This window comes from Alligator mississippiensis, chromosome 10 (assembly GCF_030867095.1).
Source record: "Alligator mississippiensis isolate rAllMis1 chromosome 10, rAllMis1, whole genome shotgun sequence".
In the NCBI taxonomy this organism is placed as follows: Eukaryota; Metazoa; Chordata; order Crocodylia; family Alligatoridae; genus Alligator; species Alligator mississippiensis.
The window spans coordinates 67,790,291-67,934,469 of NC_081833.1; the positions used below are offsets into that span (position 1 = coordinate 67,790,291).

The following is a 144,179-nucleotide window of genomic DNA, read 5'->3' on the forward strand; positions in this document are numbered from 1 at the left end:
TCAGTTCAATAGAGTGGCCCTGTGCAGGAAGTTACGTGTATTCAGAAAGAAAATTACTTGAGCAGAAACCTGACAACTGAAGGCCCTGGGTGCCTTTCCAGCATATATAGTATTTATAAAGGCAAAATGCGATGTGAACTGTTATATAAATGGCTCGCACAAAGCTCCCACACAAACATTTGACAGGCTAGGACTTCTTCCTTTGTCATGTTAACTAGGGCATTTCACCTCGGTCTGTGCAAAGGGAATATCAAGCCTTGCAACTCTGACTCTTAGCTGATTCCTGTTCATCATGCACACTCCAATTCCTGGTACGCTTCCTACTGGGCCGCAGGCTGGATTTGCTCCTCCGTCTCATCCAGGAGACTTGACTTGGCATTTCATCTTGTCACCTGCAAAATACAAAATGAAGCAGAACTGTCCTGAACAAAAAGATAAGCTAGTAATGAATCTTAAGAGATTGATGGGCTCGTGCAGGCTCCCGAGTATATAATGTGAACAGCTGCTCAGCTTTATATGTATTGTAGCCTGAAGAGAAGAAAGATGCCTTTAAATTTGTGATGCAGAGAATGAAATACTATGATTGTTCGCATTAAGCATGCATTGTCTCATTTTAAAGGGTACTAAAAATTATAGTGATGGCACTTACCATTGACTACAAAGCAACTTAAATATCAGTGTCTTAGCATAAGTGGGCATGTATTCACAGTTTGGAATTTGCATTCTAAAACTCAGTCCTGATTTTGTACATCTATACATCAAGTTAATAAAGAAGAAAGCTTGATAGATTAGTGCTGAGGACCCTCCTTTTGGAAGGGTATGAAGGGAAGTATCAGATAATGTAGCACTTAAAGCACAGGACTGGGAGTTGGGACTCAAAGGCTGCGTCCAGGCAAGTGCGGACGTGTGGTATGTGGCACCGCATACACATCTGCGGTGGCATGCACTGCACATGCAGGCATTCCCTGCATTGCTACCTTGCAGCCTGGGGGAGTGGGGGGGTTGACCTTGTGAAATCCCAGGGTCAAAAAAACTCTCAGTGAAAAAAAGCGGGGCAACACATGTGATGGCAGTGTGCGCTGTTCAAAACTAGAGCCTGGCCTACTGGAGCAACACTCCGGCTGCCAGCCAGGCTTCCTGCTGCAGCTGCAGCCTTGGGAGGCCCCCAGGACCCCAGGTAAGGCTGCTGGGGCCAGCACAGTTGCTGGCCCCAGCCTCTCCTACCTCACCTGGGGTAACTTGCCATGTGCCAGAGTGCACATGGCACAGGAGTTTCCCAGGGACAAGTAGCAGCAGAACAAGGCATGCTACTGCTACTAGTCCTCGGTGAAACAAGGACCTGGGGCTCATCTGGATGCACCGAAAGGTTCTGTTTCCAGCTCTATTAATAACTTTTTAGTAGGTGGGTCATAAAGATAGAAATTCCATCCTACTTCTATGGGTGCATATGTTACACTGACAGGGAAACGGGTACAGTTATCCTGTGCAATGCGAGGTGTTGTCCCTATGTGAAAAGGAGTCCAGAAAGGCTTTCTGCTGGGCAGGCACTATTCAAAGGGGAAAAAGCAAGACATGGGGTATCATTACACATCTTTATCAGCTTCTCTAAGTAGGGTGCATGTTAGGGCTGTGGATGATACAGTCACTAGGCTAAACTCTGGTCTGCACACATTGGTGCTGCCCTGAAGAAACCATTCTTCTTGGCCCTATTCCTCCCTGGAGAATTCCAGCACCCAGCTGAAATACTCAGGGAAACATTTGTTGCAGACCTTAATTTCCCTGTGACTCAGCTCATTCTGTTGTAGGATAGATGTTGATAACGCTGTGTTAATTAGCCATTGTTTGAAAACAGGAAGAGATCCTTGTCTGGGAAGTTTCTTATTACTGACATTCTCTCTCTCATTAACCTCCGTTATTCCTTTTCTGGAGCTTCCAGCTTGCAGCCTGGGCTGTGATTGATGTGACTTTCCTTCAGATTGCTTGCAAAATTCTTTGAAGATCCTTTCAGACTTTAACCGTCCTTTCTCATTTCTTCACTTGTTTTTTTGTCACTTAATTCAACCATTGCCTGACCGTTCAGGGGCCCTACTAACAACTGCTGTGTTCAATGGTTAATATATAGCTTTTCAAGACTCCTACAGAGGTCCACTGTGGTAGCTGAATTTCCTGTGATGCAGCCTGCACCTTGGGTGTCACTTAAAGCACAGTTCCATTTTTTCCTGATTGTTCCCATCTCAGAAGGCAGGCAACTAAACTTTCATCCTGCCATTTAAAGGTCTGAGCTGTCTTACAAAATTGTCTCATTTCGATATGAGGACCTACATTTTCAAAAGTAACTTGTGATCCTTCAGGTGGATTTGATGCCTGGTGCATGTGCCCCATGCAGGTGAATTTGCATACTTTTAGAGGTCGTTCTTTTGGGCAGTCGTGTCTAGCACTGCACCTTAGGTTCTCTTCGTCCTGCCCTAACCAGCCACTAGGACATAAAAGACAGAGAGGCCCTTCTTTCCCTTGGTTCTTTCCTACTGTCTGTAGCAGCAAGAAGGTCCTGCGATGTCTCCTGTCCTGTTCATCTTTTATCTTTTCTTGGTCTAGTCCAGGCATTGGCAGTCTATAGCCTGTGGAGCCATTGGAGCTGGCCCATGGAGTAGGGGGGCTTCAGCAGCATTCAGCAGCGGGAGACTTGACCCACACCATAAGCAGTTAGGAGTTTAAACCATGCTGCAGGATGGCTGGGTGGCAGGAAGAAGCAGTACTGGTGGCTGAGTCCTAGCACCCCAGCCTGCCTTGAACCCAAGCTGGGCTATTCCTACCCAGCACTGGAAAATGTTTCCAACTGCTGGTCTAGCCAGTCCTAGCATATCTAATATATGCTTATGAACAGTAAAAAACCAAAATTCCAAAAAAAAATTGTTTCTATCACATCAGGAACAGGATCCAGATGCTATGATAGAATCAAAGTCTCTGAAGCTCACAAAGTACCTTTGTTATAACATTACTGTCCTACTTAATGAGAGGCATTTAAGATGCCTTTTTCTGCTTTGAAGGAGGGCACATCCAGGTAGATGCTTGAACTGTCATTCCTTCTCCAAGAGGGCCCAGTAAATGACTGAGAAGCTCTTCAACTTTTTCTTCTGGAGCATGAGAGCCTCCTTGGAACCAGAGAGCTTGAATCCACGTAGTTTGTCATTCAAAAATGGTTTATCTATATTACAGTAATAATGCAGTTCAAATGAATTCTATGGCACTCCCACTTTTCCTGCAGCTAGAGAGTCCTCTGCCACTTAGACAGAAAAGAATCTGATCTCCTCTATGGGTACATGCGCATCGAAAGTGGAATTAATGTGAATAACCCATTTCAAAGAACTTAAGCTACCGGATGGTAAGTAACCAGTGACATTAAGGTAAGTTAGCCATTCTTTTTTAGGTATCTCACATTTTGTGAATGCTGAAGCTCAGATACTTTGACAGGTTCTGACTGTCAACAGTGCTGAACACAAGGATGAACAAAAGAATTGAGGGTGGCATCAGTCCCTCAAAAGAACTAAGTCCCAAACAATTGCTTGTCTCCTGGGCTAGGCAGCACACACTAGGATTGATTCCAGTCTCATCTCGGTGATTGTTTGACATTCAGTTGGTTAGTACAGCAGTCAACACACCTTAGTAACTAAATCCATCGTATCCCCAATACATCTAAGAACGAAATGCAGACATCTGTATACTCCGTTGTCTTCATTCTGTAGTATGCATTCCTGTCAGCTAACTGAGCTCCATTTCAGACTACAAAGTCCATTTTCAGTTACCTTCCTGTACTTGGAAATATAGCTTGGAAATAAAAAAATATATATTTTTATAAAATATACTTGGAAATAAAAATATATATATAGATAGACATAAAACTTTATAATTTATTCAAATGGTGGAAATATTTGAATTTATTTATTCAACATTTATTCAAATGGTGGAAGTATCAGGTTACAGCATGGATAGCCATAGTTTGAGCTCTTACATAATGCTTTGTCATTATGTATTAACCATAAACTAATAGGACCCTCGTCTTTATACAGGAGGTAATTAAGACTTAGAAAAACAAGGCTGGAAGGGACTTAGGTCATCTAATCTAATCCCCTGCTCAGGACAGGATTACCCCTGCTTAAACCATTCTAAACAATTGTGTCTCACCGGCTCTTAAAAACTTCCAAGGATGGAGATTGCACAGTCTAGATCAGTGGTGCTCAACCTTTTGGCCCCACAAACCACATGAATGTTTTGAGGTCAGTCCATGAGCTGGATTCAGCATGGTGTCAGCACATGGAGTCTGAGTGCAACCCAGCATGCTGACCCAGCTTTGCTCTGTGTGCTGGATCTCACCACCGATGACCCAGCACACCAACATGCTACAGCATGTGGGACCATGTCATCTGGCCTATGGGGCTCCCCCTGGGTCCAGAAATTTGGTGGCAGGGGAGTAGTGGCAGTGTTAATCACTGTGGCTCTCAACATTTCTAGACCTGCAGGCCAAATGATATGGCCCAGGGCCACATTTGGTCCATGGGGTAGAGGTTGAGCATCACTGCTTCAGGTAATATTTGCAGTGCTTAACCACTCTCAGACATTAAAAAGTTCTTCCAACCTAAATTTCCCTTGTTTCAAGTTAAGACAGTTAACTGCAGCCACAAAGGACAGTCTATTACTATCTCCTTCATAACCTCCCTTCAAATCCTCCCCGCCCCCCACCCCCAACCTCAGTATTTTCTTCTTCAGACTAATTAATCCCAGTTATTCTCACCTTTTCTCATAAACCATGTTTCCTAGACTTCTAATTATTTTTGTTGCTTTCCATGGGATTCGTTTGATTCATCTAAATTGTTCTTAAAATGCAGTGCCTAACACTGGATGCGGTACTCTAGGTGAGGTCTCACTAGCGCCACTGACTCATTTGGTTTTAGTGTATGCACCATTAATGTAACAGTCCCTGTGCTGAAATCACTTCATAGGGGACCAGCTTTGTTAGTGAAGCACATTTCTCAGTAGGTTAATAATTCTTAGAGCAAACCAATCCCTTAAATAAGGATTTTATTTAAGGGCTGCATATGAAGAAAAGTACAGTGGCACATATCAGAATCAATGGCACTTGGCTGAGCAGTGAAGTGGGATCCAACTACAGAGCTCAGGAAAAGAGGTCATTTAAAGATAGCAGGAAAGACTGTTTCCCTACAGACCTGGTTGTGATGCACCACTCCAGCATTACATAAGTGTTGTAAAGTTGCCCACAACTATGTACAGTCATAAAGGCACCAAATCCCTTAGTGCAGTACAATGTCCCCTTAAAAGGCTTTGCTCAGAATGGTACTGAAGGTAGGAAAGGCTATGTCATGAGTGGGAGGCACTATCACATGCGGCTATAGATATTCTGTGCTGTGCACAACACTCAAACAGCTGCTGTGAACTGGACTCATGATTTTTTTTTATTCCAAATTAGGCCAGAGGTTGCTTTGGCCCCTATGACAGCCCAGAATCATATGGCTACCACCTTATCTTATTCCCCAAAGCTGCACTTTTGGAGTGTTGCCATCAAGAAGTACACTACTGAACTTTGCCAAACAAGCCCAAATGACTGCACTTGGCTTTTGAGCAAGACCCATATTTATTTTAAATGAGAGAAGCCTGAGTCACAAAAAAGTCAAACAATGACTTGGTGCCATGAAGAATGTGGTAAGAACCCCGTGCGCAGCAGTCATAACTCTTCTGATAAGTGGGGTTGCTGGTCCAGAGATTTAATATAAGCTAATGCTGGTGATATTATGATGTCATAGAGTGTTTGTCTAATGACAGGCTATCCTTTACAACCTTACTCTCTTTATCTGTTGAATCCTCATTCTTCTTCAGGCTTAATTTGTCTGAATTTTAGCAGTAAAGCTTATTTTTCCACCAGAACTTCCTATAACAAGACACTCTGGCTCCATAATTTCCAAGATGGAATTGATCTGAAATGTCAAGTGGAATTATTGGTTTAGTTTCTTGAAGCTAAATTTACACAGAATGAAATGAATCCGCACAAAAAAAAAAAAAGTTTTTTGTTTCCAGACATCCGAGGTCTCAATATTCTTTCTTTGGTGAACATAACAAGCGCTGACATTTTTACTTCGGCTACAAAAACCAAGAAGAGCGATGTATGAAAGCAGCCTGGAATCTTTGGCATCCCAGGAGGTGGGATAACCTCCTATTGATACTTAGCACTCACACACCACTATATTCAAAGTACACTATAAACAGTAGCTAATTTTCATTATAAAACAGTAGCTAATTTTCATTATCCTTAGGGATGGGAGGGAGATGGTGCCTTTTTATAGATGGGTGGGGTAATCAAGGCTAAAAGAGGAGGAAGATCAAGGCAAGACAAAGCCACAATGTTCTAGGCGTTGGTCAACATTTCACAAGTAACCCTGGCGGTCTCTGTTCTGTCTCATTGCTCAGAGGTTAATCTATATTTATTAGATTAAATTTGATTTCCCACTATACTAACAGTAATGGCATTTTTGCTGGAAATACAAATATGTTCCTTTGACACATCAGCATGATAAGATATGTTTTCCTTTAAATGTACACTATAACTCCATTTAACTAACTGAAATGAAGTGTGATTTTTTTTTTAAAACTAAATGAGGATTTGGCAAGAAAGATAGCAAAGGGAAATTAGTGGTGTAGGTAGACAATACTATATGACTCCCATCAACTGTGGCATCAGATCCTGTTCTCCTACTAAATAAAAATCACCATATCTGTAACAGATCCACTGTAAGGGAAAGAGAAGGAAGGTGAAAGAAAAAAAAAATATAGGAAGAAATAATTTGCCTTGTTCAGTGAGAATAGAGTACAAAAGGATCTTTACAAAATAGTTCAGAGCGACTCCTTAAAGTTCATTATTTCTTGATTAACAGTTCCCTGATCTATCTAATTTTTACTGTACCCATCACCAAATTATTTCAGTGCAACTTATATGCAAGACAAACGAGAAAATAATGAGAAAATACACTAACTTGGCAATGAGCAGAATGAATCATCATTTTGGTGTCTCTTGGTATTACCAAATCCACAGTGCAAATCCTTGAGTTTATTTTCCTTTTTAATTTAAAATGCAACACACTTTCATTACTCCAAATGATACTGAGGTTCATTAAACTGCTTTTTTCCACTGAAGGGAAAAATACAGCTCTCTGCAATGACTATAAACACTGAATTATTTCATTGCACCTATGATTCATACAAGAATTCATACATAATTCCACTGATTTAAAAAAAAAAACTGCAGCTAAGATTAAACAAATATATAAAACAATTATCTCAGTGTGAAATTAGGTTTATAAAATATCAGTCGGCTTTGACTGCAAAAAAACTGACATCCTTTCATGTTAATCTTTCATGTTAAAGATTTTCCTGCTTTTCCTTTGTTGATATGTTTTACATATTGATAGGACATATTGAATAAGACCAGTTCCCCAGTGATAACAGATGTGGTTATGGACACCGGGTTATAATAATGGACAAAAATAGACATTCAGTGTGCACACATGCATGTACCATATCATAAATAAAATGCATTTTTTTACCAAATACAATGAGAATTTTATGGCATAGAAGAGATGGAAAGGGCTGGATCATGCATAAAGATTTTTATCTTTATGCAGAGCATTCTGAGGGGTTTTTCATTATTTGTCCCCACAGTGCACAGAGTCTTTTAACACTAGACTGTAGAAGGAAATAAAGCTTCAGTGGGCAATCTCATTAATTGCCTACATTTTGACAATTTAAGAAGCCTCCATAAACACCCAGTAGATGTAAATGTCTGCTAAAGTTCACCAAATTATGACACCAAATTATGGGGGAGTGCGGTCACGCTTGAGGACAGGCTGGGGATATAGGCTGACCTGGACAGGCTTGCAAGCTGGGCGGATCAAAACCTGATCATGTTTAACACAGAGGAATGTAAAGTGCTGCATCTGGGAATAAATAATCCTCAACACACTTACAGGCTCAGCAGTGCTACACTTGCCAGCACCACAACTGAGAGACCTGGGGTTTGTGATAGACTGCAACATGAACATGAGCCACCAATGTGATGCCGTAGCTGGCAGAGCAAATCAAACTGGCATGCATCTACCGAGACATCGAGCAAAGCTAAGGATGTCATCCTCCCGCTGTACTCGGCCCTGGTGAGAGCGCAGCTGGAGTACTGCGTCTGGTTCTGGGCACCGCGCTTCAGGAAGGATGTGGAGAAGCTCGAGAGAGTCCAAAGGAGGGCCACAAGCATGGTTAGAGGTCTAGAGAGCAGGTTATACGAGGAGAGGCTGAAACACTTGGGACTGTTCAGCTTGGAGAAGACTCAGAGGGGACTTGGTAGTAGCCTATAAGTATATAAGGGGTGTACATCAGGGCCTGGGGGAGCATCTGTTCACCAAGGCACCCCAACAGAAAGCAAGAACCAATGCACACAAACTGCTTGAAGATTGCTTCAGATTGGACGTAAGGAGAAACTTCTTTATGATTCGACTGCTGAGGGTCTGGAACAGGCTCCCCCCAGAGGTGGCACAATCACCGACCCTGGAGATCTTTAAATAATGACTTGATGCACACCTTGCTGGCTCATCTGACCCCAGCAGTCCTTCCTGCCCAAGTGCAGGATGATCTCGTGAGGTCCCTTCCAGCCTCTAACATCTATGAATCTATGGATATGATCTACTAATACAACTTTCAAATAATTCTTTCTTCAAATAAAAGCAAAAATGCTGGGCTTAATGCAAATGAGCTTTTACTAATTTTCCCCACAAAGGAAACGATTTGTTTGCTCAAAGTTCAAGCCTCTCTTCCCAGACGGTAGTTATTTTTTCCTAAAAAGCACTTTGTGGGCCGTGCATGTGATATCCTTGGATTTCTTTTCCCTTTTCTGCCGGCTTCTGTGGTATTGTTGATTCTCTCTTGCTACACAGTTGCATTCAGGTCCCAGCAAAACCACTCTGGGTAGCATTGCACATATCCTGTGTTTTGACTGGTAGACTTGAGTATCTTACTCCAAAAAAAAATTAGCTCCTTCTGACACTTAACTGAACCAAGGACTAATATTGCACCCACCATTTTAAAGAAGGTTTAGCTCAGCTCCTAAACGTTCAAATGAATAGTACCTGGTCTCTGGAATGGTTAAAATGATTTCAGAGGCACTTCTTTCAGAGTAAAGCCTTATGTGCTATAAATAACGTTGGCAGGATCTGGTCCTAAATAAGAGACGGTTGACTTCAACTGCCAACTTTTGCCTGTGGGTCTATTGCTACATATTTATTTCTCTTTTGAGGCACCCTCTCCAACATACTGTTGCAAGGAATGGCACTGGGAAACATGGTATTGGCTCAACATGCAAGTAAAGATTGTGACAATATAACCAGCCTACCTAGATTCCCTTCTATTCAGGTTTTTATCCCTGTTACCTGCCTATCTCCATCAAGTACCCTTCTAAATTTTCCCACAGCTGTATTTTTAGAGCCTGATCTCAAGCCCACCGAAGTCAGTGAAAAGACACTTTGTGAGTCCAGTGATGTCGAATGAAGCCCTCATTGATTTATGTAGTCACTTTACTACACAGATATAAAACCAGTGTAAACAGCTGTAGCAGTAAAGGTCAGTTAACTTAAAACCTATTCTAAATTGTCAGAATAAGTCTTAGCAATGCTTCTTAGCATAAGCCTCCTAATGTGTGTGATTTGAACTAATATTGTTAGAAAAGTGCTTGGGAATTAAATCAGCGTAACGGAGAATACAGAATAGGGAAAAACTCAAGAATATCTGTTGCACGTGACTAATGTAGAACAAACATTGATTGTACTATAAACCAGGCATTACAGTCCTGTGAAATGGCTGTACTATAAGGCATGCTTCAATCTCTTTCCATGAGCAAACAATATTATATGGCTAAATCCTTCAATCTGGATAGACTGCTCTTGATCCCAAACCAAAGGGAGGCACATCATGGACTTTATCATAGTATCACAGTATTGTAGCAAACCCCTCAGTTTTTGTTATTTTTATTTTTAAAATGCATTCCCTCCTCTTCCCCAATCGCTTCTGACTTTCTCTCTGCCCTCTCTATCCCCTGTAAGTGATTACAAGTAGTACTAGGTAAGCTAAGTTCTTGTATACTATTATTGTAATAAGCCCCTTTTTATGTATTGTAAATAGTTTTCTGTTATGTTTGTGATGATTTTATATTGTATTATATTGTATTCCTATCATTTGTGCATTGATTGTTATTGTTTCATATTAATATTGTATGGTTTAGGCCTGTGTCTGTAAAGTGATGTCAAGTATCCATTCCTATCTTGTTCCCATCTTGTCCCCATGCCCTGTTGTGTAAGTATGTTGCAATTCTGTAACCTCTCCCACTAAACTGGTTTTCCTTGAATGCCTGAAACAAAAGAGTGAATGGATGAGTGAAACACAATGATAGCAGGACCCCCTACTAAATCACCCCACCATCAAAACCAATACCTGGGCCAACGACCCAGCCATTGGAACCACCCTCAGCATTCAAGAAACAAAAGATGAGGCAACCCACCATTGTGCCAAGGTCGCACATGCTTAGTATGAACATCTGGAGCCCTCTGGAACAGGGCTGACCTTGCCTGGAAAGGCCTTCCCCATAGGAGATAAGAGGTAGTCTTCCCCATAAAAAGGGGTAGTGAAGACTGACTCCTTGGGACGCCCTCTCCATCTGGACCAGCACTACCCATCCGCCCCAAGGCCCTACCAGCCACCCCCCTCTGGACAACACCTTGCTGGAGAAGACCCCAACTGGCTATCGAGGGTCAACTCACAGCCCAGGATAGAAAGCTATCACCCCCACCCTCTCTTCAACCAAGGACTTGGACTCTGTTTCTTCCCTACCTGAACTCCAACCCTTCCACTGAGTCTCTTTCTCCTGCTACCATTGTGTGAGTGTGTGTGGGAACCAAGCTGTACAGTACAGTGTTCATTTAATAAAACTGTTATTTGGACCCCTGAGTTGGGTTTTGCTTTACTACGGTTCCGGTCCTGCTCCAATCTCTGCTCCTCACCCCTCTAACTCCTGTCTCATTTCTCCCTCTCCTGCTTCTGGCTCACCGCCACCTCCCAACACCTGTCCCATGGTCCTGTGGCTCCAGCCATCCTGAGCTCCTCTCTGCCTGCAAACCGCTGTTTCTTTGCTATTGCCCCATCTTCACTGCCTTTTCCCCTGATCTCTGCCACAGCTATTGCTTCATCTCCACTGCCTTTTCCCCTGATCTCTGCGACTGCTACACCTTATCCCCACTCCCTTTCCCCCGATCTCTGCCACTTGCTCTTTAGTTACCAAGCACCCCAAGCATAGGTACCACAGGCACCGACGCACACACATACACACAGGTTAAACACTGACTCAGATGACAGTGTATGTGTATGTATGTGTGTATTGTGTATAATTTCATGTCATTATCATTACCAGCCTAGGCACATGCATACCTATCACCAATTCAAGCTCATACATGTTCTAATTTTGGATGTGTATGTGCCTGAGTTGGTAGTGTGTGTGCGCACACCTGGTGGGGGTGTATGCACCTAGAGTGTGTGTGTGCGCATCTAACTAATGTGTGTGTGTGTATGTGCAATTTGTACACCACGCACTCCTGTCTAACAGCACAATATTGAGATCCTGAGCATTGGCCTGACCCCACAGGGCAACAGTATCATAGTGCTTAGGGTCGGAAGGGACCGAAACAGATCATCAGGTCCAACCCCCTGCCCCAGGCAGGAACAGGTGCCGGGGTCATATCACCCCAGCCAAATATCTGTCCAGCCTCCTCTTGAAGACCCCCAAGGTAGGAGAGAGCACCACCTCCCTTGGGAGCCCATTCCAGAGCCTGGCAGCCCTAACTGTAATGTAGTGTCTCCTGATGTCCAGCATGAACCTTCTCTCTAACAATTTGTGGCCGTTATTCCTAGTAACCCCCTGTGGTGCCCGGGGGAACAGAGCCTCCCCCAGTTCCCGCTGGCACCCCCTGGTAAGTTTATAGATGGCCACCAGATCCCCTCTCAGCCTTCTCTTGTGGAGGCTGAACAGGTTCAGGCCCTTTAGGCTCTCTTCATAGGGCCTGCCCTGCTGCCCCTTGACCATGCAAGTGGCCCTCCCCTGGACCCTCTCGATGCTGTCCATATCCCTCTTGAAGTGCAGCACCCAGAACTGGATGCTGTACTCCAACTGCAGCCTGACCAACGCCGCATAGAGGGAAGGATCACCTCCGTGGACCTGCTCATGATGTATCTGTAGATGCACGACAAGGTGCGGTTAGCCTTACTGACCACTTCCTCGCATTGGTGGCTCATGTTCATCCTGGAGTCAACAATGACTCCAAGATCCGTTTCTGCCACTGTGTTGACAAGAAGGGTGTTCCCCAGCCTATAGGTGTGTTGCTGGTTCCTTCTCCTTAGATGCAGCACCTTGCACTTGTCTGTGTTGATTTCCATCCTATTCTCATCCACGCACCTCTGTAACCTGTCTGGATCTAGTTGGATTCTGTCCCTCCCCTCCAGCGTGCCCACCTCGCCCCACAACTTGGTGTTGTCAGTGAATTTGGACAGTGTGCTTTCCACCCCCACATCCAGATCGCTGATAAAGATGTTGAACATTACAGGCCCCAGGACCAAGGCCTGGGGGACTCCGCTGCCCACATACCTCCAGGTTGAAAACAACCCGTCCACCACTACTCTCTGGGTGCGACCATCCAACCAATTTGCCACCCATCTGACTGTAGGCATCAATGCCTCAGTCACCAACTTTTTTAAAGAGAATGTGATGGGAAATGGTGTCAAAGGCCTTCTTAAAGTCCAGGAAAATGACATCCACCCCGACACCCTTGTCCAGGGACTTTGTGGCTTGATCATAAAAAGAAACCAGGTTAGTCAGACAGGACCTGCCCTCAATGACCACATGTTGGTTGCCCCTGAACATTACCTCCCCTGCTGGGCCCTTGCAGATGTGCTCCTTGATAATTTTCTCAAAGGTCTTCCCAAGAACCAAGGTGAGACTGACTGGTCTATAATTGCTGGGGTCCTCCTTTCTCCCCTTCTTGTAAATGGGGACCACGTTGGCCCTTTTCCAGTCCTCTGGTACCTGGCCAGTGCCCCACGAGCACTCATAAGGCCATGCCAGGGGCCCCTCTATGACCCCCGCCAATTTGCTCAGCACCCTCGGGTGAAGAGCATCTGAACCTACTGATTTAAACACATCCAGACCCTCCAAAATTTCCCTAACTAGGTCATCCCTGACCCTAGGCAGGAGCAGGTCTACAGGGGGGGCTGCAGGCACCCAAAAATTCATGGTAGCCTCCGCCCCACATAAATCACAATCAGCTGGGCTAATCACTGTCAAAGCAGATCACCAACCTGTGGCACCACCAGAAAATTCCTCCTAATAAATGCAGTCCCCAGAGGGTTCAGGTCTGCTAATTTCTGATGTGCTGGACCACTAGAGTAATGAATAAAATTTCAAACTGTATGAAGTTTCTTTGTTTACTGACAGTCACCTTGCTGACATCCAGTATCTACTCTGTTTCCCCCAGTCATTCTGTACTTTGCCATTCATTTGAGTTACAATTATGTCTAAAAATGTCAGCCGAGCAAACTGGTTGGAATCTAATGCATGGCATTCTTTATTTCAGCTCCTGGTTGCTTAGTCATGCATTAAAATGGCCAGACCTAAAGCAAAAGAAGGCTGTGTTTGCAACATCTAACCAGCCAAGTATAGCTAATGGGGAAAGCAGGATATTCACATTATCATCAGTAGAGTGGGAGGGAGATTGAAGCTCCTTGACCTTTTTAAATAGTTGCATACCTCCTCCTGCTGTTATGTAGGATAAGCAGATGCCATCACCTGTGACCATGTCATCTCAAAGACTCTTGTCAATGTTCCTCTTTCCTGGGGCTACATGGACAAAGACACATCTACCTAAATTGTCTTTTAACTGAATGGTAAAAAATATGGTTATATTTTAAATGGACCTAAGAACACAACCTGTATGTGGAATATGGAGGACTAAAATCTGCTCTCAGTTAGACCTAGGCCACCCTTGGGAGATGATACACTTCCAAGAGAGCTAATCAAGTCCTCATGGCCTGCTAATCTCATTGTCCCACCATGTGTACTCATGTGTTGGTGTTTTTACATCCGTTTCAAACCTCATGTGTCTAAAGAGCCGTTGCAATTACAGCTACATTATTTTTCTACTTTCAATACATCTTGCGAGCAGTTTCAAGCAGCATTTTTTATGTTTTGTCTCCAAGCAGTAAAAAAATACATAGAAAATTCAATTATCTTCTACAGAGTTATTGAGCCAGATTAGAAGAATAACATCCACCCATTTCATGTGAAACAGATGCATTTTAATCTTGCACGTAGTGATTTTTTTTTTTCCTAGCACAAGCATCACTATCGGTACGCTTACCACTTCAGGGATAGTCATATGGAAGATCTTTCTGTCTATGATCTGATGTTACCACTCATTACTATAATGGTTAAGCACTAACACCTTAGCCTATTACTTATTCTAATTTGATGATGAGCATCTTTTAAAGCTGTTTTGCTTTATTTAAATGCAGTGTGCTAAATACACAATCAGAGACAAATAAATATGTATTGAGATCCCCCGCCCCCAGCATGCATAAATCAGAGCCTTTGCACATTTTAGCACAATGGCACCATTATTCTGGCTCCTTCACAGACGTGAAACAAGGCATTATGAACAGATCTTAAGAAAATTGGTAGCTGTTTGTGTTAAAGCAGTAATGGTTTTTTTTAATCATCATGTCGTCCCCTCTCTTGCATGGTGCGTTGCTTTAGGCTGCGGAACAATCAAACACAGATATAATTTTAAGCATTTAGATAGTGCACTGACTCCCTTACTTAGAGTTACGTTGAGTATGTTTGGTAGAAAGCCAGATCTGTAAAAGAACTTAGGTACATAAGAGTGGGATTTCGGGTGCCTAAACTCACACTTAAAATCCTGAAAGCTCCTTCGTAGCTGTCTCTAGTTTTGCCCACTCCCCAAAGCCCAGAGGCACCTCCGTTTTTTAGCTTAGAGTTCCCCAGAACCCAGAAGTGCACTTCTGAGTATACCCAAAATTGCCTCCAGTTTGACAGTATTGAGCAGTTCAGTGTCTAGCTCATACCTAAACCCACTGGTGAGCCAGAAATTCAGTTTTCCTTGCTTCATTCCATTCCCCCGACAAGCCTAATCCAACAAACATTCACAGAGCGCAATATCAAGCGTAATCCACACCCACAACATCAAGTGTCACCTAAAACGTGATAGCAACTTCTTCTTTCCATTAGAACATGAGCTTGGAGGTCACGGTAGGACGAAAGTGTCAGTACCTCCTTTTATACAATAGCCTAGTTCAGAGCACTTGCCCACAATGTGGGGGACCCTTTAGGCTAGGGACAGAAATTATACATAAATCGGTATAAGTGATCCAAAATTGGTTCAAATCTGTAACACAACAGAAGTTCGGCACGCATAAACTGCTTTCAAGATGGCCAAAACCGGTTTAAGATAAACCTGGAAGGATGTAGTATCAGACTTCACTGATTTAGGTTAAATTGTTTGATTGAACTTCTATCCCATGTCCCCTCTGGATTCAAGTTAACTCACAGTCCCCCAGCATCCTAGGATGCCTTGCACCTTCCCCCACAAACTCCCACCTCACAGGGTGTGCGGATTAGCTTTGGTCCAAGCTGTCTGCTCCCAGCAGAGTAGGAAGGTGTGCTCCAGTGTCCCCCGCCCCCTGCTTGTGTCCTGGGCCACTGCAGGCATGTGGCTGCATTGCCAGAATCAAAAGTAAATGTCTGTTCAGTTGCTTATTGGTTCAATCTACACTATTAGCCTAACCTACAAAGATTGAATTGATTCAGCCTCAGACTTTTTGACTGTCTGTATTTAGCCTTAAACAACAGGCTTCAATATTCATGGTAGCACATGAGGTTCTCCATCCCAGACAAGTGTGCTAATCAGTAGGCTATAGTCACTCATATGGTTGCTCATGCCTCTGCTCACAGCATACATTTAAATTGGAACGGCTTCAACAGGAGACCTGAGGAAGTCTGTAGTGCTGGATAGATTAGTAGGGCAGTTTCTGAGATGGTGGGTGATTTGGCTCCAAGTCCCCTTAGGCAAAAGATGAGTTTGAACTCATCGGGTGTGCCCCCATGAGCACGCATGTGCAGTTTGCATACATTTATCACACTAATAATTTGCAGTGTAGCGGGTTTTTTTGACACCAGGTGATCCCAGTGTCAAAAATATCATGTCAGAAAAAGCAGGGTGATGCATATGGCTGCAGTGTGCACCACGCGAAAATGGAGCCTGGCCAGCCAGAGCCACGCTCCAGTTGCTGGCCAGGCTCTGTGCACCAGCATCACTACCACTGCAATCCCACGAGGCCTTCAGGACCCCAGGTAGAGCTGCTGGGCCCAACCCGGGTGCTGGCCCCAGTCTCCCCTTGTGCTCAGGGGCATGCCTGGGGACAACTACCAGGGGCACAAATATGTACTGCTGCTGGTTGTCCCCAGGGAAATGCATGTCCCTGCTTCTGGGGAACATCCTGCTCAAATCCTTGACTCTAACCATTAGGCTAAAAGGCAATAGAGGAGAACATCAAGCTTCACCCCACCTTCTTCTTGTGTTTCGCGCACGGCCTGATGTGGTCGGCACCCTCTGGGGATGCACGTGCAAGGGGACTGTCGGAGAGGGAAAGCAGGGCCGTGACTCTCAAGCAGAGCTAGCTCTAGTTCAGCGAGTCTCAACCCGGGTGCGTGGCCACCCCCGCCCCGCGCCTTGAGATCCTTTCCAAGGCACCACACCACCTCCGCCCTGCCACGCATCCCAAGATAAACCCCAGTGGGTCTAATAAAAGGTATTTTTGATCTGTTCGGATCCCTTCTGACGCTAGAAACTATGAAACTATCATTTTGAGTTCTAGTTTTTTTGTATGAAGAGAAACACCAAATGATCAGCCTTAAAAAAGAAAAGAAAAGAAAAGACCACCCCCCCAACTCGTGCTCCAGCTCTGTGCAGCACAGCAGCGGCTCTCTCCTATTCCCGGAGTCAAACATTTTGACCAATAAATCAATCAATCAATAAATAAATCACTAATAAAAGAGACTGAGGGCTGCAGGTGGGGGTATCTGCGCGCCTCAATGCCTTAGCCTGCCTGCCTGCCACCTGCTCGGGTAGCACCCCCCCTCCCCCGCACCGCTGGCGCACAGCTGGCGGGGGGCGGGGCCGCGGGGCTCCGGCGCCTCGTCACAGCTTGGCTCAGCCCCCGGGGACCGCGGCGCCGCTACTCGGCGCATTACGGCGGGGCGGCGCGGGCGGGCGCCCCACACTCCGCTCCGGCCGCGCGTGCAACAGGAGCCGCCGCCGCCCGCCCGCGCCATGGCCAAGGAGGGCGCCGCGCAGGCGGAGGAGACGGAGCAGATGATCGAGGCGGAGGGCGCCCCCGCGGCCGGCGACCCCGGGCCCCCCGGCGCGCGGCGCCCGCCCGACGCCAAGGAGATGCGCGCCGTGCTGCTGGGCGGCTTCGGCGGCCTCAACAAGCTGCGCGTGGCCAAGCGGGTGATGCCCGAGGCGCGGGACGGCGAGCTGCAGCTGCGCGTCAAAGCCTGGTGCGCTCCCACGGGGGACGCGGGCAGCCCGGGGGGGCTAGGGGCGTGGAGGGGGGAGCCCAAGTGGTTTAGGGACGCGGAGATGGGGCAAGGAGAGAGCCCGAGTGGGTTAGGGGCATGGAGAGGGCAGGACGGGGGAGCCCGAGTGGTTTAGGAGCTTGGAGAGGGCAGGATGGGGGGAGCCCAAGTGGTTTAGGGGTGTGGAGGGGGGATGAGGGGAGAGCCCGAGCAGTATAGGGGCATCGGATGGGCTCTGTGATGGGACAAGGGGAGAGACCAAATGGTTTAGGGGTTCTGTGATGGGACAAGGGGAGAGCCCAAATGGTTTAGGGGCTCAGAGATGGGATGAGAAGAGAGCCTGAGTGGTTTAGGGGCTCAGAGAGGGGAGGAGGAGGGGGCCTGAGTGGTTTAGGGGCACAGGAGAGGTGGGGGCTTGGAGAAGAGAAGGCCGAGCAGGTTTGGGGGCTGGTGGGAGGCGGGCGGGGAACAGGGAGAAGCTGAGGTTGGATTCAGCCCCAGGACGGGGGGAAGGGCTGGGAGGTGCCCCGAGAGGCGGTGCAGTCTCCATCCTTGGGGGTTTTGAGGGCTTGGTGGGGATGGTGTTGCCATGAGCAAGGGGCAGGACTGGATGCCTCCGAAGGTCCCTCCCAACCCTGTGATGCAAACTGCGGAGAGCCCTGTGGTTTCCTCCTCCTCCTCGGGGTGGGAAGTGCCCGGTTGTTGCACTGACTTCCCCCATCCCTGATGCTGTCCTCTCCCCACTCCCGACGGGGCCCTGCCGCAGGGCAACTGCCAGGCACCCTCCCACAGCCTGTTGTCCTTCCTGGGCCTCTCTCTGAATTTGCCCACCTTGCTTGGGCATGACAGGAGGGCGGAGGGAAGACATGGGCCTCGGTGCACTTGCTTCAGGCGTGGCAAGTGTGAGGGGGTGAGCAGCCCTGGCTTCGCTGCTCCTGACACGATGGTGCAGGGGCATCTTGGGTTGCTTGCCAGGTCGGGGAAACTGGGCCTGTTTTCCACCAAGTGGCTGGGGGTGGGGGAGGGATCTCTGTAATGTAATGGACCTGGGAGAGTTGAGCAGCCGCAGCTTTCCTTGAGAGCACTCAGAATCACTTCCCGCTGCTCATGCTATTTTCTTCACGCTTTTGGATGAGTGCTACCCACAGAGGAAGACCCTTTCACCATGCGCCACTAGTAGACGATGATTAACAACTCGTTGCAAACTTTCCCATCAAGTCTGTTCTTTTCAAACAGGTGCTTTTCCCCTCTAAGTAGCATCCCGGTCACTCGCAGAGGCCCAAGGCCGCCTGCCTCGGTGCATAGGGTTCCCTTTGGGTTCACAGAGGACAGGGGCAGAAGGGATTATTGGGCTTCTTTAGCCTGACTTTCTGCATGACAGACACTGAATAACTTTACCCAGGATCTGTGGGAATTGCAGCCCGGCCTGTGTGGATGGCCTGAGTTAGAGCTGCGTGCTCTGATGATTGCGGGTTTCTACTGCTCTGGCATTTGTAGCAAATAAATGTCAAAGCGAAGGCTGAGGTGTTTATTTTAGAAACGATCGGCAACGAGGCTGTTTTATTCAGTGTATCCAATAGGTGCTGCTTCCTCAGCTGTAGCACTTTGATAGGCTTGCAAAGCAGAGACATGATTGTGCATCTTGGCTAGTTAGACTCTGCTTTTCCATACTGGGTCTGTCAGAATCAGCTGGTTTGTTACTGACTAAAATGTTTTTTCCTCCAACACACCTGCACTCTTACCACCGAACAGAAAGGTCTGCCATCCAGTGAGCTGAGTGGTGGATGTAGCTGCAGAGCGAGGATTATTGCCTTTTCTCTTATTTTGAAAAGTGCCCTATGGACACTATGGGAAATAAATAAAGTAATCCCATGCTGGACAATATTGAATATAGTAAAACCTGCTTGGTGGCTTTTTTTCTCTCTGTAAGGCTTTGGTCCCTATTGGAGAGGGCTTTAATGTCTCTTCACAGGTATTTTTCAATCATTAAATATTTGGAGTGAGGATTTGCAATTTTACATGCGTGTGGATCTGTTCCCTTCAAAATTCCTCCAGTATTTTAAGGACTTCCCATGTCACCGTAGATTCTCTCTACATCAAGACAGACTGTTTGCTCTGTGTCACAAATAGCAATGGTTACACTTTAGCTGGAAAAACAATCATACTCAGCCCTGCTATAACTGTAGTTGACTTCAAGGGGTTTTGGTATACCACTAATAAATCACTTGAGTTGTACACTTGCTGTTTATTCCATCAATAGAGGCTCTCATGAAAATTTCTGCTTATTTCCTCCCAGAATGTAGATTTTTTTTAAACTATAGCAGGGCTCAAACTGCAGAATGCATAGGTTGGGGAAGCCTTTTTGACCTATTATAGCCAAATGCCTGTTCATGGATAGAAGTCCTTACTGGTTAGGTACAGACAGTCAAAAAGCCTGAGGCTGAATCGATTCAGTCTTTGCAGATTAGTCTAAACTGCATTAGATTGACCTGATAAGCAAGTGACCAGACTTTTGATTCCAGAAATGCAGCCACATGCCTGCAGTGGCCCAGGCCAGAACTCGGGGGGACGCTAGAGCTTGCCTCTCTGGTCAGATGGAGCATACAGCTTGGGCCAAGGCTGGCCCGCCCACCCTGCAAGTGGGAGAGGGGGTTGTGGAGGGGATGCAAAGCATCATGGGATGCTGGGAGATTGTGAGTTAATTTGAATTTGGAGGGGATCTGGGACAGAAATTCAATAAGCTGATTTAACCTAAATCAATTAAGTCTGATACTGCATTCATCCATCCAGGTTTATCTTGAACCAGTTTCAGCTGTTTTGAATGCAGTTTATGTGCGCTGAACTTCTGGGCTAGGGATAGACATTCAGAAAGCGTGAGCCTGAATTGATTCAGTTTTTGCAGGTTAGTCTATCCTGCAGAGATTGAACCAGTTTGCAAGTGGATAGACGTTCCCTTTTCATTCTGGAAATGCAGGCACATGCTTGTGGTGAGACAGGCCAGAATCCCAGGGGTGCTAGAGCTGCCCACCCTTCCCTTCCACAGGGCTGAGCTGAGGAGGGGGGTGAGGGGGGCGTGGCCAGGCCTGGAGAGGCCTGAGTAAGACTCAGGAGGGCTTTAAACCCCAACCTTGGCCTGCATGGTGAAGAGGGAGCGTGGCCAGACAGCTGTGGCTGGCAAGGAGGAAGAGGGGAGAGCTTAGTGCACCCCAGCGGCTCCATGGCAGCCGGCAGCAATCCTGGCGCACAGGGGTGCCAGGCCTCGGAGGGGAATTCTTTCCCCTCTCCCCCAGCACTGCAGGGTGTGGAAGGGGGCTCTGTTCAGTGCTGGGGTGGACCTCTTCCCCCTCTTCCCTGCCTTGCTGCTGTGGGTGGGGATGGGGGGGGGGCCCTGGAGGAGGACACTTTCCCCTGCTCATCTTCTGCTGCCACGGGGTGGGGAGAGGGGCTCTGTTCAAGGCTGCCTGGCCCCGGAGGGGAACTTTTTTCCCCCTCCACAGGGTGGGCAGGGAGCGGTGCTGCGTTCAGTGCTGGGGAGACTCTTCCCCCTCCTCAAGCTCCCCCCGCATTGCTGTGGAGTGGGGAGGGGGGCTCTGCGAAGCTGCCTGGCCCTAGAGGGGGACTTCCCTCCACTTCTCCTCTGCTGTTGTGGGGTGGGGGGCTCTATGCGGGGCTTCCCAGCCCCAGAGGGAGACTCTGCCCCCCACTCCTCTCCCTCCCCCACGGGGTGGGGGCTCTGTTCAGTGCTGGGGCGGGGGGGCTCTTCCCCCTTCTCCTCCTCCCCCCACTGCCAGGGACAGGGAGGGGGTGACTCTGTGAAATGCTTCCTGGTCTGCTCTGGCCCAGCTGGGACATGGAGAGCAGCTGTAAATGAACCACAGCTGCTGGGGGTGACCCTGTCCCCATGGCCTGGGCTGGCCAAGGCAGCTGCACAGTGGGTCTGAGCTGGGCTGCGGGAGAGGGCCACCCCCAGTAGGTGCAGCTCAGTGACAGGGATGCTGAACCCTGTCAGCAGCTCGGCTTGGCCTGGCCTGGCATGCGCTGGCTAGTTGGGCTGGCTCAGAGGCTCCAGCAGGCCCAGAGCCCAGCAGCCGCCTGCCATGGGGGCTGGCTGTGGACCCACGAGCCCCTGTGGTGCCTCTGAGCTAGTCGGGGTAGCCCGCTACCCAGCTTGCTGCTGGCCATGCATACCGGGTCGGGCTGGGCCGCTGACAGGGCTCAGCATCCTTGTCACCAAGCTGCACCTGCTGGGGGTGGGGCTGACCCCGCAGCCTGGCCTAGCCCCACTGTGTAGCTGTTTTGGTTGGGGCTGAGCGAGGCCATGGCTGCAGGGACAGGGCCACACCCAGCAGCTGGAGCTCAGTTATAGCTGTGCCCAGGTCCAGGCACCGCCACACACTGCTCCCCTCTCCCTGGCAGTTGTGGGAGGAGGAGAAGAGGAAGAGTACACTCCCAGCACTGAATGGGTAGGTGGGGAGGAGGCAGGGGGGGGAAGAGTCCTCCTCTGGGGCCAGGCAGCCCTGCATAGAGCCCCCCTCCCTGATGAAGGCTGGAGGAAGAGTCCCTCTCCGGGGCCAGGCAGCTTTGCAGAGCCCCCACTCCCCACCCCACAGTGGGATGGGGGGGAGGGCTCCCTCTCCCTTCCCTGTGGGGAGGACAAGGAGGAAGAGTTCCCCGCACCCCCCAGTACAGAACAGAGCCCCGGCCTGGCCTCGTTAAGGTGAAGGGGGCAGGGAGAAGGGTTAATTCTGTCTTCCGTCTCTTCTGCCCTACAACTGGAGTCTGCCAGCTCCAGAGGCCACCGCCACAGCCCCCTCCCCTCTGCTTCCCTGTAGACAGGCAGACCCCAGCTGCAGTGGGGGAGGAGGGGAAAGTAACCTCCTTCATGCCCACTTTGCCTTAACGGAGGCATGTTGGCTGATGTTTTGCCACAGCTGGTCCCTGCTTGAGCTAGAGAGCAGAGGGGCAAGCCTAGCCCGGAGAGTACTGAGATGCTGGAGGACTCTGGTTTAACTTGAACCAGGAAGGGGTCTGGGACACTGCATAAATCAATTTGAGCTCAATCAGTTAAGTCTGATACTACATTCAACCAGGGTTATCTCAAACCAGTTTTGGCCATTTTGAAACCAGTTTACGTGCACTGAAATGTCTCTTCTGTTACAGGTTTAAAATAATTTCTTATCCCTTGCACTGAATGTCTCTTCTGTTACAAGTTTAAACTAATTTCTGATCCCTTAAACTGATTTATGTGTAATGTCTGTCTCTAGGCAGTACTGAAAGTGTGATGGGATCAGATGGCAAAGCTTGAGTGGGGTTGGAGACAAAGGTATTTGGGAAGAGATCATATCCACTAGTGGTTTTGTTTGGAGCTGATAGAGAAGAGGAAGGGGGAGGAATGGTGCTGCTGGTGTAGGTTTGTGATCTAGGGTGGGAGACTGGCTAAGAAAAATGTATGTGCAACTTGTACGTTATCATGGGCATGTTGTACTGGACAAAGTAGATGGACATCTAGGATGAATCTCCCTAGCACTGCATGCCAACTCTGACTAATTAACTTAGCTAAGCCAATGTGAAATCAAAGATGGGTGTTGGAAAATAATACAAGTATAAATGGGATGTGGGGAAGAAGAATCAAATCATCCAGCTTTTGTTAAATATTAAACAGAAAATTGATATATGTCAATAAGAGGCACAAGTATGAGCCTGTTCTGTACTCGGCATAGGGATCAAAACAGTTAAATGAAGTATACAGGTACTGGAGTACTATAAACAAAGGAATTGCAGGACATGTTCCTATTAGCACTATGCCAGATGAATCATTTTTTGAAGGCCTGAAATATCAATGATTTGATTGAAAGCATTTCAGTTGTGATGAGTCATATGTTAGCCTCATTCAGTGACTAAGAGATGGAACGACAGTCAGTGTCCAAGCTGAGTCACAACGTTTGCATATTCCCTGCAATCATTTCTTGATTGGTAATGATGGAGCAGTTAAGCCCTGCTGTATTTACCTGTTTGTCAAGTCTGTGTTGAACAAAACACTTATTGTGGACACTGTTTTTTGAGATCAGACAAGTAGCTAAAACAGGCCTGTGGTGGATATATAAAGAAGTAGGTTTGAGCCGTTAGAAATCTGAAATCATAAAAAAAAGGGGCTGAAAAGGATGTCAAGGGGGTCATGAACTCCAGCTCTCTGCTCAGGACAGGAATGAACTGCGCAGGGGCAACCCCACTGAATTTAGAGTCCAATTATAGAATTAGAATAACTTCACAGTATTTTTATTTCCACCATTAGGGTTATTCTTGCTTGTGCTTCCATACATGCGCATAATGAGAAGTGATGTTGAAATGACCCTCTTCACTTTGCTGGTGTTTGGCAGAACAGCACTGTCTGCTAAATCAGAAGCAAATAACAGCAATCCCATGGGTAACAGAATAAAACATAGTGTTAAATATATCCCTATACACCTTGCTCATATTTCCTAGATTTCTCTAAATGAAAAGGAAGCATTAACTCTGTTCTTAAAAGGACAAGGTAGAAGATTACAGGTTTTAAGAAGCCAATTTAGATTTAATGTAGGCAAAGGAAAGATGAAGAAAGCGTTTTGAGAACGCAGGGCTAGATTCTCTCCTTGCTTGCACAGTTGTAACTCCACTAACTTCATTGGAGTAATTCCTGATGCATGCTACAGTGGAGAGAGTAAGATCCATAAGGCAGGCAGTGCCATCCGAAAATGGAAGGTGGAGGGCGAAGGGCAGTCCACAGGGCTGAGTGGCGTTGGCTGGTGGAAGGGTCAGGGACTAGATGAGTTTGTCTTGTGGAATGAGTAGCCCTGCCTTGGATGGGGACAGAGAAAGGAGGAACCGTCTTTCAAGTTCTGGTGGTGAAGATGATCTGATTTTAAAAAATAATAGTAATAATAATACACCCACTGACTTTTCCATGGTGAGGAGTGCAGGGAAGCTATGTTATCAGGAATAGGAGGATGGTGCTGGAGCCTCAGACTGACACAGGCTTGACTTCCTCCATCCTGATTACATTCTGAGCAAACCCTACCCACATTGCTGGGACTGTCAAGGAAGGGATGATTTCATGTGTGAATTCAAACTCTTAATTTACAGGCCTACTAAAATCCCTGCTCTTTCCCAGTATAGCTTTTTATAGAGCCACTACTACTCCTTTGGCTCTGGGGATAAGTTCTTTAGGTTATTGTGTACCTTCCTCTTCTGATGTCATTTTACATCTACTCTTGGGCTTAAAGTGAAAGGTATACTGGGAGATGCACCAAATTGTGCACTGATCCATTATGTCTATCACAATAACCACCTTCTTATTAATTCCTATATATTACTTAATCCCAAGACAAAACCTCTTCTGAGACATCTCAACAGGCTTTTCTGTGCAAGTCATTTTTAATATAAAAAATCCATCTTCACATCCTTTTCCCAATAGATTGTTCTACTTATTCATGGGGGAAATTAATAATGGGCACTTTTTTACTTGCGCTTCATAATTAGCTGGATTCCACCCTATAACTCGCTACCCGCAAGACATTTTTTGATGCTATCCAACACTAAAAACGTGTAGTTTCCCCACGTTCAAAGAAGTATGAATCCTTTAAAGCAACTTGACTTCTCCTTTTCCATCTGTGCAATGCAGTCTGTCTTTCTTGTGTTTCCTAATATAGCCTGAGGGAGCTTGCTTTGTATAAATACTGTATAACAATGTTGGTAGTGCACTGTTCATGGATAAAAATGATAATATTTGTGTGCCCTTTCTGCCATTGTCCAAAAGTTGGCAAACATACCCACGTCAGATGGAAAGGACGTCCACAGCTTTGAAATCTCGGGAGCTTGTCGCATCAGGGAAAATTAATTTGAGTTCTTTCATCTGTAGCAAGCTTTCTTTTTCCATGCAATGCAGCCAACCAACCCTTTCAAATTAAAGCAGGCATAAGATATCTTGTTGATAAGAGATTCCATGAGGTCAGGGATCACAGGGATAACTAATAGATTAGCAGTTAACTTCTGGGCCTTCAAGTTGATTCAGTTTCTAAGAACTGAAAACATCTTTATTCTCAGCTACCTGGTTGATGTCAATGAGGATTATATACATGGTGTCATGAAATCTGTATTTAAAATGACTTATTCCTTGTCTTTTTTTTGAAAATCCTGAAGGGTAGAATTCTGTTCAGATATATGTGCACATGTATTATATATGCCCTTTTGATGAATGACATGTAGGCAAAGTACTCGGGCATAAATATCAAAGGCATAAAAATTTTATGGGGAAAAGTCCAATATAAGATTAAAAAAAAAAAAAAGGGAGAGAAGCTATTTAGCAGGTGGCTATAATAACTAGAAAGCCAGGTTAGAATCAGATTTTATGTCTCAATTACTAATAAAATGAAGAAAACTAAATCAGAATGAATTAGTATCATATTAATATTTTAACTGATTCCCCTCCCCTCTGCCATGGCTTCTTTTCTACTAACAGTCATTATATTTGAGATAAACCCTTGAATGATGCTATTCTTACTAAGAAAAAAAAACCATGAAGAGAGAGGAATTGAATTGCTAGAATCACGTCATCAGAGTAAAAATTGAAAATGTGCCTTTCCAAAAAAACAAGTCTGCTAAGTAGTTCCATAAGAATGTATGAGTACAAAAGTGCACAAAAGAGAGAGCGTGAGTACATTTGTATTTGTATAATCATAGTTTATTAACAGATGGCCATAGCCATGGTCAAACCTATGTCTGTCCTGGTGTCACTAACCTTACTCCTGTTAACTGGTACAGCACAACTCTAACTCTACCCTTGGTACCTGCTAAAGAGATGTAGGAAAGACTAATTAACACTCCGTGAAATGCTTGAAATTTGGAAAGGAGCCATATGAGGATCACCAGTGAAGCTAACATTGTTCACACATGTTTTCTACAATGTGTGTAATTATTATAATAATCATTTTTAATGATGACCTTAGTGCACGCTGTTCCCACTTCTTGAGTAGGACCATTTTAAACAACGCTTACGATATCTTCTATGTTGTTTCTCTAGTGTTACCTTGATACATTTCGGATGTGTTTTGTTTTTTTTTAAGCTCTGAGGCATGGAGCCCTTTTCTACCAGTCAAAACTATAAAAATTGGAATGATTAGTGTCTTTTCCTTTGAAACTGAGATAACGAGACTTTGAAAACTCAGTGTGGTCTGTAAGCCAACCTGCAGCTGTGAACTGGCAGAATTAAGGCGCCATCTAAAATTTTACCCACAGTTGCCTGAGATGGTGAAACTAGATGGATTTTCCCAAAGATGTCCATCTCCCTGGGAATGTTGTTGTGTTTTGGTCATGCTTTGTATGTCTTCTGCCTTTTGTTTGCCATGGCTGTTCTGTCTGTTTGCATCTGTTTGTTGGCATACAAATTAAAGCCCTGATCTTTTAAACACTTATGCAGGTGAATAACTTGATCCCTGTGAGCAGTTGTTGGTTGCATATGTGTGTAGAGAAGCACTCATGTGAGTAATTTGTGGAATATATTTGTTCCAGTTAGCAATAATTAAGGAAGCGTAGTCTGAAACAGTTAACTAGCTAGAATACACTACAACCCCAGTCGTGAGCACAAGAGTTTCCAAAGTTGTGTGTTCTGGTTGTTGTGTCCAGAATCTGTACAACAGGACACTTGGCAAACAGGATAGGTGTTGGAATTCAAATACAATGTAGTTGTTGTTTTACTAAAATTAGATGAAGCATAAAGTCAAAGTAACAAGATCTTCACAAAACTAAGAATCCAAGAGGCCACAACTCACTCTTCTAAGCAGCCAGTCACATAAAACTTCAAAGACCTTCAAAAAATGGCCTTTAGCAGAGAGGCTGTCCACAAATGATCAGGAAGATGCTTGCCTTTAATGTAGTTGTATTGTCGTGAGTGAAGTGAAATCAGGTTGCATTTGGACCAAAATGTCTAAAGTGTTAGAGGTTTTTTAAATATAAAATGAGATCATTTACAAACCCCTAACACATTGGAGAAAATCATTAGAGTTAAGTGTTTCGCATTTTTAAAAGCCTGTCTCCAGTCATTGCTTTAAAATAAGCCACTGGTATGTCAGTTCACTCACAACTGTGTATAGTTAATGAAGACTTAAGTATCACACTAAGCTTGCTCCATGTACCTTGCATCATAGTCTGTGTCCTCCTTCACAGAAGCAGTCTGTATCGCTGCCTATTTCTTAACACTAAAAAAGATGTACATATTTTTCAAGAGTGGAAAATATTTTATATAGGTTAGGAGAGATCTCAGGAGAGGCTTTCACATTTCGGTCATTGATCCGAGTCTGACCTAGATGGTAATGCCCTCTGGCATGAATCGGTAGCAGTGACTTCCTCTGCCTCTAAGCATAGGGGCTCTGTGTAATCACAAGTCTTGTAGCCCTGTGGGAATATCTCTCCCTCTAGCATGGCCTGTGCAGAGTTGATGTCAAGCTCATCTTTTCCATTCAGAAACAGAGGACATTCCTCCTATGCGCCTGCTGCGCAGCTGCCCATCTTTAGCATTGAAAAACCGCAGTACTTGCATGATGTGAGGTCCCCCATATCCCCTGTCCTCCTGGATGAGTCTTCACCCTCCATGCTGACACTCATGTTTTGATATCTTGATTTTTCTTGTATTTACAGCGGTTTAAATTTTATTGATCTGATGGTGCGGCAGGGGAACATTGACAATCCTCCCAAGACGCCCCTTGTCCCTGGATTTGAATGCTCTGGGATTGTAGAAGCTCTGGGAGATGGTGTAAAAGGATTTGAGGTAATATTTCCTTTGTTTTGTGTTGTGACAAAGTTATAAATATTTAACTATGGCTGGAGAAAAGAAAGACGGGAAGTTTGGAGGAAATAATTGCAAATAGATTCTGCCACCTTCTTCGTCTTGAGTAGAATCTTACTCTTTAAGTCGCCCTTTGAAATTGGGAGGAGGAAACTATTCAATGTGACCTAGAATGTGAAGGCCGGGACTGTATAATTAACTGTCCGTAGACTATCCGTATCTTGAATGAACATCATTCTTGTCTAGCAACCTATGGTGAAACCAGACTTGTATCTTATTCAGATTGAGAATAAATTCTCCAGAGAGGCATTTATATGGAAAAAGCCCTCTTTTATGTATAAAAAATTAATCGGCATACCCTTTAATTTTGTTCAACAGTTTCTTGCGGTAACCTTTATAAAGTAATATTTGTCAGATCTTGGCTCCAAAGCACAAAGAATGAATTCTTCTCAACTAGACACGGCACTTAGAGGAAGTGTATTGTCATGGTGGACTGTTATGTCGTCTTGTATTCTACACCAAATTCTGCAGAAGTGAATTTCACTCCTGTAGTGCACAGTTGTCCCATTGAGACCCTCTGGCCATGCCTGTGCTGTCAAAAAAACAAAAAAAACAAACAAACAAACAAACAAAAAAAAACAAAAAAAACCTGAAACGCTTACCCCAACTCATTCCTTCACACTACGCTAAGGCAGCTGGAGTGCATCATTTTCATGGCATAGGAGGCAGAATGAACGTAGAATCATACAAAACTAGGGCTTGAAAGGGCCTCGGGAGGTCATCTAGTTCAACCCTCTGTTCAGACCAGGACCATCTCCAACTAGATCATTCTAACCAGGGCTTTGTCAAGCCAGGCTTTAAAAACCTCCACGGATGGAGATTTCACCACCTCTCTGGGTAACCTGTTCCAAGTGCTTCACCACCCCCCTAGTGAGAGTTGCAAGCCTCCCTTGCTGCAACTTGAGCCCATTGCTTCTTGTTCTGTCATCTGCCACCACTGAGGACAGTCTAACTCCATCCTTTTTGGAACAACCCTTCAGGTAGATAGATGGTTGTTATCAAATCCCCCCTCTGTCTTCTCTTCTGTGGACTGACTAAACCCAGTTCCCTCAGCCTCTCCTCAGAAGCCATGTGTCCCAGCCCTTTAACCATTTTTGTTGCCCTCTGTAGGGCAATGAATTAAGCAGCTTTGAGGTTCTGCAGTTCTCTGTCTGTCTGTCTGTCTGTCTGTCTGTCTGTCGTGTGAAAAGTTCTTCATGCTCCCTAGACACCTCCACTCTGTCAGTGATGGATGGCAGCCTTCACTTCCCACCTTAAACAGGAAAATCTGCACTTTTTTCCCTGCACCATTTCTGCTCTTCAGTGTTTGCAGGATTGGTTACTCCTAGCTGTTTGGTCTTGATCTAAATTAGATTATAAACTTATGAGGTCAAGCGTTACTTTGGTATTGTGTTTATAAAATGCTTAAAGTAATGAAGCCCTGATTGTGACTTAAGTCTTTAGGCAGTACAGTATATATAATGATAATTTACTTAGACCTCATGCAGGGGAGAGTGAATTCCATCCTTGCTGTGAAGTATTCAGTGACAAACAGTTGAAATAAGCGAGACAGATTCTGTAAGTAATTGACATCTTACTCTGTAACATCCCCGTATTGTGTGTGAAAAACATTGTGTCCCACTCTGTTTTTCATCTCTTATGGTAAACATCTCTCAACTGAAACCTTTAATTTAACTTCCCACAATAGGTGTGAATCCTTTAAAATGCATATAGGGGTTGTTCTGTCATTCTTATCTCTGCCACATGTTGAGTCAATTTATGTCATCAAATAATTCCACCTTCTGGATCTTTATTGTGTTTTCTTTTCTCTTGAATAGAGATTTGCATAAAGATAGCTATACTGACAGCATTATTGTTCTTCTGCAAGAGCTCTGAACAGTGTTCCCTTTCATTAAAGACTATGGTCCATTTGATTTCCAATGGGGTCTCCTTAGGAATGAGGCTAGTTTTGCTTAGAACTTCTTCCCCCTCCCCACCCACCCTGCAAGAAATCATAAATCTTCAGCTATTTTTTTTTTGTTGGTATAAATAATAAAATCACTGTTTGAAAAATCTGCTATTTTGAATGTGTAGCTTTAGTATTTGTAATTGCTAGGCACCATTTTAAAAGTTAAGGAGAAGTCATTCCTTAGAACTAGTTTAGAGATTTTGCTTTCCACTGACTGTTTGTCTTCATTTTTGGTCTGAAGTTTCCTAATCTGTTTGAAATTGCAGCAGTATACCTGTAGCATAGGGGCATTTATTCATATAGCAAAACAGCATATCTCTTGCACTGGGTTGCCTTTTAAAAGTGATCAGTTGAGAGCAAGCTACTAACAGGGCAGACTGTTCTCTGGCAGAATCATTCTCAAAGTGAAGTAAGCCTGGCTTCTTCTTTACGTGACCATAGTAGTGGCTGGAAGATCTAGGAAAGAGGCCTAAAGCTGAGCACAACATTTATGCCTATAAATTGGTACAACTGACTCCCTTCCCCATAGCGTGGGGAAAACTACCAGAGCCCAAATCTTGCAAACCACTCTCTGTATGTGGACACAATTTCTGTGCAACACCTCATGCAAGCTCCATGCCATTGCAAGATCAAAGAGAAAGCAGATTTTGGCCTATTGTCCTTTATTTGTAGCTGACCTGTCCTACAGCTCTGATGGACAACAATACATGGCAACCAATTAATTTGTGGATTTCTTCATTGTTTTGTCATATGACAAATTTAGGCTTCTGCTAGCAACCTGCATGGATCACAACTTAAAAAAATGTTCTCTGCCTTGAGTAAGATGATGCTCTAGTCAGAGTAATCTTGGCCAATTCCTGTTCCTATTAGTTCAGTTGATGTCTAACTCCCATAGAAGCAGAATCATTCCCTTGCATCTCACCAAGCTCTTGGCTAAAATGGTGGTTCCTAATGATCTGTATCCTGCCTAACACGGAAGTTAAACTTCATAAAATATAATATGTGTGTTGTATTATACATGTAATACATTTGTAATGTATAATTATCCCGACCACGCAGTTGGTCCAGTAAAACATAACACCCACAAAAGTCTTTACCTCTTGCATAAGTATAATAAAACCATCCTCAGTATCTTATAAGATGTCACTGCTTTGCCTCTGCAATTTGTGATCATTTTTTGTTTGTGTGTGACACTGCATACTATGGCTGATGCAAGATTTCAGTGCCTCTAATCTTAAGAATGGTGTCTTTTTAAAAAAAATAGTCAGTGCTTCTTCAATAGTAGAAGGGAAACATCAAAACTGTTACTCATGACACATCATTAATATGAAGGCCCTTTTCAAAAGGAGGAGGAATTTTCAGTGAAATGGAAATGACAGTTCTGTTTCAACAGCTTCTTCCTACAAGATATAAAGTCTTCACAGCTGTCATCATCAATTTAAAATTTAACAAACCTACTATATAAAAGGCCAAAGAGAGGAAAGTGCCTTGAGAAGCCAAAATATTGCTATTCTGTAAACAGATTTTCCCTAGGGTGCAAGTAGATATTGTGCCTTATCCCATACCAATGAATTATAGTTGAAATGGAATAAGGAGAAGATGCATCATTACAAAAATATGAGGTGGCAAAAGTAGACTGCAAGGTATATAAATGCTGCAGAAATGTTCCCTTATTCAGACTATAAGATGAAATCATAAAGTTTAATAAAGCTGTCTTAAAGCTTATATTGTGATACAGCTTAGAGGTGCTAGCCATGGATCAGGAAGCCATTTTCATTGGCATTGTGCAAAGTATAACACAGATTGTACCTGCTGCTGAAAGTTTATTGTCCAAGACATTTGGCAGTAAGTGGGTACAAGCTGATGGGGGCACCCGTTATCAAACTTTTATTGGAATTATAGCAAAGGAGAATTGAATGCAGGTGGGGCAAATTTTGCTTGCTTTTTTTCTTGAGCAATCCAATTGCACCAGTTTCTTCCCTCACTTGAGCAGGAGCTATCCTTCTGTTATAGCCATGTGGAAGAATTTGTCTTGCAGGTCCAGACAGTAATTTATTCTTGTCTGTCCATGGGATATCACTGTCTGAATTCTCAGTATCAGAAACAGCAATGAAGGCCGTTAGATAAATGTATGACTCGGATGTCTAAACTTCAGATAGAGCCTCAATGCTCTATCACTAATTTAATCATAAGCATCTCTATTTTGAGACTGATCTTGTTTCACTTAATATTTGAGCATGGGGCAAAGTCTTTTCCATTATTGTGTATATTTTCTGCAGTAATTAGTTGCAGGAGAAGAGATTGCATTGCTCCCTGAATTTTTTGGCAAAACATGCTAATGGATTTAGAAGGTGGCATAAGAACTCTGGGGTACAAAGTTTGTTTGAAGTCTTACATGCATACTGACGTATATATTAATTAAAAATTTTAAAGTCAATAAATAAAATTCTTCTGGCACACAGGTGTATAATTATATAGACCTGAGTAGGAGTCATTCAGGGAATGCATCAGTATAGGCACAGTACTTAAGATCTCTATTGGTTATTGATTTTTCTGTAAAAAGCAATACTATATACCATAGTATAAAATAACTGCTAGATAAATATTGATCGTGTTAAAGTCTAAACTGTTGGTTCTACTACTCTCAAATTGAGGGCTGGTTTTTTTTTTTTTTTGTTTTTTTGTTCTTGTTATTTTTGTTTCTTTTTCCATGAATTACAAGTCCAATTCCTTTATCAACAAATAGCATATTCATAACCTTTTAAGCTAGGTATCAGAATAAACTTCCTTTTCGATGTAGTTTCGTGGCTAGATCCTTTCGTTCTGTGTCGGTCCTCTCCCTCCATCCCTCCCTTCCTCCAGGATTTTATGTCGTTAGTAGTAATAAAGTTCTCTGCTATTTGTAGTGCCCCAGTGCTTTACAAGGAAAAATAACACAGGAGGATGGGTGTTAATGTTGGTATCGACTGAAAAGAAGCTGTTCGTTAATTTAAAAACTTTTTTTTTTTTTTACCAGAAAAACAAGCCCACAAAGAAGCAGTATTATTTTAAAAACAAAGTTAAAATTGAATTCCTTCAAAAATCTTTGTAGTCCAAGACTGATTATAGTGGTAGAAGCAGTTTTGTCTGCCATCTAGCCCATAGATTTTAGTAGGAGAGCTGCTGGTCTTTCAAGTTACAATTTGAAACCATAATGATTAATCATGTTACTTTTCTTTTTTTTTTTTTTTAAGTGTGTTGCCACCATTTTATAAGATGTAAGCTGACTAGCTTGATAACCTCAGTATCCTTTTTGTATTTACTGTAGATTGGGGACAGAGTCATGGCTTTTGTGAACTACAATGCATGGGCTGAAGTAGTATGCACTCCAGTAGAATTTGTCTACAAGATCCCTGATGACATGAGTTTTTCTGAAGCTGCTGCCTTTCCTATGAACTTTGTAACTGCCTATATGATGCTCTTTGAAGTTGCCAACCTAAGAGAAGGCATGTCTGTGCTAGTTCACTCTGCGGGAGGAGGAGTGGTAAGTTGATGCATTTAACACCTCTCATTATTAGGTACTGATATAATCTGCTGTATATTAATACTTGGGATGGATCTGGGTCTTGAAGTTTGGGCTGGGAGCCACCTTTCCCAAGTGTTGGGGGCATAGGGAAATTAAGGGCATGATTTTCTGTTTTTAACTTAGGAAAAACACGCACAAAAAACAGGCTAACATCTTATTGACTTGTATTAACAGGAGCATATCATGTTTCTTGCAGATTAGGGAAGGGATTTTTCCTCTTTGGCACTGGTGCAGCTTCACGTGGAGTACTGTCCAGTTTTGGGCCCTGCACTTCAAACATGATGTGGACAGATTGGAGAAGCTCCAGCCGAGAGCAAAAAAATTATTAGAGGCCTGAGAAATGTGACTTACAAGGAAAAGCTCAAAGAACTAGGGTTATTCAGCTTGGAGAAGAGAAGAATGAGGAGGGATTGGATAACAGCCTTCAGTTATCTGAAGGGCAATTTTTATAGCGGATGGAGATGGATTTCTCTCTTTGGCCATAAAGGACAAGAATAGAAGCAATGGCCTCAAGCGACAGCAAAGCAAATTTAGATTAGAGGCTAGGGGTGTGTCTACACATGTGCCCCACTGCACGGTTGGTACTAAAGCAAGTACTAAATGACTCTGCAGTCCTGGCAGTGCACGGGTCATTTCCAACCCTACTGTGCAGTAGTAATGAGCTATTGCACAGTAGCGGCTGCATCAGGGTTAGTACTGCCGACACTACATCACCATAGCAATGAGCTGTGATGCTGTAGTTTGTTGCTTTGGTGACATAGCATCTTGTGTAGATTTGACCTGTGAAAACCATCCTCAGAGTCAGAAAGTTAAGCATTGGGACAGGCTACCAAGAGAAGTTGTGGGATCTCTGTCCCTGGACATTTTCAAGAGCAGTTTGGACAGACCCTGGGCTGGGACTGTTTAGTCAGGGATGATCCTTTCCTTGAGCAAGGGGGCTGGGCTAGTTGACCTCATGTGATCCTTTCCAGCCTACTTTCCTGTGATCCTAAGTAACATCATATGTATATAAGGGCTGATCGGTTAGGAGCTCTCTGATACAGAAGCCAATCATGTTAAACTTAGGTGAACCAATTAAGTGAAAAGTCAGCTGGAGTTCAAAGAGACCGTGTTGACTGAGTGAGATTTTTTGCTTGGGTACCCGGATTTGGTGGTGTGCGTGGAGTATTCTTTCTCCTTCCTCCTGCAACACAGAAGAGGCCTCTCCCTTCATCCACAGCAAAGGGCAAATAATGCAAAATCTTGTTGGGATAAGCCTGAAGAAAATCTTGCATGCAATTATTTCTTAAAGCAGTGGCTAGTGCGTGGTGTAGTCTGGCATTGTCTAAGTGTAGTGCTTGAACAGAAGCATGCTGGGATGGTTGCAGTGAAACAACCAGCAAATAAGGAGTTAGAGGCCTGTATGACAAATCACTTAAGCTCCGGTTTTGGAAAGCACTTAAGCATGTGCATAATATTTAGTTATTGACAATGGAATTTGCGTGGATTTAAACGATATATTTTATTCTGGAACTGTGGGAGGCCTCAGCCTTCTAATATCTTATTCCTTAAGCTTGCTTTGTTTATTCTAAATTAATATCCTAGAGTCTATTACTAAATCTGGCTGGCAGTCCCAAATACCTTATCCTTAATTTTATGCCTTTACCTCTTCCCCCCCTGCCCCCCCCCGAGTCCTGTATAAGGGCTATAAATCAAATAAATAAATTCCTCAGCTCTCAGAGCAAAATATGTGTAGCCAAAGATAATCCTACTTGCAATAAATGGCCCTCTTGGAATACTCCTGTAAATGACTGGAATGTATAATCTTATTACACTAGTACACTACAGTTTAGGGCATTGTGGCCTATTTTACTGTTTTAATATTAAAATCTTTCATGTGGAATTTGGAACTGTTAAAATAACATGGGGCTATGTAGTCAGGGAGACATGCATGTTGTGCAGTATGCAGGGCTGGCTTTTACCTTTATGGTAGTAGGCCACATGTGGTGATGCAGAACCGGAGCAGCCTGTCTGGGCTGAGTAGAGAGATTTGTATGGAAATGGGTGTATAAATTGCTATGCACACTTCCATAAAATGGCAGAATGGGCTCCCTGCCGTAGAATTAACCCCGTTGGCTCCCTCACCCAAGGGGACCTCAGTCTTCTCTATCTCTCCTCTACCCCGTGGGACTAAAATGTGCCCCATCTGATCTCCTTCTTCCCCTTTGCATGTTAACTCTTCCCATCCTCCAATTTGGTCCTTGGGCTGGGCTGCATCTCTGTGTCTGATGCAACTGTGCATGTGACTGTTCTTCTGATAGCTGCTCAGTGCTTCTTCCCATTGGCCATATGCTGCAAGCCCTTGTGAGCCTATCATTAGAGGAGCTAATGGCAGGAAGTGTGTTTAGTGGAGTACGAGGAGGGGTAAAGAGTTGTGCACCAGTGTTATGCCTCATTGTGCAAAGCCAAGAACTGGGACAAAGTCAGAGGTTAAGGAGGTCTTTACCAATCTGTGCTGGGCCAGTGAGATTTGCAGGGGCGAGTATGTCTGTCTCAAAGGGATGGAAGGCATCCCACAACCACCTGGTCTACAGTGTTTTCTCATAGTCAGCTATTTCTGTCCGATACAGAACATGGAAGATAAAATCAGAAGAAAATAAATTCCCCAGTCCTATCATTGGGTCATGTCTCCTTTCCTGACCTCACAGGTAGATCCGCTTACTCTGGAGTCAGGTGGGTTTTGTCCTTTAACTAAACACCCAGACCAATAAAGAATGGGCCGATAGACCCCGAACTACATAGCTACATGCACCGCTCCATGTATTAATCGACTGAAAAATTTAGCAGAATACATTGGGGAAATTATACAAAATTTGTCATTAATAATACAAGGAAACCAGCACTAAAATCACTTTTGGAAAAGAGATTTTCTGTGCTGTTACATTAATGGATGCAAAGCCCATTAATATTTACAGTAAGGAAAAACACTCCTCAATTTTTTTGTTTTTCTCTAAATGTCATGAAAATTCCTGAATAGTTTTAATGAGACAATAGACACACTGTAATGGTAGAACTTTTACAATGTCCTCTGATCCCCCACAGTCAGTAGAAGTTCATTATTCTAGCCACTTCAGGCATTTTAGAGCAGATACGTTGCTTCATAAGCTTTTTTTTTTTTTTGAGGGCTTTTCTGCCTTTTTTCCCCCCCCCCCACCTCTCCCCTCCCCTTCCTTGTCCGTCTGATAAGAATCTTGCACGCTCTTCATAAACTAAAGTCAGTGAGAACTTACTGACTTCCATGTCTAAGATGTCTCTCTTGTTTAGTTCAAGGAAATCTTTGTGGTAGCAATTAAAAAAGGCAACATGGCAAATGTCTTTCTGGTTTGGAAATTTAAGGTCTGAATAAGGAGTCAAAGAGCAAAAATTGCCCCATTCCAGAAGTTCTGGACTTAAAGCAGAGAATAGAGGCAGATGCTGACCAAGAGGAAAAGACCCTGTGATAAAATCTGGGGTTGCGTCCATACAGGCGTGGATGTTTGTTTCCTGGGGCACAAGTAGCATCAGGACACCTTGTGCTGCTACTGATTGTCCTTTGGTGTGTGGCAGGTTACCCCAGGTGGGGTAGGGGAAGCTGGGGTCAGCACTGGGCTGGCCCCCGTAGCCTTACCTGGGGTCCTGGAGGGCTCCTGGGGCTGCAGCAGCAGGAGTCCTGCTGTTCAGACTCTGGCCGGCAGCTGGTGCATGGCTGTAGCTGACCAGGCTCCAGTTCTGAGTGGTATACACTGCCCTCGCATGTGCCGCTCTGCCTTTTTTTTGTTCAGGTTTCTTTTGACCCCTGGATTTCCCCTGCGCTGCTCCCTTGAAGTGCGGAGAACAGCTAAATATGCTGTATGTGGCATCGCAGGTGTGTCTGTGGCACCACATACTGCATGGCCGCACTCATCTGGACGCGGCCCATGTTCAAAGTCTTTAGCTACTGCTAAAGGACTGGGAGCCTTGTTGTGCATGGCACGGTTGTTCTCCCAGCCAACTAGAACGAATTCTTGAAGCAGGATGCTGCTTGCCTACATCTTCATACTGGGAAAAGGCACTCTGGAAGAGAGCTACTTGCTCCTTTTGTGTAATAAAAGCTGCTTGATTGCCTGTAATATTATTAAGGTAGGTTGAAGACCTTTGCCCTGGCAGGAACTCCTGGAGAAGGGAGAGAGCACTGGGTGGTGGAGTTTTGTTGCAAGCTTGAGGTTTTTCTGCAGAGACAGCTGTCAGCCTGGAAAGAGCTAGATGGGAGTAATTTTAAAACGCCCGCTAGGAAGAGATAGGTCAGGGTTATTGCCTGCTACAATTGGACTTAGACAAGGAGTGAGCACATAGCGGATCATGTAGTCATGATCAGCACCTTTCAAATCCCTGGAGGTACTCTTGGGAGATTTGTCATGAACTCTCTTTTGATTCCTAGTTCAATAACCATGTGCCTGACTAAGCACATAAGCATTTCTGTTGGATTGCATGGGATTACTTGTGTGCTTAATGCATGTGCTTAGGTGGTCTTCTGAGTTGAGCCCCAAGATAGGACTAAGTAACATTTTTTAATATTTAGCTTAAACTCTGTCGGTCCACACTTTGAACTTAATGCTGAAAGAATCAGGGAGTTCTCTGGAGGGGAGAAAAAAATCAATGGTAGGATAGGTTCACAACTTACAAGTCCCCCGTAGCCATACAAGAACTGCTACATTTGATTAACCTTTCAGTGGTCTCAAGGGGAAGCTTTTTATTTACCCTGGGGATGGTTGTGAGCCTTCCTGCTTGGGAATTCAAATTCTGTCTCTCTGGAAATATACATTTTTTTTTTTTTATTTTTTTTTTTTTCCCAGATGAATTTTACATGGCAACTATATGAAGGAAGCAAACCAACAGAACTAGTAAGCAAGTTGAAGAGTAAAATGAGCTCCACTGGGACTTTCAGCCTAAGTATAAGGCAATTTAATTACTCAAAGTGAAGATTCTTGAGTCAGTGTATTTAGGCTAATATGCAGTATGCATACTGACACTTAAACCAACTCCAGGTTTCAGTGTTTTATCCTGGATTAGTAGAAATTAAGAACTGTTTTTAGGTCTTTGTAGCATCCATCCATCCAGTCACTTAAATAGCTAACTGTGTAACGAGGGCTTGCTTTGACAGGTAAGCTGAGAGCCATTAATTGTCTCTCAAGTCTTGAGGATACTAGAATGGAGACAGGGCTGAAAATCAAGTCTTGCCAGAATTAGGCCCCAAGAGATCCAGCAAGAGAAGAAATCTAAGCTCTAACTATGGTATCTTGGCAGGCAGGTGGCTGGCATGTTTTCAGTTGAGGGTGGTAACTTTCAGAAGCACTTGGCATCGTCTAGACTTTGCTGATTTGACTATAATGAGGATAGTTTAACCCTGAGCATTTTTTTATTTTTTTTTTAAAACCCTACCTCCAATTAATGTCTGCATTTTTAATCCAAAATCCTGTGCCTTCAGAGATGAAAATCAGTGTAGCTGTTTCTTGTCAACCACATTATTTCATCCCTCCTGCAATGACATAGCACCCCTCTTTCTAAACTGGTATTTCTCCTGCATGGTAAATGAGAAACAACATGACAAAGTAGGTGCTTGTCGCTTACGGTGATGAAACTGGTATGAATAATTAGAATATATTCATCGAGGCAGGAAAGATCTTTCCATGCAAATTGGGTTGTTCAGGTTAACAAAACGCCTCCCTGTTAATACATCCTAACTGATGCAGAGTAAGGAAGAGCCGGGGAATCGTTTCCCGTTGTCGAGCCCACTGGGACCGTAAACGTACCAGCATGTTTGATCATTCTTCAAAACGAATTCAGCCTGCAATTGTTTATGAAAACATTTCCTCGGTGTATTGTGCACATCAGTGCGGTTAGACCTCAAAGCACAGCATTTTGTTCTTTACATGGAGCAGCAATAACCCTATAATGTGGCTGTTGTGAGCTCTGAGGCATTACTGTCAAAACGTCTTTTGGGAAGACGGAGGTTTATTTAGACCCAGAGTGAGCAGAAGCAATTCATATGGACCTGTTTCTAGGCTTATGGTTGGGCATGAGGGTTGGGGCTGTAACAGGGCTTGCAGCCCAAAATGTATAAGAGCTAGATAAAATATCGGAGACCCACCCACCCCTATTTTCCTGAGTCACCTGAATCTTCACGTTCTTATTTGATTCTTTTCTCTGTAGTAGCTTAGAAATCTCGTCTCTTCTTCCCCAGGCTCTGGGGAGGACTATGCAGCATTTGTGGATGCCATCGGATGGACAGGGATTCTTCTAATGTTGAGGGTGGTGACTCGATTCTGCCCTCATTGAAGACGGGCAGCTGTTTGACTATAATGTGGCAGGGGACATCTTTCCCCCTGTTCTTTCCTGCTCTGTGCACAAGACGAACCTGACACTGGTGCTGGCGGGCTCAGCAGCTATGCTAGCACCCTCTTCCTGCTGGCCTGGGCCCCTCTGCCCACGGGAAAGGTTTGGAGGGAAAGGCACATTGAAAGAGCGTGGCTAGAAAAGTGAGTCCCTGCTTCGTCTAAGGCTAGAAGAGCATTAGCATTTTCCCTCCTTGGGAGCATTTCCCTGTGAGGCGTGAAGCAAGGTAACGGATACTAATTTGGTATTTAGTGCGCATGATATACTAGTTTAACTGGCAGGGTAAGATGTTTCAGAGAAAGGAGGGAGAAGCAGGCTCTGCTTCATCTTCTCCATCCCTACTCCTTGAGCCGCCTCAGCGTTAACTGCCCGCATTTGCACAACTGCTGAGAACACAAAAGGTGCAAATTGCAGTATTTCAGCATTTGCCCTCCACGCACCAAGCAGAGTTAATAACTGTCTCTTGCACGAAAATGTCAGTCTTGCAGGAGCTAAAATTAGGCTTGCTGTCACACAGAGGCATCGATTGCAACCCTATGGTTGTGATGTGACCTTCATTTTCAGGCTTGACATCGGAGGAAGTGCAAGCAGCATGACTTGGTTAAAGATGCAAGTTTTCACATTTGAACTTAAAGAATAAAACCAGCATGGCAGCTGTTTCAGGTCATAAAGACAGTACTATTTACTGCTGCCCTTATTTTAATCTTGCCTTCCCTGCATTGTTCAGCTGTAATGTTTGCAGTGGGTCTAAGCCAGCTACATTGCCACAGGACTTGAAGGTGCTTCTTGAGTCAAAATTCAATCCCATTCTAAGCAACTGTCAGATAATAAAACGGATAGTTATCCATGTTAGTCTAAAGTCGGGCAGAAAGCAGGGCAGAGATGCACCTTATAGACTAGCTGAATTGGAAGTGCACAAGCTTTTTTGAGCCGGAGCTCACTTCAGTGTTGTTGACTTCACAGCAGCTGAGGTTCAGACATGTTGAGTCAAATAGTTCACAACTGGACAACTGTGCAAGGAAAAATATATTTCCAAAACCAGGGCAGCTTTTGATGACTGTTGTCACACTTTGATCAGCACGATATCCCCTTAGTTCAGGTGTAATGATGATCAGATTTGGGCCCCAGGTTTCTTTCTTTTGTTTTACTGCTCTGACATGTTCAGTTTTTTTTATCTGGTTTCAAATTTCCTCTGGTTTAATTGGAAAAAATGATATCTTGAGAAGATAGGGTATTGTGCAGGTTGACTTCTCTTTGCACTTTGGATACCTCAGCCTGGATGCTGAGAAATTGTTGTACAATCCTCACTGTCAATTCCCATATTCTGTTTGTTCCGTACACGCATCCTATAACATTTCAAATAAATGGTTCTGCTGCCTATCTGTCTTCAAATATGATAGCCCTAAAATGCGATGGCAAAGAATAATGGCTTCTCTTCAGATCAGTCCCAAACAGGATTCTTGCACAGGAATCTGAATGATGGGGAGAAAAGTAGCATCTCTGGGCTGCAAAATACATGAGAGAAAAATTAATTTTCATATTACTCGTTCTGGAATCTCACTTTTATTGTGTAATGCTGTTAGCCCAGCTTCACAAAGTGTTTTGGATCAAGTACATGGTTGGAACTAGTTAGTGTGCCTGTTTAATTTAGTCTAGCCAGCTTGTACTACTGAGCATTTGGCCCATTTTGTTCACAGGGAAAAAAATTACACACACACACTCCCAGAAGAAGTGGTGCGTTACTTTATCCCATTTCTGTAGCATCTATATAGATTGGTGCTTCAGCGGGGCTTTTTTGCACTTTTATCTAATAGCCGATTCAATCGGCTATTAGATAAACATTAACAAAAGCCCCGTTAAAGCGCCTGATCTGTACAGATGTTGGGCAAGCTGGCTCCAACTAACGCGTTGCCTCTTCTGGGTATGCTCTGGGCTCAGCACGGGAGTGCGCAGCATTTAAAGTGCTGGTTTGTGGGGAGTTGTGTGTGTGTGTTTTTAATGTCTGCAAGCAGCCAGGGATGCTTTCAAGATGAAAACTGGATTAAATACATTTCTGTTCCCATGTTCTCAACAGCTCCTTTGATTTGGTAATTTAGGTTGACAGTAAAAACTCTTTTCCATTCATGCTCTTCCCTCTCTTTCCCCCAACCTCCCTAACTTGAGTAAAATATACTGTGATTATTTTAATTTTGTGTCTTCAGTTTCTCTTTGGTTCCCTTGTGTGACTGGCACAGGCTTCCAGCCCTGATGCAGAAGCTTAAAACTTTAACTGGAACTTAATTCTTGCAAGCATTTCTAATTGTATTCAGTTTTGTAACCATCCCATGTTCAGATTGGATCCACCATGCTGATAATTATAAATGGTGAGTATCTCTTTAAATGGAATCCATGGGCACGTGCACACATGCATGCACATGTGGTTTGCAGCACCAGAAAGCTAATGCACTGCACGTGCATGTATTTGCTGCACACCGAAAAACAAATATGCCCAAAAAACCCAAGGCAGCACATGGGGCTGCAGCATGTGCCACTTGAAACCAGAGCCGGGCTCCGGCTGCCACCCAGGCTCCACATACCTGGATTGTCGCTGCTGCAGCCCCTGGTATTGGCCTCAGGTTCCCTTACCCCACCCAGGGCAGTTTGCTGTGTGCCAGAGCACACATGCAGGAATGCACCTGGGGACAACTAGCAGCAACACAAATATGTACTGCTGCTGTTTATCCCCGGGGAAATGCACACTCCCACTTGTGGGGATGCATCCCACCAGTGTTTGATGCCCAGTACAATATGAGAGATTCCTTGTTGCCATAGAGGCCCTTTAATTGGAGTTATTCTTTTCCTGAAGACTTTCTGTGGACTCTGCATGACAAGCAGTACAAAAATCAGATTTTGGAAAGAAGATTAACTCTTTTTCAGGGAAATGCTTCATTGAAATGATAGATGCCGTTATGGAATAATTGATCACTTTATCCAAAGACTGCTCAGTCCTGTTAAAGGTAAAATTAATTGTCAAATGAGAATTGGATTTCTGTGTTGTATTTTCTTGGGTTCAGTAAGCAAGAACCTGTTCTGTAGTTATGCTTTGAGTTGTTCGTATTTTAAAATAAATGTTTATGGCAGGCCATGAATGATTGATTTTGTAAGTGCTAAGCAGGTTTAGGAGCGCATGAATTACTCATGGTAAAACCCTGCCTACGTCAGCTCTCACAAAACAGCCATGTAGAAGGCTAAACAGCAGTGGAACTAATCCGGTTCTGGTAAGTAAGGAGGCAGGCAGGGTACTCGAAGCCCCTTCTCAGGTCTACATTAAGCACAAGGCTCTTTTCTAGCATGACTTCTCTACAGAAAGCAGATGTGGATTGAGGTTGGCATACCCTCAACTGGCATACCCTCAACTGGCTGATTCCAAGTCATGCTTCATATATGAAGGCTGCTGCAGCCACAGGTTTGCAGAGTGTAGATCTCCATCTTTTCCATGTCAGGAGAGAATGAGGTTTTGTTTTTTTCCAGCCTCTATAAAACTGCTGTATGCACATCACATTTACTTAGGTTCTTGGGGACCAGGATCAAATTTCCAAGTATTTTTTTGTTTTAACTAACCTCACATATAACCTCATAAGCTCGAACTGTTTGTCTCACTTGTGCTAGAATAAGTTAATGGAATTAGAAATAAGGTTTTAAGTGCTGTTTAGGAGCATGGCCAAGTTTAGGCATCAGAGTTCATAGGTGCTTCTGCTTGAAGCCATTTCATGGGGAAAGCCCGCAGACTGTGATCACGAGTCAGCAGTGTGTGTGTGTGTGTGTGTGTGTGTGTTAAGATCTTTCCTGAAATAAGTGAAAAAAAATGCTAAGTATAGATGTATGTTCAGAGTGGAGGAGAAGAGGGTATGTCGGTCCTTTGTGGATTGCCTTTTAATATTTCTGTAGTTCTAGTTCAGTCCCATATAATAAAATTGTCACCTGAATCCAGATTTGGATTTCAAACATGCACACGCAAATAGACAAGAGATGGTCCTGTTTGAGTTTTTTGGTCAGTCTTATATCTACAGTAGATGTACCACCAGTCATTTCTTCTTACACATGTTCTGTTAGCCTGACAGTTACTCAATATAATTAAATTCCTGGAATTTCTACAGTCTTATATTAGACAAATGCAATATGTTTTTCTTTTATAACAGCTGACCTTTCCAGTGTTCATTGGTGGCTTTTTTCTTCTTCCTTGGTACAATAATGGTGGATGCCCGAGAGGGTAATGGCTAGGAGATAGATCACTCTAGATCAGTGGTCTTAACCGTTTTGTCTGGCAGGCTGGATGGGCAGTGCCCAGGCCATCCACAGGCTGGAGCCAGCTAGTGGTCCCAATCCGGCATGGGGTGGTTACAGCACATCTGGCCACTCAGTGTGGGGCAAGGGGCATCCCAGCTCCAACCTGGCCTCATGGGGTGGGGGAGGAATGGGGACGTGGCCCAGCCCCAAGCTAGATCAGGTAGAGGGATGTGGCCTTGCCTCATCCAGCCTTGGGGGTTGGGTAGGGAGGTGTGACTTGGCTCCAACCTGCTGCACAGGATTTGGAGTTTGGAAATTTGGCAACAGAGAAGGGCAGCCATATTTTTTGTCACTGCTCCCCTGCCACCAAATTTCCCAATCCATGGGGAGCCCCATGGGCCAGATACCTATGGCTCTGTGGGCCACCTTTGGCCCATGAGCCAGAGGTTGAGCACCTTTGCTCTAGATCTGTCTGGCTCAATGCTCTCATTCTAGCAACCACTTCTGTAACTGTGAGAGACAAGATAGCAGGCTAGATGGACGTGGTTTTTATAACAATTATTTGTGTTATGGGGGCTAGCTGAGCAGCTCTGTGGGCTCATACACACGCTCCCAAGTGGCAAGTTTTCTTTCTCGCTCTTTTTCTTTGACTGTTTGCAGCTGGTTTCTTTGTCACGCACATCCAGTATCTCCTATTGCAGGCTCAGGTAGGTTCTCTGGCTCTTGCATGTATGAAAGCCAGCCAGCAAGGCTGCAGGCACTCAAGCCAACTTCTGGACTACTGTTTGCACTGTCGGAAGTGCCCCTAAGAGAATGAAGCCCATGTGGGAGTAGGCGCACCAACCCGTTTGCATATACCACAAGATTTAAAATTAGGTTGCAAACCACAATGAACTAAGTGAAGGGACATGGTCCAGTGAGTCAGGTTACATTTCTGGGAGAGAAGAGCCTTGGAGGACACATGATTGTTGCTGGTAGAGACTGGACATGGTCTGTGCTTAAGACACTAAACTAGGATTCCTAATTTTGCCACAGACTTCCTGAATGATCATCCTTAAATCAATGAATTCCTACATGATGAAATTCTCTTTGTAAAGTAGGGATGATGATCTCTTTTTTTTCTTTTTTCACCCTTTGCCATGCTGCCTATTTAATACCAGCCCAAAAAGAGATCTCTGAACTGTCCCTTGCTAAGGTTGTACAGTACCTACCCTGAAACAAGTTACTGCTATTGACCTCTCCTGACAAAATATGATGGAGAGAGGATTGCCACTGAAAATGATATTCAGCATTATCTGTGAGGCTCCCAAGACCTCCAGGGTATGCAGCATTATCTATATTATCCTTTGTAAATAAAATCCAAGCACTGATGACTGGTATTTAGATATCAATAATCAGGATTTCTTGTTTGAATAAACAGAAATGTATTTATCTGTGGGTGATTTTACTAGTCATGCATGTCATTTACAAATGATGCTCTTTAGCTGGAGAAATGGGAAGTGCGTGCTAGACTCGGCTAGACATCATAATTAAATAACAGTGCCAATTTTTACCCCCTGTAACGTCACTGAAACCTTTCCGGCCTTGGTGCAAATATACAGGTGCCACTGGAGACACAATTTGGCTTATAAACCTGTCTTTTTTGTCTTGTTAAAGCAGCCATGCAAGACCAGAAATCCCTATTCTGGGGATAACCAGATCTGTTCTACTCTAAATGCAAGAAATGTAGTGTTTGTACAATTCGTTCTTCCATTTTTCTCAGCCCTATAAAATTACAAGTTTTCTACATTTAATCATGGTATCTATACCTGGCTGTGGCTTCCAGCTAAAGATGTAATGTTTTAGTTACAGAGCCCGCACATGAGGCTCGTAGTCCTCCAGCCGAGACCTGTGGACCCATATGGTTTTAGTGGTTGTGTTGAATAGAAGGGGCTTCTTTCCACTAGATGCTGGTTCCAGAATCTAAGCCTTAATTTGTAGTGGGCCCTATGAATTTTGGGCCCAGGACTGAGGGGCCCAAGAAACATGTTACCCACATTGGCTTTGATGGGAGTTTACATAGAGGGCTTGAAAGATGGAGTTAATTCTTGGTTCATTCCCCACCAATTTTTTGACATTTAAAAAAACCCACTTGCATAGCAAAATATGAAGAGCACCCATGGTGCTATGCATGCTTTCTTGCCAGAACCATTTGATGGAAATATCTCATGGTTTAAGCCCTTTTCTCATCTACTTTCCTGCCTACTGTAAATCCATGCATACAGCCCAAGTAAGTATGTTCACACTAAACTTGGTCCGAATCAGTTGAAATATCTACGGACATCTCAGCAAACTTGAGGTGAGATTCGAATGAAAAAACTGGTTTTGATGAGGATGCTTTTCACAGCTTTGCTTGATTAATCTGCTTTCATCTGTAGAAGTGAAAATCAGGGGTAATTTTACTGAATTTAACAGTGGTAAGTGGGAGGAATATCAGGTATATTTTATCCGACTCACTTGCTCCTCGTTCTGGCTCCACCACTGAGCTACGTGCCTTTTCTTTCTACAATTCAGACCATTGTGTTGTAAATTCCACACCATATTGAAAAGCAGCTGCATTTATATTTCGCAAACCAGAAAATCTGAAATGATGTGACTAATGTCAAGTACTGCCTGCCTGGTACATCATCATAAAAATAAGCTATTTTGAAAAAGGCTTGTTGAATTGCATGGGTTCAACTCCTCTGTTGCCAAATGGCAAAATTACCATTTACCTTTCCAAATGGGACAAACTAAACTCAGGTGTGAAATGTCTTTCCTTGTCCCTCATTTCACAGGCACCCAATCTCAAACATGTGTCACAGTAGTGTTACTAATAAGACATATAGAGTACACCTGTTTAAATATGTTGCATTGGAGTGTGGATGAGCAGTAAAGTGCTGTGCTATACCATTTTAGAGCTGACTTGCTGTAGCTGTTTCATCTGACTACTCTAAATGGAACATAAATTGCTGTAATGTTAAACCTGTTTCAGGTCTAAAATTAAAGCAATTTACTTCCACTATATTGGCATAGTAATGGCCAAACCACACCTGTATCGTTTCACCATATACAAGCTCCCAAGTGACAAGTTCTGCTCTGTCCTCTTAGTGTTTACATCTGTGCTTTTGTCTCATGTATTCAGTGTCTCCTATTGCAAGCTTAAGTAGGTTCTCTTGCATGTATGGAAAAAATGGAAGAAAAAAATTACTTTTTTTTTTTTTTGTGTGTGATAGCAAAACATGCACATCTTTTACACAGACGTGCAGCTTTTAAAGGGCATGATGTCAGTTTAATTTGAATCTCTTAAAAGGAATTGATGCACTTCAACTAACACCCCTTTTGATAATTATGTTTGATAGTTTCTTCCAGTGCAATTTAAACTTTGTATTGGTCAAAAAAATTATATTGTGTGTCTCTTGGAATGAACATTTACCAGGTAAGTTATGAATTGTCTGACAGTTAGATGAAGAAATTTTGGAAACTGTCTGTGGTCAGTCTTGGCTTTTCCTCCATTATGGCTAAATGTATAGGTAGAAATTGCATAACAAACTTGCCATGTCAAATGGGCTAACATGATGCTATACTTACAGGGTCAAGCTGTTGCCCAGCTCTGCTCAACTATCCCCAGTGTTACTGTTTTTGGAACAGCGTCATCTTTCAAGCATGAAGCAATCAAGGATTCAGTAACTCACCTGTTTGACAGAAATGCAGACTATGTCCAAGAAGTAAAACGGTAAGAGGTTTTGTTCCCTGTTCACAGGGATTGGGTACAGTTTGCTAAATACTAAGAAAATGCCAGGAAAAGATTATCTTTTGAAGCAGTTAAATCCATGAGCTCAGAGCTATCATAGTATCTTTTTATTGAAGGGCTAATTATACTAAACAAGTATCTTCCTCTTCTATAATCAGCTAGATTTTATTGATGGCATTCACTCTTGAATTTCCATCACAAACCAAAGATAATAAATGAAAGAGAGAAAACATCTTAATAAGGGCATCTAATCTCTTATAATACCCTTTGATGCTGGTCTTCCGCTGTAGCTTATTAAGTATGGTTATGGATAGACAAAACAACTGGATCAGTTTAGAAAGGGAGCAATTTAACACGTTTCAAGCTGATGGGTTTCATGTGTCCTCACTATACTACGGTAAATGGAACAAAAATGACAGTAAGTTAGCACCTGTTTCATTCCAGGATAACCTGTCCTAGTTTAGCTATGACATACTGAGGGATAAGAGTGGGCACATGAAAGAGTGGATCAGCTAACACGTGCTCACAAATGGTAAGTGTCCTACTTCTCATTTCTTTAAATCGGTGAAGTTGTTTTGTCTGTCCACAGCCTTGAACTGATATTTAGACTTGGACAGCTCTTTAGTAAATTTTCAGTTTACTGGAAATCTGGGGACATTTCCTGGAGTGAATGTCTGTCTAGATTCTTACACTGCAAATAATGGACATTTGGCTACCACAATGTTGGATTTAATTGTGACTTCTTGAGGAGGGTGGGGGAGGAAGGGAAGGGGCATGTTAATTTGCTGTAAGGTTAGGGTCATTCTGTAGCCTCCTGAACTGGTCATTTAGGCTTCAGTTTTCATGCAGTCTTGGAATTTTTTTCTGGATTAGTCTGATTCTTGTTAGAGTCTAATGGATAAATTTGGCAGGACTTTAAAGTAAAATAAACAAACTGCTGTGGCTGCTTTTCAGCTGTACTTGTAAAAATGAGTATTTATAGTTCCATAATATAACATATATTTCTTGAATGCACCAGTTAACTATTGTAACAGAAATTTCCCAAAGGACCCATCCCCAGGTAGCATGCTGTTCAGGGTTTTCATAAGATAGGGTTTTTTTGGAAGAGAGGTTGCATCAGTGTATGCAAAAGCTGTAGTTTTTGTGGTACCTTCAGGTGAGATCCTGGCAGACCTGATAACCTAAACAGATTTGGAAAGGAAAACATGGGTTGCAGGAGGTAATGTTGGACAATTTGAGCTTATGCTTTCTCGCTTCTGAGGGCACCTATAAACAAACATGGAGGCTGCTCCAATGCACTAGAATACCAGCGTATTGGATCAGACTCTTATTTAATCAAGTCTGCTGGAGAGTGGCTGTTGCCTCGCTCTGGCACCCTCCTGTGTCTCATGTATCAGCATCCCTGTGCTTAAAAATGGCAGTGGGAGCACTTTATCTAAAGCTCATCGAATGAGCTTTAGTTCAAGCGCCCCTGCCACCATTTTTTAAGTGTGTGGATGCTGATATACAAGACACAGGAGGATGTTTTCAGAGCTGCTCTAATTAAAGTGCCACAGCCTGCCACCCCCGGAGCACGTGTAAAAGTGCCCTGAGTTATTACTGCCCCTGCTTGGTGTTGGACTTGGAAAGGAGACCCAAGTGCAGCTATTCATAGATTCATAGATGTTAGGGTCGGAAGGGACCTCAATAGATCATCGAGTCCGACCCCCTGCATAAGCAGGAAAGAGTGCTGGGTCTAGATGACCCCAGCTAGATGCTCATCTAACCTCCTCTTGAAGACCCGCAGGGTAGGGGAGAGCACCACCTCCCTTGGGAGCCTGTTCCAGACCTTGGCCACTCGAACTGTGAAGAAGTTCTTCCTAATGTCCAGTCTAAATCTGCTCTCTGCTAGCTTTTGGCCATTGTTTCTTGTGACCCCCGGGGGCGCCTTGGTGAATAAATCCTCACCAATTCCCTTCTGTGCCCCCGTGATGAACTTATAGGCAGCCACAAGGTTGCCTCTCAACCTTCTCTTGCAGAGGCTGAAAAGATCCAGTTTCTCTAGTCTGTCCTTGTAGGGCTTGGTCTGCAAGCCCTTAACCATACGAGTGGCCCTTCTCTGGACCCTCTCCAGGTTAGCCACATCCCTCTTGAATTGCGGCACCCAGAATTGCATGCAGTATTCCAACTGCGGTCTGACCAGCGCCCGATAGAGGGGAAGTATCACCTCCCTGGACCTATTCGCCATGCATCTGCTGATGCACGACAAAGTGCCATTGGCTTTTTTGATGGCTTCGTCACACTGCCGACTCATGTTCATCTTGGAGTCCACTAGGACTTCAAGTTCCCTTTCCACCTCTGTGCCACCCAGCAGGTCATTCCCTAGGCTGTAGGTGTGCTGGACATTTTTCCTCCCTAGGTGCAGCACTTTGCATTTCTCCTTGTTGAACTGCATCCTGTTGTTTTCTGCCCACTTGTCCAACCTATCCAGGTCTGCCTGCAGCTGATCCCTGCCCTCCGGCGTGTCCACTTCTCCCCATAGCTTTGTGTCATCTGCAAACTTGGACAGAGTATGCTTCACTCCCTCGTCCAAGTCACTGATGAAGACATTAAAGAATATCGGTCCAAGGACCGAGACCTGTGGGACCCCACCGCCCACACCCTTCCAGGTCGAAACCGACCCATCCACCACGACTCTCTGGGTGCGACCCTCTAGCCAATTCGCCACCCACCGGACCGTGTAGTCATCCAAGTCATAGCCTCTTAACTTGTTCACCAGTATGGGGTGGGATACCGTATCGAAGGCCTTCCTGAAGTCTAAGTATACGACATCCACCCCTACTCCTGCGTCCAGGTGTTTCGTAACCTGGTCATAAAAAGAAACTAGATTGGTCAGGCACGATCTGCCTGCCACGAACCTGTGCTGATTTCCCCTCAGCATAATTTGTCCTGCCGGGCTCTCACAAATGTGAGCCTTGATAATTTTTTCAAAGACTTTGCCAAGGATGGAGGTGAGACTGACTGGCCTATAGTTGCCCGGGTCCTCCTTCCTCCCCTTTGTGAAAATGGGGACCACGTTGGCCCTTTTCCAGTCCTCCGGGACTTGGTCCATGCGCCACGAACGTTCAAATATTCCCACCAGTGGTTCTGCAATGACGTCGGCCAGTGCCTTCAGCACCCTCAGATGGAGCTCATCCGGGCCTGCCGCCTTAAAGGCATCCAGTTCTTCCAAGTGACTCTGCACCACCTCAGGGTCTACACATGGAAGTCTGGCGCCTTGCTGCTGCCTCTCTACAACCCCAGTGAGAGACTTGTCGTGCCCCTCACTTAGGAACACTGAGGCAAAGAACTCATTGAGGAGTTCAGTCTTGTCCCCCCTGTCTGTCACCAATTGTTTCTGCGTTTCATAGGTTCATAGGAAAGTAAGGCTGGAGGGAACCTCACAAGGTCATCTACTTCAGGCAGGCGGGTGTTGGAAGAGTGTTGATCATTGTCTGTCTGCTGAAGATCTTCAGCTCACATCTAAAAAAAGCAGGTGAATTATTCTACAGTGATGGCACAAGTGGTTTCTGCATTTTCGGCTGGGTACAGGCTATCCCTCACTTTCATCTTAAACAGTTGAGTTCTTAAACCACACCTGTCAGTCATCTCAGAGGTGACAGCACTTTCTTGTGCTGGGGTACTGTTCCCCAAGTGCCCATTAGCACCCAATAAAGCCAATGGCCAGACTATCTAATTCAGGGGCAGGCAAGTATTTGGGCCCATGGGCCACATAGGCAGTTCTGGGGAGTTGGTACAGACCAGTCGGCACCCCCCTGCCCCACCTTTCTAGGCAGCCCAGGCAGCAGTGGTGGCTCCTTCTGGCTGCCACCACCACTTGCCCAGACCCCCACCCTACGACCGCTCTGGACTCAGCCCAGTGGAGCAGACCAGCTCCAGACTGGCTGGAGCCCACATGCATGGCCCCACCCTGGCCCATCCGTGCCTGCTCCGGACTGCCCGGCCATGCTGAGCAGTGGCAGTGGCCAGGCAGAAGCAGCACTGTCTTTCCCCACTGCTGGGCCTTTCTTGCTGCAGCTGCCTGCAGCCCACCCCCAGGCTGCCCTGCCATTCCTCTTCACTGCTACCTCTGGGCCATCCAGCGGGGCAGCGCACAGGAGCCACAGGGCAGTCGGGATGCAGGCTCCAGGCAGCTGCAACAAGAAGGGTGTGGCAGCAAAGGGGAGGGGTTGCTTTTTCCCTGTGTTGAGCAGCAGCTTCTTCCCAGCCACCACCGCTGCTGCTGCCGCTGCTGCGGCCTGGGCGGGCGGTTTGGAGCAGGCACGGGGTGGGCCGAGTCAGGGCCGTGCTTGCAGGTTCCAGCTGGTCCGCTCTGCTGGGCCGAGTCTGGAGTGGGCTGGGGTCAGGGCTGAGTGCACAGGTCCTTGCCAGCACCACAGGGCTTGGGCCAGCAGCAGCCAGACGGAGCTGCCACTACCTGGGATGCAGTCCAGCTGCCACTACCTGGGATGCAGTCCAGCTGCAGAGCTGCCCCAGCCCCACTGTGTGCCCAGGGGATGGCAGGACATGCCACGGACCAGACAGCATCTGGGTCAGGCAGGACCAAGGGACCCACCGCAGGCCAGACAGTCTCTCCACCCATGGGCCATATTTTGCCCACCCCATCTAATTTCAGTGACAACCAATTCAGGCCCATAAGAAAAGCCTTGTCTTTCAATTGCAAGAAAATGTCGCTGTATGTGGAGATGCACTATAACAGGAGAGGAGTTGCCTGGCAAAGAGATCCCTGCTGCTGCTTCAACCCAGGAGTGATGCCTGGGGCTCGTTTCATTCTGTTAGCAGCTGTTGGAGGAGGAACCTGCGGATACCTGAGACTTTCCACCCCTTCTGGGCAGTATCTGCTGTTGACCCGTCAGCCTTCCAGTTTCTGCAGCAAGCTTAGGAGCTTGCCACCCCTTACCTGAATAGAGTTGTCTTAATTACACAGGAAACTAGGCCTAACCTTGACATGAGATACTTCTCCTTGGTGCCACCAGAGGAGAATAATGGTTTTGGAATGCTGCACTCTGCTCTGGTAGGTGATGATGGCTGGAAACCCAAGAAATTACTATAGCGAGACTCAGTTACGGAAGAATGAAGCTTTACTCTTTGGAGTATCATGCACAGAAGCAGTTTGGGATATTTGGTTTACTTTTCTTACGAGTAGGCTTTTCTCTATAATGGGTCCAGAGGGTAGGTGGATAATCATGTGCAGGAGCAATTTGACAACTGTTTTCATTGAAGCAAATAACGTCATACTTGCACATTATAACTTTTTATTGTTTGCCACAACTAGAACAGCAAAGTGGTGAATGGTTTATCAGGTGGTAAGTATGGTAGGTCAGCCTAAGAAAATAGCATTTTTACGCCACAAGAAATACCAGTATTCGGAGGAGTTATTTTTGGTTTTTTGCAGGGGGGGTTAGTTTCAAAGCAGAATTCAAAAACCTTTGATGTTTCCAGGAACTGTATTTTTTCTGTTGTGTGGCGTGGGGGGAACAGCAAAAAATTTAGGCCAGATATAATAGTCCAATGTGCTGTAGCTCTACTTCAAAGACATTTTGTGTCCGTATCAATGACGTGAATGATACGTACAATAAAGTCACTGTTGAATGTCTTGATTACATTCTGAAAGGGCAAATTAGTCATCATGCATTTTCAAAATGAAAGCTCTACACACAGCCTGTATGCAGAAAAAATTGTTAGCCCATACAAATAATCAGTGCCTGTGTGTTATGCTATTAAGGAAACCAGTTAAATGTTTATGACTACACTATTTCCTGTGGACCTGAGAGTGCTGTCCTGCTTTTTTTCTGAGGAAAATTAAAAGTGTATTATAGACCATACTGCTTTACCTCTCCTTTGACTTGTTTCTAATTGCAGTTAGATATTTAGGGAAGGTATGGTCAGCACAAGCTAATCATAGCTCTTGGGGATTAGATTCCATTCACTGCACCTTATGCCTTTTATAGTTTCAAGGTAGTAATTATCCAATAACAACTGCACCAGTGATTTGCATAATTGCTTAATTAAGGAGCATGATTCAAGAATTTACGAGTGATGGGGTTATTTGCTTGGTTTTGGAGTAGAATATCAGGATCTGGTATAATTTGTGATGAGAAGTTCAAAATCACGACTGAGGAATCTTAGAGAAATTAGCAGTTTCCTTAAGCTCCAGATACCAAGCTCTCAACTAGATTTATTTTATTGAAATCATAGTAACTTTTTCAGTCCCCTCCTGCACTAATTCTGGTCAAATCCTAGCCTTGGATTCACATGGATGGCTCTATTGATTTCTGTTTAAGGTCGACTCTTTGAAGGTGCCTAACAGATCTGAAGTCCAAATTTGAGTCATATCCACACAATGACCAATAAATGCAGGCTTTCCGAGGAGAATTTGATCCACTATTGCTCCTCCACCCCTGCTGCCCCTTATTTTGCCTGGACAAATGCTGAAGCAGCATATCAAGAACAAAGAGTAGCAAAAGTATCTTCCCTTGTTGTGCAAAGTATAATCACACCAGGATGAAAAGTATGCACCATTCAAGTCCATGAGAAAGATACCCAACAAGTATCAATTGCTTTTTGATGAGGATGAGGTCAGAAGTTAGGTTTAACTGCAGTGATTTCTTCTACCAAATGGATAGTCCTCTCTGAAACTTGATTTCTGTTGGTTAATATGTCTAGGTTAGTCACTGTGGATTGATTCATAGATGTTAGGGTCAGAAGGGACTTCAACAGATCATCGAGTCCGACCCCCTGCCTAGGCAGGAAAGAGTGCTGGGGTCAGATAACCCCAACTAGATGCCTATCCAGCCTTCTCTTAAAGACCCCCAAGGTAGGGGAGAGCACCACCTCCCTTGGAAGTCCATTCCAAATTTTGGCCACTCTTACCGTGAATAAGTTTTCTCTGATATCTAGCCTAAATCCGCTGTCTAGTCAGTTTGTGACCATTGTCCTTTGTTACCCCAAGAGGCTGCCTGGTGAACAGAGCATCTCCAATCCCTTGCTGTGACCCCCCCCCCCAATTAATTTGTAGGCAGCCACAAGATCACCTCTCAGCCTTCTCTTGCAGAGGCTGAAGAGGTCCAGGTCTCTGTCTCTCCTCATAGGATTTGTCCTGTAAGCCCCTAACCAGTGGCCCTCCTCTGGACCCTGTTGAGTCTATCAACATCATTCTTGAAGTACGGCACCCAAAACTGGATGCAGTATCACCTCCTTGGATCTATTTGTCATGCATCTGCTGATGCATGATAAAGTGCGGTTAGCTTTGCTGATGATTTCATCACACAAACAACTCATGTTCATCTTCGAGTCCACTATGACTCCGAGATCTCTTTCTGCCTCTGTGCTGCTGAGAGGGTCACTTCCCAGCCAGTAAGTGTGCTGGATATTTTTGCACCCTAGGTGCCGCACTTCACACTTGTCCTTGTTGTACTGCATACTGTTGTGTACTGCCCACTTTTCTCACCTGTCCAGGTCTGCCTGCAATTGTTCCCTACCCTCCGGAGTGTGCACTTCACCCCACAATTTAGTATCATCCTGTAACTTGGACAGAGTACACTTCACACCCACATCCAAGTCACTGATGAAGATATTGAAGAGTACAGGTCCAAGGACTGAACCCTACGGGACCCCACAACTCACATCCTTCCAGGTCAATACTGACCCGTCTACTACCACTCTCTGGGTACGACCACTAAGCCAATTTGGCACCCACCAGACCATGTAAACCTCTGTCACAACTTCTTAATTTATTTATGAGAATGGGATGAGATACCGTATCTAAGACCTTGCTAGAGTCCAAGAAAACAACATTCACTTCTACTTCTGCATCTGAGCATTTTGTGACCCTGTCATAAAATGAAACCAGATTGGTCAGGCATGATCTACCTGCTACAGATCCATGCTGGTTTCCCTGCTGCATTATTTTTTCCACTGGACTCCCACAAATATGATCCTTTTTGATCTTTTCAAAGACCTTTCCAAGGATGGAGGTGAGACTGACCAGCCTATAATTACTTGGATCCTCCTTCCTCCCCTTCTTGAAAATAGGGACCACGTTGGCCCTTTTCCAGTCCTCCAGGACGTGACCCAAGTGCCATGTGTGTTTTAAACAGCCGTGCCAAGGGTTCTGCTAAGACACCGTCCAATTCTTTCAGTACTCCCGGATGCTGCTCATCCGGGCCTGCTGACTTGAACACATCCAGTCCATCCACGTGACTCTGCACCAAGTCAGTGTCGACAGTTGGTGGGCTGGTGTCCCTCTGATGCCCATCTAAGAACCCACTAGGAGACTTACCTTGAGCCCTGTTCAGGAACACCGAGGCAAAAAACGCATTGAGTAGCTCAGCCTTGTCTCCCCTCTCTGTCACTAATTGCTCCTCCTTGTTCAGTAAATTGGGCCATGTTTAAAAAACCATGTTTAGTTGGGTAAGGACATCATGGAGGGAAGGGTATAATGTTAAAACACTGTTCCTTTATCTAGGTTACAATGTAGAGTTATATTCAAACTAACCAAATCACTAGAACTGTTAAGCCCATGTTTTAAAGACAAATTGAAAACTCAGATATTTAAAGTTAATGTAGGAAAGTTCAAAATTCTTAAGCTGTTGTCCCTATGGATCTTGCTACATACTAGTGAGGGACCACAGTATTTCTCCATGTGGTTTTAATCACCAAGGACTCGATTTGTCCTGTATGTGAGAATGCATTAGGAGCCCCAAAATTCATAATTATTCCCCTTTTTGTTTTTGAATCTGTTTTGGACAGTTGGGCTTACCCTCTTGCTAATCAAGCAAACGATTACCTTCCCAACCTACCTTTGGAATGCCCTCAAAATGTTGGAGCCCAAATGATCCAATGTCCACCCGCACGATGTTTATGTTCCCTCAAACACTACTGAGCACAGTACATCTGGGAGCATGAAGGCCTCTCTGCTGCCTTTGAAGTTGCACAACAAGGCAAAGCTGTATTGCTGTGGTGGCCAAACCACAGCTCGCAAGCCGCATGTGGCTCACCAGCACTTTTCCCGGGACTGCCAGCTCAGGCACCAGGCTGCCGGGGCGGGGGCTCCACCTGTGCCACTTACCCCGGGGTGCACTCCCTATGGGGAAAGCTGGAGCAGCTTGATGCTGCAGTGGCAGAGCAGGTCGGGGGTGGTCACCTCCAGTCTGGGTCCTCGGCATCCCCCACCCCCCTGCTCTCCAGCTCTTGAACTTCTGAGGAGGATCAGATGTGGCTCCCAGGGTGGGCAACTCCAACCACCCTTATTGTATTGCTCCCTGCATGGACTTCCCAGTGTTTGGGCATAAAAAGGAGGAATATGCCAGCCCACAAATGGATACCCAGCTAATCCATGGAGGAATTTCTGCAGGATCCGAAACAGAACAAACAGCACCTTTGAGACAGCAATGTCTCTGGCCACAGAAGAAACCCACACATGGAAGAATCCTTTTTTCCATACATCAGTAGGGTACAGTTTGGCCCAAGTTGAAGGTACTACCTGGAACAAAGATTTATATTACTGGTGTCTACATATCTATTAAGATTATCAGAACACACCTGCCAGAGTAAGGGCCTCCTTGCCATTATCAAGAGGCAAAAATACTTATTTAGGATGTGGGAGCTACAGATCCAGTCCTCTCCTCAGAATTTGCATGGGGGATAAATTGAAGTGCATTATGTAGAATTACATCTTTCTCTGAAGAAATGCATGCCTAATGCCGCTACTAATGATGTAAGCAATGATGAATTTTATTGTGAATAGGGCCAGTACTACAGATACTGAAGTAGTATCTTTTTTGGGGTAGATTCATCTCTAGCACTGGTATAATGTTGTTGACCTCAGCAGAATCACTCCTGATCTGCAGTGGTGCAAGTAGAGAATTAAGGCTGTTGACTTCTATAATTTGTAGAGGTTTAGTCCCTCTGTGCACCTATACACGTGCCCGACACCTGCTCCAATGCATTCTAACTGGAATGGGTCAGAGCAGACTCAATATAATCTTACCAACATGCTCCAGCAGCTTTGACATCACGTGTGTTCAGCATACCCATGCTTCAAAATGGTGGTGGGGCACTTTTAACTAAAGCTCGTTGAATGAGCTTTAGTTTAAGTGCCCCCACTGCCATTTTGAAGTGCGGGGATGCTGAGTACCTAAGGCACTGTGGGTGCTTTAATTAGATCACCTCCTGAGAGCTGCTTGAATTAAAGCGCCCCTCATCCCTACCCCGAAGCACATATAAAGACACTCTGCGTGACCAACCAGTCGCACAGCACTTTTGCTGCATGGCTGATAAAGTATATACATTACTCCGATGCCGTTGTTACAATCAGTTGTCCAAATAAATAAAATCTCCATGATCCATTGCTATGCAAGTTGGGGAGGCCTGCAAGCTCTCTTGATTAAGCTTCATGTCCTCTTTATTTTAAAATTGTCATCCTGCCGGTAAAATTGCAATAACAATAAATAATGATTTTATCTCTCCCAACCACCTGTATAGTCTCAGCTAGAGGTTAACAGCACGTCACTTCACCTTTTTACATTCTGCAACTTTCCTTTAACTGGTCTGGCTACCACATCATTGCTTAGGCAGAAATGTTACCGGGTGCTAAAATAGACATATTGTACCAGTCAGATCTCAATTAAGCCAAACTTTTTTTTTTCCCCGTAGCGTGCTGTAATAACTAATGCTGGGCATTCCTCAGTAGCCCTATTTATACTTCACTTTTGTCAGGAAATAAATAGAATTTTTATTGCTTTTTACTCCTATTTCACACATCTGCTTCCTTCTTTTTCCATATCTGCCATGACTTTTTTTTTTTTTTAGTTATTTTCAATAATCTTCAAAAAAAATCGTTTAGAAATCACTAAATCTTCCTGCACAGAACTGCTAACATAAGAGGAAACGGCTATTATTATAATATAACATAGAAAAAAGTGTACTTAGGACGTTTACTGAATACTTTTCATCTTATTACTTATGTCACCTTATTGTGATGTGCTAGTTTTGGAGCCAAATTCTGATATCTTGACTTGCTTTGCCTTATACATTTCTGTGCAAGTAGCTCTATGAATTTCAACAGGTTTAATTGTTTGGTAAGCTACTAGTTACCACAGCATGACTGAGTATGGCAGGATCAATACCTTTGGTCAGGTTAGTCAAAAATGACACGATTCTTTTCAGTGCAGCAGCATTTTTGTTGTACAAGCGGAGATGCCTGATTTTCAGACTCTGAATGCTCAACTCTCTCTGAAAATAAGGCCCAATTAAAAATGTCTTGGGTTGGGATACTTATAGATGAAGCTCTCAAAATTGTCAATCCCTCTTGAAAATCCTAGCCTTAGATTCCTCCCTAACCTGCCTAAGCACCATTTGCTGCTATGTAGACAGTGCAAGTTGAGACAATGCTTTGAGTCCTGCTGAAATACAACATTTGTTGTCCTGTGTCTTTAGAATCTCACCAGAAGGAGTTGATATTGTTCTGGATTGTCTGTGTGGAGAAAATACTGGAAAAGGCCTCAGCCTCCTCAAACCACTGGGGACTTACATTTTATATGGTGAGTGACCATCATAAAAAGGCTAGAGATAGGATCCAAATATACAGATTTTGCCATCTGTCTCAGGAAGCATGAAAACACCATTTAAAAACATCTAGGCTACCAAATCTTCCTAGGAAATATGAAGAGTGGATGTGGCTGTCACGTTACAGTTTTTCAGTTCCATTATTTCCTCCAAAAGAGTTCTGTGGAGGTGAATTCTTCATAGGCAGGATTATTAGGAGAAATAATAGTAATTTCCCCCCTCCTCTCCAGTGTATCCAAAAGTGAAACTTCCGTTCGATAGCTCTGATTAGTTTTGCTCATTTGGCCACAGGGAAGAAACGAGCTTGAAGCAAATTCTTTCAGCTGCAGAAAAGCCATTTGGTGGAGGTCACTGTAGTTTGAATGACATTGAGAAGGGAGGCCAAGTCTCAGAAGGGACCTAGTTTTGGTGTGACACCGGGGTAATCGGGAATGCAAGCTAAATCTCACTGTCAAACTCTAGAGCCCCAGCATGCACCACTGGTTACATTACATAGTTATTAATAAAAATCTCTGCTGCAAACCTGCCTGCTTACCATGTCATTTAATGATAGCAAAATGTATAGCATCCTCACTTCTGTGGGAGAAAAGCTAAAGAGATTTGGGCTCTGCAGACTGTGTGTGTCTACACTTCAGTGCAACACGTAAGTAGTCATATGCCCATAGTTGCTGTCACACAGGTGGCAACAGCAATGACAACGTGGCAGAACAGGCTTCCAGATATGCTGTACACACTTTCCTAGATTACATATTTCATCTGTTAGCCTAGGCTGAAGTGCATGCCACCATGTCTTCACTGTTGCCTTCCCCCTGGTAGATAGCTAGGTAGCTTTTTCAGGCTGCAGTGGCACTTCCTATTACAGTGTAGATATACCCGGAGAGAAGAGAGGATGTCATCTGTAATGATTAAAGCAGCTCAAAGATAGGAGCAGAGAGAATTTTAATGAGGGGAGAAAAAGGAGAGAATTATTTAAGAGACTTGTTAACAAAATGCCTAGTAGTATGTAGCCTGCCTGTTTCTGAAAAACCTGAATGGATCATTTCTGAGATCACAAAAACAAATGAAAGCTTATCTGTCATCTGATGAGAGTGAACCTTTCTTTTGCTTCAGAAACATGTAGGCTTCCATCGCCTGGGCTTCTTAACTGTTCCCATGATAAAAGGACATGCATGCATTGAACCTTTCAACAACTGGAAATAAATCTCCTTAGCTCTTATTTCTTCTTCCTCCCCCTTCCCCGCCCCCAGTCTAAGGATAAACATGACTGTTAAATGGCCATTTTTTTTTTTTTTTGGCATATATTGAGAGGTGTCCACATGTATGTGCTCTTCTGTTGCAGGTTCATCTAACATGGTGACCGGGGAAACAAAAAGCTTCTTCAGCTTTGCAAAATCAGTAAGTAGAGACCCGCTGTGGTGTTGAATCACTGTACTTCAGATACCCCCGTTCTTGAAACCCATTTGTTGCATCTATTTCATCTCTGCCATCCCCACTAAATTATTTATCGTCTCCAATGTATTGCATCACACATTGGATCAAATGAAGAGTGGCGTGAACAGGCTAAGGTGGTGTGATATGTTTTCTTTTCTTTTGATTAGATAGCTAGACAGGAACCTGTTTGGTATACCTGTTTAGGTTGCCAGTAATTTCTGTAAAGAAACATAAGACTAAAGTAAAATTGTAAAAGAACACTTTATTTACTCAGTAATGTGCATGTCAAACCCAGGAGATGCTTGCCACCCCAGAGGTTCTTTCTTTCTCTGTAAATACTGTCAATATAACATAGTCAATTCAGTGACATGCTTGACTCTCGGATCTCAGCTGAAGTCCAGTTACCTTCACGTTTAAGATTCCCTCTAGAAAGGTATGCTATAAGGGACATCCAGGAAATGGTGCCGCATTACATTTTTCATTGATGTTATGAACATAGTAAAAGCTGAAATTATTCCTCAGCCTGTTAAAAACAATGAGCAAATCGGTTCAGACAATTTGCAGACAAGAAAAAGGCCAAATTATATCTGTCAAATAATTTTTTTGCACGGAATAGTTCAACCAGCTGTAAAAGTGGCTCTTTCTGGGAGAGAAACAAAGAGCAAAGGTACTGATTAAAGACTCACCATACAATCTATCTGCTAAGAGCTCATTAGCACCTTAAAGCAACACTGTTTTCCTTAGAAAAAATAACTTCAAAGTGCCTATGCAGCTAAAATCAAGACAAATAAAAGCCCCTAAAGCGACACCCTCAGATAGCCTCCCAGTTTTGCTTTTGTCTTGTGTATTGTATGAAGACCCTTGCAACTGGAGGCAGTTTTTGAGCTGAAACAACAATCTGAATTAAAAGATTTAGCAGAAATCCCAATGAAAATTAAAGCCTAAGTTTTCCTTCCTCCATGTGCGATTTACATAGAAAAAGAGATTTTTGACACTGACATTTTCTTTTCATAGATTTCATAGACATTAGGGCTAGAAGGGACCTCGGAAGATCACTGAGTCCAGCCCCCTGCCCAAAGGGCAGGAAGTCAGCTGGGGTCATAGGATCCCAGCAAGATGAGCATCCAGTTTGCTCTTGTAGGTGTTCAATGTAGGCGCTTGAATCACCTCCGGTGGCAGGCTGTTCCAGACCTTGGGGGCTCGGACAGTAAAGAAATTCTTCCTTATGTCCAGCCTAAAACGATCTTGTAGTAGTTTATGACCATTCGACCTAGTCGTCATCCCTTGGGGCGCTCTGGTGAACAAACGTTCCCCCAGATACTGGTGGTCACCCCTGATAAACTTGTAGGTGGCCACCAGATCACCCCTGAGCCTGCGCTTTTCCAGGCTAAAGAGCCCCATAGCTCTCAGTCTATCATCATAGGGTCTGCTTCCCTGACCTCTGATCATGCGCGTGGCTCTTCTCTGGACTCTCTCAAGCTTCTCCACATCCTTTTTGAATTGTGGAGCCCAAAACTGGACGCAGTACTCCAGCTGCAGCCTCACCAAGGCCAAGTACAAGGGGAGAATGATGTCCCGGGATTTGCTTGAGAAGCATCTATGGATGCAAGTCAGCATTTTGGTTGCTTTACTAGCCGCAGCATCGCATTGCAGGCTCATGTTCATCTTGTGGTCAATGATGACCCCCAAGTCTCTTTCTTTTGACAAATAATGGGGGCCAAACTTGTGGGAAACCAAAAACCATCAAATCTAGTGTGCTTTGTTTCCATGATTTCCATGCCATTACCTTGCTTTGGGTTCAAAAAATGCAAATGTTACTAGGGACCACTCAATCTTGTGGATGTAGGTAACTCGAGGGTTTGGATACTACATGGTTTAAAGCAGTGGGAGCTGACCTTTCTAGCTTGCATGCCATAAATTAGGCCTCCGATCCTCTTCCCTGTTACACTGCTCTGCTTTCTTCTCCTTGCTCTGTGCCACCTGCCTGCTCTGCTTTCTGCCTGTGCTGCTTGTCCCATCCCTGTTCTGCCATGTGCCACACACAGGCTGCCCATGCCACTTATGGCACTCGTGTTGTAAGTTTGGCCACCCCTGTTTTTATCAGGCAGTGCAGCTATGCCCTGGTGGAAATACCAGTCTGATCTTGCACTGGTCTTCTCCAGCACATAACATGGGGCTTGGCAGAAAGCAACAGTGTCGTTGGTTTGCTGGTTCCTGTATTTGAAACTAAGGGAGTCCAAAAGAAACCAACAGAAAACTATTGCACGATTTTATGCAAACTACTGAGGGAGAAGAGTAAAACTGTATTACTGTGGTCTGAAACTAAATTCCCTGGGTTCACTTCTGACTTTTTTTTAAACCTTATTTAGGCTCAAACAGAAATTGGCAATGTGTCCAGAATGATGTTAAAAAGCCTTAAATCAGTATGGTTCAGTACCTTCTTTGTAATGGATACTGGACAGAATAATGGTGCTTTTAGAGGCTGAAAAGGCAATCAAGGGAAATAATTAAAAAATGTAAGTGATGCACTGAGCCATTCATAAAAATGTAAATGCCTTTTTTACACTTACTTAATTTTGCATTCTATAGTTTATTATTAAAAATTGTAAGAATTTTTAATTACAATTTTGCTCACTAGAATAAAACAGTATGTGGGAGTCTTGCTCATAAGGCTGCCCTTGAGCCAAAAGAAAGAGAATAATTTCATTAGACATAATGAGAGGCTTGCTCAGAAATCACAAGCAATAATATAGGAAACTTCAGCAGGAACTAGAGTAAGCCAATGGCAGCAGCAAAGTTATCTGATATTTTTAGGAGCTGTGGGTTAAAGAATTAATAGCTGTTTGCAGAGCTAAAAAAATAGTCCAAGTCTACTTAGGATCACATAAGTAAACTAGCAGAGCCAGGAATGGAGTTCAGGAATCCTGGACTAGTTTTGCATCCCAACCTATCCATTTTATCAGTTGTCTAAATTTTCCTAACAAAAAATTTCTGCTTGACTTCCAAATCAGATAACTGGGTAGTCAGACACAGCTTTCATATGAATGTTCTCATGGCAGCTCTGGAAGATTTTTGGAAGTGGATTTTGAGTTTCCATCTCTGGTTTCCTTACAGTCCTTATGAGAATCCTTGAAGTAACTGGCTTTCTATCGGGTGCTTTGTCGCATGTTAAAAGAACTTTTGTGATATGTTAATTCTTTGTCTCGTGGGAAATGTTGGGTTTGGACTCATGGGATACGAGCCAGGGCTTTTCCACACATCACTTCCTCTGTGATAACAGCCCATGTGCACACTGCTCCCCAAGGAGGCAAACCTGTAATAGCTTAGCCCTCGGTGAATGAGGGACAAGTCACTATTGTTTAGCTTTTGCCTACTGTGAGGGAAGACGTATGCACACAGGTCGTTACCGTGAAGAAGTTGACAGCTGGTAAAACCCCATTGCCTTTTACACTGAACTGAATGATTCATATGTCCTTATTCTCACATTGGTCACTCAGGGTGTTTGTATGTACGGATGCATTGTTGGTGTCTGCGTGCATGTACTAGTTTGTTCTAACCTTGAAGTCATTTGTTCCTTTTCAGTGGTGGCAGGTTGAGAAAGTGAACCCTATCAAGCTCTATGAAGAGAACAAAGTCATTGCTGGATTTTCCCTGTTGAATCTACTTTTCAAGCAGAACCGAGGTGGCCTAATTAAAGGTATAATGGACAAACTCATAACGCTGTACAATGAGAAGAAGATCAAGCCAGTGGTTGATTCATTATGGGCCCTGGAAGAGGTAAGATAATTGATTTCCTCCCCCCCACCCCCATTTGAATGTAGTGAAGTATATAATTAGAGCTTGACCAATTTATTTTGCTTCTATTTCTGTGCCTGAGATGTTGGCAAGGGCTCTAATATTTTGAAACTACTCAATTATCCAGTTACGCACAAATTTCTGTAGTACATATTTTCTTGGTTTATAGGTGATCAACTACTACTTTAATGTGACTTCATAAAGAATGTAGTATTGGATAATCACAAGTTGGCAGTTCTACTTCTTGAGTAACTGAGTGCAGCGTGAACTGTAGCTCTTTTGTAGTTCAATTCAATCTCCTTGAGTGAGCGATCAAACATTGGACCTTAAATTTTCTTTTATATGCATTTGTGCCAAGTGTGCCTATGTTTTCAGGAAGTTATTGCAAAAGCATCGCTGATCTATTAAAACCAGCTATTCTCTTTCAATTTGAAAATTCATGGACAGTTGTTCTCTTTTGATTGTTTGATCCTAAGAAATGGGAGTAATATAATCTGATGGTGGAATAAACAGTTACAGGTTTTTTGCTAAAACAGCCTCCCACAAACTCCCTCTGTCCCCTATAATGCGAATAAAAATACTGTTGTACTCTTAGAAGTCTGAAGAGACATTTTGTTTTTCTTTCTTTTTTTTTCTATGTGAGTAGTACCTAAAAGGTTTGTCTGCAAAATTTACCAAGTTTGACATGCAGCCAAGCAATGATCTCTTCCTCCTGCTCTTTTGATGTGAATTGTAGTAGTATGGTTGCTGTCCAAAAGGTGCTGCCAAAAATGCTGGCTGTCATTGTTCACACTAGCTTGTATTACTGTGTACCCTTGAGAGCACAAGTGACCGGATGACTGTAACATTCAACATCAACCAGCATCCTGCGTACTTCATGGCCACGGTTCAACCTCCTTGTAGCCAGGGGCACGAGTAAGAAATCCTACCTCTTTGAAGCCTCTGACATGGTAAACTGGCTACCAGCCTGACTACCTGATAATGGCAGGTATTGATGGCCCAGCATGGTTCTTATTATCCCCTTCCTCCCCGACCTAGCAGTTTGAGTGACAATAGGTAATGACTTCTTGTGTGGGGCAGGGATATCCCGTAGAGATGCCATTCTATCCCCACTTATGTGCAAAATCTATAGGAGGCCACTGAGAAAATCATGAAGTACCAGGTGTTTAGCCACCAGCAAGCAGGCAGTGATACCCAACTATATAATAGCCACTACTGAAATTTCAGAAAGCTTACAGAAAATTATCTCATGGATGAAGAGCAGCTGGGTCTAGTTAAATGTAGTCAAGGCCAAAGCGAGGCTAACCTGGACAGAGAAAAGTTTTAGAGAGCATGGCCAGGATTGGATTTGTATTTCCATAGTAGTTTAAAATCTCTTAAGTAATATAAAGTTTTTGTAGAGCGTGTAAATGTATTTTACATCATTGTGCTTCAGGAAGGAGTCTGTTAACAGCAATGACTATGACCCTAAGTAATATTGGACAAGTCAGGGTTGGAGGGGGAAATTGTTATACATGTCAGGCTAATCATTTCATTGGCGTGATGGGAGTTTACCAGAAGACTTTTAAGCAATATCCTTTCATTTGTTTGGTAACATTTCATGTTACGTTTGGCAGTAACGTGTACTATCTCCTAACATTAGTTCGTGAAACATGTAAATACATCTGTTCAAGACGGCAGCCTAGCATAATACAACTCATTTATCAAGCCTACTCACTTTTCGTGATCTAGCTGGCATTTTACAGAGCAAATTGCTGGGTGGCATCTGCAGGAATACAAGTGTCTTGGAGTTTGCGGAAGTTTTCTGGTGTTGTTTAGTTGATTTCAAGTAGTTCTTGTTCATTCCAGGCAGTTTGGTCATGAGAATATATGCTTATATGAAAATGTGGCTGCGTCAGTCTTCTGAAGCAAAACCAGTATGGTAGATCTAGAGATACCTCAGAGCTGGGGCCCCAAATCCAAACAATCAGAACAATGGCAGATTTGTCTCTGAACTTGCTAGCTCCCCAAACACATCACTTTGCTACTAATTTCCTACTAGCACTAGGGACCTTAATGCAAAGCCTCAGAGGCTACATCAAATTCCGTCACCGTTTTAATAACTAAGCCCAAGGCATTCACTTACATTTTATGGACACAAGGTTGTTTCATTGTTGTTTTTATTAAGGTAAGGGAGAATGCCTATTTCCACCCCTTCCTGCTAATATAGTAACATGCAGGGGGAGAGCTGAAATGTAGGCACATCTGTCTGGTAAGTCATGCATGGAATCAGCACTTCAGTCTGGCAGACAGCTGGAGAGTTGCTAGAGAGAAGCCCTACTCCAAACGTCAACTGAGCAAGGTTACTGCAAGTGAAATGTATGGCACCACTGGAGCCTTGAGGTTAGGTACATAAGCAGAACGAGAGAAATAGCCTCAAGGTCAAGGCCTGCCTATCTGTTTATATGGGCAACAAATCAGACTCCTGCACCGGGGAGATGTCCAGGAGAGACGCAGGGTGGATCAGGGCAGCCAGGACATGCATATGGTCTGAGCGTCCTGCTGATACTTGGTTGTTCAACAAGCTGCCACTGGGCGCTGACAGACATGCAACTCCCCACTGTAACCCATGGTGCTTCACAGGAAGTGCCATGAGTTACAGTGCCTCACCCCCACGATCCCATGGGTTGGGGGGGGTGGGGATTGAGCTTCATGTTGGAGCCAGCTGTGTCTGCAGCCTCTCTTCCCTAGTCCACACCTTCCCCCCCCCCCCCCCCAGCTCCAGTGCTGTCTTCAGGATGGGAGTGGGGGAGAAGGGAGTGTAGGGAGCTCAAGCTGGGGATTGCACAGACTGCACTGGAGGGTGGGGCAAATGGATTGGAGTCCCCCCCCCCCCCACCACCTCAGGGAGTACGGGGGGAGGAGGGAGGCTTCAATCCACCCACCTCACCCTCCCGTGCAGGCGAGGGAAACCTCAGACCGAGCTCCCTCCCCTTCCTTCTCCCCCTCCCATCTTGAAGGCAACAATGGGGGCAGGGCTGGGCTGCATGAGACCAGCCAGGGATTGGCAGAAGTTAATGAAACTGCTCTGCTTTGGTGCACCTTCATCTGAACCCTCATGTAATGAGAGTTAATTTTGTCGCACAGTCAAACACTTTTAAAGTGCTCTGCAGCCATGCCCTTTCATGAGGGCATGGCTGCAGAGCACTTGCCTGGAGCCGATCATGGGACTTCTGTTGACACCTTCTTTTGTGTAGCGGATGCAGTCCCTCCTAAACAGCCACATCTGTTTCTTCATGCTCCTTTTGCTGTGTCCTTAAGAGAACACCCCAGTTAAACAACATAAATGCTAATGTCCTAATGGATCCAGAAATGTTTCGGATGGCAATAATTTGGTGTGGAGAGAAACCTAATGTATGTCACCCATGTAACTTCACTACATGGTTGAACTAGTACAGTGGTTTCCATGTAGTTGCTAGATAACATACAAGATACCAGTATTTAAGGCTCTTTTATATAGGCTGTTCCTTTCCTCAGTTCTGCTTCTGTTGACATCACCAGTCCTGTCACCAACCCCATCAGCAACAGCACTGGGGCTAGCGTGTAATCCTATGCATATAGCGTTCTTCTTTAAGGACTTGCCCTAAAGCTATTCCTCTTCAACTCCTGTTGTTATTAAAGTCAATGGAAAGCCATTGGTCTTTGGCTCAGGCTCTTCAGTAGCATGCATTCTTAATACAGATGGTTTAAATGAATTAACCAACTAATTGAAGAAGGGGTTGGACAGACTTGCATCTTGTTAATACTGGGGTAAATTGAAGATGACACTTTTTTTGAGCATACTTTTGTCTCTCACTAGTGTAACAGAGATCAGGGTCTAGGCTTCTGAAGGGAGGGGTATAATTGTAGTGCTGTATTATCTTTTTTTATATTGCCTCGTGAGGATTATGTTCTGATTGCAAATTCATGTTGATAAATCCTAGTTAAAAGCCATTGCATATTGGTTCAGATTCGAACCACTTTATGGTTGAAATGCAAAGAGATTTAGCTAAAAGAGATTATATCAAAATCCACAGTTGCTGTAAAATGGAAGTGTAGTTGGAATTAGTCACCACAAAATGAGGAGAGTCAAGCAGTGAATTAACTGCTGTTGATGTGCCTCGGGTATTTATGCAGTTATTTGCCTATGCAGTGAAGTGTTTAAAAGAGCAGATAATTTTGCTGATGGTGCATATTTAAAATCTTGTTGTAGTAAAGGGTTGATTATGTGGCAAGCTGGCATTCCAGCATAAACTGCAGGGTTTGAATAAGAATTCAAATGAATCAGTTACTTGTAGAGCTATGTTTGTCTTCATGTCAGTAACTAATTATCTGTCCTCTGATTTGCATTAAGCTGCTTTTCTCTTTATTTTTTTTTATTAGTCTGCCATGAGCATATAGTGAATTAGCTTTTTCCTGACCTTTGTGAAGCTGGGCTATACATAATAAATGACTTCAGATTATCACCCTGGGTGAATGCTGAAGAAGCTTTCTCTTAAAATCCAGCATGTTGGGAAACTATGTATGTACTTTTGCTTTTTAGTGAAAGCTAGTCATTGCAGCTTGTCATCATTGCAGAAGAACAACAGTCCTCTCCTCCTGGCCTTAGCAATAAAAACATACAGTTGGAAACTCTTCCCACATAAAACAACCTGTCAGGAAGAGAAACTCTGAAAAACAATCTCCCTCTTTCCAAGTTTCAAGCTCTGAACCACTTCCAGTCCCCCAAATGCCTGATCAAAGAGGCAAGCTTTTCAACATGTCTGGACTGTTGTCAAATATGGGTTATTTTGGATAGCATGAGCAGATGAGAAGCAGATATAGAGACTATCCAACAAACCATCTCTTCCTTACATACCTAAAAAAAAATAAAATAAAAAGTTTCAGCTTGGGCATCTATACTGATGTACATTAAGCTAGCATTACATGGGGGGAGGGAGGGAGGGGTTGGTTAGATGTAGATGCATGTAGAGTTGAATTGATAGTATATTGCCCCCCGTAATACTTCTCTTTGCAGTGAGAGTGTGATGGTGCCATTAGTAATATGTTATTTATCAAACACTAATGCAGCAATGAGCTCATTACCATTTTACCACCCTGATGTCAGAATGAGAAGACTGATGTCAGAGGCTGTGAGTGTCATGAATAAAGTATTATCCTGGGGTGAAAGAAACCTATAGGATCAACTAGTTTGGCTCCACAGGTCATTGACAGCATCAATCTTCATTTTTTCCCAATGTATCCCAAGAGATGGGTATCGTGACTAGTGCCAAAAAACATTTTTTTATACAAGCTAGAAACCTGTACCTTTCACAGTGCAGAAAAGTATGTGACAACACTGTTCAGGCTGTCTTGGAGAACACAGCACTGAAAGGAGTTCAGTAGTCTCTCATGTCTGATAGCATTACAGATTGTCTGTGGTACTACATTATAATTTATTTTAAATTGTAGTATATAATATCTGAGCAATTTTCTGATGCGGTCCCACTTGCATTTATTTGCCCTTCTCTGCACCAGTTCTTGGTTTTTGCTAGTGTGCTCTGTAGTAACTTTCTGTGCTCAGAATGCAAGTGGTGCCCCAAAGACGACACAGTCCTGGCCTGCCAATGGGGTAGAGGTCCAGGGTAAAAGAGGCAAAGAATGGGTTGTTTTTTTTCTTCCGTTGGAACAGCAAAGCTGATGTAGGAATTTGTGTGTGATGGAGAAAAGCTTAAAGACATCAAAGTTCATCAGTTTTAGGCACTGCTCTCTGGCTTCAAAGAATTCCTTTGTTGTAAATCTCCCTGTTTTTCTATTGAAAGCATCTTTTGACATAAATTACCTTCATAGTACATACAGATATACAGCAAAACTGTTGTACGGAAAAAGCTTTGTAGTTGATGCGTACAGAATAATAAAAGGGGGAAGTAGCCGAAGTAGGGGCTTTAACCAGCCTATGTCTTTCATTGATCACAGTTCTGAAGGCAGGAGGCCTTTTGTAATTCAGTACAGTAAGATTCACAGGAAACTGACCCTTGTACATTTCCAGGAAGCATGGTTCGTCTGTGAAAGCAGTCTTCTCAACTAAAGAAGCTACACATCTTTCCAGCCAACATTTGACGTCAATCAGTTTTGCTGCTGACTTTTGAACCAGCAGGAGTGAATCCGGTATTTGTTCTTGAAAGCATGGAAGGGACTAAAGAAATGTACCCAAGACTGGAAATGAAGGTTTACCAATGGTAAAGGAAGTGACCCTTTGTTCAGATCGCCTACAGCATGCTGAACCTTAGAATGGGTCATTTACCTTGTTGAGATAAAATAGTGCAAAACATTTGGGGGGGGAGGGCGTTGCATTGTACAAACATCAGTACAATGAAGTAAATGTTTCCTTTATAATGTCTGTTCTAGCATCAGGATTTAGACTCTGCTACACTGTTACTATAAGTATTGCCTTGATAATATTCTTTCTAGTTTGTCGTGAGCAGAGCTTTCTAGTCCCAAGCTCAATAAGACATTATGGCAGAACAGCACGTGCTAGTACTATAGAGATGCCTTTCCAGTTTCCTGAAGGTAACGTTGTACCCACTTAGACTGTATAAAATAAACTTCAGCAGTTCACAGTCTACTTAATTTATTTATCCTATACCTCCTGCTGCTTCTCAGTCTACAAACAACTGTCTAATGTAACAAGGCAAACATCACGTAGCTATTGAAACGAACAAAAATCCGAGGAACTGGGATCTATCACTTCAGTATGTTTCTAGTAAAACAATATGAGGGTGGGTACAGACTGATAAACATGGAAAATGACCTGTCAGGAAACAGCCTCATCATATGCATAAGAAAATCGCTTTCAGATTTTGAAGACGATAGAGAAAAGCTTGCTTTGCATTTGAAGTTTGTTCGGCAGTGTCCAAAACAACAAGCATAAGTTCTACGTGAATGAGAACTGTGTCATGAGTAAGATTATCTTTTTTTTTTATAAGGACTTGGCAAAAGATTCTGTCCCAAGATGCTTCACCAAAGTAGGCATTAATTATAAAGCCAAAAAATGCAAGGGGTTAACATTTGGGAGAAATACATAATAACTTTTAAGGCACTGGGTGGTTAAGAAGCAATGCAATTTATAGTAGAGTTTCCATCTAAGATGTCATGCACGCTTCATTTTGGAGCCCTTGCTGCCTTCTTGCTAACTGTTAAGTTCCTGCCAAATCCCCTTATCAAGCTATGTTTACAGTTTTTTACCTTCTATTGCTGTTTACCAAGATGCAAGACTAAAAAGGTATTACCTCCTTCATAATCCATCTGCTGTTCACATTTGGGGCTGTCCAATAGAGATCTTCTTGGCTTCACACTCTGTCAAACTGCAGTATAATATAGTTGTGATATTAGTAAGGGGTTAGGAAGAACCAGATTTCCACATGGATGTTGTATGCATGTGCCTTAAGACAATGACCTTTAATGTTAGTGGTTAATATTGCCAGGGGGGCTAGGTAGATGAGTCCATAATATAGGAATCTAGGCATGTTTATCAATACATGCACCAAGCTGAACTGTTTTCGACTGTAGTCTGTTAAATTTAGTATGACTTACAGGAGAGGAATGTAATTAAACAAGCGATCTATTTCAGATCAATACATTGTATTTGGGAGCCTGCTGGAGTCAAGGTTTTGAAATGCAACTTGTCTCAGGCTGACAGAGAACCTAAATAAATAAATAAACTTGACATCCAGCACTTTCAAAAGTGCCTTGTAAAGGCATATACATGGTGTAATAATCTCTTAAAAGGATATATTGAAAGGGAGGTTGCGACTTGCCTAAAGTCATTGAGGCTAGGTACAGACATTACACTTATACCAGTTAAAGTGATCAGAAATGGGTCTATAGCTGTAACACAGCAGAAGTTCAGCACTCAAAACTGGTCTGTACCTATAACAGAACAAAAGTTTGGCACATAAAAGTCCGTGTATACCTGTAGCAGAACAGAAGTTCAGCATGCATAAGCTGGTTTAAAAATGATGGAACCCAGGCTACAATTTGCCCCCTTAACCAAAGGGCGATTTGTATGCTCTGTTTGCTACATATCTAAACTATGCCGGTTACAGAAAACCGTGTAGTTTGGATTGTTTCGGCCTTGGGCTCTTAAACATCTGCACCTAGCCACAGAGTGTGGGCACGTGAAAGCTTGGAGCCCTTTCAAAAGAGGAATGTTTCAAGACGGCAGCCGCAGCTGTATTCAAAATTTTATGTTAAGAAAGGGAGAAGGATTCAAACTCAGCAGTCAGCTCCAACTTTAACACTCCTTCATCCAGAATTAAAGTTGGAGCTGACTTTGCTGCATTTAAATCCTCCTCAGCTTGTCCGCACATAATTAGATCGTAGCAGCAGCTACCCTTTTGAATGAGCCCCAAGGGTTCCAGTGTCCACACCCACAGCTTATTCAAAGAAGAGTCTGAAATTAAAACCCAGGAACTCAGTACCTCCCGTTCTGTCGTCCCACAGCTAAACTGTGCAGTTATGTCTCGGCACTTCTGAAAATTGGGCCCCGCTGATTTGAGGTGCATGTTGGGAGCCATATAGTCTTCAGGGAAAAAACAGAGGCTGGACACTGGATACGTTTCAGGAAGCTGCATGATTGCAGCAGAGCAAAATGTTTTTATGTGGGATGAAGCAGCAAGTAAATGGAGATCTGAAAATCATTTAGTTGATATTACTTAGGAATATTGATTCTGCCTACAGTATAGTTAGAAATTTGACCAACAAAATTTGCAATTAACACAGATGCAGCGTGTAGCCCCAACATTTCCTTTTTTTTACTTGTTAAGTGAACTGCAAAGAATGAATTAGCTATAGAGAGAGAGCAGCAGAAAACAATACGTTTCTTGAGGGCATGAGAAACTGAGCTGAAAGTGGTGGTGAGTCATGGTTTGTGGGTCAGTGCAAGTTGTCACTTCACTTTGCCATTGTTTACCATAGGAATTAATGGCTTTTTTTACTTCAGACTAAAAGGAAAAGGGATGTAGGACTGCTGTCTGACAGATAACATGAGGGAGAACCAGCAACACGGGGAAGAAAATATAGGAAGGGCTGATAGGTTTCACTGAAGAAAATGAGCTCTATTAAAAGTAAACCAGTCATATCCTTCCAATTAATGGAGTTACCGAAGGAGATCAAATAGAGGCATGTGAGTTGGAGCAATTTGTAATTTATTAGGAAAATAAGAACAGACTTGTGTGAAGTGAACTGCTAATTAATTACTGCAAGGAAGCAATATTTTTACAAGGGGAGTCTAGGTACTAAAATAGATTAACTGTCTGTAAGTAGTCAATTGGCACATTTTTCTGTATGTTAAATATAGATGGTGTTGATGACACCTTGGAAAACAAGACAACCCAAGGATAAACCTGGGGGAAAACTGGGTAAACATTGTACAATGAGGAGACCTGTGCAAATGACCGCTTCAGTGCAGAGATAGATGTGATGGTGGGTATCTCCACCATCCATTAACTGGAATTTTAGGCCCTAATTTGTGTATGTAACTCTGTATTTATATTATTTGTGCCAATAAATGTAGTGTAGTCTCAAAAATTAAGTAGTATTTCCTGGCATTATTTCCTTTAGCAAACAACTTGTAAATACTTTTATGAAGCACCAGAGGACAATTCTTAGTGGGTTCTTAGCCCCTTTATGCCACATTGTGTCTTGCAAAAACTGGCAATTAATGGCACCTCTCAAAGCTCAGTTTAACGTGTTGGCAGCTGGAATAATTAATATCTCTTAGTGGTGGCCCATCTTGTCATTGATTCTTCTTTACTGGCACCATAGTACCACATTTATTTCATTTCAAAGAATGAAATAAATAGGACCCAACACATTTGTGGCTGATTGATCATTATTTTTCTCTTAAACCTCCCCAATGCTGATCTTAAATTATTGTGCTGCATCGCACAGTTTGAAAGAGATTTTCTCTTTATAACATTTTCTTCCTACAGTTTAAGGGGAAATAATCATCAATCAGCCACAAATGTGCTATTTTTGTCTATAGTTGAGAACCCTGTCATGGTCTCTGGCAAAGAAACTGAAAACCACTTACTTTGTTTTCCTGAAGTAAACGTGCTGGGCTCCGTTTACTTCGTTCTTTGAAATGAAATAAATGTTGTACTATGGCCTCAGATATTTGGCCACTCTTTCTTAACCCAGTCTTTCCTCTTTAATTAAATATGCTGATAGTGAACTGTCCATTCCATAAATAGGGTGATTCTGTAAGTAGAATTTTTCAAATTTTTCTTGGATGAAAGATGCAAACTTCTTGGATTTTATTAGGGCTGTGCAAAATTTCACCGGCCGTTTCATTTCAACACCGTTTCGACTCATTTCAATATCAAAATAGCAAAATCAAAGCGAAACAAAGGGCATTGAAATAGCCTTGAAACAAAACGAGGCTAGTCAAAACGTTTTGACCATAGCACTGGAGATGGGAACTCAGTCCAGCTGGGCTGACTTCCCGTCCCCGTCACAAGATCTGGCAGGGAGTGGGAAGTCAGCCCAGCTGGGCTGCCTCCCCATTGCACTGGGGTGGAGAGTCAGTCCAGTTGGGTTGCCTCCACCCCCACCCCCTGAGGTAGATGGGACCAGGGGCTGGGGTTAGGGGCTCAGCCCAGTGGGCTGAGTTCCTTTCTCTAGCCCCATGGTTGGGTGAAGCTTCAAAACAGCGTCAAAATGAAATTCAATACAAAACACTGTTCCATCCAGACCTCGAAACTGAAGTCGGAACAGAACAGTGCCATTTCGCACAGCCCTAGTTTTTATTCCCCTCTCTACTTGGTTGGAACATCAATAGCACTCGTGCGGGAAGGAGATAGCTAGCTAGATTTCTAATGATTACCAAGTTTAAGTTTCTTATGTTGTCCAGCAACAATAGTTCTTGCAATGCTACTGTAACTGATGGAGGGGAGGAATGCATTTTAAAACTTAAGTTTCAAAGAGGCACTTGGATGTTGCATTGTGCTGTGCTGCATTATATGCTTGTGTTAAGCCACACAGGCCTGGAGATGTAACAAGATTTTCTGTGTCCAAAAATTCCCCTCACGCTTCTTTGTTAATTAGTTGACTGAGCCTGAAAGAAAGCCCTCAATTGTTCAAGCTGGACAGGCAGAGACTCTTAATGCAACAAATTCAGCCTTCCTCTCGGCACATTGTGAAACAAGAACCTGAGGCTTGCGTCAGATTCTTTTGGTTTTTATACCTTGAGAATCATTGGGCTCCTTTTCATTGGAATTACGGCCCAGTCTTGCCAAGTGCTGAATACCCTCGACTCCTACTGACATTGGGGAAATGTGCACCACTTTAGTACATTGGGCCTTTCGTGTTTAATGAATGGAGATATCATTGTTAAAGTTTAACTGGAGGTACAGGGGAAAAATGGAATGGAAAAGTAGCCTGTAAGATAGGATTTAGGTACAGAAGTAATCTAATTATGTTCCTTTTGATACCTCCTTCTTTTCAGCCTAGGTGCAAACTACTGCTATTACTGAGAGGTATTCAGTTGTGTTCACTTAGGTCAGTTATGAATCTAACTTTGGACTTCCTGGGGGAGGGTCTTTGGTCTAGCCAATTGATCATACGGGTGGCTTATGGCCAAATCTATTAATTCAACCATTGTCCAATACCACTGTGGTTTACTTCTGTCTGTCAAGCTATCTGAAGATTTAACAAAATGAACTGGGAGACTTGAATGAAACAGAACAAAAAAGGTTCCCCCTGGGTATTTAATGTTTTTTTTTTTAGTTGCCTTAAAAGGTGTCACATCAGCATTGATGGTCTCTGTGGTTGTTTACACGACTGAAAAAAGATAGGTAAGCCAGGTCAGCATTTGGGAAGACACCAATAATAGGAGAGAGATCCCCACTGAGTGCTGTGTAACAAAAAATTAGTAGAGCAGAATGAAGGAGAGGTTTCTCAGAGGATGTAAAATGGTTTTGGTGGGAAACAGCACTAGATAATGCCTTCAAGGTTTCTCTCTGTATCTTCTAGCCCATAGTTCTGTACCCTGTGCACATGCTCTGATAACATGGAAGTGAGGATCTCACATGCATTTAGATGTAGCAGAGGGATATTTGGTTTTGTCAGCAGAAATATAAATGTCCAGTAAAGGAAAAGGAAAGCCTTTTTGCTTTCTGAAATGAGTGTGCTAGTAGACCTAACATTTCTCCTAGGAGCTAGCTGTTGGTGTCTGTGCAGCAGCAGCCAAACTAGAAGCATGTCACTGGCTACTTCAGTGAGAGAGAGCTGTTGTCCCTTAACAGTAATCACGCCGATAATTGTTTTTGGCAGGCTGGCACAACTTTGGGGAAGTCTCCAGAGCTGTACTACAGAATTTCTCCTCCTTTTTTACACTCACCTACTGGCTCAGTGATAAAGTTTCTCGTTAACATCAATGTAGGGAGTGGAGAGGCATTGAGGCAGCCTTCTGTTTCTTATTATCCTTGCACTTGCAAAAATCATGCCTTATAAATAGCAATGCTCAGCTGCAAGATATTTGATCTATAGTAGATAACCTAAAATGCGGTATTAACCACGTGATCAGTTAAAGTGAATGTTGTAATTGGAAAATACAGATACAGATTAAATCTTGCCAGCCCAGCCATTCTGGTCTTGTGAAATATCATATGATCTTTCAGACTACTGCAAGAGGGGGCAAGGGAAATTCCTTCAGCGGCTGAGCAGTGCCTGCAGTGATATTAGCTCTAAGTAGGAGATATGTCATTCTGGAAATCTCCTCTCAAGGTCATCACGCTCTCCCAGATACATTGTTCAAATTGTGGGGTGCATCACCTTGGCTTCCTGGCACAGAGTGCTGGCAGCAGGTAATCCCAGGGTGTTGCCGATGCAATGCCTGTGTAGTCATGTGCATCTCTTTTCCCTGCTTGCTGTCCCCTGAAATTTGGTTGCAATGTGCAACTCCCTTTAGTGTTCCAGGCCTAGCATTTGATACTATGACCACAGGTATGTGATCTCCAAAGGAAACTTATCCAGGAGGTGCACAGCCCCACTAGGGGAGATGCCTTGCTGGACCTGGTCTTGGCTGCTGGGGATGACCTGGTGAGGGGACTGCAGGTCCTTGACCACCTGGGTGACAGTGGTCATCGCCTGCTGGAATTCACCATCCAGCGCAGGGTGTTGAGGGCTTATACCAAGACTAAATCCCCTGACTTCAGAAGGGCCAACTTCAACGAATTTAGGAGATTAGTGGGGGAGGCACTGAGGGCCCAAAAGGTAGAGGAGATGGGAATCCATGAGGGATGGTCGTACCTTAAGGGGACGATCCTCCAGGCTCAGAGTGTAAGAGTCCCTGAGAGAAAGAAGGGGGAAGAGTGCTCTGAAACCCCTGTGGCTCAGCAAAGGCATTCGAGAATGCCTGAGGGCCAAAAGGGAGGCGTACACCCACTGGAAGAGAAGAACTATCACCAAGGAGGAATACTCCACCTTGGGCCGTGAGTGTAGGATGGCCATTAGGAAGGCCAAGGTGGGGGTGGAGCTCAGCCTAGCAACCAGGATTAAGGACAACAAAAAGTCCTTCTTCAAATACATTGGGAGTAAGAAGCGGGCACCGAGGAATGTAGGGCCCCGTTAGACTCAAATGGTAATCTTGTGGCTACGCCAGACGAGAGAGCCGAAATCTTTAACAAGTTCTTTGCCTCTGTTTTCTTGGACAGGGAACAGGACAGCTCTCCCACTACAGGTAGGGACAGTCTTGAGGATAGCACTGCCAAGCCTCGGGTCTGTGCAGAAGTAGTTGGGGATCTTCTGGAAGGGCTGGATGTTTTCAAATCTGTGGGCCCTGATGCCCTCCACCCATGGGTGTTGAGGGAACTGGTGGGGGTCATTGCTGTGCCCCTGGCCTAGCTGTACAAGCGATCATGGGCCAGGTGCCCGGAGATTGGAAACTAGCTAATGTGGTCCCCATCTATAAGAAAAGGAGGACCCGGGAAACTATAGGCCCATAAGCATCACATCGGTCATGGGGAAAATCCTTGAAAAAATCATTAAGGAGCACATCTGTGAGGGGCCAGCAGGGGAGGTCATGCCCAGGGGAAATCAACATGGGTTCATCAAAGGCAGGTCCTGCCAGACCAACCTGATTGCCTTTTATGACCAGGTAAGTAAATCCCTGGATGATGGTGTCGCCGTGGATGTAGTCTTTCTGAACTTTAAGAAGGCCTTTGACACTGTCTCTCACCCCACTCTCATTAACAAACTGAGCGACTGTGGCATTGATACCTTCAGAGTTGGATGGGTCAAAAATTGGCTGATGGGGCACACCCAAATAGTGGTGGTGGACGGGTCATATTCAACCTGGCGGGATGTGAACAGTGGGGTCCCCCAGGGCTCAGTCTTGGGGCCTACACTGTTCAACATCTTCATCAGTGACTTGGACGAGGGGGTGGAAAACATGTTGTCCAAGTTTGTTGATGACACCAAGATGTGGGGAGAGGTAGGCATGCTCAAAGGGAGAGAGAGACTGCAATTAGACTTAGACAGACTACAGAGGTGGGCAGATGGTAATAAGATGGGATTCAATGTAGACAAATGCAGGGTGCTGCACCTTGGGAGAAGGAATCCACAACATACGTACAAGCTGGGGAGCTCCCCCCTTGTGAGCATAGAGACGGAAAGGGATCTTGGAGTCATTATTGACTCCAAGAAGAACATGAGCCGCCAATGCCAGACCGCAGCCAGCAAGACCAGCCATACCTTGTCTTGCATCCAGAGATGCATCTCAAGCTGTTCCAGAGAGGTGATACTCCCCCTCTACGCGACATTGGTCCAACCTCATTTGGAGTACTACGTCCAGTTCTAGGCACCACACTTTAAGAAGGATGTGGCCTGCCTTGAGAGGGTTCAGAGGAGGGCCACCCTCCTGGTTGGAGGGCAACTGGGCAGAGGCCCTATGAGGAGAGGCTGAGGAACCTGAACCTATTCAGCCTCAGCAAGCCGAGGCTGAGGGGGGATTTGGTGGCTGCCTACAAACTCATTAGGGGAGATCATGAGCAAATAAGGAGAGCCCTATTCTCCCCAGCAGCACCTGAGGTGATGAGGATCAGTGGCCAGAAGCTGCTGGAGAATAGGTTCAGGTTAGAGATTAGGAGGCACTATTTCACTGTCAGGGTAGCTAGGATCTGGAACCAACTTCCTAGGGAAGTGGTCCTCACTCCTACCTTGGGTAAATTCAAAAAGAGGTTGGATGAACACCTGTCTGGGGTCATGTAATCCCAGCGTGTGCTCCAACCAGTGGCGGGGGGTTAGACTAGATGATCTATTCAGGTCCCTTCTGACCCCAAACTACTATGAAATTATGAAGCTTGTCTTGTGATCCTGCTGGCAAAAAGAGAGAGAACATTGTTAATGGTGCGCCAAACTCAACAACTTTCAAAACACTCTCACCAAAATTTCAGTACAAAACAAATTCATTATTCCCTGGCTGGACAGTGACCAATGCCTCAGGCAGGAGGAAGCAAGCACACCCTGCAATTGGTGGGGAGGGGTTGGGGTGTAAGACAGAAGCTGTTTTCCATCCTCTGCCATCTACAAAATATGGCAGTAACCTAGGTATATGCAGTTTCTCTGAAAGCGATTACACCTGTCCAGGAACCAGGAATAGACCGTTCTTGATAGCTAATACATTCTAAAGCCATTTAGATTATTAAATTAACATAGCTGATAAGATGTGGGTTGCGACACAGCTGATAAGGGATGTTTGTGTGTGTGTTGTTTATGAATCAGGGTTCCTTCTCCCGTGTTAACGGCTAATTAAAAAAAAAAATTATTTTGACAACACAACCCAAATGCGGTTTTATTCATCATCTTTTCTAAGACTAAATAGAGATCAACAATTATACTGTTTTCTGCTTATGTATTTTTTGCCAGGTAACAAATGTTGTATAATCTCTTTTTTAATTAAAAATCCACCTGTGATTAAAGGCCTCTGATGGATATCATCTGATTAGTGCGATGAGTCAGATTTTCACATGGGGCTACAGTTGAGGCGCATACCGTTATTGCTCATTATCAATAATGTTATAATCAACATGGATGTAGCAAAGCTAGTGTTTTGTCAGTAGTGAAAGATACTTCTTTGTATATTCTTTTGTGTCCAGACCAGTCCTGTGTGGCAAAACAGTATAAATGAAATCTAGTCTGATGGTCACTATGTACATTTAATCTTTTTACAGGTAAAATTCACTTACAAAGCACAATCTATCCTTACATTTTGGGGCAGCACAATGCTTTCTAGATAATCCATTGTCCACAGGAATCTGTCCATAGTATTGGCTCTCCAATTTCATGACACAACCTCTGTCTTGTGTGTGTACAGTGTTCTTCCTGTCATGGTTTTCAAGAGCTGGGAGTTTTTTATTCTGCACTGTTCATTGCCATTTTAATGCAGCTAGGCTGATATGGGTTTTCTGAGTCACTTTGAAAAATCCAGTGGCAGGTTTTGGTGATGCTTCCAAAACTCTAGCATGTGAAATTTAGACTATTTCAATGGGCAGCTTGGATGGCTTCCATTCCTTGTTCATGTATATTTTGTATTAAGAAATAAATGATGGAGAATAAATGCCTTTGATATAGACATTGAAAGAGATTCTGTGCTTCAGGATGGTATCCAGGGTGGAGGGTTACCATTTCCATTAATCTCAGTGGGAACTTTTTTATGAATAGTGAAAAAGACATCATGATTCAGCTCTACTGGAATAAGTACATGTTCATGCTGTAGCTTGTGTGCAGAAATAAGACTTGGGAAAGAATGATGCTAGACAAAAGCATTGTAATAGTTATCTCTTAACAGAATATCCTTGGAATTCTGGAGCAGAAGTAAGATTATACTGGAGCAGTAAATTATCATTACAGTTTTGGGCTTTGCAACATAATGCTCCCTAGATAATCCATCGCCTACACTACAAGCATCTATCTTTAGTGTTGGCTGTCTGCAATTCCATACAAAAGACTGAGCGTTTTGGTCATGTCTAATCTAATGTTTTTTCTGTCGGACAGGATTGGGAATACCACAGGAAGATTTCTGTTTCATTATTTCCCCCTTAATTGTTTCATACTGTTCCTGATGTATATTTGCCAGTGGACGTGTTGCGAGTTTTGCATCGGGGTAATTGACTCCAGTCCATTGTCAAACCTATGTTGTGGGATCCATAGGAATCCGTCTCTTTCTCTTGCTCCCTCCTTGTTTTGGGTGTGTGGAGATGTGTGTGCATTTCTGGTAGCAGGGAAGGAGTGGAGGGTTGCTGTTAGGGCTATGCAAAATTTTGGCAGCCGTTTTGTTTTGGAGGTGTTTCAGCCCATTTGCGGGGAAACAAACTCAGGAGAGGGAGGGGGAAAAGAGGTAGGGGAGGACTACTCTGATTTGACATCTGCAGTTGGCCAGTGTCTGCAATCTGTCCCTGAGGTCCCTTCAAATCCCAGTGCTCTGGGGGAGGGACGGCAGCCTGCTGTCATCCCGCATCGAGATCTGGAGGCCCACACCCCCCGGGAAGAGTCTGGCGCAGCCCTCCTGGGGGGGTGACACAGGATGACAGCAGTCTGCCTCTGCCAGCTGGGACCCACGCTCAGCACAGCCCATGCCGAGTGCAGGGAAGACTGGTGCTGCCGCTGGCCCCAGCCAGCAGTGGCAGCTTGCTGCCGTCCCATGTGCAGATCCAGGGGCCCGCAGCCCCCAGGAGGAGTCTGGCACAGCCCCACAGCCCTCCCAGGGGTGTGAGCCCCCGGATCTGCGTGCGGGATGATAGCAGGCTGCCGTTGCCGGCAAGTGATACAAGTTTTGCTTTGAAGAGTTTGAGGTGAAGTTTCACAAAACCCCTGCACCTATCTCCTTGAAACTTGACAGGCTTCCTGCCCTCAGAAGGGAATACCATCCCTGCAATTTTCACCCAAACCAGGCAAGAAATGGCAAAGGTATAGGCATTTTTATGGTTCCCCATTATCGTTATGGCCGAAACAGTGTCGAAACTCCAAAACAGATTTGGCGGAATCAAAACGGGACATTTGATCCAAAACACTGAAATGAATCGCTGTTCCTCCAAAATGCCGAATCCAAACCCTGCTAACAGGGGTGGGAGCTCTGAAAGGAGTGGCCAAGCAATTGCTGCCTCATTGAATTGATACTAATAAACGGAAGGCTAAAGGAAAAACAAATAACCGCATCAGAAAAGCAAAGTTCTGCAACCAGTGAGTAGTATGGTTCCAGTCCAGCAAACTTTGAGTAGTCCTGTTGAATTCTGCAAATACTCACACACCTAACTTTATCACAAAGCATTGGACCACATGCTTGAGGCATATCATAAGTGCTTTGGAGTAACGAACCTCTGCAGAAGGCTTAGGACGTGATGTATATTGTGTTATCTGAAGTTACGCTGATGACAAATGCAGACACCAAGGAGCGTTAACCTGAGCCTGGACAGGCATGGGATTCATAGCCTAGATTTAGTTGACTGCACACTATGTGATAAGTAACTGGTTAGTTTTTCCTCTAGTCTCTCTCTCTGGTTCGTTATATGCTTCTCATGCTTGTAGTAGAAATGTTTTCCCATTCCTTCCTTTCCAACCCACCTTACTGATTTTTTTTTTCAGTATTAAGGAGCTTATGTTGCCAGTAGAGGAGGTAGATGGTAGAAGTGAACCAGTTCTTGCGCTTATCAAGATTGGGAAAAGGGGATACAGGAGTTACTTTACAAATGCACAGATGTTTAGATAAACAGCCACTGGTGAAAAGTTTAGGTAGGAACAAGGAAGTAGCCGTTTGAGTGCATGCATAAAATAGTCGTACAAACCCTTGCCTGCATCCTCACACAAACCACAAAATGTGTACAGGTTGGATAAAGCTGAGTAACTGGTACAAATAACGTAAGTAAGTGAAAGATCCATCTTCAGTCACCTAACTTTTACCAGTAGTTCATACTTCCCTCCTCCTAGGGGATGCTCAGGTTGCTTTCTGTGCAGTTATACAAATCTAAAATATAACTGCAACTAATATAAAACATTGAAAAGCCTCTGTCCATATGTTCTAGGCAAGGTGGCATAACTTTAAAAGACCAACAAGGTCCAGCAGTGCAAGGCAGCATGCCTGTGAGCTGTAGATACCCTACTCGTCCTAAAGATTGAAAGGATGTAGGTTGTGTGTGAGGACATGCGAGTATCGGGTAGAATTACAGATGGAACCCATGGGGTCCACGTGGTCTTTTGCAGGCATTGCCACTAGACTGCTCTGCCTCTGAGGTGGTATATGATATATTACTCTATTGTCTGGAAGCTCCAGTCGTGAACCCGGATACTGTTGTGCTAGGTGCTGTACACACACACAGCAAAAAGACCAGTCCCTGCCTTCAAAGCGTGTGCAGTCTTCACTCTCTAAATTATGTCCTGCTGGATCTGAGCATGTGCAACATGAAACCTGGTAGGATCAGTCTGGATATTTGACAAGGTGGTAAGAAAAACTGACTCTCCAAAAAATAAGAGTTATCTCTAGTGGGGTTTTTTATTCCAACCGGTAGTGTTTTAATACATGCACAGGAACAGACCGAGATGTGCATCAACTCGGATCACCTTGAACTTGTCAGATTCGAGAGGAAATGTAAAGTGTATTGTCAGGAAAAAAGTTTTTTTCTGTCTTTGAGAAGTGTCTAGACGCCTGCAGGACACTCTGTGAAAAGCTGCAGTTTTTGGAAGTGTTTCAGACTGGGAGCGTTCATAGGGCTGTGAAACAACATGATTCAAGAAAGGCTGTCTGATCTTTCACTTCTCTGCAAAGAGGGAACAGTGCTTGCCAGATTCCTACAGAGAAGTCAGCAGACAGAATAGCCACTGCAGGGCTGAGAAGGATGGGGAGTGGGGAGCAAAAGGGTGGAAATCACCAGTGTTCACCTTCAACAGCCTAAGCATCCTAATTAGGAAGCAGCAACAAATCCGCTGGATGCTGCTGCAGAAAGAAAGCAGTAAGCAAAGCGGGGTATGCTTTTAATTTAGCGAGGGGTTTCACATAGCCACATCCTTGTAGTTGAAGAGAATCAGTGACACATTTGTGGCATAGTGGTATATTTTTTTCAAAAAAAATTTTTTTTTTGCAAGAACGCAAGAATAAATTGTTTGGGTAAGATGTAAAAAAAATGATGTCATGTATCTTCTCGCATGGTGCATGTGTTAAATCACTAGATGAACACCACAAGCTTTATAGCCTGTCAAGCATCCTCCCAGCAGATTGGGATGTGCATTTCATAGGAAATACTTTCACCTGTGCCTCAAATATGCATTCAGTTCAGGGTTATTGCTTCGTTCCCAAGTTTCATTTGTCTCCATGCTGCCACAAGTGCTGTCAGTGGAAGTTTTGCCTATGTGATGTTTGTTGTTACAGCCCCAAATAGGCTTTCCTGCCAGATGAGCCTGAACCACAGCTTATGGACCCTGTTGGGAGGGGGTTTCCCCCCAAGCGTGGTTGGACATCCTCATCCAGACAACCCATAAGGGTCACATAGGAGGTGGGACTCAGCAGTTTGTGACAAGGGATGTTACTGTAGGATCGTGTCATCATCTGGGGGATTTGTATTATAAAGGTTCTCTAATCTTACCACAACAGCTATGTCATGGCATGATCTCCCCTCCCCATACTAAGCTGATCTTTCTCAGGCTGGGCTGCTCCTATTTACAGGGCTGCTTTGCGCTGGTGGGGTGGCAACAGGCAGCCGCGCTTGGGTGAGAATCTGGGCTCAGTGCATTCTGGTCGTGGGTTAGAGGTGATATCTTTTATTAGACCAACTAAATAGTAGCAAAAAAGGGGGCTGCTAAGCTGCTGCTACTTAGTCACTGAAGTTAGGGGGTCAGATCATATGATTCTTCTTCATGTTTTCTTGGTATCATTTGGACAAGACCCTTCATTGAATTAATGATCCAGGCCCTTTGCTATAGCACCCTAAATGCTCACTAGGTGCTACTCAGTCCTGCCTCCTTTATGCCCTACATGCATGGGTTGTCCTATTAACTTAAAGTTGCTCTGTGGCAGCTGTATTATTGCATAATTACAAGCCTCTAAGTCTGTTGTTCCATTAGCCTTTTTGCAGGCAAGCTCCCATTGATCTTGGCAGGAGCTTATCAGAGGAAAATCCAGGGTAAAGCTTTCAAGATTTAGCCCTAGAGCTGGAAGATACATGGCTTAATAGATGGCTTTAGTAGCTGGAGGAGGATTTGAGAGACAGAATTTGCCTGTAGCATCCATGTCTGGTCCTTTTGACATTTCCCTTGTTTGGGTCTGTTTTTAGTTTGGCTGTCATGGCAACGCAACACCGAGGCTAAAAGCTGTTCATCGGTACTCGGAGAAAAGGGCTCTCCTCCCTGACAAGCTGGAGGAGAAGGGAGAAGAGGCCAGAGCTGTTCACTCCTGCTTTGCTATTCATAGCTCATTGTAGATGATTTAAAAATGACTCGACATTCACACAGGCACAAGTAGTCAGTGTGAAAGTTCAGATTAGCACTAGCATTAAACAACTCTGTTCAATTAAAATAGGTAAACAGGGAAGATTACTAAATGGCAATAATCTTGCAATATTGGATCTCATAAATTTGTTCTCAGGATTATATGATGCAGTGCCTGTTAAAGCAGGACGCTGGTCTTGACACCCCAGCAGGTCTCTGCCAGTCTTGCATATAAAATAATGCCTCCAAGGATTCAACCCAAATCTATATTGACCCCTATCAGCAATTGTTCTTGTCTCTTGTATTTCAGATTTTTAATTAATATTTGTACATACTCAGCGCAAGGTTTTAGTGTGAAACCCACCTTGGAAGCTGCCTAAGTATTTTTGCATTTGCTCAGACAATTGTAAGCTAACACAATCCATGCCTTGAGTCTTTAAGCTGCTGACATTTTGTCACCATCCAGTGTGTGATGTGTGAAAAATAGCGCCTTGAATTTTCTTTTTTTCCAGCCTTTCTCATTCTCCATCAATCTTGTGAAGTGTTGAGTGCCTTCAACTCCCAATGGAGCTAACCGGATTAGAGAGTTCTCATTAGAACAAATGTAGTAGCTGGGAAAGTTTTTCTGCAAAAGGAAGGAGCAGGGCACACGGATGTATGGGAAAGACTCGGCACTTCAGTGGCTTAGAAATAGCTAAAGCTGTTATCAGAGGATGCTACTAGAAGTGTGTAGGTGTAGTTGTGCTGTTATAAAACACTGAAAAACTGCTCCTTCTGTGGATGGCTTATACTAGCAGAAATGCTCTGTTGCCAATATAGGCAATTCCACTCCCCCACATAAAATAATCTATAGTGGTAGAAACATGGTTTGCTAGTATAATTTTTTTTAAAGTAGAGTTTTTCTCAGCACAACTGCATTGGTCACAAATCACACTTCATTCCCCTATACCAACCTGCACTCACCCTGTATCTGCGTAGTTATATCCCCTGTCTGGCACAGATTTATAATGCAATGTGGCTGAAGAAAGTAAAGCATTCATGTGGACTCCCAAGATGATTTAAAAGCATGGGGTTTTTTTAATTAAGCCAATGCTTTCCAAGGGGATGTTAATCCCGTACATCTTGTTGTATAAATATAGAAGATGTAAACCAGAATTTGTGAGCAGGGTATATACAAACCAGAGAGCTGGACCACAGCAGATGTATGGGAAGCAAAGGGCATGACAATCCATCCTCATCCCCTAAGGACTGCTTGTCCTGTGCATCCCATATGGAGCGTCTCGCAGGCTCCTGCCCTAGCCCACAAAAGCAGTGCTGCGAGTCAGTTGTACGCAGCATGTTTCAGAGGGGGAGTTTATTCTGTGCCAGGCCCCCAGTCCCTCCTCAAGCTTCCCGGGGAAGAGCAGCTGTGCGCTGTCCCTTAGATACGGTAGCAGTCACAAAAGCAGGGGGGAACTTTAAAGGCAGCACCGTCCTTTTGGCTTTTTCTAGTTTCTTTTCATTGTTTCGCAGCAGGGGAGCTTAACCCATAAACCTTCAGTGGTGGAGAGGAGGGGTTTGGAGGTATAGCTTTTTTCCAGTGTAACAAAGAGAAGGCAAAACACTCTCCTGGCCTGAGCAGAGCATCTGCGCTTTGAGTGCAACCTGCGTCTCTTATTAAAGACAACCTAAGTCAGTAATAGACCACAGCCGTGACTCTGATCATAAAAATCAGGTTGCTTTATGGTGCTAATGAATGCTATCATATCAAAGCTTTGCTTAAGGGGTGTCTCAGCTGGAGCAACGCACAGCAGATTCTTTTTCTTCATTACCGCATCCGCGCGGTGCTTAACTAAATATTAACGATATTGATGTTTCTAATTCTACAGGAGAGCGCTGCAGTCTGGCATCTATCAGCCCCTGTTCAAACAGGCTTGGAATAGGACCAGGCTTCGAATGTTAGAGGGGCAAGTTTTATTCAGGTTCTCCCTTCATAAATCTAAACAAGATCTGGTTCATTACCTGTGACTCTTGGGTTGCCAAAGTAACCTTGACTATCCAGCTCCTATTTACATACCACATGACCCTGTCACCATGGAGATCTTAACCATGTGATTCACAGACATCATGCAGTTGCTTGCTTCTCAGACGCACCACAGTTGATGGAGAGAGCAATTAATTGCTGGTAGGGGATGCTCTGATACATGAGTCCTTTTCTGTCTACTGTCGAAAGTTTCTGCAGAGATTCACAGAAGTTTAGGGCAGGAAGGGACCTCGTGAGATCATCGGGTCCAGCCCCCCCTGCTCTGGGCAGAAGAGACTGCGGGGGTCAAATAACCCCAGCAAGATGTGGGTCTAGTCTCCTTTTGAAGAGGGTAGGTGTCTGCACCACCCCCGTTGGGAGTCTATTCCAGAGTCTGATCACACAAACCATGAAGAAGTTTTTCCTTGTATCCAGACTCCTACCACAGTAGCTTAAACTTGTGCAACCTCACTGACAACTGAAATTGTGCATCTAATTGGGAGCAGATTTTTTTTTTCCAGAGGTGTGACGCAGAGGGACGTTTCCTAATGCAACAGCTGGCGCACACAATGCCCGAATGGCAGCGAGGCTCACAAGTAGATATTACCTCCATTCTGAAGAACGGTAAAAATCACAGGAAGAATTTCTCCACAATCATCTAGCGAGTCAGGGACAGACCTGGAAATAGTCCCAAGCTGCTGCTTTAAGTACTTAAAGGGAGAATACTGATAACACCTGCCTCTGACAGTGCTTTTCTTCAGTCATTCTCAAGATGCTTGACAAAGGAGGCTAGTATTATTGTTCCCAGAGAGGAAAGTGAGGCACAGGAAGGAGCAGCAACTTGCTTAGCTTTCCAGTGACAAGACTGAGAAAAGAACTTGAGACTCTTTTGTCCTAATTCAAATGCTACATGCATTGGCAACAGTGCCTGTGCTCGAGTGTTATAAGAATCTACTATTTTTCACCTACCCTCTCTGTGTAGGTAATAGGTGTGTTACAGGGGTTACAAACTCTGGAGTCCTATAGAACATGACCATCTGTCTAGATACATGTGCCATTACCATCATATTGGAGTGTCTCGTGCAAGTTAATGGATTTGTCCTCATCATGGTTCTGGTAAGTTAGGGAATGCCTTATTCAAAGAGGGGAAACTAAGGCAGAAGAGTTTAAATGGCTTGTCCAAGGTCACAAAAGAAGTCTGTGATGGAGTTGTGTATTGCAGACCTCTGGTTTCAGTGTCTTAAGATTAGCCTTTCTTTATGCCATTCTGGGGGGGTGCATGCATTTGAATAATGAGAAGATCAAATGTGTATTTTTACCACAGTCTGCAGCAAGGGACATTTAAATATATTACTTCTGGAAAATCGAGTGCATCTTATGTATCCTTAATTCTTCCTCCTTCTTGGGATCCCGAAGCAGGAAAGTATCTGGGCACAAAGAAAACTATTTAACTCATGAGAAAAGACTTGGTCCTGCCCCAGGCAGTTAAACAAGTTGGGTTCATGATGTTGCAGATCGCTTCTGAGGATCTGAATTTATTTTTGCCATATTTTCACTGTGGAAATAGAAATGTTGCAAGGGGAGGCCTGAGATTAGATAATTGGACATTAGGATTTTCAAAATGCTTACCGCCATCTCTGATCCTCTTAATAAATGAAATGGGCAGTAATAATGTAGAATATGAAATGGGGCATTGCTAATTATTTGTGTAGCAGTAGCAGTCAGAGGCATCAATGACGATCATATTAGAGTCCCATAGGCACCATGCACATACCAATAAACAGACAGTCCATGCCTCAGAGTTTACAAGCTTAGGATGTGACAAGAGACAACAAGTGATTACAACAGACAGTGGGAGAGCAGTAACGGGCTGAGCTGATAATGACTGCAGCAGTCACAGGTCCCTGGCTGCCTAGCCATTTTCAGGTATATTGTAGGCATAACACAACAGGAATACAAAGGTGGATAATGCTACTGATGACCACTAAAGTAGTGGGTTTGCTGATTTTTTTTTTTTTTTTTAATAGGAAAATTGGACTCTGCAGTGCTAACAGCTGACATTGTTGGCAGAGTAGAGTTGGTAGCTGTTAGCATAGTGCCATTGAAGAGATTACAGATAGAGTAAGGTTGAGCCATGAAGGGTCTTAAAAGTGAAGGCAAGAACTTTGTGTGAGGAAGGTGTAGTCCATGGTAGGTGGCAGGAGGGAAATGACATGGCTGGAACGCTGCATCTTCAAGAATATCCATTGGAGCAGAGGTTTGAATGGATAAAGGAGGGCATGGTAATGTCACTTTTGAAAGTAAGAGATGGAGGTTATATAGTTGAGATGTGACATGATATGAGGGCTTTGAAGAAGGGAGTGGGGGGAAGCTGACTTTTGAAGATGGTGCATAAGAAGAAATAGCAAGATTCAGATGCAGAGGTGGTGATGATAGCCAGGCGATGGTCCTGGGTTACTAAATAAATGGTGATATCCACCACAGTGTTCACCTGGAGAGGATGTGAAATTTGCGTTTCCATGTCCTGCCTGGAGGTGGCAACAGCCATCTCGCAAAAATGTGATATGAGTAGATGTGTTTGGAAAACTTGTCCAGAGTCATAGACTGCTCTGAGAACATTGAGACAATTTCTCTTTGGTGCAAATTCAAAATAAAGATGAGGCTAAGTCTTCACCCTGTAGTTACCTCCACCTAAAGGTGAGTATGATTCCTCTCTTCTCCCTGGACTTTTCCCAGCCAGCTCCTCAAGACCCATGTTCACCCAAAGGAAAGAAAGAATGACCAGCATAAAAATCCTCTGCCACCTCAAAGTACATACGCCTTCAAGGAGAATGAGGTCCCTATGGCAGGAGAAATAACCCACATTTCAATTTGAGCCATCAGCTAAGGTTCATTCTTACAGAGGTTAAAATATATTGAATCGTCCCTTTGCACTAATGGCTTCCTTTCCCCCAGTTCTGTTTTCAAAAAAGAAATGTATTTTCTTCTTTTTAATAAGGTCACGTATTGTATTTTTAAGCTGATCACCTACGCTTAGGATGACGCAACCATTTCATTATGTTGTCCCACCAATAAGTGTTTCCGTGGTATGTTGCATCCATTTTTCTCTACTGAGCATCCACATTACCAACATGGACATATAAAATCCCCTACTGTGTTCTGTTGTCACAGTGAGCAGTTTAATGTTTGAATGGTGCTAGTTGGACTTGAATTCATTTTTTGCATATAGCTATCCTCACAATATTTTTAGGTAACCTCCGAATTTTTTCCCGATTCTCAAAGACTAGAGCCACAAGGACTGAAACATTGATTAAAATAATAGTCAAAAGAGAATTTGGAAAGATACGCTTGGAGGGTTAAGTATCATTACTCATTGCTTTTAGGCATGCTGCTCTTACCTTCCACACTGCAAAATGATATGTGAGATAATTAGTCACACACTTTCCATTAAACATTTATTTTGTATATAGCAAATAAATTGCTTTTGTTACACTGTAATGACAAATTAAGATTGCAAAGGAAATGGAATAATGGCAAATATTAATGAGCATCTTAGCAGTGATTTCTGCTAGGTCGTTTTTAAAATGCAGAATAGTGACAAATTAGATTTGAGGAAATGGCAGATAAAAAATTGGAAATTTGATAAAAGCAATACAGGCAGGGGAAGCAGGAATTGGAGTATTTGTTCCAAGTTTCAGGTGCCCATAAGCTGTTAAAGAAAGCATTTGCATTCGGGGTGTTTAAGCACTGCTTAAAATTGAAACTTCCTAAGTAGATATGGTAGTATCAGTGATATTGTAGCCACATGAGTGTGTGTGTTCGGGATTTTTGGTTTTTGTCACAATTTTTTACGGAAATTTTTGGCTGAAAACTGTTGACAGGCAGAAGCGAGAAAGGTGATTACAACAGACCCAGAAGTGGACAGTGAGTGTGTGTGTGGGGGTGTTTTTGTTTGTTTTTTAGTAAAAAAAAAAAACAAAAAAACCCCAAAACAACCCCCCCTCTTGTTCAATATGTCATTTTAGCCACTTCTGCCAAAGACCCTGATCATGCAAGATGAGCTAAATTTGTTGCAAACAAACCACTCATGTAATGCTTATGTTTTAAGAGATTAGAAACGTACAACAGTCCTGGAATTGCACCATTTTAGCATTGCTGAACATATTTAGACACACTAGTTTACAAGCATTTGTTAAAATTCAGTTTGTAGCTTTGTTTTTAATATCTAACCTGGGTTGCTCCAGCTAGTAATGCTTCATGTTCAGTCCTGCCCTCTTCCTTCATATAGAAGCGTATTCCAAATAAGTCTGGAGTGTTGGATATTCAGGCCTTGCTGACTTCAGATGGACAGTCTCAGTAAGATTTATCAACAGTAATGTGGTGATGAGATGCTTCCTAAAGGTGGAATAACTGCAAGGGAACTAGTTCCTTTGTTGCATAATTCTCATCTTACAACTCACAGCAATAAAGTAAAATCAGATTATTACTTCAAGGGTCATTACAAATTCATTATTTCTAATCAGAAACTGATGTAACAAGTCTGACTATAAGTGATCATACTTCAGTTACCTACTTATGAAACTGTCTACAAATGGACAGATATTTATTTTCTATCTGTCGAATTCCAACCTTATTCTTTTGATTGTAACACTCTGACTGAGATCTTAGTTTATTTTAATGTATAATTGCCCTAATTAAATAACAATTGCAGTAACATCATCTCAGATTCCTAGCACTATCTTATTCAATGAGGATAGATAATTTGAGTCTTATACGGTGTATTATCTTTTATTTTTAATGAAAGAAAATTGTTGCAACTCAACAGCAAGGGTCTGATTTGCCATTGGGCATTGGCACAGCTAATGAGACAGTAATAATCTTCCATTGGCCCCAATAGGTACTCCCAGCAGATTTAAAGCACCATAGCAAAAATGAAATGTCTACTGCTTCATTATGTGTATTTAAAAAGCTGTATTGTGCTAGTTGACCACACACAAAATTCACCTGTGGTTTTTTATTAGTGTGACAGTGCACTGGGGTCTTTGTCAATTTGCCCAGTTGAAAATGGCCCTAATTATGGCCTTATTTGAATAAAAAATGTATAATTTTTAAAACCTCCTGTGGAAGCTGTAAAAGTAATAGAGCTGTTTAATTATCGTGCTTTCCATGGTGGCTTTTGATTTTAGCTGGCAGGAAGATGTTAACTAGAGTAATTGATCACACATTGATATTACTATAATTATCTCAAATCATCGGGTATCGCCCACTGTTGGACTACATGCTGTAGGACCCTAGTCCAACATAAGAGTAAATGCATAGGGTCATCTCAGTTCTTGTTCATTACAAAGGGTTTTTTTTCCCCACAACTTCAGGCTGTATTAAGACAAGTGCTTGGACTAGCTGGTGTGTATCCAAAATATTCACCTGTATAAAGGCTTACATACGGTATATGGTGTAGGTAATATTGGAATTCCATAAACTCTCTATGACTAAGGATTATTTTTATGGCTTATGTAGCTGTCGGTAAGTGGTCACCAAGTAATAGAAAGGTTTTGTTAATTAAAAGGCTTGGGGGGTTTTGCTAGCTGCAAGTTGAGCAGCTTCCTGCTCACCATTATGATGTGACAGCATAACTTCAATATTTGCGTCCAGCTGTTGGCACAATCCGTTACTGTCAGAATTCTCATTAGCAATAACATCCGTGCCCAAGGGTAATGAGAATACAATTAAAATATGAATGACCTACAGCAATTGGCAGTCCAATAGGAAAACCAGCAAGCTGTGAATAAGGGTGAAAGGTTCATTTTCTGGGTAGCAAATCATAATGGTTTAGAAAGTCCAATGTTTATTACAAAATCACAGAAATGCAGTGATGAGGGGAAAAAATGCAGCTTGCTGGTCTCACCTGTCTTCCTACTAGTGCTAGATTCTTCACTTCATTATACTTTTCCAAACTGAATTTTTGTGCATCTCGTAGACCATATAAGACGCATAAAAAAAAGGGTTGTTCTGAAACACATCCATCCAACAAAGGGTTTTTCTAAAACACATATTCTGTTCCTAACATAGCATCATCGCAGTGCTCTTTGAGGAAATGTAGAGCTCCAGTATCTAGCAGTACAGACAATGCCAGCTGGTCTATCTCCAAAGTACAGGACCTAACACTTCTGGCCAATCTGGAATACCCCTTACTTTCCCAACTTTCATTTAGGATGGCATCTCAACTTCTTGGGGCGTAGGGGGAAGAAGTGCTGCTTTTACAAATTAAATGCAAGAAACTGGTGCTGTAATCTGTTCCGGAACTTGTTCACATGAAGAAAGAGGAAATCTAATTTGGCAGGAGATGAAAATATTAAATCAGGCAGTTTCCGCAAGCTGCAGTTAAGATAATGGTCTTGGCTTGAATGAAATGTCCTAAAGGCTGGATGGCTAGATCTGTATAGTGGGCATAATTCACAGTGAAATTCATAATTCATGGAGGTTGAAGAGAGCAAACAAAACTCTTTCTATATAAAAATACCAAATAGAACATTCCTCGTGGCTGCTTTTTTTTTTTTTTTTAATGGAGTATCCTAACAAAGGCAGCACGGTGGTCTTGGAAAAGATCTGATACAACTGTCAATCCTTAAACTTCCAAAAAACACATCTGTCCTAAAACCTATTTAAGAACATCCTCTTCCCTGTAATGCAAATGCATTTCTGCCCTTCCTCTCTCGCCAAGGTCTATTGACAGCAAACGTCACTCTTCTAAGCATGGTACGCAATACAGATGGACAGAAATGGCTTTGATCCAATAGCAGCAGCCCTACGCTCTCAACCATGACATCCCCTCAGGAAAATATACGAAGAGGCTCTTTCACCGCATGGCTTCTCTCTAGCAGTAGTTGTGATTTACACACACAACCCCCCACACCCATATTAGGGCCTCATAAAGGTGCTCTGCTTTAAAATGGACAGACTGGGGGGGTGTGAACGAGACAAACAAAGGCTGCTCACATGGCTACAGATCTAACACGGTGCAGTGCTTGTCAGAAGCAATCGTGGTTTAGATTTCAATGTTACCTTGGCCATACCCCTATTGCACAATTCATGTGCATCTTCTCGATCTGAGAGAACAGGAGCATTTTGAAATATCTTGACATAGTCTAGGGACAAACGGGGCATGAGTTGAGAGGGATCTATGGATGTGGCAGCTAAGCTTTTCAGTTATTGCCCATTTTGACCACAATGGCAATGGACCTTAGCAGCATTTTTGGTCTCTCCTGCTTTCTTTCCATCTCTCACTAGTTTTTGAAGCCTTTGTTTTCCATACTAAGGGGTTTTTTTAGGGGGTGATTTGTGGTTTGTTGTGTATGGAAAGGATCAGAGTGAATGGTCTTGTGGACCTTTATCGTTAACATCTGTTATGTGGTTTATTATGGTTGCTGGGTCTTGGACTGGATCAGCGTTTCTCTACTCATGGGTCATGACCCAAAAGGGGGTCACAAGAATATATGAAAGGCTTGTGAACAAACTTTTTAAAATATTCAACCAACTTTAAAAATGGATTCTGCTTTAAAGGAGAAAAACATGGGAAACTGTGGCTTTTCTCTTGCAGGCTGGCAGAGCTCTAGCATGCAAGGGGCTGCTTGAGGCCCCTCATGCCCCATACACTGGCGGGGTAGGGATGGCGGGCAGTGAGTTGGGAGGGGCACTGGGTCAGGACTGGCCATCAGTGTTCACAAATAGGTCCTGGTACAAAAAAGGTTGAGAACCACTGGACTAGATGATCCAATATTCCTTTCCAGTCCTAGGTTCCTATAGTAATCTTTTGACTTCATAGATTTTTATGCTGCAGATGAGCCAGTCTCGCTTAGCGCTCATTAATTTCCAATTCTATCATCAGTGCTGAAATCTAATTGGATGAGGGTGTTACGACACATCCAGTGATTGCACTATGTAGAGAGCTGACCTAGATCGGAGAAATGTACTTGAGCTGCTTCAACATTTATGTGAGCCACAACAAACGTGCAGATTGATTTTTTTGAACCATCCTGGATCAGAAAGTTATTTTTCTGTGTTAATCCTAGTTCTTCCTCTGGCTGAACAGACAGGAGAGAACAACTCCACTTTGGGGTCCATTCCAAATATTATGTCAAGGCAACTGTGTGGATGCAAGGAAGAGCAAAATGGGGTTCTTTTGATTGCTGCCAGTAATTTATATCTCCCACTGTTACCTAGAAGGGCATACTTCAGATTCACAAAGCTTTGTGCTGCTGTGCCCCATCTTGTGTTTTTCCATTCAGAATACAGCAGGCTTTTGAGACCTTTCTGAAGGCAACTGTGGGAATGGCCACCTTTCCTTGTAGGTACGTTCTTTGTTATCAATGGAGAGAGATCTCTGGTCTCTGTACCTCTGTTAGTCCTCTCCAAGCAAAAATGCTCTATCTTTTCCGGTCCTCACCTATTAAATAACATTAATTGAAACCCACACAGGCAGGTCATATGGGACCTAAAGTCTAGCTTGCATAAAAGCAAGCAAAGATTTATATAAATATTTATATGGCTTGCTTACTCTGACGTGAATGAGCAAATAAATAATAATAGGGCAAGATGAATTGACCTCATCAACAAAAATGGGCCTGATTTGATTTTCTGAGATAACACATGCAAATAGCAAACGCAATTGGGGAAAAAGTAATTTAGGACCCAGAGGCACTTCTTCAGGTAGATAAAATTTGTCCTCGCTACAGCTGCAGGAAGGGAAATGTATGGATTAAAATTCAACCTTGATTCTGCATTAGACAGTAGGGCCACTGAAAATTTACATATCGCGCATTCAGCTGAAATGGTTCGGTAAAGAGGTCTTTGCATGATTTTTTTGGTCTGGAGTGAACTTCAGTTGAAATCTAGTGATGTACAGAAGAAAGATACCAACCTGATCTTGTTTTAATTTGGTAAGATAAATGACAATAACAAGACCCTAGATGCAGTAGGAAAGAATGGTTTGGTTTTGCTTTCTCTCTGGACCATGGGGAAATGAGTTATTGCAACCTTGTATTAAAAAATGGACTGTTGGCAGCAATACTCGGTCAATATAGCCTTCTACTATCAAATATATGACAGTGCTATGAAGTCATATACAGTGTAGCAAGCAACTTTGTAAGGGATAGCTAAGGGCAGAATTTGAGCCACTGAATCAGCAAGGAAATTGAAAATGGCACACTCATGTACAGGCTTTGGAGTGTGACATGGTTGAAGCTCTGACGCAAGAAGTCAATGGGCCGATGAGAGGTAAAGCGCTGCTTGTCCTGGTACTGGCTACGGGAGACGACCTAATCGGTGACCTAATGATCAAAGGGAAGCTGGGTGACAGTGACTACAAGCTGATCACCTTCACCATCCGCTGTAAAGCTGGCAAGTCAATCAGCAATACAGAAGTCCACGACTTCAGGAAAGCTGACTTTGACGAGCTCAGGAGGCTTGTCAGTGAGGCCCTAAGGGACCACGACCCAAAGGGGAGGGGAGTTCAGGAAGACTGGTTGCTCCTCAAGGGAGAGATCCTGGATGCACAAGCTAAGTCTGTTCTGTCTCAGAGGAAAGGCAGCAAAAGTGTACAGCAGCCCCCTTGGCTCTGCAGGGAACTAGCGGACCTCCTGCATGTAAAAAGAAAAACCTACAGAGGATGGAGGACTGGATCCACCTCCAAGGAGGAATACTCTGCACTGGTCCGGACCTGCAGGGAACGAACCAGGAAAGCCAAGGCTGCGACAGAACTCCAACTAGCTACAAATATCAAGGACAATAAAAAGCCCTTTTTTAGATATGTGGGGAGCCAGAGGAAAAGCAAAGGCAACATCGGACCTCTGCTAAATCGGATGGGACAACTGACAACCAATGCCCAGGAAAAAGCCAACTTGCTAAATAGGTACTTTGCATCAGTTTTTCACCAGTCCCATGGGGCACCCCTGCCCATTACAGGACGGGAACACCTGGGTGAGGGTGATTCCTTACCCTCCATCAATGCTGACCTTGTGAAGGAACACCTTGAGAGGCTGGATACCTTCAAGTCAGCCAGCCCTGACAGTCTGCACCCCAGGGTACTCAAGAGAGCTGGCGAGCATCGTAGCCCAGCCCCTGGTGCGGATCTTCGAGAGCTCCTGGTGCTCTGGTGAAGTGCCTGAAGATTGGAAGAAGGCTAGCGTGGTGACTATCTTCAAGAAGGGGAAGAAATTGAATCCGACAAACTACAGGCCCATCAGCCTGACCTCTATTCTGAGGAAGGTCTTAGAAAAGATTATCAAAGAGACCATTCTTAATAGACTGGCCAGTGGCAACATCCTGAAGGATAACCAGCACAGGTTTGTTGTGGGTAGGTCTTGCTTGACCAATCTTATTTCCTTTTACGACCAAGTGACCTATCATCTGAACAAGGAAGAAGAGATTGATGTCGTATATCTTGACTTTAAAAAAGGCTTCGATCTGGTGTCCCATGATCACCTCTTGGCAAAAATGGCCAACTGTGGCCTTGGCTTCACCACGGCCCGCTGGCTGGGGAATTGGCACTGTGGTTGGACCCAGAGGGTGGTGGTTGATGGAAGTCAATCGTTGTGGTGCCCTGTAACCAGTGGGGTCCCTCGGGACTCTGTCCTTGGGCCAACATTCAACTATTCAACATCTTAATGATGTGGACATTGGTATCAGAAGCAGACTGGCCAAACTGACCAACGACAGCAAACTGGGGTAAAGCATCCACACCTGAGGATAGTAGAGTGATCCAGGCTGACCTTGACAGGCTCAGGAGATGGGCAGATGAGAACCTGATGGTGTTGAACACTGAAACATGTAAGGTTCTCCACCTCGAGAAGAAAAACCCGCAGCATGCTTATAGGGTCAACAGTACTATGCTGACCAGCACTACAGACGAAAAGGACTTAGGGGTCATTATTGACCACAAGATGAACATGAGCCTTCAATGTGATGCTGCAGCTAGTAAAGCGAGCAAAACACGCCACACGCATGATCAGGTCAGGAAAACAGCCCTTATGATGAGAGACTGAGAGCTATGGGACTCTTCAGCCTGGAAAAGCACAGGCTCAGGGGCGATCTGGTGGCTGTGTATAAGTTTATCAGGGGTGCTCACCAGAATCTGGGGGAACGTCTGTTCACCACAGTGCCCCAAGGGATGACAAGGTTAAACTGTCACAAACTCCTTCCGGACCGTTTCAGGCTGGACATGAGAACTTCTTTACAGTCAGAGCCCCCAAGGTCTGGAATAGACTGCTGCCAGAGGTGGTTCAAGCACCTACTTTGAACACCTTCAAGAGAAATTTGGATGTCTCTTGCTGGGATCCTATGACCCCTGCTGACTTCCTGCCCCTGGGGCAGGGGGCTAGCCTCGATGATCTTCTGAGGTCCCTTCCAGCCCTAAAGTCTATGAAATCTCTTCAAACTTTTTTTTTTGATACTCTAAATAACTCCATCTGGATCCCATCTCCATTGTTTTTATAAATTGTACTGTTCACCTTTCCTCTTGCCTGCTGTTTGCATTTGCAAGCTACTTCAGGGTATCCTAGAAATGCATATGAACCTTCCCGCAGAATCTTAATACTGATATCGTGCATGAGAAAAATGCAGGGAAAGCATATTTTCTCAAATTTGCTTCACTAAACGTGAGAGGGTGCAGAATCTAATAAATGTTGTATACCCGGGTTTCAGCATATTTCTGGTTACAAATTTCAACTGCTAGGCAAAGGTGTGTGCTGATTTCTTCAATTCTGTCCTGTTCATTTGGATTATTTGCATCATACCGTAACCCCTCAAAGACTAGCTTTCGCTAATAAGCCCTTAAAAAATAAGGTACTACTAAGAGACTGTTACATGATCTGAAAAGAATACAGTATTATCTAAAAAATTCCTAGGCTCATAGGACAAAGTCTTTGCATTATTGAAAGCCTTTTAGGACAATTGGGCTTACTGAACCCTATGCAATTAGTTGATAAAAGTCATGATTTTATCATTTTATGCAAACAGTTATAATGTTCACATTCCACCCTCCAGTCAAAGGGTCTGGACTTGCAGAAGGTATGGGATGGTTCCCAAATTAATTCACAACACTGTGATAAGGTGGAAAGTCTTGGGTTTATAGTACTTTTATCATTACAAAATATGCATGTTCAACAGGATTGGTTCGGGGGGGGGGGGTAGGTCCAGTCTCTGCTAATTTAGGGTCCGTTTGCCAAAGTTCTGTTGTGAAGCTGAACTCTTTGGTGCCAACTTTCCAGCATAGGGCTGGCAGTCGTCATGGGACCCGAATGCCATCATGTTTAAATAGCTCAAGCACCTTTTAAAGATCCCAGCCAGATGCTAAAGTCAAGCACTGGGACCCTCTCTAGCCTGCTTCAGGATAGTAGGAGATAGACTTAAAATACTTACGTGCTTAAAATACCTACTAAATCTATGCTGTAGATGGCAGATCTTATTAAAATGGAATTCTCTGTTTTACTTTTTCCTCAACACTTCCAATTATGTTGGCAAAATATGAAGTGCTGATGATATGGAATAACCTTTATATGCAGTGTTCACAGTTTCTGAACACTGAAGTGAGGAAACGCTCTGTCCTTTCCAGTCCTCACCTATTAAATAACATTTTCTCTCTGTGCATCAGATATCCCGGTAAAGAGCACATGCGCACGCACAATATTCCATTTCATCAACACGGGGCTCCCATGAGTCCTGAAATTTCATACATCCAAATGAACCCCTTTCAAATGTACTAGTGAGCTGAGTTTTTTCTGGTTTCTTTTGCACATGCTAATTACATCCAGCTGGTAAATGTCTATTTTCAGTACTATCTGAAGGACACCAATAAAAAATAATTATTGGGAATGCATATTGCTCATGAACTAAGGTCTGATTTTTAGTATTAGTCACCAGCGTGTATTGGGTTTAATGTAAGCAGCATTGACCCTGTATGAATATGAAATGCATTAATTGAAAATCATCGCAGATCTGTTGAAAATATATTAGTTTGAACATATTCAGAAGATAGCTGCAGTTCATGAAAAGTAGCATCCTCAAGAGATTCCTCAGGGAAAAAAAGCAAACCTCATATGAAAGATTTATTGGAAATACTGGCAGAGACCTGCCTGTATATGTGAATGGTCTGTTAAGCTGCAGACTAAGTTTGTATTGTCTGTATTACCAGCACCCAGAAGCTGAGACCCCATTGTGTCAGGCAGTAGACAAGTGACAACCTCTACCCTTGAGGATGAATCCTCTAGACTATGCCAAATTTTGTAGTTTTTCTCTGAGGACCATTGGAGCACCATGAAATGCGACAAAGTGACACCCTGTCGCTGTGGAAGGAATATAAAACTGGGATTGGTTTGCCTATGGAATTTAACATTGGTTTTTAATTCCAGGTGAAGGAGGCTATGCAGAGAATCCATGACAGAGGCAATATAGGAAAGCTAATTCTGGATGTAGAGAAGGCACCCACTCCACTGGTGAGTGAAGGGCATTGCATATACAGTGCCTGTTACCACATAAATTACCATGTCAACAACTCTTGGAGAAATGTCAAGTAACTATTTTTGATACAATTTCCTACTAAATACATGTCACGTTAATGGGCAAAAATAGAAGCAATAATTGCAATCCTTTATTTGTATCCTCAGGTGAAATATAAATTGTGTTTTTCTTCTGGAATGGATTTGCAGCAAATACAGCTGGATTTCTCAACCAAATGGCCATCTGTCTCTGTAAAAGTGTAGGCTTGCATTGCTTCTGTAATATATTATTGGGTTCCTTTGATCAGGATAACTTTGCTACCGCTATTTCTTGCTTTTTGATGGCAAACAAATAGTGGTTTCATGTAGTAATTAAATTGCTACATTTGTGGGGATAATGCAGAGGATTGAAGTAAAAGGGGCAGAACAACATTTATTTTATCCTGTAAATACGCAAGAGTAATCTCCTTTAAAACCTGTGCTTTGCTATTGCTGTAGAAACGTTAGGCTATGTCTTCGGTAGGGATCAGGTAGCAATTTCCCTAAATTCTGCTGAAAATGCTGCAATGTCTGTTATTGGGTAAAGTCTGAAAGATGAGGGATATCATGGATCTAATATTTCTAGTCAGATTTAGGCTAGCACATTATGGAAATGAAAGGGTAGACAGAATATCTGCTAAAGGCTTGAGCATAATGTGGTGACTGTCAACATGGGAAAGAGCAGTAGATTAACAAGGAAGAAATGAACTAAAGAAGGAACAAAAATGTGAATTGTGAGGGAGGAGGTTCGTGTCTAACAAGCAACTTTGGGTCCTGCTCCAAAACAGACCACAATTCATGTTAATAGCATGTAAAGTCTTCACAAGGCAGCAAGAAACTTGACTTGAAGGCTGTTGAGCCCTCACCCATGGAAACCAGACACTTCTTTGTAACCAAGTTGTTTCCTAAAACTGCAAAAACAGCCCTGTTCCACAGCAAAGTAATAAAGACCGAGAACAGAGGAGGAATCCCCAGTACACCATGAATACATAGTACTCCATGTATTCTCTTGATACTGTACAACTGCCGTTAGCATGGTGTATGTAGAAAGTGAGAGGAAATGTGATATATTTTCTCAAAAACAAAAGGGAATTCAAATGTCTCTTAAGTATCAGCATGTCACTTGTGTATCCGTTAAAATAATTGTATTTGTTTGTTTATTTTTTATTTCCATAGGGGTTCAGTAGCTACGAGCAATCAAACAGGGCAGCTACTATTTCAGCCGAGCTCACTCTCTGCCCCCTTCTCTCTTACAGTTACTCATAGTTCTTGGCTAGGCACACCTGAATGCAATTGGAAGTTGGAGTATTTCATGATTCTGGTCTAATCCCCAACAATACAGGAATACTGTTGCCATTAGGGGTGTGCGAAACAGGCCCTATTCTATTCGGATTCAGCCCGAATCGGGGACAGTGATTCGATTCCTTGATTCGGATCACTGTCCCCGATTTCGATTTAGCTGAATCTGAATCCAAAGATTCAATGCTGAGTCGGAGAATTGGCGATTCGGACATAGACATAATTTTAAATGTTTTTTTCTACGTACCTCGAGGTACCAGGCATGGCTTGTGAAGGCTGCGATGCTGGGGCGGATGGAGAGTCCCACAGGGGGTCTCCCAGCGTGCTTGATGGCAGACGCAGAAGTGGACTGGAAGTATTTCCAGTCCACTTCTGGGTCCACCAGGGAGCATACAGGGGGACCCCAGGTGCACACCCCCCCCCCCCCCCGCCCGACCAGGAAGCACCAGTTGCTGAGCCGGTGGGGCACGAGGGGGTCCTCCTATATGCTCCCTGGTGGACTGGAAATACTTCAAGTCCACTTCCAGGTCTGCTGCCGAGCACACTGAGGAGTGCCCCCATGGTCCTGTGGGACACTCCATGTTCCCCAGCATCACAGCATTCATGAGCCCCTGCTACCTAGAGGTATATAGAAAAAACATTTAAAGCTGTGTCTATGTCCAAATCTCTCTGAGTCAATTCGGAGGGATCCTATTCAATTTGGAGAGATTAAAAGGTCCTCTGATTGGATTTGGAGATTCGGCCACTGAATCAAGCTGAATCTCCGCCGAATCGAATGGCAGACCGAAGCTTTTCACAGCTTTAGTTGACGCATCAGTTGCTACTCTGAAGAAGAGCATTTAGCTGTACCATACTCTGGTACTAATAGTTATCAGAGGGGGTCCAAGTGGCCCATAGAACATTAACAATTAAGAAATGAGGTGGGAATATAATAGTTAGCAAAAAAAAAATGCAGGCATCAGTGGAGAAAGCAACTGAAACCATTTATATCTGAGGTTACTGCATATTCTTCTAGTGTTTAAATAGTGATAAGATACATGATACAACTGCTTTGTTCCCTGAAATGGTGTTTTAGTAAGTAATTTTGTATAATAAAAAGGAGCTGCATTCTAACAGCAATAAACTATTCCAAGCTATGAATCCCTATGTTATTACTAAGCTCTTGCAACATACCCCTTGGCTATAGCCACTTATGAACCCTTTGTCACAGTTTATTGTTACCTCCATGTGGAAAACTAAATCAACGCTTGGTGGCTTTATTATTATTATTATAATATTATTATTTTCCTATTTCACATAGGCTTATAACTTAAGCTGTAGAGTAAATGAAGAGCTCATCATGCCCTACGTATGATATGTCCTAGGCATGGCCTATTTGAAGTTTAGTCACCACAGTCTGTGCAATTAAATTTAACCAGGAAGGCCTGTGTGACTTGTTAGACAAGTCCAGTTCTGGTCATGCCTGTCAGTCTTAGACAAACTGCAAAAATGAACCACAGCTCTCTTACATTTTGGCTATTTGTGTAGTTATTAATAAACAGTTTAATCTGGAGAAAGATGTCCTTTAAATACTATTAAGGGTTAATAATGTTTTATGATAGCTGATAACCTACGAAGGCCATTCCAGTACAAGGAAATCTAGCATCTACCCGTATCATCAAATTACATTTTTTCCACTGTGGTGTGGATTTGGTGCCTAGGCAGGTTGTATATTTATAGCAGTAAATATATTTGCCCATATACATGCCCACAGTTTAATAAGGGCTTGCACTACATTTATTTTATATCAAACAAACATCCTGTGGGTTCCCAAGAAATTAAGCATCCCAGATGATGAGTAGGAACAGATGCTATCTATCAGCAGTGATTAAAATATCATGGCATTCAAGGGGTTTTAAGAGAACAGATATTGAAGGATTCATAAAACGGCTATTATTGATGAGCTTCCCGCACATTTTTGTTTCCTATTCAAGAGCCTTGATACAATTGACGTCAATGGGCATGTCAGTCCTCCTTGTGCCGCTATCCTACAGAGCAACTTCCTGCCGATGTTAAAATCCTTTAGAGAGTGAATTGTGATTTTGACAGTGCAGCAAAGTAGAATATCCCATTTCTACTTGTAGACTTCTTTTGTTTCATTAATGATGCTCTAGCAGATGGGTCAAACTAAAATAAAAGTAACTGAAGCGATACTGTAGACGTTCTGATTTCCTTTGTGGGTTTTCGTCCCTCCACAGATGGCCAATGACAGTACGGAGACGAGTGAAGCTGGAGAAGAAGAGGAAGACCATGAAGGGGACAATGAGAATAAAGAGCGCATGCCATTCATCCAGTAGCAGCTGAGAGTGGCGGAAGGAAACCAGAAAGATTGATTGAGTAGAAGGGAACAAGACTGGGAAATCTATTCTGTGCATCAGTGAACAAATGCCATAGTACAGTGTGTATTGTGTTTGTCTGCAGTCAGCTGAGCTATAAGCTGTTGATCATTGTTGTTTTGAATTCAAGTGCCATTCCCATCCAGTGCAGTATTATGACATTTGTTGTGTGACACCCGATCTCCCTGTAGGAGTCCCATTGACTTATTTTTTTTTCTGTCCCTGTTGAAAAACCTTTATTAATGTACTGTGTAATTTTAGATGGGCAACATGCTCATGAGAATCCTATTCACGTAAATTCTTTGCAAGTTGACAATGATGATCTTTTTGTTGTTGTTGTTGTTAATTCCCTACTCTATTGTCTGGTAGATTCTGGTAATCAAAGGGAGGGTTTTAAGTTCGTCTGTTTTCAGCAAAAGACAGGTAAAACATGGTATTCCTTTGTGAGCCACAAATAAAGGTTGCAGAGACAAATTTTGTTCTAAATCATGCGACTTCATCTCATAAACAATTCTGTCTTAATTTAAAAATAAAATACCTCATTTGTAATTCTAAATAATATATTGTAGAGTGTGAAAGAAAATATGCCAGAAGTCATTGCTTAAGAACCTTTGATTAGTATTGTATAATCACTTTAGCCATTGGCACTACTAATTAACAGGAATGAATGCATGGTGCCAACAGCCCAGGCTTTATTGTTGATCTCCCAAGATGATGTTCCCTTTTTCTATATGCAAGGAAAAGTCAATGAGCCACTTCTTGAGACCCAGAACTTTTTAATCGCACGATAATATTACTGTTTTTACTGATGATTCAACAGCACCTCCTTCAAAGCATCATTGGGTTGGCTGTCCAAAAGCTGAAGTAACAGTGAGTTCTAAGCGCGGCTTAACCATAGGGCTCACTCTTTCATCAATGGGTAAGACATTATTTTGTCAGCCAAGTCGCACTTTGGAAATCACTAATGGATTAACCAACTGTGCAATGGTGCCGAACTTCTATGAAGGTTAACCTTTCTGGAAGCAAAATCAAGGCCTTGCTCTCATCACCACTCATGCATGCAAATAACTCCCCACAGGTGCCTAGTCCCATACAACATCTGCTTGTCTATGTAAAGTCACTCTTGTGTAAATGTTGGCAGAATCAGGCCCTTATAGACCATCTCATGTACCTACCTCCCACTAGTGCAAACTGAATCAAAACATGACAAACAAATATCATTTATCTTCCATTTTACCCAACTAGCAGATGCTCAAGTTCCCCCTGAGTCTTATTAAAAAAGAGTGTAACCACTCACAATGGAAGCAGTAAAGGGATATCAAAGACGTCATACTCGGACATCTCCCTTCTGGATTTAATATATTTTTTGCATAAGAAAATACTTCCCCAAAGGCCTAAAGCTAGCAGTGGTAGTTGATGGAAGTAAAAAAAAAAAAAAAAAAAAAAAAGTTGGGGGTGGTGGGTGATTCTCAGGCTTTTCTCAACCAGATAGGAATGATAGGTCTGGATTTGGACTTTGTGGACTTGTCTTTGGAGGGTTTTTTTTTCCCATTTAGTCAATGCTGACTGAGTATTAACGTCCTTCTCTCTAGTGTACTCACACTGTTATTGCTCTAATACTAGTTAGTTGTGAAAAATATTCATTTTAAATGATTTTACCTCGAGTTGCAAAAAAAATTACTCATAATGAAAAAAAGCAACAATTTATATAAAGGGGGGAAATGCCAGAAAAAAGTACTTTTTGTTTGAAGTACAGTCACAACAGGATTTTTTCCTTGATTAGTCCATGCAGAGTTTCAGTACAATGGTATCATCTGTTTATGCCTGTATTTATCTACAGTATCAGTGTTGCATTAGGCTTGAACTCAGAGAGTCTGTATTCAGATACAATTCATCCATTGGGAGTTTTACAGGCATTGGGATTGCCATATTGAGTCTTTAAAGGAACAGCTGTTTAACTTTCAGTACTCATAAGCTGACAACCATAAGACATATGGTTTGTTTTATTTAAAGCTGCTATAGCCATGTTGTCCTGCAATGCACCTAACGCATATCCTACGCATTTCATGTAACACCAAACTGAGTAGCAATTTTAGGATCCTTGAGCTGGCAGCCAAGTGACGTTCTCAAGGCCTTAGATAACTAGGGCAAGCGAAGTGACAAACCAGTCCTGCTAACACTAGAGTATTATTGGTGCTGCAGTTAAATTTCCCATTGAGTCAAACAAAGATGAGTGTTCCTAGAGTATCTGTAGACATGATGGAGGGCAATGATCAAAAGAAGCATTTTTTTCTAGTTATTTTATACCAGTTTAGAGGAACTTTTTAATCTCTAAAACTCCACCATACAGGCTTAGAATAACCCCAGTGAGTACAATGGCATTCTTCTGAATCCACTCTACAGTTGAACTACAAAATACAATCATGATATAATTCTGAATGAACTGAAAGTCCTATCCTACTCTTTTAAAATAATAATAATAACAAAATTTGCAATGCGCTTCAATGCAAGCAGCATGGTTCATTGAGAGCGGAAACATGCCCTGTTAGCCTGGAGCATTTTCTGCGATTTCACAAAAGGTAGCATTGCTTTTTTTGGAGTGATAGAGGGCATTGTGTAGAAAAGGCTAATACCGAACAAAATCTTATTGCAGTCTAAATGAAGGTTTGCATTGATCACTTACTAACACTGTCATTTAAACAACTTCTCTCTAGATAATTGGATGGTTTCCTCAAGTGAAACAAATTATTTCTCAATTTGCCTTAAAGGAACTGTGAAAGCTTCTCTTTAACTTAAGCCTGATTGAAGTGAACTGAAACATTGTTTAATTGTATTTGTTGCTTTAGAGCTTTTGTTATATTGTGCCTACAAAGCAAATTGTTTACATAAAAATATAAATAAAATATTAAGCATAGCATTACCCTGGTCTGGTGTCACTCATTCTAATATATTGCTTCTGTCAGGAGATTGATTTGCTATCAGTTAAGAAAAAGATTTGAGCTGCTTGCTGTTGGCATCATTGAGGGATACGCAAAGACTTCTTTTGTTGTAAAATACATTGGGGCTATTCGAAATAACTGAAAACGCTGCTTTGCAGAACAATTGAGATATGAAGTGCTTAATGATATTACAAAGAAGCTCTCCAAATAAGCAATGCTATTTTTAACTATTTGGGAACTTCAGAATATTCATGAAGCATTGTCATGAAGTATGATAAGAAAGAAGCAGTGATTGTAATCAGAATTAGACCTCTTGAATTGCAATAAGATAAATGTTGGCTTTTGCATTCACATCAGAGGCAAGCTTTTGTTCAGAAACTAAGTGATTTTTATTAATCTTGATTACCCCGCCCCTTTTGCTCCTTCTCCCTGTTCATTCACTCGCTTGTTCTTTCTGACCACTGTAGCTCTATTTAACTCAGCTATTCTAATGCGAGTAAGAGGGGGACTGGGTATTTGGTTATGATGGGAAACAACTGGAGAAAGGAGGTTGTGTTTCTCTGCAAGCTCTTGGGAGAAAGAAGACCTGAGCATCATTCCTGTTTCCATAACTAACTTGCTGTGTGACCTTGGCCAATTCACTTAGCATCTCCCTTGCTCTGTTGTCAGATGGGCCAAAATATTAGTCTTCCTCTATCCAGACATTGAAATGATTCTGCCTTGAAATGCATCTGATGCAAATAATCTAAGCATTTAAAGTAAAGGTATTTAAGATCAAGGTATTTAGGTGTCTATAAAGGTATCTATATTATAAATTATATAAATATATCTATATTTAGGTGTCTATAAAGGTATTTAGGTGTCTATAAAGATGTGGAAGGGCAGTAAAGAGCATGTTCAAACTGTCTGAGGTTGCACAGAACCAAAGAGAGTTGAGGGCTAAGCCTCTCACTAATACCCCCAACAGCTTGCAGAACAGGGACCCTGACTGCATACTGTGCTCATTGTGGAGCCATTCATGGGTTCAATAAAATAAGCTAAAATTGCAATGTCACTTGAGCAATCCATTTCCTGGTTGTTAGAGGTTTAAGTACAATTATGTTTGCATTTAACCTCTCCTCTGCTTCAAAGGAACATTATAAATGTCAGCCAGTTCTCTAGGCCTTTTTATCAAAGCACTGTTAAGAAGTGTAAAGTATTCTTTACTAATTCTTATTTATTACACAGGTTGCCCTATTTTACAAACATAAAATATTTTGTGTTCAAGAGTGTAATCAGCTGTGTATGTCATAATGTTTCAGGGATATAAGTTGTAGCTGTGTTGTTCTAAGGACATAGATGGACAAGGTTCTTTCAGTGAATCTGATATCTTTTATTAGGCCAATGCAAATAGTTGGAAAAATTCTTCTTTGCAAGCAGTTGGTCTAATAAAAGATCACTTTTACCCAAAGAACCTTGTCTGCCTATGTCAAAATGTGTAACCATTTGAAAGGGTGTACTTGGTAGCCATGTTGATCAGAGACAAGAAGGCATACAGAAAACTAGAACTCTTGGTTCAAAAAGATACCTTTTATTAGACCAACTGGTAATCATTTGAAAGCATTCTTGAACATTTACATGCATGTCTGATTTGCATCATAATGATCATGTCTTTTTAATTAGTCTGGAAAACATCTGGGCCTTGGATACATGTTACTTTTGTAGTACAGCTACATACACCTTTATAGTCCTGCAGAAAGTGAGTGTCCAGATGTTTTGTGGCAGATCTGCCACAAAAATGGTGGATCCACTACAAAAAAGGTGCCATTTGAAACGGGAACTTTTTTGTAGCACTATGTGTAACATGCGGCGATTACCAAGTCAGTAGCACTAGTTAAAATATGTTTCATTGCTCTTTGATGTGGTTATTTTTTAATAACTGTTGATTTATCATCTCTATCGGAGCCTCTTTTGTGAGCTTTCACTATTGATTTCATTAGTTGGGCGCCACTTTAAATGAACTAACATTCACAGAGGTGCTGCTTCTTATTTTGGCCTGCCTAGTGGACTGGTTTTGTTCTGCACAGTGCTGGGCCAATGAGTTAACATTTCAAAATGTGCCTTTTGCTCAAGCTTTGTAGAAAGTGAGGACTTTTCCTAGCTTCATAAGAAGTTGGGCATTACAACATTTAACTTCTTATGAGATGCCTGGAACAGACTCTTAAACCCTGTGCAGGGAGGTACTGTTATCTATGTAGGATCCACAACTCGGGAACCTTCTTGGAAAATAGGTGCCTACACACTCTCCAATAAATTGGTAAGGCTCAGTCTTCTCTTTGCAAACATGGCAGGCAGAGAAGGTGGGGGCAGCTCCCCTTCACATAATGTCCTAATGGCTACCACTAGGTAACGCAAAGTAGGAGACCGAGCTTCCATTCCTCCTTTGCCTGAGAGAGTCGCATCTCCCCACCTCCCAGAAGGGAGCCTTAACCAACGGGGTTGAATCCTTCAGGAGGGAGAGAGGCACTCCCCACCCTCTCTCATAAAGCTAAGCCACGAGGCAGAAAAGGATTCACAGTTCTGGGCCACAGCGAGGGCACTTGTCAAAGGGAGGCGTATGTATACCTTGTACATGAAACTGTCATTGAATTAAATAACCACTAGGCTGTTCCATAAGATAAAATAACCACCAGGCTACTATCCTTATCCCGGTCCTCTAGCTGGGGTTCAATAAAGCAGCAGATGCAACTATATTATACGGGGAGCTCAGCCCCGCCTGTGTGCACTAGGCCTGGTGTGAGAGCCCTACCGAGTAAAGGAATGCCTGGCTTCTGGATCTGGATGCGCCTTAGGTGTGATTTCGGCAGCTGTGACTGGGCTGGTTGAGAGGATACAAAGAGAGGCAAGACTTGGTGTCTTGTGAACATTAAAGGGGAAAAAAGCAATTATGGAACTTAAAGATCCCTGTGGTTAGGCAATACCTTAATGCAGGGGTTTCAGGCTCCCACTTCCTACATCCCACTTCAGGCAACTACACTTTTTCATCTGCTCCCTTGCTGCTACTGGAAAGAAAAGACATGAAATAAAAATCCTCAATAATAAAAATTAGTTGTTAAATGATGACTCATTGTGAAACAAATTGAGTAGGCAGTTTGAAGACACTGAGGAGGAAAAAAAATTCTACTCTTAGGACTTTTGACCAAGCTATAATGAAAGTGGGTATATAGGTGTATAAATATATATGTGCATAGGATGTGGATGTGGTACAAGGCTGTGACTAATACTTAAATGGGTTCACTTGGAAGGCACCCTCCGAGCAGGTATAGAGATTTAGCAATTACATGTGCTGGATTGTAGGACACTCTTCTAAAAATCATTTGAGCAGTGTGTGAAAAAGCTACACCACATGGCATCTTGTCTCTGAAATGGCTAACATTTGAAAGGCAAGGGGAAACAGAAAAGAGGAATTCAGTCTTTTCTTTTATTCAGGTGGTACCAATCTTTGGGCTCTCATCCCGCCCAGCCCACCCCTTCATTCTCCGCTTTAATGACTGCAATGCAGAGTCCATTGCAGGAAGAGATCCCGAGATACCCGAGCACATAGAAGGGCCACCATTCTTTTTTCCTTTCTTTCAAATTCCTCAACATCAGCCTAGCTTTTGTTTCCCATGACTTTTCCTAACCGTTAATTCATTTGTGGTAATTTCCTTTGAAATTAATCATGAAAAAGAACTGGACGATAGGCTACATACATTCATTTAAAATGTGAAAGAAATTTTGAAGAAAAAGAGAGACTGTATGAATTAAGTCCCCAACTTGCTCCTTTGTCTTGTTCTATGATGGAAATAAATTCCTGTATGCTGTCAATGTATAAAAGTTGACAGTATATATATATATATATATATATATATATATATATATATATACACACACACATACATACACACACATATACACAATAGGCTATCATCAAGTTCCTTTACATGATTGATTTCAAAGGAAATTACCACAAATGAATTAACAGTTAGGAATAGTCACACACACACACACACACAATAAGTCAACTATATAAGTCAACAGTATACAGGAATTTATTTATGAGAATTTTTAAAGTTAAGAGACACTGGGATTGTGTTCTAAATTTGTCTCATAATTCTAGAGGTGTCCTTCAAAGTCAGATATTTCAGAAAGCAAAAGAGGAACTCTTTGGTCAATTCCAGTCAAACCAGGCTGAATCCAAAGCCCACTGGAATCACTGGAAAGACCCATTGATCCCAATAGTGCAGAGGTGCACAATTATTTTGGGTAGAGGGCTGCTTACTGAGTTTTGGCAAGCCATCGGGGGCTGCATGACAGGCAGCCCGGGGCAGATTAATATTAATATTCTAATTTTTTTAGGGGCCCCGTGGGCCGGACAGAATGGCCTGGCAGGCTGCATCTGGCCCCCGGGCCACATTTTGCCCACCCCTGCAACAGTGCCTGGATCAGTCCTTCAGTCCAAAAGACAACATGCTAACCAGGAAGATAAGCTCATTGAATTTCTGCTTTCTGATTTCCAGTCTTGATAAGCAAATAATGGTTAGTCTTGCTAATCACACAGTCAGGGTCAGGCCAAATGCAAACATCCATATCCTTTTGCAAATTCTCTCTGATTATTAGTGATGTTTTGCCTCTTATAGGCTTTCCTGCTGGGCCAGCTGCACTTGATTATCCTATTCCCTAGCACACAGGCATTGCTACACAGCAAACACAACTACAGCAATTCCTCTCTCCCGCCCATCCAGCCAAAAGCAATGCAAAAAATCCTTTTATGACTCACACAGCTGATGGATGGGAGGGGTTAATATCCCCCTCTAATGTCCTCATTCTCTGAGAGTTTCATGATTAATTCTGGTAGCTCTTCCAAGAATAGGCTCTCCCGATTATTGACACAACTGCCAACATGTACCGCGTACTAAACACTTCCCGCTCGGGCCAGCAGTGGGGGTTTCTCTCACACTGCCAGCCCTTCAGTCCCTTAGCACGAGCCAGCCTCAGTCCTAGTGTTAACACTCACCCTGCTTGCAGACATGAGCTGAAATAATCATCAAGTTATAATTGGCACCTGCATCCCCATTAATCAAACAAGGCAGCTTTGTTCCAAGCCATTTATAATGTCCCAGTGGACTCCCCCAGCAACTCTTTTCCTTCAAGAGAAGAGGGTAGAGTTAAACACGAAGCAGCTTTATCATCTTAGTCTGAGCTGTCGCTCGGATTGATCCTAACGAAGCCGGTTCCCTTCATGTTTACCTAGGATCTCTCTGGCAATTACTTTGTGTGGTTAACTGAATGCCACTGGATCCCCACCAGCTCTGCTGGGCACCTCACCACCAGGAAGGTGTCCAGAAAGTGGAGGGTATTATGAAAACAACAAGGATGATTAAAGGGCTGAAGGGAGTGATGTCTGTGGAGAGATCAAATTAATTACCGACATGTTTGCTGAATAAAGACAAAGGAATGGAGCTCACTGTTATTGACTCGAGCAATATATTTCAACTTTATCCATCAGATGAATTTGCCTGGAGTTGCTTCTCTGGAAACCAGTCTGCCTACCAGTTCCTCCTTGGCTGACTTCTTCCTCCATCCCTGAAACCCCATGGCCGCATCAGGGCTCCAGTCTGGATTGTGTCGGGAGAGGTGGTAAGACCTAAGCCCATGGCTCTCAGAAAGCCTGTCCCCATTTTGGGCAGCACTGAGGCAGCAATGGTTTCTCTACTACTGGCCTGACTGTATTTGGAGGCCTCAGCTAACCCAAAGCTGTGCCAGGCTCCAATGGGGAGCTCAGTCTACTCCTCCCATAAAGCTTCCAGATCCTGCCATACAAGGTGGCAAGATCTCCTAGGTTGAAACAGGTGCGTTATTTCATGTTTGAAGGGGATACAGCCCTGCATGAATTAAACCAGCCAGGCATGCAAGCCAAATGTGGGGGGGGGACGTGAAGGTCAGTTTGCTAAAGAGAATTTGGGGGTTTAAATCTCTGCCAGGCCATTCTGCTCTGTGCAGCAGCATTCAAGTCACTTTGTCCTTGCTTTTTTTTTTATAGTAGCACTAGAGATCTGTCTCATCTCTCTGGGGACTGTGCGCGCAGCTATTGCAGTCAAGGTTAACTCTTTCCCCATTTCTTTCATCACTGAGAGCAGCATTTCTGAGAAGCTGCGGGGTATTCTACTGAGACAGCAATAGCAAGGAGGGGAAGGAGCATCACCACACTGCAGTGCTCAAGGGGGTAATCTTGTGCAAAGCCTGAGCAAGTGGGATTCATGGGGGAGATCTTCAAAGGGGCTAATGAGGCACGCTCCCGAGTGTGCTGTTGTTCCTACATTCACAGCAGCTCCTCGGACACCCTATTGGTAGGATAAAGTGCATGTGTGCCAGGTGGATTATAGCAGCCACATCTCCCCCTTCGCATCTCTCTGGGCAGGATCACCCTATCAGTGCCGTGAAGCCCTCAGTACAGCCACACTATAGCCATCTCTCAGGAAGATGGCTTTATAGGCCTTACAGAGCAAGGGCAGGCTATGCCTTTCAGTGAGCAAGAGGAGGTGGATTAATTCCCCCTGTATCAGGAAATTCCCTCTAGACTTTGAACAAGGAGGAACAGAAATCCCACGGTTTGTGTTGCCAACTCCCACAATGTTTGGCATTTTTCCTCAAATAACCCCAGCTCCTGAAGATACGTGATGATGTGAAACACTCAGCCTCCATTCAGGTAAGCCTCTAATCTTCAGACTGCTGCAGCAGAGCCTGAAAAGTCACAAGCAAAAGTTAAAAAGATGGGGGGGGGAAAAAAAGCAGTTACTTATTATTGGAAAAAAAAGAAGTACTTTCACATCAACGTCATGATTTTCAAAGCCTGTTTTAGGATTTTGGAAGGCTTGAGATTAGTGGTAGTTTTCTATAAAGTCTAAAGAAGGGCAAGTCTGGCTGTTAGAGGTTACATAGCTAGAGAGCAAGTGCTGCTGGGCTTATATTACCTTACAAGGCACAGCTGACCTGCATAAATAGTGGGAAGGTGGAAGGCATCATCTGTATTTGTAGCACTGGGGGAAAGGAGTTGTGGTAGGCTTGTTTGCACTCTGAAAGGGGGGGGCAGGGGGGCTTGATTTGTGTGCATTTGTTCTTTGCTCCAGGAGCTTCTTTCATTGCCAAAGGGATAGACTGAAGTTTCCAACACTATAGTTAAATGGCAAAAAAAAACAATAGGGCTGGGGGGAAACAGTGGTACAAGAGGGAACTAGGCTGTTCTACCCTGGGGTTTCAGGGTGAGAGTGGGCCAGGGCTATCGGGGACAGGGATGCTTGTGAAACTGTGATTTTTCTTCACACAGTCCATGATCTTAGCTCTTGCTCAGGTTTTGCAAGCTGTTTTCCCCATTTTAGCAGCAATATATTGCTTCCATTTCCAGTGCTTGTGCTTGCTTGCAATCAATCAGCTCCCTGCCACCTGCAACCTTCCAGAAATGGCTCTGCGTCTGCAGAGACCTGAACCAGAACTGTATTACTTTTCTGTCAGACCTGAAGCTACTTCCCAACCAAGTATCATTTTCCTGATAAAGTGCATTTTCCAATAGACATTATTGCATGTTCCTGTACTGGCCAACCTTTATAGATGCATTTTTCACCTCCTTGCCACACACAGTGGTTAGACTCTGTCAAATGCAGTGTTAGCTAGTGCTGTCTCTCGGCTGTCATGGCAAAATACCAAGCTGAGTTTTCAGCTACATGCACCCTATTGTTGCTGTGTTATTTATGGTACGTGCCTCCACAAGAGCGGTGCTGGTGCAGGGCTGAGCCCAACGGCCACCTGGCAGCAGGCAATTGTATAACCTGAGTCCTTCAAGTGAAACAGCCGGTGATTTGCAAAACCTCAGTGCAGCAAGTGCAGCACAGCCTTTCTGACTGGCAGGCATCAAGCTGCGAAGAGGGACTCGGTCCGAGCCTGGAGTTTTGCAGCGATTCAAAGAGAAGGTGTTCCTTTTGCTGCTAACGCCAAACAGAGCCGATGATAAATGAAGTGCTTTTATTTCCCCATCGCTTTCAGTGTCAGTTTGCTTTGGCAGATGATTTTTCTGTTATTTCACTCTCATTGCTCCTTTTTTCCCCCCCTCCAATGCCTACATTGCATATGATGCTTGATTTCTCAATGTCAAAATGGAATCGAGTCTCTCATGACTCACAGATGTCCTTATTGGTCTCAGTGTAAAACACGGTACTCTTTCAATGGGGTAATAGGGTCCACTATTGGTATTCCATGTTAGTGGGCATATAGGAAAAAGTTAAGTGATTTGTCCAGTGCCACGTAGCTAGCTAGTAGCAGATACTGGACTGGCACTGGGACCCCCTGTTCTTTCAGCCCCTTTCCCTAGAAAGCCACAACTGGAATATAGTTAACTGGAAGTTATTTATAGACATTTTTACTCTTAGCTGAAAGATTTGCTCCAAACTTGTAAGCTGTGTCTTGACTTCTAATATGTAACTTGTTATTATTTCTAGGGTACTTTCTGACAGTCCCAACCATTTAGATTTGAGAGTACTCTGCCCACAGAGGTGATGTGAGCAGATAGGGGTAAAAGCTGGAGCTTCGTGCCCTACATTGCCAGAGTTTGGATGTGGAGGAGAATGCCAATCCAAACGTCCTGGCTCGTCCCTGTGTCCTGAGGCAGGAGTCCCCATTCCTTCTGATTAACTGCACTACATATTGGGCAGTACAGCATTAATATTATAATGATGTCTCAGTTCCCAGGGGATTTAGCACCATTGTATATAACATCACTGAAATGATTGCACATTAGTCTGAAAGGGTGCCAGGGATTGCCTTCTGGGAGGGTACAATAAATGTCTTGCGAAGGTGCCAAGGGAAGTTTATATCCAAGCACAGAGCAGAGATTCAATTAGTTTTAAAGTCTCGCCTGAATGCTCTGCACACAGTCACCTGTCTGGGGTTAGATACCATTGACTGTGCTGCATGAAGCGGGCTTTCCACATTCATATAGTTCACTTGCAAAACAGGGGCCTTATTTCAGCACTTGTGTTGACCTGATAGCTTTAATATAATAAAATAACTACACATAACATTCAGTGCAGTTAACATGATTTTTTTATATGTCTCCTACTTGTTCTATCGTTGAATAATGTAATTAAAGAGTGCTCTGTTTATTAATTATCAGGAAAAACAGAACTGATAGAAGGATAAGTATTCTAAAGGAGTATTAAGCTTCCTTCCTTATTTCCTCTAAGACAGTAAATTTGGTCCAGTCCTGAAGACAGTGAGGACAGGATCAGACTGATGGTTTCCTTCAGTCAACCTGGTTATCGTAGAATCAAATTTTATAAATCATGGGGTAGCAATTTTATTATTTTTTCTAAAATAAATCAATTTTGGAATTTCTAGATATGACTTGATTCTCTGTAAAATAATATGCACATTAGGGATAAATCCTGATGCAGATGGAAGCCATGTATTTTTCATAGATGTGATAGATGTTAGGGGCTGGAAGGGACCTTGTGAGATCGAGTCCAGCCCCCTCTACCACAGGCAGGCAGTCTGCAGGGATCAAATGATCCCAGCAAGATAAACATCCAAACGCCTTTTCTTAAGGATACGGTCCCAGGGCGTGCTAGTTTGATATAGCCCCTGGAGCAGGTTGTGAAGTAAATGATGTATGAAATGGAAAATTCCTGTAAAGAGAATACAGCCTTGGTTCCTAACCACTGGAGAGACTCTCAGTACTCTGGTCTATCAGAAACACTGCAAAAAGGCCAGCTGAACCCCCTACAGGAAGCTCCCACATGTGTAAAACATTGGATGTATAGAGCAAAGGAGCAAAGCTTTGTCTGTTGGGTTCAGTTTTGAGAGTATGAATTCACGAGCCCCTCCTCAGAACAACCTGTTTCCTTCTTGGATTCATTCAGTGCCGTAGCAAAGCTGGGAGATGACAAGCAGGACAACCCCCCCAGGCAGCAAAGCAAAGGGGCGCCAACAGGCACTGCCCAGCCGGGGTACGGGATGGAGCCACAAGCGGCCCGTTTAGGAGGTGCAGGGATGGGGGGAGGGTGGCTCCTGCCGCTGCATACACTCCCAGGCAAGCATGGGGAGGCATGTGCCCCCTGGATCGGTGCTCAGGGCGAGGGCGGGATGCAACTGTGGGTGCCAAACTTCCTTGCCATGGTACCGGATTCCTTGCATCATCTGAAAAGGAACTATTGTGATAAGGATCGTTCTTCCATGAAACAGACCCTCCTAATGAGAAATATAATAATTATCAGTACAGAGTAAAATGTCGCCTGCCTTACCTAGTCAGAATCCTTGTTGACTTCAGTGAGGATCTAGCATGCAGGCACAAAGCCAACCTTTCCTTACACGTCTCTTCGGGGGTAGAGGGCTCTGTGATACCACTGCTAGTCTGGTTTCCTCACGTGAGGGGAGGGCAGGACTTGGGAAGCTCATGCAAGAGCTGTGTGTATGGAGTTTGGGCTGGCCAAAAGAGGAGCAGCAGCTGCTTCTTCCCCTCAACCAACTCCATGTGTCCTGAAGTCTTGGAAGATGCTCAAGCCGTGATGTTGGAGTAGCCTCCTTGCCTACTCTTGGCTTTTTAAAGAAGCCCTATGCCTCCCAATGAACACCCCGCAATGTTTAGCCTAACAGCTTGTCCTGAGCACTAAGGAAGAGGACTTGCTCTTTAAAGAAGGAGGCTCTGTAAATGTGAGCCCATTTAGTCAATCCTACTAAGCCTATTTCCACTGTCCATTTCCCCCATAATGACTCAGTGAAAGACTGGCCAAACATAAGTTTGATCCAGTGCCACAGGGGGAAATTCAAAGCTCTTGGAAAGGTTAGGCAAGATAACCAGCCATATACTCATACCACCCCTCAGCTGACTTGCGCTGAAATCAAGGCATTATTTGGGGGTATGAATATGAACAGCAACAAAAAGCATCACCTATTTATTCTGAATCCCCCCTTTTAAAAATGTCCCTGGACGCTAAGTTAAATGAGGGGGTTGTTTCATTCTGTCTCTTCTGCAACTAGTGATCGCACACTGATGAGCTGTCTGGAAAATACATATCAGATAAAGTGCAGTTCTCTTCCCAGTGGTGCCGTTCCATTTAACGCCCTGGAATTACAATGAGAGGAAGACGAGGCCTTTTCTTTTCAGTTATGAAACTATTCTAAATAGCACTGTGAAACCATGGACTGACTACAGAATTATTCCTAGGACTCCTAAGACATCTGCTGGAAATGAGCATAAACTGCAGTGGAAATGTGATAGAATTTGTAATAAAAAGATAGAAACATTTACAACAGAACGTGTCCTACAGTGTTTGCATTTGCACAGTGTCTAAAGTGTGAGGCATCCTTGCATCCAAGAATAAATAAGAGGGGTGATCACCTAGCACCTCAAAGTATGCCGCTTCACTTGCAGAAGCTGCACAGAATGAACAAAAGTTGCATTATCATACTGTCTTTCATGATGCAGTCCTTTCAGGCTTGATACTGCATGAAGATTCATTCTGTAATATAGTCCATGTCTGACACATTTGCATCATCTTTTCATTTGATGGTTGCTTTTCTATTCACACAGTCGCCATAGTCCCGCTGAATTTCACTAGCGGCTGCAAATGATTGTGTCTGGATAATGGATCATTGTAGTATTCACCCAGGTCTACAAACAGAGGCTAAAGTAATAGAAGTTACAAGGGACAAAGGGACGGGGCATAAAGCAGTTTGCATACCCTCCATTTCATGACTAGCAGCTACTTATACCTAATATTTGCATGGATTCCTTCTTTCCAAATCATTGTGGGATTCTTTGTCCACCAGGCATAACTCTTGTCTCCAAGAATGCATGTAGGTCTCCTTAAACTAGAGGGCATCCTTTCTTATCCTGGACTATTGTGTAAGCTTTCCCATTGAAATCTCCAGCTCCCGCTTGTTTAAGTAAGTCTAGATACGAAATGGCTAGTTCATGGTCTATATAGCCATAGAATTTCTTAAACAGCCCAGTGTAATTCATTCCTCATCTCACTAAGTAAGGATTTGTCTACGCCACAGATACTGCTATAACTTCAGCGTCAGTAGACATTCCCCAGCTAGTTTTAAACTAGCAGAGGAGCTGCAGCAGTTCAGAATGGTTTCAAAAACTTGCTTTAAAAAACAGCATAATAAGGGATTCATTAGGTTGTTCTGAACTCTGTGCTACTGCGGCGATATGACTAGTGGTGCCCAAGCTGTCTAGTTTCAGGATAGCCCACGTAGAGCTGTCGCTGCCCTGTAGAATATTCTGCGGTTTCCCGCTTTCCACAAAAGGTGCTAGCTATATAGAAATCCTCCCATATAAAATGGTCTAGCACTAACAGGTACAGCCCCACGTACCCAGAATGCTAAATAATTCTAGCTAAACTTAAGCAGAGGGAGGTCATCAAAATTTGAAAAGAACCTCATGGGGGTTTTTTGCCATAAAAGAATCGGAAGGATGTAAATCTCGAGGAAGAGCATTTAAGCTGCTATGTCATATGGTAACATAGCATACATCTGCAAACTTTCCAGAGATCACCAAAATAGCCCCTAACTAGAGGGGCTAAAACGGAATTGATGGCAGGGTAGATTTGTACCTTATAGACTAACTAAATCAAAGAGCTATGGCATGAGCTTTGGTGAGCCTGAGCTCACTGTGTAGCAGTGTATCAAATGGATAAAACACATCTCTGATTTAGTCTACAACAAAGATATCCAATTCACTTCAGGCCTGGCACACGGTAGTGCAGAGGTGAGGGCGTGCACTGGATTACCCTCAGGCTGTATGCAATGGGTCTGTAGGCTAGATCCAGCCTGTGGGCTGTATGTTTGGCACCCCCGGTCTATGAGGTGCAAATGTAGCCTGTCTTCTACTTGAATACAAAAGATAGAGAAGGGAGGGAGGGGAGTGGGGAGAGGCCTGGCAAAACTGGGAGAGGTAAACAAGTAATAAACCTATAGGAATAAAAGGGATCACAAAAGCTAATCCAGGTAATGGGATAAAAATCCTTAATCCCTGATTAGACCAGGAAAGAGAACTGAAAATTGGAGGGACTGTTGTGACCCCAAATGTCCACAAGATGGCAGGATTTCTGAAAGGGAATTTTATTTCTGAATAGAGGCACTGCATTGTGACAGGTGTAGATTAACCGTTAGAAGATTAATAAATGCTTCCATCCCCTTTTGCAGTTGAAATTTCACCCTTCTGAAATGACCAGTCACTTTACACCAGTTTCTCAATGACCACAAAAATGTTACAATAGTATAAACCAGGATCAAGTAAGAGAAGAATCAGGCCTTTGCTTTCCTCCTATTTCTTGTTAGTAAAAGCAAAAGCTGCAGATCAGTCGCCCATCTACTCCCTACATACATGTACAGGCCGTGCGATTAAGTAGAGATGCAACTGATAGGTAAAACTCAGTTTCAAACAGGATTGTCCAGGGTTGTGTCTGAGTCTCCTCTGCAAAGATAATGTATTATTTCAATCTATCCTTGCAATAGACACATCCAAAATAGTAGGAACGTGAGTTTCTTCGGGGACAATTAGCAGTGACACACCTTGTGCCACTGGTACTTGTATCCGAGGAATGCCTGTGTCTCACGTGCTCTGGTGCATAGCAGGTTATCCCGGGTAGGGAAGGGAGGCTGAGGCCAGCAACTGTGCTGGCCCCTGCAGCCTTAACTGGGGTCCTCCGGGAGCTGCAGCAACAGCAATCTGGCAGCAGGTAGCCTGATCAACAGCTAGTGTGTGGCTGGCCAGTCAGGTTCCAGTTTTGGGCGGCATACACTGCCACCATGTGTGCCGCCCTGCTCTTTTTTTGGCGTGGATTTTTTTGACCCTGGAATCTCCTGGGGTCAACTCCCCTCCCCCCTCCGTGCTGCAAAATAGCAGTGTGGGAAATGCCTGAATGTGTGGTGTGTGGCACCGCAGATGGGTCTGCAGCGGCACATACCACACGTTCACACTCATCTGGGTGCACCCAACATGTTGAAATCTCCTAGGCCTTTGGGCTAGGAACAGACATTCAAAAAGACTGAGCCTGAATTGATTCAATCTTTGCAGGTTAGTCTAACCTGAAAAGCTTGAACTTATTTGGAGGTGGATAAACATTCCCTTTTCATTCCAGACATGCAGGCGCATGCCTGCAGTGGCTAAGGCTAGAAGCTGGGAGGTGCTAGAGCAGCCCTCCCTTCACTTCTATAGTCCTGAGCTTGGGGGGAAGGGGGCATGGCCAGGCCCTGGCAGGACACTCTGATTATTCCCCCCTACTCCTAAGCAGCCCAGCAGGGAATGTTTATCACCCCCAACTCAGTGTTTATCAGCCCATTAAGGAAACAAAGCCTGCCTCCATTAACTAATGGAGCTCTTCTTAAGCAGCTTTTCCAAGGAAAGACATTAAGCTACCTGTTGATTAGCTCCAAAAAGCCTGTCTGCTTGTTGTCTCCCACAGCACAGACTGTAGCCAGCATGTGGTCTGCTAGCTAATGCTGACATGTCTGCGTAAAGCAAAGGCAGGGGGAGCAGAGGGGAGGGAGAAGTCAGGCAGATGCTCTGTGCCTGCAAGTCTATGCTGGAGCTACAGCCAGGGAGCAGAGGGGAGAGGCCAACCCTGCTGTGGAGCAGAGAGCTCCAGCCAGCCCAGAGAGCATGCTGGAATGCTGGGAGTGTCTGGTTTAACTTAAACCAGCAAAGGGTCTGGGACAAATCTTGTATAAACCAGTTTGACCCAAATCAGTTAAATCTGATACTACATTCAACCAGGTTTATCTCAAACCGGCTTCAGCCATTTTCAAACTGGTTTATGTGCACTGAACTTCTGTTCTGTTACAGGTTTACACCAGTTTCTGATCACTTAAACGAGTTTATGTGTAATGTCTGTCCCTGAGAATTGAATGTGCATGCACAAGATTTACCAGCTAACTAATCCAGAGTTTGGATTGACCTGCTTCAGGTCTGCTCCTCTCAGATTAATGCAGTCATGTTTTGCCTTGTTCTCACCAGATTAGGGTGTGCTGTAAAACATTCACTTTAGTGGAGTATGGTTCACTTCAGCATGAGAGAATGTTTCAGAATCTAGCCTTAAAAAGGGAAGGTAGCCTCGGTGCAAAGGCTCTCTTGATGCTAGCATTCATATCTGTTCTGTGATGTTAAAAGCCTGGGGAGACAATGTCTTATTTCAAAGGAGGCAGCTACGGCAGTGAATTTTGAATTATAAATATCACGGTCAAATGCGTCATTGTACGTAGCCTCTGGAGAAGTGAGAGCAACATGAATCTTTAATGCAGTGATGTCAATAATGCAAGAGCAGAGATAAGTAACCCAGTCCCTTCTGACTGGGCTTCAAGCTGAAACAAGAGTCCCCCAAAATTGATATTTTAGTGAGCAAGAGGGTGTGGAGTTCCTTTCACACAGGCGTGCCATGGCCAGGCACATGGTGGACCCCTGAGGAGCATCGAGTGGAATGTCTCGCAGTTAGAAACAGCCTGCAGAGGGAAAGACAGGAATATTACAGCAGGTTCATATTTTGCATTTGTTTGAAATTAGACTTTGCATTTTTCCATCTGGTTGCCAAAATGGCATTATGCTGCCATTAGCCTCTTGGGACAGGCTAGCTCAGGAAAAGGCTAAGACTGAAGTTTATGTATTGCTAATCACATTATCAATATAAGCAACTCCCAAGAAGCGAGTCTGCACCATATCCAGGGTGTCTGAGGTTTACTAGCACCACCGCCTTTGTAATCAATCTGTGGGAAACAGGAACTGTAGCCCTGCCATTGAGTCTAAGGACAGACATTCAAAGAGTCCAAGACTGAATTGTTTCAATCTTTGCAGGTTTCTCTAACCTGCGTAGATTGAACCAAGAAGCAAATGAATAGACATTCACTTTTGATTCTAGAAATGCAGCCATGTGCCTGCAGTGGCTCAGGCTAAGGGGCGGGTGGTTGGACCTTCTCCTATCATGCACAGAAATTCTCTGCTAGGCCAAGGTTGGCAGGGCTTGCTCGAGCAATAGGTCTTCTCTTTAACCCATGTTGTTCTACCACTCTAGCAGGAATGAGCTGAAATACAGTATGCTTTCTCTCATTTTTTGCCCAGGGGAAAATTATATGGGCAGTGTAGTGGTTTGGTTTAGTAAAGTATTGTTTGTTCAGCATGTGTCTTGGAGGTAACATCCCATTAAGACACTGGAGGCAATTCGCGCCTCTTGGAGTGATGGTTTTGGGGTGTCTTCAGACACAGGCAGACATCAATGCAGTTGTTGTACTTAGCTCATGTCTTTGTTGCTACCACAGAAACTAAAAGCTTCCTATAAATGTTAAATGAAAGCGGAGATTTGGACCACATAACACAGTTTCCCAACCTGCAGTCCTAGACAAGAGCTGGCAGTGCCTATGCATTTAGCCAGTGCTTAAGCTGAATCCCTAAACGGATCCAAGATACCATAAGCTGAATCCTTGCAGTCCTTTGACAGTCCTGAACTGAAATTGCATGGTCTGCCTGGCCGGTCACAAGAATTCACTCAGCACCAGCTGTGTCATGCCTTCATCAATAGCAATGTGTGCGGGCCAGGCAAGAACAGTAGTATTGTTGGGATTTTGGAAGGAACTCAACCCCCCGCCACGGAGGAATCGCAGACCTGTACAGATGCCACAGTCACATGGGCCTCATGCATGTCAGCAAAGGCAGGACTTGGGACTTTGCACTCCTGAAACACAGGCCCTAGCACTTGAGGCAGGCATGTCTGTAGCATTCAGGCATATGATATATCCTCTGTATGATATAACCACTACAGAGGGAAATCATAGTATCATAGTGCTTAGGGTCGGAAGGGACCTAAACAGATCATCAGGTCCGACCCCCTGCCCCAGGCAGGAACGGGTGCCGGGGTCATATCACCCCGGCCAAATATCTGTCCAGCCTCCTCTTGAAGACCCCCAAGGTAGGAGAGAGCACCACCTCCCTTGGGAGCAAATAGGGAAATGACCATGCTCTTTAAAACAGGGGTGAGCAAAATGCAGCCCACAGGCCAGATGCAGCCCGCCAAGCCATTCTATCCAGCCCGCAGGGCTCCTAAAAAATTTAAAAAGTTAGTATTTATCTGCCCCTGGCTGCCTGTCATGCAGCCCTCGATGGCTTACCAAAACTCAGTAAGTGGCCCTCCACCCGAAATAATTGCCCCCCCCTGCTTTAGCAGGTGTGACTTCCTATACAGTAGAGGAAAGCAGTGCAAGTACATACACAAGCCAGCACTTTAATTCTGCCTGGCCTCTCTGGCAACAGGCAAACTGCACTACTAGTAACCTGTTACAAGCTTGTACATACATGACGCAAACTGTTTCCCCTGTATATTCCCACTGTATAAGCCAAGAGTTGCCCAAGTTATTTTACCTGAAACTGTCCTATTTATTAAGAAACAGCAAGATGGCATCACTGCTAGGAAACATTATACTGGGGACTACAGTGACAAGAAATAGAGTATTAAAGAAAAGAGTGAAACACTCATGAGAGCAATGTTCTCAGATCATTTCCTGGAAGGAAAGGAAAGCACCACACATTATAGGGGAGAAAACACAACAGGTCATCTCTGTTTATAAAAGAGAGAGGGAAAGACGTAGGTCTAAGCAAACTTAGCTGCCGCCAGTAAATCCCAAGTCAGGGACTGAAATCTTTGCCAAATCAGTTGAGGTAACATCTGAAAAGGATCCATTCAGCTACTTCTACTGCAACCTGGACCCTTAAAACAAACAGACAAACAAACAAACATACCTTAAAGCTTTAATTTTTAATCCTAACTTTCATCTTGAAAGAAAAAAAATTACATTTTATCTTTGCCAAATAAAGTATCATTCTCCCCCTTCCAAAAATGCAGGATTTGTAATGCATAAAAAGGTGGTTTTGTACAAAAAGCACAAGCTATGTCCTGAGTATGACATCTCTAGTCTGCAGGTATATATATTCTGATACTCTGCTTCATTTGCCCATTTTGCATGTTAATCAGTGGAGAAATGTTTTGATGAATAGCTATTTCTTTTGCTGTTTATTCTGTCCAATTAAATAGCATGAGGATTTAGGAGCAGTCTAGAAAATGTTCAGAGGTATTTAATCTGGCAGGCAGAGGCCCAATGAAAAATGAGACGTTAGAATTAACTACCTAAATGTTTGATGCAACCCTCCCTGTCGAAAGAGCCTACATAATTTAATGCCTAAAACTGTGCTGAAATAGAAAATGGCCACCATTGGCTGAGTTCAGCAAGCTGTGTGGAACTAGGTCTGTTCAGGATATTTGTATATTTTAAAGATAAATAGACGGTAACTGTATAAATGGAGTGTCTTACTAATGCATTCACTTCGGGAACAGAAGGTATCCAAGTATGAACATATTTGGTTCTTTGTAATTAAACTGCAAAGGGTTTAGCCTCAGAAAAAATGTTGTATTTGGACTGGGATCTGCACACTATATTAAAAACAATATTCACATGAGGTTTATTTAGAAAATCTAATAAAATATCCAAGCAGAAATTGTGAAATGATTAGACCAATCTTGTGAGGTGTGGAGGAAGCTCAGCTCTGACAGCCAGCTCAAAAAGGAGGTCACTCAGACCGTCAGAGGATGGGTCCTTCGTTTGGCTTGAAGATGCCACAATGAATATGAGGAATTGGGCAGCTGAGATCCCCCACCATTTACATACTTCAACAGAATAAGAGGCCACATCTACTTGAATAGGATGGTGATGTCTGCTTTAGACATTCATATGACTAACACAAGACAGGTTCTTCTGCTGCCACCTCTAACACTGCCAGGGGCCATGTAGGATCCTATGGTGACAAAGACACAAAACAAAGGAGACAAATATCCATGCTGAAAACTTAAACTCTTGTCTGATTTATTCCTTTAGTGAAAATATTTTTCTTAGTTTTGTAACACTGTTTCTGAGGGGGGGAAAAGTTTGAGTGGAGCACAAATAAGAACTAAAATAACTAAGAACTAAAATGAGACATCTTATGAACGGTGGACCATTTGAAAGGGAACTCTGGGAGCCCTTCCTGTGATCAAAGTCCCAGCTTAGGATGTGATGACTTACTCCAAAAAGATCATCAGAAATATTTCGACCAGGAGCTGTATTCAGTACAGGAAGGGGGGGGAATCTCTTGTTGTATAGCCTGGTTTGTGCAGGATAAATTGTGCCCCTTCTATCTCCAATGCATAGGATGGGCTTTCTTTTAGCAAAAAATAAATAAATAAATTCCTTGGAAAGAATAGGTCAACATGACATGAAAAATAGCTTGTGAATGCCAACTGGCTGTCCAAGCCCCGAATCTGGTTAAAGAGGTTTCCCATGCTATGAGAAGGGCCCATCCCTTTTCCAAACATGCTACTTCATTTATAAGGTCTCCCTCCAAATAACAAGTAGCTACCTATGTGTTTCCTTGTTCTGGGATTCCAGCCATAGTCCCTCCTAAAGCCTGCTTGGTGTGAGATCACTTCCTAAAAGAAAAATAAAAAAAATCTTGCCAGGCTTTTTGAGGCCAGCACAACTAAACCTACTGTAATTTTCCAAGGAGGACACATGCGGTGACTTTCAGGGTTTGCAAAACTTGTTGAATTCAATCAGAACAAATAAATACAAGCCAGTCCACCCCACCCTTACCACCTCCGACAGTCATGAAATGGTATTCGAAGAGAGAACTTTAAAGACACCTTATTCTAAGCTTGACATCATCCTACTTCAATCAGTTATGTTAATTTGTTGGTTTGTGCCACTTGAAATGCCACAAGTTGGGAGCAGCTCAGTGCAATTCTTGGCAGTTTCCAGATTGCCTTTTTGGCTGGCAAATAGCCACAAGGTTCACAGGATTTTCCATCCAGGTTTCTACTGGGCTTGTTTGTCTGAAACTCTGGAAAACAACTTGCTGTGACTTTACTAACCACTATGACAAGAGCACATCAGGTTTTCACTTTATCCAAGAGTGACCTCATTAAAATCATAATCTGTTAATTTTAAAACCTGGAGGAGATGATAAACCTCTGTAAAATGTTATTAGACTGAAGCAGTATACAGACCATTTGCTTTTCAGCAGATTGATGCCTTTACCTTCTTTGAAAGTATTTTGACCCACAGTATTTTCCTTATAGCTCACCCAGCTCAGCAATAAGTGCATGTGACTCTCCTGCGCAGTAACTTCTTATTCTACATGACGGGGAAATGATCTCTGCAAACATGGCTATTTCAGGAGCTCAGGCCCACAACTAGTTCTGGTCTCACACAAACCATTTCACACGGTACGTGTGCCTGAAAGCTGTTTTCGCAAACCCAGTACAAACCCCATGAAGGCCAAGAATGGGAAGGCAATGCAGAGATATCAAGAGGTTTTCACTAGGGCTGTGCAAAGCTTCGGGTAGTGATTCGATTCGGAGGAGATTCGGCCTGATTCGGTGGCCAAATTTCTGCATCCGAATTGAATCGGGAGCAATTAGAAGGTCCGAATCAATTCAAAGCTCTCCGAATCTTCGGAAAAGATTCGGGGAGCTTTGATGATTCGGGCAGTCCCCGGTGGCTGCAGCAGGGCGCTGCAGCTGGACTCAGAGTCGGTAAGTACTAGAGGCGGGGGCTGGGGGAGGGGACCATGGGGGGAACCCTGCCAGGCCCCACCCCCTGCCTGCTCCCCCAGCTCCCCCAACTCCTGCCCACTCCCCCATAGCTGCCCCACCCACTTACCAGGTGCTGCCAGGCAGGGAGGCAATCCCCTTTGCCTCCCATTGCCCCATGCTGCATGGGGGGCTCTGCCATGAGCCCCCTGACCCCCACCCTGGGAAAAACCAGGATTCACTGCTCCTGCAGCAGCTTCAGGGGGCTCGTGCAGAGCCCCCCACATGGTGCGGGGAAGCGGGGATTGCCCCTGCCTGACAGCAACGGTGAGTGTGGGGGGGTTTCCTTAAAGGGCCATAGCCGCGGTGGGCAGGGCAGCCATAGTGGGGCTGGAACAGCAGAAGGGAGGGTCAGGGGGCTCGTGCAGAGCCCCCTATGAAGTGTGAGGCAGCGGGTGGCAGCAGGGATCACCCACTCCCGGCAGCACCCGGTGAGTGGGGGCTTTTATTTTCCAAGTGCCAGGAGCTGGGGCAACCATTGCTGGGCTGGGAGAGCAGGCAGGAGATTGGCCTGGGAGATTCAGAGATTTGGCAGCAGCTGAATCGATTCGGGGCAGTGATTCGAATCACCAAATCAAATCACTGTCCCCCAAATAGGCCGAATCCAAAACAAATACTAGCCACTTTGCACAGGTCTAGTTTTCAGAGCCTCAGATAAACACCTGACTTTCTGACCCTGAGCAGAAATAAGACCTTATTCTTCGAGGCGCCTCCCAGGAGACAATGGCAAATTTCTTCAAATAAAAGATTCTCGTATTCCTAATGTTCCTGCTATTTGAAAGCAAATGGACCAATCTGAGCAAATGCTATCCGAAGAAACAGATGGGTCACTGAACAATGCCATGACCTATAAGCATACTACCAACTTATTACCTACTAATTCCATTTTGTGACCCCTAGTTCTGTACTTGTACGTGGCACAGTTATGCTTGCATTACTGCATCAACACTTGGTTTCATCAGTATAATTATACAGGTTAAAAAAAAAATCAAATGCCTATTCACTATTATTAAATGGGTACCAAAACTGTGTAGATGAAGCCTAAGGAAAAGCACCGATTTCTCAGTACTGCTGGACTAGTCACATAACCCTCTGCTCCCAGAGCAACTTCTTGAGGGTATGGACACAGGCACATTTGGATCCCTTTCAAAAGGGAAATGCTTCAAAAGGGCAGCAGCTGGTGAATTCTAATTGTTATGTGTGAAAGAGCTGAGAACAGTTCAAAAGTAATAAAATCACTCCAACTTCAACCCTGGATGAAGCAATGTCATGCTGATGCCGGCAGGTACCCTGATTTGTGCTATGCCGTCCCCTTTCTAGAAATGCCTCTATTTTTTAAATAAATATGCCCATGATAGAAGCAGAAATACGATTCTATTGCCATGGATTTATTCAGCTCGCAGGCTGGTGTGTGTTACACGTTCCCTGCTGTGCCTGATCTACAGGGGTTATGAGACTGTTTCATTTCTCAGCATGGTTGCCTGGCTGTTTTGCTCACACTGAACAGATTCAGTTCTGTCTCTGGCATATGAGCTAAAATGGCAGCCATTATACTTGCCTCCTAAATCATCAAGGAAATGCATACATTTACATAAACACCTCCAATTTGGTCTGTGGTACTTCAGATCCCCACTGCTATGGGATCACATAATATCTAATACCACCACTGAAGAGTTATCATTGCTGGTATTTAACCTCCCTATAATCACCTATGAAATATTTCAGTACAGTGAGAGATTATAGAGCCCCTGTTCCAAGTTATAGTTATAAATAGGTAATAAAGGGGTAATTAATGATTAATAGATGTTTTAATGGTTATGGACACTTACAGTCTAACAAGTGATGTCAAACCCCTCCTACTGATGTGCTTATAACCCATATATGAGTAGGGCATGGGAATAGCCAGTGCATACGTACACTGAAAATACTCTTGTTCTCCAGAATCCCAGTTTTCATTGTAAAAAATTAAGCCTCTCATTTAGAAATGAGAAAATCTCAGAAACGTGACGTGAGCGTCACCAATACAGAGATGACTGATGTCTAATTGAGTTTGGAGCAACAGCTCTGAGATGTGTGAACTGCCCAGTGTGTTGTGAACCCAGATGCCCAGGAATCGTTTGAACGTCAGCGTGTTCAGCTGTTCCTTTCTGGTGGAAGAAGGAGAGTCACAGGGCTGCCCAATTTGCTGTGAGCAACATCTCACTTTGGCGCTCCAGGTTAGAAGCAGATGCCTCAATCAAGGAGCCAGGCATAAGGATGCTAGCAGCAGACATAGATTCATAGATTCATAGATGCTAGGGTTGGAAGGGACCTCAATAGATCATCGAGTCTGACCCCCTGCATAGGCAGGAAAGAGTGCTGGGTTCAGATGACCCCAGCTAGATGCCTATCTAACCCCTCTTGAAGACCCCCATGGTAGGGGAGAGCACCACCTCCCTTGGGAGCCCGTTCCAGACCTTGGCCACTCGAACTGTGAAGAAGTTCTTCCTAATGTCCAGTCTAAATCTGCTCTCTGCTAGCTTGTGGCCATTGTTTCTTGTAACCCCCGGGGGAGCGCCTTGGTGAATAAATCCTCACCAATTCCCTTCTGTGCCCCCGTGATGAACTTATAGGCAGCCACAAGGTCGCCTCTCAACCTTCTCTTGTGGAGGCTGAAGAGGTCCAGGTGCCCCAGTCTCTCCTCATAGGGCTTGGCTGCAAGCCCTTAACCATACGAGTGGCCCTTCTCTGGACCCTCTCCATGTTATCCACATCCCTTTTGAAGTGTGGCTCCCAAAACTGCACGCAGTACTCCAACTGCGGTCTGACCAGTGCCTGATAGAGGGGAAGTATCACCTCCTTGGATCTGTTCGTCATGCATCTGCTGATGCACGATAAAGTGCCATTAGCTTTTCTGATGGCTTCGTCACTTCCGACTCATGTTCATGTTGGAGTCCACTAGGACTCCGAGATTCCTTTCCACTTCCGTGCCACCCAGCAGGTCATTTCCTAGGCAGTAGGTATGCTGGACATTTTTCCTCCCTAGGTGCAGCACTTTGCATTTCTCCTTGTTGAATTGCATTCTGTTGTTTTCTGCCCACTTGTCCAACCTGTCCAGGTCTGCCTGCAGCTGTTCCCTGCCCTCCGGCGTGTCCACTTCTCCCCACAGTTTTGTGTCATCCGCAAACTTGGACAGAGTACACTTCACTCCCTCGTCCAAGTTGCTGATGAAGATATTGAAGAGTATCGGTCCAAGGACCAATCCCTGTGGGACCCCACTGCCCACACCCTTCCAGGTCGATACCGACCCATCCACTACGACTCTCTGGGTGCAACCCTCCAGCCAATTCGCCACCCACTGGACTGTGTAGTCATCCAAGTCACAGCCTCTTAACTTGTTTACCAGTATGGTATGGGATACCGTATCGAAGGCCTTCCTGAAGTCTAAGTATATGACATCAACCCCTACTCCTGCGTCCAGGTGTTTTGTAACCTGGTCATAAAAAGAGACTAGATTAGTCAAGCATGATCTACCTGCTACGAACCCGTGCTGGTTTCCCCTCAGCATAATTTGTCCTGCTGGGCTCTCGCAAATGTGAGCCTTGTTAATTTTTTCAAAGACTTTGCCTAGGATGGAGGTGAGACTGACTGCCCTATAATTGCCTGGGTCCTCCTTCCTCCCCTTCTTGAAAATGAGGACCACATTGGCCCTTTTCCAGTTCTCTGGGACCTGGCCCGTGCGCCACAAGTGTTCAAATATTACCGCCAGTGGCTGTGCAATGATGTCGGCCAGTGCCTTCAGTACCCTCGGATGGAGCTCATCCGGGCCTGCAGACTTAAAGGCATCCAGTTCTTCCAAGTGACTCTGCACCATCTCAGGGTCTATGCATGGCAGTCTGGTGCCTTGCTGCTGCCTCTCTACAACCCCAGTGAGAGCCTTGTCTTGCACCTCGCTTAGGAACACTGAGGCAAAGAACTCGTTGAAGAGTTCAGCCTTGTCCCCCCTGTTCGTCACCAGTTGCTTCTGCCCATTTAGTAGGGGTCCTATTCCTCCCTGGGCCTTCCTTTTACTCCCTATATATCTAAAAAACAATTTTTTGTTATCCTTTACTTGGGATGCCATCCTCAGCTCCATGGTAGCTTTGGCCCATCTAACTGCTTCCCTACAAGTGCGAGCAGAGGAGGTATACTCTTTGGTAATCTCTCCCTGTTTCCACTTTTTATATGCTCCCCTTTTAGTCCGCAGGCTGCCCTGGATTTCTCTGGTCAGCCAAGGAAGCCTCCTGGCCCCTTTCCCTCTTTTTCCTCGCATTGGGATTGTCTCCCTCTGTGCCTGAAGGATCATTTCCTTAAGGTACAGTCACCCTTCCTGGGCTCTCATCTCTTCAAAACTCTTACTTTGCAGTGCGTCCTTGACTAATCGCCTGAGTTCATTGAAATCAGCTTTCCTAAAGTCTAGCACTTTCACCCTACTAGTTACCTTACCCACTCGACGTCTTATGGTGAATTCTATTATTTGGTGATCACTGTCCAAGGTGACTACCAATCTGTAGGTCCCCTACCATATCATCCCCCGTTGCCAATACCAGGTCCAGTAAGGCATTCCCCCTAGTGGGACCGTGTACCTCCTGCATCAGGTGGAGGTCCTGTATGCAGGATAGGAACGTGCGTGAACGATGGGACTTTGCTGTTTGCGTCTCCCAGCAGATGTCTGGGTAGTTTAGGTCCCCCATGACTACCGCCTCCTTAGTTTTTATGGTCTCTGAGAGCTGCCTCATTGACATTGCCGAGACCATTGAAGGAGAAACCTAACTCAAGAGAGATGCATAATCACGTTTTGGTCGTGCGCACAGGTGTCATCCATTGCAGTGATTCAAAAAAGCAGAGCTTTTTGCATGGGGAGTTTTAGTTCCACAGCCTGCTTTACATCAAACTAGCATCTTTCCGTTAACATCTGTAATGTGCTCGTAAAGTCTATTAGTCCTCTTTTAAGCCTTTCTAAACGATTTATAAAGATCCAACTAATATAAAGTGTAACCTTAGGCAGATCATTCCAGATCCCAGGCCTTCTGCCTTTGAACTCGGTGGCAAAAATTACAGTCATCAATGAAAGCAGGATCATGACCATTCTCCATTTTAAGTGGCTGGGGCCAGACCCATTTGGAAGAAGCTGCATTGAGACCTTGCTGAATGATGCCACAGAAGGACATCTTTGAAAGGGGTGATGCATGGCTTAACATTATTTGACCACCCATTTGCTTTAAAATATTATTCCTAAAACAATCAAATGAGTTCACTAAGAGCAAAAAAACCCCCAACAAAACGTTCAGTTCTGAAATGCTCCCTGAAAAAGCTCATTTGAAACCAACCAGGAAATCAGAATCTCAGATGAGGAATCGAAACAAGGGGTTACCTTATGTTGGAGCCAGGTGAGGTATTCAACACATTTCGTAAGCAAGGAGCACAGCCAAGTCTATCACTACGCTTTCATAAAGCTAACCTCAGTCAGTTCACAGTGAGTTGTGGCCATATGATTTGCTCTCTTAGCTGCTGTAGAGACTCTCTTGAAGGTTCGTATTAGTTTTTATAGAAGAGACATGGCACAAACGGGACTTATAATTTTTCTGCTCATTACCATACTACTGCTGGATCAGACGACTGGTCAGCCCTCCAGATTCAAAACCAGAAAGCACAGTAAACGTCGAGTGAAAGGTAATCCGTTTTATTCTGGGGAGAGTGTATACCTGGGGGGTTTTATACCTGGGGTTTTATAGTGTGCTTACACACTATTTGATTAATCAGAAATTAGTAGTATATAAATACTTATTAACAAAGGAAATCTTTGCCTGTGTTTATCCCATTGAGAGAAAGGACTTTATATACATTATTTAGGTTACAAGCAGAGTGTGATATGTCAGACTGGATTTGCAAATTGGTACAGGTGCATAGGGACAGACACTGTTCTCAGTTGTGACTATTATATCCCACTGAAATTATTTAGGATACATAGATTTAACTGAGGGTTTAACTTCGGTCTCTCATATTTAGTTATGATGGATAATGCTAGGAAGAATCATGTACAGGAAACCCTCGCTATTCGCAGGCTCGGCATTCACGGTTTCAAATATTCACAAATGCTGAACCCGCATCTTAAATACACTTACAGGAGCTCCTTGGGAGTTTAGTGCTTGCCACCGCTGGGCTCCCGCTGCTGCCAGAGCAGCCGTGCCCCCTCCCCCAGCCACCGGGGGCACTGTTTTCATGAGTGCAGACAGCATTCATGAATGCAGTGCTGTATTTGCAGATTTTGCCATTCGCGAGGATCTCAAGAACGTATCACCTGCGAATGGCAAGGGTCTCCTGTATCATGTTCATCTAGTCTAAACAAGCAGAACAAAATAATAAGTCTCTAGGATATAATATATTTCAACAATAATCCAATGCTAGAGAGTTTTTTGCATTTTTGGTGAGAATATTTGTGAGATAGTTGTAGAATAGTATTTTCCCTGGTTATCAAATGCTATAAAATGGTGCAAATAAAAAAGAACTAGTGGAGAAGAAGCACAGAGTAAATGCCCCAAAGGAGGACTTAGATAACCCTCTTGAATATTGTTCATCAATTAGATTTAAACTCTTACTTCCATTTTTTTTTAAGCAGTGTACGGTCCATAGTTGGTGAGTACTTAACCACTAGTCAGTGATGAGTCAGTAGCTTTCTAAGGCCACTTCATAGCGTGGTCTCTTGATTCTTAAACTAAGGAGTATTTGCATATGTATTTCCCTGTCTAGTAAATGTATCTATCCCCTTTCTTTTGAGTTCCATAAGAGTTTTTTTATTCCATGAATTTTACTGTAAAACAATGGCATTTTTCTACCACGTATGAAAACATACCTGCTTTTTCCCGCTAGGTTTAATAGTCAAATCTCTTATACATCATTTTTTAGTTCAACATAAACTCACTTTTTTCTCCTCTGTTCCTTCTTTTTGTTGTTGATGCTTTCTTTTGTTCTTTACCCCCAAACCTTAGTTATTAACTGGAAAAAAATGGAACAAGAGACACTAAGGTGGAGCTGCTGTGTGGGATGTGCAAGATTTTTTCTCTGCCACCATTTTGTTGGTGGTGTTTGAAGCGCAACAAAATGGTTACTTATTGTCCTACGGCAGGTTCTGTTTTAATTTGCTATGTTCATACGATCGACATTTCTGTAAATAAACAGTATGCTTCTCCTGCCCGTATTTAAACTCCGTGCACATGCACATTGAGGAGTTGGTGCAGAACTGAATGTGCAAATTCTGGACTCTATTATAAACTGGCATACAGATGATCAACGACCAATAGTTACCTGTGATCCACATTTTTTTCAGGCAGCTACTAACACGTGCTCACATTGAAAGCTGTGATTAAATTGGGGGATGAAAGGCCAGGTCATACTTTTCTCATATGGGGCCCAGAGATTCTCTAATTAAGCCAGCATTTAGGAAAATTAGAAGGTAGCGCGCCTCTTCACCTTAGAGCCACCCCTATTCCACAGGGGTCAATAGGAGGTTTGCCACTGACTTCAATGGGGCCGGCGTATCAGCCCTAATATCTAGGTTATCCTACTTTTGCCCACAGGTTAATAAACCAGGCTCAAGGTCTGAAGATTTTCTCTTAGAAACCCACACAATAAAATTTTTGTTCATAAAGGATTCAGAGCAAAGAACACCTGCATAATTGTTTGTTTAATTGCACCCCAGGAGCCCACTACTAATTTATGTACTTTCCTGTTAATTAGCATGTTTACAGTATTCATTGCAAATTGCATGAATCAGTCACAGCAGTAACAGTAATAATAAACTAACATTTTCCAATTCAGGCACCTAATACAGGGTACCAAAAAGTGGGTCTGGGCTTTGCTTGAAATTCTTTTGCTAAGTGTATGAAACAGGCTCCAAAATTATCATTAGAAGCCCAGTCTTAAAAAGCAAAAATCAATTGAACCGAATTCTCAACTCCATCATCAAATCCTCATGAGTAAATATCTTTTTATGTAGGGGCACAAACAAAGGCCTTCTGCATGTCTTCAAAAATAATGACTGATCCCTACTTTAGACTTTGAATTTATACTTCAGCAGCCTACCATAGTGCTAAACTTTGCCCTGGTAAGCTAGTTTTATCAAATGCAGTTACTAAAATCAGTTATTTATGCAATTGCATGGTTCATGAACGTTTGTTGTTCTGCTCCATTATCACATTGCTATAATCCCACTGACTTCTTTGGAAAAATGTCCATAGTTGTCACTTAAAACAGAACTGGACCCTGGGTAAGGATTTTATGTAGTTTGTATTCGTTACAATTACATTGGTTTAGATATTGCATGTCTATGACATGGAATTAATTGTTATTTAATTCTGTTGTATTTTGATTGTCTCTGAAAAACTCTGGACTTTTTTCACCTGGGGGAAGGCAGGGAGTGATTTCATCAATATTGTAATTACTACTGTCATATTTATCTCCACAAAAGGCAGTTCTGACTTGGAGACATGCTTGGATGTATGTCGATGTATGTTATTGTATTTTTATTAGTTTGCTTCTTTGTTTGCTTATTTAAGAAAAGGATGATCTGAAGACTCAGATTGACAAGCTGTGGCGAGAAGTAAATTCCCTGAAAGAAATGCAAGCACTTCAGACAGGTAGACCATGTTTTATTGGCTCATTGTTACAAGAAAACATCCTTCCACCACCTGACATACTACATCTTTAAAGAGGCATTCTGCCTCCTTGTCAGGTAGGGTTCCTTACCACTATGAGCTTTCCAAAGAAATGAAAAAGATAGCACCAAGAATAAATCGGGAGCTATAAAAGCGAAACTTGAGTGGAGACAAACTCTTTAATTCTTTTCCATTTAAATCTATTCAAATTTTTGCATGCTGCAGGATTGGTTCCCAGGATCTGCATTATTTCTGCAAGGATAATACTGCAGTAGCCACATACTGATAGCATTAGTATAATGATGGGCTTTATGTAATAATTAAATGCTATGACTATATATTGCTTAATAGTGAGCACACTCTGCCACCAGATGTTCTGCTGATAGAAAGTGGCTACTACTGTAAACCACCTGAGCATGTGCACATCTGTATACCTTTGGCAGCTCCAGGTGTCTCCACTCAGCAGCTCTGCCACCAGAGCGTATTGTTCATGTACCACTGAAGGGACCACAGCCCCCCAGCAGAAGGTGAGGGAGTGTCTACACATACTTTTTGCTAGATGCTGGTTGGTGGCAGAAGCTTTACTACACTTAGTAGAGATGCTATAGATGAGGTTTGGATGTGGACAGAGTGTCAGGAAATTTCTGCCAAGTGGTCATGAGCAACTTTCCCTTTTCACATGGCTAAGTGGGCAGAGAGGTTAGATCGCACTGGGAGTGGGGACACAAGTCTAAAAAGATGGATCATTGCATGGAAAAGTCTGAGAATCTATAGCTTATGTAAGAGAGGTTAGGAGGCTAGACATTTCTTGAAGTGTACGAGTTGTTAAATTCAAATATGAATATTACTATAAAACCAAGTTTCAAAGCAACAATCACTGATAGTTGAGGGCTGGCCTGATTGAATATACAGAAGCTTTAAAACAGGGGTTCCCAAAGTTTTTATGCCACGGTCCAGAAGTGGCCATGGCCCGGCAAACTGCAACCAAGCGGTCACAGCCGACCATAGCTGGAATTTCCAGCCAGAAGACAGGTAAGGATACCTCTGGGTGGGGTGGGGACAAACCCTACACTGCCATGGGCCCTGCAGAAGGAGCCACAGCCTCTCCACCCGGCTCTGGCAGGCCGCGGTTTGCCAGTCCACGGTCACTTCCAGTCTGGCAACCGACCCACCACAGCCTGGCACTGGGCCGCAGCCCAGGGTTTGAGAACCCTTGTTTTAGAAAGTCTGATGGACATTTGCAAAATAAGGAGAGTAATTAACTATCCAGTTAGGAAATGGTTCTATTGTGCTGCCCTTAAACAATTTGGGAGTCACACATGTTGGGGGACATTGGACTGGAAATGACATTGCTGACATGAGATGAAACATTTTTTGACAAGAAGAATGGTATTTGAGGAAGTTAGTTTGTTAGACAAACTAACTTACAAAAGTTAGTTTTGAGTTTTACAAAACGTATTTCCCTTTTAAATAGTCATAGGAATGTTGATTTGAGCGAATGATTTATAGCTAACTAAATAGAAGTCTGTGCTAAGCAATAATTTTCTGGTTCAGAAAGTAAATCTTGTCCTGCTTTTCCAAGTAGCCAGAGAATAAATGTTCAGCAGCTCAGAATTCAAACCAAAGCCAAAAGGAAGTCGACCATCAACACCTATTTTTGCCTTGTTTTATATGTAGAACCTACAATGGTCAAGTGGGTTCTAAATATGACAAAAAAGAGGTCGTCCATGTCTTGCTCTCATCACACATGGTTGCTAAGAATCCCATAACACTTTTAAAAAGAGCTGAGTGTTTTAATTCACAGGGATGCTCAAGATTTCCATATTACAATGAGACTTATTCGTGCACTATTTCTCCTTGTTTCTCTAGGTCATATGCTCTTGTGCACTGTTGCTAAATGACCTTTATCAATAGAGGCTTTCCACTTCAAAGATGGCTAAATTTCAGTGATAACTGTATGGCTATCGATACATAGTTTTTAAAGTCTTTTGGCAATCTTCGCAGATGAAAGATCTCCTATAAAGACAAGTTAAGGATTATTGTATCATTTGCCTCTTGTAACTTTCCTAGTTGCAGTGGGTGAAAAACTTGAAGGATGTTCTTCAGCACTTCAAGAAGTTGAAGAATGAAATGATGAGTAATGATGAACATAAAATGCAACTGATGGATTCATTTCATTACTCTAATTGAAAATACTGCTGGCCTTGCAAATACACGACTTGATCCAAAGTCGCTAAAGTAGATGGATTTGTGAGTCTTTGGATCAGAACCTTAGGAAATCCTGACACAGAAAACAAGCACAAATTTAAAACGTTTAGGGATTTGCAACAGTTTAGAAAAGTTAAACATGGGAGATGCTCATATATTTTTCACAAAAGAAGAAACTCTAAAATATGCATAAAGCATCATGACCGCAGGGCATCTATTCAAGGCAATAAAATATTTAGCACTTGTGAAAAACAGAGCCTTTAGGAGAGTTGTGGGACTGCCACATATGGCTTTACATGAACTTACCTCTTGAAATCCTTGTCTTAATGCAAGTGAATATTATTTGTGTGAAAAGCAGTAGAGGGATATATTAACTTGGGTTTTGGGACATAAACATGAAATACTGGAATTGCTGCTAATTATGGGACTGACGTAGACATCTGCATAGGTAATCTTGTATTTTTGGTGCAGAGGTACTGAATGGTGACTTTGTTTTTGAGACTTTTTGAGTGGAAACCTTCGTCTCGGCTAGTTTTGTGCACAGTGGAAGAAAGCTCTTTGGAAGTATTTATCGGAGTCACCTCAGTTCCATGTAATTGTCTGCATTACAGGAGAAGAGAAATGATAGTTCACCGAGGGTTAACAGTTCATTCCAGCAAACCCTTTCATATGTGAGTAAAGCTGAAGAAACTATAATGACTGCTCTTCAAGGTGAATTGCAGGCTATAAGCCAAATGTATATTCTAGTGCATTTGTTTTTGGCATTAAAACATTCCTGATATGTTCCGCTAGATGAAACCAATGAAGACCTAGGCTTTGCAAAGGACAAGCTGGCGCTCCTTGTGGTCTGTTACCACATAGGTTGTACAGACAAAAACAAACAGTTTAGTAAATGAGGACAGAATGTCGACTTTTAATGACAATGTGTGCACTGTCTCCATTAGAAAAAGGCATCTATAGCCCTAACTCACTCTAGGTCACTTGAAATGGGAGTCTGAAGGGAAGGGATTTATTTAGCTGAAGGAATGAACTGCCTGGAAATTAAGAGCTAGAGGTAATTGTTTTATGTCTTCTGTAAGCTCTTCTGCCAGTGGCAATATTTATTCATCACCTGTCCCAAAATGATGAATTTCAACTCAATATCTTTCAGACAAGCAAGACACTGTAAACAGCACTGCAGCAACATCTGTCCCATACTTGTTTGCTAGGAAGTAGGCTTAGTTAATGCAAAATGCTTTACTTTGGCACTTTAAATGTCCTAAGTATGAAAAGACCTTTAGATCTAGACTTTGGTGCAAAGCCAAGTATACACTTCTTGATGTCTTAGCCTCATCTGCCAACAATACAAACATCCATTTCACTGCAGAATAAGTTATGAAACTGATGAAGGGAGGCAAAATTTGCAAAAGTGGCGGTAAGGACTATTTATAAAAGTCGGTCGTAAGACAGAGAAACAACAGGCCGAGGTCATTTTTAGCATTCTGAAATAACAGAATAAGGAATCATGAGGAAATGAAGTTACTGGACGGGACTGGGATAGGGGGCTCAATGTTCCTTCCTATAAATAAGCTACAAATCAGATTTTTTTAAAGCACCATACAGAGTTCCAGTCACAAGCCACATGGATGTTAAGTGGGATTCGTGTCCAGCAGCATAATAAGCGGTGAGCAGCCAGGTCACCAGCTGGTGCCCAATTAGAGGAGTCATGTGAACAGCAGCTGCTGCCAGCCCAGGTGCCACAGCTACCACAGCTAGACTGGCTCTTCCTGCTGCTGTCACCCAGGGTGCAGTCCCTGGCTCTTATGGCTCTACATGTGCCTAAATCCCATAGGTACTTTAGAAAATCTCTCCCTAAAGACTCAACCTTTTTTAAAGCTATTCGTTTCTTACTGAATATGTCAAATCAAATCTGTTCACAGTCTGTCTTCGTGGAACGAAGGTTCATAAGAAGTGCTACCTCGTGTCAGAAGGTGCTAAGCATTTCCACGAAGCCAATGAAGACTGCATAGCCAAAGGAGGGACGCTGGCTATCCCCAGAGATAACGAAGAAACCAATGTTCTTCGAGACTATGGCAAGAAAGGCCTTCCAGGGGTGTCGGAGTTCTGGTTGGGTGTCACTGACATGGTAAATGAAGGAAAATTTGTTGATGTCAATGGCATGGCTTTACACTATTTCAACTGGGACCGCGCTCAACCCAATGGTGGGAAGCGTAAAAACTGTGTCTTGTTTTCCCAGCCCTCTCAAGGCAAGTGGGTAGGTGAAGTGTGCCGTACTGCCAAAAGATACATTTGTGAATTTCTGATCCCATAACTTCATTCAGAGCTGGCCATGCCAGCTTATTTAGTCATTAATATGCAGTTTTGCCTGGCAATGACCTTCCCACTTAGACAGTGGTGAACTGAAAATATTTGTTGAAATTCCTCACCATATATACACCTCTTTCAGAGGCGGGAATTTTCTTTATTAATTTATTTTCCATTCTCTTGCTACAAAATGTCACGTTTAGTGAGTTCTCTCACCACCTAATTTTAGCATATGCCACATAGTGAATATACCTAACACTGGTTTAAGCTGTATTGCATTATATTATCATAGTTTGATGTTCGTTGTTACTAGTGCCTTAAAGGGAAAATTCATCTCAGACCTGCACTTCAGATGTCTATAAATGAGTGTGTGCTTCAGCACGCTGGTCAATATTAATGAAAGTGCCATGCACAGAACACCCCATAGGGTGAAATTTGCCAACCTATAAGGTCTCACGATCAACTGAAGTCCCACAATTTAAGTAGATTTTTTAACAACGTGAACTTCTGCATAGGGTGACTTTCACCATAACCAATCCAACAAAGAGTTCAAAGATTTTGACCTAAAGGGAAAAAAACCAAACAAATCTGAAGGTGATACAAAAAAGTATGGAGTTGTAAGTGATATATTCCTGAAAGAAATATTCCCAGTAGATATTCTGAGACATCAGCCAGGCAAGAAACATTTGAGTCTAATCCTAATAGTTCGATTATTATTAAATGTAATACGTACCATTTGGAACATTCTCCTACCCATTTTGAAGCGTCAAATGTAACCCACAATATAGGGCACACAGAAGCACCTTGGAGGAACAGACAGAGGTGTCATACTTCAGAGAGAAACATTACTTCTCCCAGGTTGATGGGATTTATAGTGGGCAATGTACTCCCTTAGGCTATAAACAGATGTCTCATTTGACCCAGGTTGACTGTCCCAGAATTTGATCCGAATTAAAATTGCTGCAGCATAGTCCTGCACATGCGCTGCCCTTGCTGTTCCTTTGCCGGTAAGCGACCGGAGAAAACTCAGTCTGACAGGCTTGTTCCTATAATAAGCTGCAATAGCCATACAGGCATACAACAGAATATTCTGGGAAAATGTACTGGTGGATTTTATCCGGCATACTTGAGAAGGATTTGAAGTGGGATAGTGGACATGTACAAGCCTGGAACAAAAGGCTTTCTTCTGGGACAAGTGTGACATCTGTTTTTAGCCACCTCCACTGACAGGTATAAGAGGTGAGCTGAACCGTGTCTTCCTTATGCCTTCCCACTCCTCTCCCAATTACTTCCACTGAGACCTACATCA

The 144,179-nt window shown here is 43.5% G+C and overlaps 2 protein-coding genes across 2 annotated transcripts in view; both read left to right on the top strand.

Annotated features, from left to right (window-relative positions):
• The first annotated feature begins 17,439 nt into the window (after window positions 1–17,439).
• Window positions 17,440–108,986, top strand: VAT1L (vesicle amine transport 1 like). Its single transcript, XM_006260251.4, has 9 exons — window positions 17,440–17,722; window positions 28,409–28,538; window positions 33,872–34,087; window positions 48,397–48,539; window positions 60,036–60,139; window positions 61,504–61,559; window positions 65,178–65,372; window positions 102,267–102,350; window positions 105,929–108,986. Exons 1-9 carry the CDS (start codon window positions 17,493–17,495, stop codon window positions 106,025–106,027), a joined length of 1,257 nt encoding a protein of 418 aa, XP_006260313.4. The 5' UTR covers window positions 17,440–17,492; the 3' UTR covers window positions 106,028–108,986.
• Window positions 108,987–135,178: 26,192 nt separating this feature from the next.
• Window positions 135,179–144,179, top strand: part of CLEC3A (C-type lectin domain family 3 member A) — a 9,534-nt gene continuing 533 nt past the window's right edge. The window contains exons 1-3 of the mRNA XM_006260249.4: window positions 135,179–135,377; window positions 138,260–138,340; window positions 142,486–144,179. The exon at window positions 142,486–144,179 is cut by the window's right edge and continues 533 nt beyond it. Coding sequence (XP_006260311.2) covers window positions 135,263–135,377; window positions 138,260–138,340; window positions 142,486–142,877 — 588 coding nt within the window. The 5' untranslated portion in view covers window positions 135,179–135,262 and the 3' untranslated portion in view covers window positions 142,878–144,179. The remainder of the gene's footprint in view (window positions 135,378–138,259; window positions 138,341–142,485) is intronic.

Coding starts and splice junctions, on each gene's coding strand:
- VAT1L (XM_006260251.4), top strand. CDS start 17,493: ATGGCCAAGGAGGGCGCCGCGCAGGCGGAGGAGACGGAGCAGATGATC. Junction 28,539..33,871: donor ATGGTGTAAAAGGATTTGAG/GTAATATTTCCT, acceptor TATTTACTGTAG/ATTGGGGACAGAGTCATGGC. Junction 60,140..61,503: donor GGGGACTTACATTTTATATG/GTGAGTGACCAT, acceptor CTTCTGTTGCAG/GTTCATCTAACATGGTGACC.